The 144,179-nt window shown below is 34.6% G+C and overlaps 10 protein-coding genes across 23 annotated transcripts; 9 read left to right on the forward strand and 1 right to left on the reverse strand.

Moving 5' to 3' along the window:
- The first annotated feature begins 570 nt into the window (after nt 1-570).
- LOC6644101 (protein Wnt-4) lies at nt 571-31,161 on the forward strand. Of its 2 annotated transcripts, none has more exons than XM_047010741.1 (4): nt 571-1,464; nt 29,804-30,302; nt 30,384-30,632; nt 30,715-31,161. In XM_047010741.1, exons 1-4 carry the CDS (start codon nt 791-793, stop codon nt 30,955-30,957), a joined length of 1,665 nt encoding a protein of 554 aa, XP_046866697.1. In that variant the 5' UTR covers nt 571-790; the 3' UTR covers nt 30,958-31,161. The 2 variants fall into 2 exon arrangements, with proteins under 2 accessions (XP_046866697.1, XP_002066914.3); XM_002066878.4 differs by having other exon boundaries at nt 30,384-30,611.
- Nucleotides 31,162-38,356: 7,195 nt separating this feature from the next.
- Nucleotides 38,357-41,004, forward strand: LOC6644102. Of its 2 annotated transcripts, none has more exons than XM_023176737.2 (4): nt 38,357-38,516; nt 38,576-39,603; nt 40,071-40,163; nt 40,221-41,004. In XM_023176737.2, the coding sequence occupies exons 1-4, from the start codon at nt 38,419-38,421 to the stop codon at nt 40,904-40,906; spliced, it is 1,905 nt and encodes a 634-aa protein (XP_023032505.2). In that variant the 5' UTR covers nt 38,357-38,418; the 3' UTR covers nt 40,907-41,004. The 2 variants fall into 2 exon arrangements, with proteins under 2 accessions (XP_023032505.2, XP_023032506.2); XM_023176738.2 differs by having other exon boundaries at nt 40,224-41,004.
- A 1,907-nt stretch (nt 41,005-42,911) lies between these two features.
- LOC6643961 (sodium bicarbonate cotransporter 3) lies at nt 42,912-71,368 on the forward strand. Of its 10 annotated transcripts, none has more exons than XM_023176851.2 (13): nt 42,912-43,174; nt 59,854-59,957; nt 61,619-61,831; nt 63,023-63,493; nt 64,050-64,160; nt 64,537-64,704; nt 65,387-65,624; nt 65,689-66,634; nt 66,688-67,190; nt 67,253-67,565; nt 67,632-67,874; nt 69,141-69,397; nt 69,628-69,992. In XM_023176851.2, exons 2-13 carry the CDS (start codon nt 59,864-59,866, stop codon nt 69,794-69,796), a joined length of 3,726 nt encoding a protein of 1,241 aa, XP_023032619.1. In that variant the 5' UTR covers nt 42,912-43,174; nt 59,854-59,863; the 3' UTR covers nt 69,797-69,992. The 10 variants fall into 10 exon arrangements, with proteins under 10 accessions (XP_023032619.1, XP_023032618.1, XP_023032620.1 ...); XM_023176850.2 differs by lacking the exon at nt 42,912-43,174 and adding an exon at nt 48,308-48,417; XM_023176852.2 differs by lacking the exons at nt 42,912-43,174; nt 64,050-64,160 and adding an exon at nt 48,309-48,417.
- A 376-nt stretch (nt 71,369-71,744) lies between these two features.
- On the forward strand, nt 71,745-74,393 carry LOC6643963 (elongation factor G, mitochondrial). The gene is made up of 3 exons (XM_002066882.3): nt 71,745-71,909; nt 71,994-74,014; nt 74,079-74,393. The coding sequence occupies exons 1-3, from the start codon at nt 71,838-71,840 to the stop codon at nt 74,221-74,223; spliced, it is 2,238 nt and encodes a 745-aa protein (XP_002066918.1). The 5' UTR covers nt 71,745-71,837; the 3' UTR covers nt 74,224-74,393.
- Nucleotides 74,394-76,289: 1,896 nt separating this feature from the next.
- Nucleotides 76,290-99,065, forward strand: LOC6643964 (solute carrier family 66 member 2). Its single transcript, XM_023176538.2, has 6 exons — nt 76,290-77,495; nt 94,224-94,354; nt 94,411-94,524; nt 96,102-96,266; nt 96,339-96,493; nt 96,860-99,065. The coding sequence occupies exons 1-6, from the start codon at nt 77,293-77,295 to the stop codon at nt 96,941-96,943; spliced, it is 852 nt and encodes a 283-aa protein (XP_023032306.2). The 5' UTR covers nt 76,290-77,292; the 3' UTR covers nt 96,944-99,065.
- On the forward strand, nt 97,238-98,416 carry LOC124460345. The gene is made up of 2 exons (XM_047010944.1): nt 97,238-97,462; nt 97,541-98,416. The coding sequence occupies exons 1-2, from the start codon at nt 97,238-97,240 to the stop codon at nt 98,414-98,416; spliced, it is 1,101 nt and encodes a 366-aa protein (XP_046866900.1).
- A 5,702-nt stretch (nt 99,066-104,767) lies between the features above and the next one.
- Nucleotides 104,768-120,425, forward strand: LOC6643966 (ubiquitin-conjugating enzyme E2Q-like protein CG4502). Its single transcript, XM_002066885.4, has 5 exons — nt 104,768-105,038; nt 117,190-117,856; nt 117,916-118,039; nt 118,100-118,449; nt 119,723-120,425. Exons 2-5 carry the CDS (start codon nt 117,498-117,500, stop codon nt 119,805-119,807), a joined length of 918 nt encoding a protein of 305 aa, XP_002066921.2. The 5' UTR covers nt 104,768-105,038; nt 117,190-117,497; the 3' UTR covers nt 119,808-120,425.
- An 890-nt stretch (nt 120,426-121,315) lies between these two features.
- LOC6644293 (flocculation protein FLO11) lies at nt 121,316-124,657 on the forward strand. The gene is made up of 3 exons (XM_002066886.4): nt 121,316-121,390; nt 121,837-122,792; nt 122,852-124,657. Exons 2-3 carry the CDS (start codon nt 121,840-121,842, stop codon nt 123,537-123,539), a joined length of 1,641 nt encoding a protein of 546 aa, XP_002066922.1. The 5' UTR covers nt 121,316-121,390; nt 121,837-121,839; the 3' UTR covers nt 123,540-124,657.
- A 6,784-nt stretch (nt 124,658-131,441) lies between these two features.
- LOC6644294 (zinc finger protein 271) lies at nt 131,442-136,968 on the forward strand. Its single transcript, XM_002066887.3, has 3 exons — nt 131,442-131,563; nt 134,184-135,057; nt 135,818-136,968. The coding sequence occupies exons 2-3, from the start codon at nt 134,187-134,189 to the stop codon at nt 136,786-136,788; spliced, it is 1,842 nt and encodes a 613-aa protein (XP_002066923.2). The 5' UTR covers nt 131,442-131,563; nt 134,184-134,186; the 3' UTR covers nt 136,789-136,968.
- Nucleotides 136,969-138,407: 1,439 nt separating this feature from the next.
- On the reverse strand, nt 138,408-143,839 carry LOC6644295 (calcium uptake protein 1 homolog, mitochondrial). 3 transcript variants are annotated; one of them, XM_002066888.4, is made up of 8 exons: nt 143,422-143,839; nt 143,152-143,347; nt 141,265-141,427; nt 141,134-141,171; nt 140,955-141,069; nt 139,715-139,875; nt 138,821-139,280; nt 138,408-138,753 (listed from the first exon to the last, which is right to left on the reverse strand). In XM_002066888.4, the coding sequence occupies exons 1-8, from the start codon at nt 143,730-143,732 to the stop codon at nt 138,599-138,601; spliced, it is 1,599 nt and encodes a 532-aa protein (XP_002066924.2). In that variant the 5' UTR covers nt 143,733-143,839; the 3' UTR covers nt 138,408-138,598. The 3 variants fall into 3 exon arrangements, with proteins under 3 accessions (XP_002066924.2, XP_015033486.1, XP_023032322.1); XM_015178000.3 differs by lacking the exon at nt 141,265-141,427 and adding an exon at nt 141,609-141,768 and having other exon boundaries at nt 143,422-143,838; XM_023176554.2 differs by lacking the exons at nt 143,152-143,347; nt 143,422-143,839 and adding an exon at nt 141,609-141,655.
- Nucleotides 143,840-144,179: the final 340 nt, after the last annotated feature.

Consider the following 144,179-nt stretch of genomic DNA (forward strand, 5'->3'; position numbering starts at 1 on the left):
TGTGTGCGCGTGTGTATACCTTGTGTGTGTGTGTGTGCCAAGTGTGCGTTTGATCACATTTATCGTATATGGTCAGTGGCCGGCCGGCCGGCCCACTAAAAAAGGCGGCGCCTTTTGAATTTCCATTGTATCGGAGTTCGACCAAAAGACCATTTAAGCCTTGTTAGATGGATATGGATGGGATTGGAATCGATGGAATCATCATCTGCTGCAGTGCTGTTGGTGTCGGTGTTTTGCGGTAGTGAAGACTGCGCTCAAACGGGTTTCAGTAGAGGGCCGCCGCCGTTGTTGTGTTGCCGCCTGGCGGCCTTTTGATCTGGATCGTAACGAATTGAAGAGAGCGATAGAGATCCCCCTCCTCTTCACACTATCCACACCCCCCACCGCATTGAGACCCATCAACAAATCACACACAACAGATTCACATACACAAAACGTTTTCCAGGAATAATACAAAAAAAAAAAAAAACAAAAAAGGAAAATGTAGATTCTAAATTGTGGAATGACAAACAAAAAGTATTAAAAAAGATCCAAAAGAAAAAATTTAAACAAAAAAACAAACTGCACCAACAAAAAAACCAACAACAATTTATTAAACTAATAAAAATAATCCTTAAGCATAATCTCAATTATAAGCCAGCATTTTTTGATATAAGAAATTAGTTTTATAACAACAACCACAACAACAAATTCAATTAGCTTTTAATAATTTATTAACACCAACACACAAGAAGTACTTATCCAGCGCCAAAAAGTAGACTATAGCAAACAACAAAAACAAATTACAAAAATGCCATCACAAGTGAAAAGAATTTTTATCTTATTGATCATCAGTCAATTGAGTTTGAGTTGGAGTCACAGTCAAGTGGATCATCAACAACAACAACAACAACAACAGCAGCAGCAGCAGCAGCTTCAGTTGGACTTGAGCAATCCCCAAATGATGCCATCACACAATAGCTCATTGCTCAATACTCTAATGACCAGCATTGGCCAAGGAGGCGGAGCCGGATTGGGAGGAGTTGCACCGGGAGCGGCAGTGGGTGGCAATCAAATGAATCAGTTGCTCAGTAGCAGCACAGCCATAGCACCAGCTGCAGCAGCGGGAATAGCTCCAGCACAAGCACCACCAATGTCTGGAATAGGTGGAGCAGGTGGAGCCGGTGGTGTGGCTGCAGGAGGAGTTGGTGGCTACGGCCTAGGCGTAATGACTGGCGGCACGCCATGGCATTCGAGTGGTTCCTCCATAGCTCATCATAGCCCAAGCGGACATCATCCCGGACATGTGCTCACTGGATTGGCCAATTTGGGCATAATTGTGCCCAGAGGGAAGTCTATTCCCGGCATAGGTGGAGGACTTGGATACGGCGGAACCATGCTCAATCCGGGCGTAGGAGGAGGAGGAGCTGGCATGGCTGGTGGCGAAGCAGTCAACAATGCCATGGATATGCAAAATCTATACAAGTAAGTGCCAAATGAATGAATCGGAGCGGAGAACGAGGGGAATTTCTTTTTTAATTGAAAACCAGAAGGGAAAATTCTTATCAATTGATGAAAGACATCAAATTTGTGTCTGTAAGCGGTTTTTTTCCTGCGTTTCTATGGTGCAGCTTCAGCTTCAGCTCTGGGCCAATTGCCGATTGAGCAATCCTTAACAACAATTATTAAACATGACCTTTTGTTATTTTGAATCGTCTCTGCCTCTGACTCCACTCCACTCCACTCCACTCCAAGTTGAGTTACATTTCACTTTCTTGCTGATTTTTCTTGTCTTGTCTTGCTTGAACTTTGGTCTCATCGTAAAAATCAAGATTTTATGGTTAATCAGACTGAGGCAAAGGCAAAGGCAGGCCAACGATGTCGATGATGTTGCTCAGGGCCTAATTAAGACACAAAACTTGCGAGAAGCAATCAAAATGAACAAATCTTTAAGGGCAAAACTCGAAATAAACACTCACACATATACACATACATATACACAAAATGGTTTTTACTATATTTATACAAGAGATTTTTTAAATGTTTCCATTACAAAGGCAAAATAATTGTAGAGATTTTTGGAAGAAAATCTTTTCAAACTTTAAAATTTTCAAATCTTTTCAAACTTTACAATTTTTTGTAGTCCAGATTTATCTCAGATATGTATGAGAAAAACTTTGTTTACCATTCTGTAAAGTCGGTTGAATTATTCGGGTTTGATTTCAATGTTAATTGAAATGTTTAACTATAATTTCTATAGAATGAAAAATAAATAAAATTTCTAGTTTTTTAAAAGAATTAATTTTTTCATTCTACGCGTGTATATAATTGTTCAGTCCTTTAATTCAAGTTTTTCTAGTTTATTGATCTAAATAAATTTTCAAGAAATAATTAAATGCAAATTTGAATGGAAAACTAAGTTTCATGGACAGTTTTATATATATTTATTATTTTCTGTTTCAAACTGAATTGAAAACATTAATTAATATCGGCTTTTTTAGTACTTAACAAATAATAGATATGATTTCGAAAGTACGAAACTAAATTAGTTCGAAATAAGTTTTTTTTTAGAAGTTCAAGTTCAAAATTTTATAAAATTATAGCTATGAGAAGCTCATATATATACTTAGGAAATAGAACTAAAAAACTCAATAGTTTTGTTTTCGATTTTTACTATGAAGACAATTGGTTTTATATCTTTCTTTAAAAATATAAATATATTTTACATATTCTACATATTTTGTAGTTTTTAAATATCTAAAAATACATATTCTGGATATTTGAATATATTTCTGAGAACTATTAAAAAATAAAGGAAAAACGCGAATTCAAGTTAAAATTTTTAATTATTTTTTTTTTTTTCTTAGAGTAAAATTTTAAAAGTAATAAATATTTTCAATATACGTTTAAAGAGTTTCCTTTTAATTCCTTTGATATCTGTTTAAACTTCTTACACAGTTTAAAAAAAAAGTACATTTGTTTTGATTAAATATATTAGATAATTTTGAATAAATTTAACAAAAATATTGAATGTGCTTTACTGAACTGCACTTATATTGCTCTTTATTCAATTGCATGCTCTTTTCCTAAATTTCCTCATGTGGAAACACAATGAAAATTGGGAAAATAAAAATAGTCCACGACTTGGAAATTTGTAGATCAATGTCTTTACAAAACTGCCAAAAGTACGTAAATTTTGAAAAAAAACGAGTAGTATCAAAGTTAACATGGAAAAGTGCAAAAAACTAAAAAAATTCAGCATCACCGGAAGTGTTCTTAGCACTCAAGGACTCGGGATTGAAAACAATGGCCGTAATGTGGACAATTGAATAGTTGGGATCATCGTGATGTTCCAAGAGTATGCCCTTGATTGAGTCCAATTTGTCATTAGCATCCCGATAGAGTTTACGCAGACGAAGTAATTGCAACTCGTGCCTTTTAAAGGAGACCGGTTCCTCAGGAGAATTTCCTTTAGTGCCTGGACTTGTCCTAATATAGGGAGTTGTAATATATTTTGGTATCGGGTGCTCCTTGCAGTTACATGAATTGCCCAATGATGAATGTTGCTGGATTTTTGAAATTTTTGACTTTTGAATTAGTTTGGCCTTGTCGACACTTTCATCTTCCGAATCGGAAACGGGGGGCAATTCAACATTTTTACTTTCTTCACAATAATTCACTTCTGGATGCTTACAATCGTCGATGAATGTTTTGCCTTTCCTTCGTGGTGCGATCCTAGTGATACTGCCACTTAGGCCTTTATTGTCAAAACTGGTGGGTTTATTCTCAGTTGGATTACACATCGGCTCGTAGCCAATAACCGATTGACTTCGTCGTAATTCTCTCTTAATGCTATTCATTCCGATTGGTAAATTCTGTCGCATCTCTTTGGCATTGTATGGCCTACCTTTGTCATTGACCAGAGAGAAATGATAAAACCAATTGCAAAATTCATAATTCCCTGCGCCTCTCATCAAATTCTCCATGGGTACATCATGATCAATGCGCAATCTCATGAATGCCGCGATCAGCAGACGAAAATTAATTTCATATTCCATTGGAAGGGTCGACACCAAGCGAACCTTGCTTAACAAAATCGATTTCGGAAATAAACGATGCAGCAACTGGCAGTAGATGGCGCCAGTGCGCAATTCATCAAGATACTTGACTTCGGTGTCCAAAACGTTGGATATCCAGGCGGCCAATGCACGTTGCGACAATGTATCCTTTTTGCATACAGTCACATTCTTAGCACGTATAGGGTTGAGCCTCATGAACTCCCGACAAGTTGCTACCGAATCCTGTATCTTCGAAATCGACATTTGGTTCAATAGTGTGGGTACGGGCGAAAGACCGGAACAACTCGGAACATAGATTTGTTAACTTTCTTGCAATATCTTACAAGATTCCGACTTCTTATCTCTAGCTCTAGTCTTCTCTTACTAATATTATTTGTTTAGACTTTCTTATCGAAGCGTATGAAAGTTGTGTGATATCTAAGGCAAAGCATCTAGATCAGACAAATATATTATAACATTTTTCACTTATATATTAACTGAATCTTTTTATCTTCCTCAAAAGCCCAAATGAATCCCACAAACTTTGCAAAAATATACATTGTTTCGAATAAACTTTTCTTAGAATTGCAAAAATAGCCTTTTTTGATTCATTTTCCGTTAGTTTATATTGAGTTTTGATTTTTATTACTAATGATAAGTTAAAATTTTTATTTAAGATGCACTTTCCGCATAAATTTAGAACATTTGGTGTGAAGAAAATCTTAAATTGAATCTAATTGTTTCTCAACAAGTCAAAAAATACGCTCTGATAGTTCGTGGAATTGAAGAGTTTATTTATGTGTGTGGAACTTCACTTGAAATTTTATTTTATTTCTTAAGATAATTTGTCCTCTTCAAGAAGTGGAATAGAATTTGTTTACACTCCTCCAACTAAAGAGAATGAGAAGAAGATCATCGTCTCGTTTGGGGCATCTGTTTCGAAGTGGCTTTGATCTGGTCGGCAAAGTTAATTGCCAAGTCAAATAAATAATCAAAATATGCAACAGTCTAAGAAGCAATAGCAATAGACAGATAGAGGGAAAGAAAGAGAGGGAGAGACAAAGTGGGGACCACCCGAGAAAGGGAAATTCCTTGGCTTGGGCTAATCAGTCTGCTGACAAATGCAACATAAATCTTTTTCTCTTTTTCAACTGCGAGGACTACTGTACCCCAGAGTAAGGTGGCGTTGTTTTTGTTGTTAAACAATAAAGTAAAATTATTTATATTTTTGTTTTTGGTTTTCGTGCAGCTGTCAGCCAAAAACCCAGATGCCAGCCAACAGCAGAAGCAGCAGGAAGGTAACTTTTTGGGGGCGAGAAGAGTGCCAGTCAGCCTAGGTCTGGGCCTTTTTTATGATTATTAGCCAAGAGAGGCAGCGGTAAAGCGTAAATTTTACTTACACTTCACATTAATTTGCCCACTGACAACAGGAGCAACATCACCAATATCGCCAACATCGGCAACATGGGAACAACACCAACAGCAGCAGGCAAAAAGGGTGCCATGGGTTATTATTTGTCATTACAACAGGCAAAAGCCGTAGAGAGGGGAAACAAAAGAGCCACAATCCTGGGGGAGTAGCCACACATTTTTTATTATAAACTCCAAGTGGTATTGGCATTGGAGTACTCCGATACCAGTTGAGGAAATGGGGTAGAAAGTGTTTCAGTTACTCAGTTCTCTGTGTCTATTTTTCTTCTTTTTTTTTTTTGTTTGCTGTCCAGACAACAGAAATCGATAGACCAGCAGTTAGCAGTTAGAAGTAGGAGGACGACAATTCCCTTCATTACCCATTACCATTGTCCATTTAGACCAAGCTTGATTACAATTAATCGGCTTATTTGCAAAAAGACAAGCAACTTTTTGTTACTAGATGGTCATGTGCTGCTTCTCCTATGATATCTCAGGTTGCCTCTTTTATTGATTCGAAAATGTCAGCGAATATCACGAAAAGTTGCATCAGGCAGACAAATCAATGTTAAGAAATTGCCATAGATCATTAAAGTTTGCAATTAATGTAATTATAGACCCATGCATTCGTCTTTCTACTCCCAAAAGTATGCAATTCTATTGAAAGTTTGCAAAGGTTGCCTTAAAGATCTTCATCTGCAGCTTTTTGAGGTTCTATGACAACAAATTTAACTGGGAAATACTAAAGAAATTCCCTAACGTATGTAATTTTCATAGGCAATTTCAATTTATGATCCAATGATCAATATGTATTATATAGAAGAGCTTTTAAGCAATTTAAGTGAACTGAACTACTCAATTTTTGATTGGCATTACTTTTTGGAACGATTTGCAATGCAAATTAACACCTGCTCAGCTTGTTCAATAATCATTCCCATCGACAAGATGCAATATGTAAATCAAGGGTAAATTCCCGACAAAATACCAATTGAATGCCTCACACACACACTCACACACACACACACACATAGGCATAAAATCTGATTAGGGGATGTAATGAAAATTTAATAATTGCCAACTCAATGTACTCGATGACATGATGATGAAATCTCGAGCCGAAAATCCAAACCAAACCAAAGCAACCTACTCAGCGGGTATCCTTTGGCCTTTTACACAATTAATCTCCTCTTTCTCTCGTTGGCAAATGTAAGAAAACAAAAAAACAGAACACAGAAATTAGTAATCAGGAAGCAAGAATCTGGAAATCTGAAGTTTCGTTTATATCAGGGTGGTTTGGTTTGGTTTTGGTTTCAATTTCATTGTCGACTGGGGAGGAGAAGAAACAAAAAAAAATAATACAGCAAAAGGCAAATAATGTTATAATGTCTTCTGTCTCCTCCCCTTTGGCTGCTCTTTGTCTCCATGTCTGTTTGTTAACAGACATTTATGACATTATACGTCGCAAAATTATGTTGTTACAGGGTAACAACACACACAGCGAAAACAGAACCCTCCCCTTCACCCTTTGTCACTCAGTCAGTCAGTTCGGGCATAAAATCTGTTTAATTGTGCGTAAGGCAAAACGACGAATCGAGCCCTTCTTCTTACCCTTTTTTTGGTGATTTTTTTTTTTTCGCCAGTAAAGTTAAATATTTGTCAAGCAGTAATTAAAACTTACTTACCGTTTCTTTGGTTTTCCGCAAACTTCAAGGGGAAGTGAGTGAGGTAGATTGTGAGAGAGAGATGTATATATTTGTATCTGCAAAGATCTCTTTGCTTTTGTGTGTTCTCAGGGCAAACAAAAGGACATTATCAACATCTTTACTCAACAACTATGGCAAAGTTTTTCCAGTTGGCTTTTCTTTCTTTTCTTTTTCTTTTCTTTCTGCTGTTGTTGGTCTATAAAAATGTTAATTTGCCCTCGAGCAAAAGAAAAGCTTTTTGTTGTGTCGTTCCATTGCGTTACCCTCTCGAAATTGACGATAACGATTATGTGCAAAGTTCCAGCCACAAAATTAAAAAATATCGAGGGGGGAGGAAAATCTTTTCTCTCTTTTTTTTTGTTTTGGTCCTGCTGTTGCAGTTGGCATTGGCCATGTGGCACAATCAACAAAACCCAAAAATTTATTTGTCTCAATACGACAATGAAGACAGGCATCAGCATCAGCAGCTGCTGGACCTGCCCCTTTGTGTTTGTGTAGCTTCTTTTGCAAAAAAAAAAGAAGGAAATTGCAAGGCATAAAGTTCTTTTCATTTATTTTTCTTTGGTTAATATTTTGTTAATACCCTTGCCATGGAGTAATGCTACTCTCAGCATCAGTTGGTAACAACTTCTGGAATAGAATAACATATTTTCTTAGATCTCTTTACCAACATAGAAAAAACGTTTTCTTTCGAAAAAATCCATATAATTCCATTAAAAACTTATTTCCAAAATCTTGTATTTCAATGCCATCTCAAAATTTTTAAGCCCCCCAGTAAAACAAATTTACAATGTATTAAGTTTTCAATTATTTGCATTAAAAATTACTTTTTATTGACATCTTAAGTCTAAAATGCGCCACATTTTTATTAGCTTCACACATTTGAAAACCTGTAAAATCAATATTTTGTAATATTTTTGAAATCTTGCATTAACATAGGCTAAAGGTTGCTGGCACGAGGTCAATCAAATTAAATATTAATAGTAGATGTGCAGATTCTATCTTAAGCAGAATATGGAGTTGCCTTACCATAACTTTAGAGCTTAAACCAGTTGAGAACTACAATGTTTTTAAAAATCTTTTTGCCTTTGAGAGTTTTGGAATGCTTGAATGATGACTTCTTGTTAGGGCATAATCCAATTCGTAGTCTCTTGAATTTATTAGAATTTTTCTAGCAATTTGCCAGGCGTTTTGGCATTTGGCTTTTTTTTTATTTTTTAATTTCGGTTGCTTTTGATGGCTGCGTTTTATGATGTCATTTGCCTGCTCTGCTGGACGACTTCTGCTTCTTCGTCTTTTTATTTTCTTCGTTTCAGTTTTTGTTGTTTGTTTTTTTGTTGAAAATTCATTTATCCTTTTGTAAGGAAAGCTGCTGCTGCTGCTGCTCCTATAATGGCCATAAAAGTTGAGTTGAATTGAGTTCTTCTTCTTATTTTTTCGGTGTCATAAATTGAGCTCAATAAAATTCCCTTTTGAGACTGCATTTATTTATTTGGAGGGGTTGCATTAACATTAACAGGAACGAACGAACAATAGACCGAACGAAACGGCGTAAAGATGAATGGTTTTGGCTCTAGAACATTTTCCCATGGCAAGAAAGAAAATGCATTTTCATGTAATCAAACCAGGCAAATGGCTTAAACAAATCAGAGAGAGAGAGAGAGAGAGGGAGACAGAGCGCAAGGAAAGGAATTCAAGCATAAAGCCGAAAATCAAACATTTTTCTACCTTTTTTTTTTGTGTTTTTGTGGTTGTTGTTCGTTAAAGGTGTAAAAAAATAAAACAAACTCTTTGGTTTTGATTTTTGTAGGATGCAGTTGAATGGTTGCAAGTGGCAAGAAGATATTGCTACTGCTGCTGCTGCTGCTGCTGCTGCTGCTGCTGCTGCTGCTGCTGCTGCTGCTGCTGCTTTCATTTCTTGGATTTGTGTGTGTGGTTGTATCTTAAAAGCGTGATGGCTTTCGAGTTGCCTTTGATCTTTGGCTATATGTATGTGTGTGTGTTTGTGTGTATGTAAATTGTGGCATGAGGCAACGCTTGGACAAAGTTTTTCTTTTCTATTCCTATTCCTGCCTGTCGGCCGTTCGTTCATTCGGTTTCTCTGTTTCTCTGTTTGTCTGTCTGTTTGTCTATTTCGTCTATTTGGCAGCGCATTGAGGAAGTTGCATCAAAGACAAACACAACACAAATTTCCACACAGTTCTCTGGGACCTTGAAGTTTCTTCCTATGGACCTTGAGGCACATCCACACACAGATACACACACTCACATCAAAAGACTATAGATCAAAGTTGGGTTGGAAAAAGGCAAAGAGATAAAGAGTTTGCCACACGCAGTTCCAGCAGTTGCAGTTGCATTTTGGTTGAGCAGTTTGACCCCCAAGATTACAAAAGTTAAGAATATACTTTGTCATCAAGTTGAACACAAAACTTTTGACTTACTTATCTGAACATATTAGATTGAATTTAAACTAACCCAAATTCTAAACTAAAGAGCTTAAAAAATCAATAAAATCGCAATGGAAACAATGTCAAAATAATAAGGATAGTCAAATAGTCAAAGTAGTTTTTCTACAATCTCAACTTAGTTATAGAAAAGAAGAAGCTATAGCAGAGGATCTCATATACATTGATTGACTTGTTTAAAAATGATTGAACTAGAAAAAAAAGTCAAATTTCTATTAGTGATAAGAAAAGTTAATGACACTTCAAATCATTGGATTTCAAGGATATAATGTATAATTCTACTTCCTTTAGCTAAAAGTTGATTTGAAATATGTAATTTGCAAAAAAAAAGTTTTCTTTAACTTCATAGAAAAAATCACGAGGAATGTGATTATAATTTCTAAAAAATGCTTTTTACTTATTTTTCAGCCTTGGCTTCTTAATTTTTATAGTTTTCTTGATTAGTAGTTCGAAAGAATGTCTTGCCCTGTTCTGCCAGCTCAGAAAAACCATCTCAACCTTTTAGAATTTCTCAAATATTTCAACCTAAAAGCACAGGTGCTTCAATTTCGAAGATTGCAAAATTAGAATGTTCTGTTTCAATTGCAGGAATAGTTTCTTTTATTCACAGAGTTCACTTTCTGGCAGATAATGACCACTTATATAGTCTTTAGTCATACATTTCTTCTAAACCTGGGCTTGGCTTTCTTTCTCATACTTTTCTTCTGGCACTCTTTTTTTTCCCTGTCGGCAAAACTTAAAGAGAGAGAGAGTGAGTGGGGGAGAAAGGGGTGCGGAGGATGAACAGGTGAGGTTGGGCTTTGATGTTGTGAAGGCTGCGACCGCCCAACCTGCCGCCTGTTGCTATTGCGGTGGCTGTTGACATAATTGGAGTTTTTGGATGGTTGGTTGACTTGGCGATGGGTTCCGTTCCATTCCGTTGGTGGTTCAGTTGGCTGGTTGGTTGGTTCGGTTGGTGGGCCATGTTCATGTTGTCACGGCTCGACACTCACTTTGCGGTACTTTAAGAGGCCCGGCACATAATTTGCGCAAATTAGCGACAACCAGAAGAGTCAAGCGGCAAACGGCATGCCGCTTGAGTTTCAGCTTCAGTTTTGAGCCTCAAGTTGGGGTCTTTAAGCCTAATTGATGTGATGCTCTCTCAGGCCTTTTTTACCTTTTCTAATGGTTTAGTAAGTATTTGCTTTCATCTCTCTTTGCCTCCTCTTTGCTGATGCTTGAAAGGTGTGACCAAGATGATGATGATGATGCTAGAGATAATAATGACGGTGATGATGCACTTGTTTGTCAAGTTATTCCCCTCACACACTCTCTCTCTCTCCCTCACGAGGTGTTAACTCCTTTAAGGGCATTGGGCGTGACTATTGGTCGTCTTATCGAAAAGATCGATATAAATTGCCAATTTGACCCTGAAAAGCCAGACAAAAGGCGGCGACATTCAAAAGACATTTCTACAACCAGAATCAGTTATGGAAATGAGCAACAGAAGAAGAAGAAGAAGAGAAGATGCCGCCGCAGTTACCCCAAAATGCTTGTCATTTTAATTCAATTTGTGGTGCTTGTAATTCTTGGCAAGGGATTTATTTATGGGGACACAAACATTCGAGGATGGAGCAAGTTTCGAAACAACAAAGCAAACAATTGATTCAATCAACAAACCACATGAAAAGTAGACCGTAAAAGTGAAGTTGGTTTTCAAATTTGGCTAAGAAACTCAGAGATTAAATAGCTTGAAATGCATTTAGGACTTTAAAACTACTTTGGCTAATTTGGATAACAATATTATATTGTTCCGATTAAGAAATTTCTCGATTTATTTCATTTATTAATAGGAAAAACCAAAAAATTTGATTGCTAAATAATTATTAATTAATATATGTTAATTTTAATATAAAGGCATATGTATGTTGTATTGAATTCTTTTTATACCCTTGCAAAAAGGGTATATTAATTTTAGTCAGAAGTGTGCAACGCATAGAAGGAAGCATCTCCGACCATATAAAGTATATATATTCTTGATCAGCACGACGAGACGAGTTCAAATAGCCATGTCCGTCCGTCGGTCCGTCCGTCTGTCCTTCCGTCTGGATCAACGCAAACTCCTCCTAGATCGTAAGAGCTACAGAGCTGAAATTTTGCATGTAGGCTTGTATACTTATACTGCAGGCGTTGTATATCTCGGATTCATTATTTTCTCAATAACTTCGTTATTTTTTGAGCTATTGTCGTGAAATAAGTTAATTATACGTAAAAACGACTATGCCAAATTTGATCAAGATCGGGTGACTATATCATATAGCTCCCATAGGAACGATCTTTCGAAAACAGTGACTTTCTTCAATAACTTCGTTACTTTTGACGCGATTGCTTTCAAATTAAACATTTGTTAGTTTAATATATCTGTTAATGACTGTGCCGAATTTGATAAATATCGGGTTACTATATCACATAGCTCCTATAGGAACGATCGGTGGAAAACAGTGACTTTGATCAATATCTTCGTTATTTCCTATGCTAAGATTGTTGGCCATTCTTTCGCAAACATTGACGCGGTCAAAGTTAGCCCCGTCCCTCTGGTTTTACTTTCCTTTTTGCATTGAGTTTTTAGGTTTTAGTTCAGTTTTTGCATTAATTTTTATTTAAATTTCTACAATATTTACAACACTTTGACAATATTTTTGTGCCAACTTTTAAATACAATGGAAAGATTTTAAGTTTTTTTTTCCATTAGAATTGTTTGTCTCCATTTTGACAGATTCTTCTTTGAAAGCATAACATAGCCACTCGACTTTTATTTCCATGACCTCTTCTAAGTAGATCATTTCCACCACAAATATATCCACTTGACAGAGCGTTGGGTGATCTCTAAAGACAGACCAGACGGACGGACAGGCAGACAGACAGCCCCATGAGTCTTGCCCCCCATTTAGTTGGATCTTTCGTTTTCTCATCGCGAAATTCAAGAGCAAGAATGATGGACCTTGAAGGCCTGCAGCATCAGTCTTCCATCCACCTCTCTGCCCTCCTTTCATGGAACTGGGCGAACGGATCCACCGCTGATTGACAAATGCAGTCAGCGAGAAATGAAGCGCCTGCGTCTCCTACTCTTTCTTTTTTTTCTCTCTATCTCTCTCTTTCTCTGTCGCGGCTGCTGTCTTGGAAGTAAAAGGCAGGCGCAGTGCGTGTTGATGGATGGGACATGAACGTGGGTCGGACCGAATGACTGACTGACGATTCACGCCCCAAATTAAATGAAATTAACACGCGTTTAATGTCAAACAAGAGACTCTAACTCACCTGCCACTATCCGTCCGCCCTGTTTACCCCCTTGGATGTTGTTGTTGTTGTTGTTGTTAGTGCTCCTGCTTTGATTTTCCCCCAGCCAATTTCCTCTGCCTGTTTACTTAATGACGTTTACATGTCTTCCCCTTCTCTCTCGCTCTCTCTCTCTCTCTCTCTCTCTCTTTCTCTGTCATTTGTCGGTATTTCTTCTACGCGGCTGTCATAAAACGATTTGATTAAAGCGAATACGCCGACCAAAAAGTATAACAGGAAAAAAAAAGAAGAAACTATCAGCTGGAACTGGCTTTGGCTCTCTGTTTTCCAATTAAAAATGCAGTCCTGTCCTGTGCCTCAAGCAATGCCAGGCAAAACGTTTATTTTCGGAAATCGAAAAATATATCGAGGGGAATCTCTCTCCCGATGTAGAGTCATCCAGAGCTGGGTAACACAACTCAAAAAGTGAGAGTGAGAGCCCAGAGCAAGCAGTGCACAAAAATGTGGGAAATGAATTGAAATAGTAATACGATTACAACGAATATGGCATATACACTACAACTAAAATGTCGAAACTTGAATGTCAAACAGTTTAAACTAAAAACCAACTTTCGAGTCTAGCAAGTTTTCCAAAATTCCATATCCTGCTTAGAAAATACAATGACGAAATTAAAGAATATTTTTATTAATATATACAATTTTCTCTGATGTCAAATATGTATCTCTAGATTTCTAGAGAATGTCTGAATTTTTCCTAAATAATCGAAACCACATTATCTCTTTACATTGACTATTCTCTCTTTTAATTAAAATCAACTACCCTTAAAATTTGTAAAGATCGAAAAATTATTTGAAAGATTTAATAAAAGGTCAAAGAGATTTGCATATTGGTCTTAATGTTAGACGTTCAAAGAACTATGAATACAATTGGATAATAATTTCCTATAGCATAACCACATATTTCGAAGAGAAAATCTTTTATCATTGGAATTCAAGTTTATAATCGATTTGACTTTTCTTAATCCAAATCCAAAATAAGGAAAGAATTTGCTGATGCACCTTCCTTTATTATTATGGGAAATAACTTTTTGCTTGTTCTGAAAAACAACTATGAAATGTCTTCTCACTTTGCCAACATATCCTTAACTAACTAAAGAGTATAAATATTCCATTTAAGAACTGAGTACAAAAAAAGAGAAACCCGAAAGAACAAAAAAAAAAAACACAAAACAAGAAAAAAGAAAAAAAAGTAAAAGTGGCGGCAACGGCGGCACAAATTCTTTGTAATTAGTATTAAAATGTTTTCCGCTACATTTTCACTTGATTTTTCTCTCTGCCAGCTAGCTAGCTAGCTATCTGGCAATCGAGTCGTCGAAGGGAAGACCCAGGCCCAGGCGAAGGCCTTCTCCTTTCTGCTCAGTCCGCCAGTCAGCAGTCAGCCAATTCAGTTCACTACAGTTCAGTTAGTCGTCAGTCAATTTGTCTATGTGCCCCGAGGGCGCTTTATTCTCTGGCTCCGATGCCGTTCCTCCTGCTGCTGCTGCTGCTGGTTCTGATGCTTCGCGCATGATTGAAGGCAACATGTGTTTCGGAAATTATGCAAAATTGCCTTCTGACTGCTTTTTGCTGCTCATGCTGGCCCACAGGCAGAGATGAGGAGATGCCTCACAAGGGTGGAGGGGGGAGTGTGTGAGTGTGTGCGGGGCATGCCAATGAATGCGACTGCAGTTTTCTTTCTTTCCGTTCTGTTTGTCAAGCCATCGACTTTTAGCTATTTTGCATTTGCTCATTATCATAGTTCATTTCATAAACAATTAATAATGCTTAAGCGCATCTTTGGCGTTGACAAGCGAACAGCCTCCCCTCTCTAACCCCTTCTTCTCCTCTTCCTTCCTCTTCCTCCCAATGTCTGTCATGGACTGCGGCGTGTGGCCAATATAAATGGGATTGCATTTTTGGTTGCCTCGTCTATTTGGTCCGATTTCGGCCATTCGTTTGGCTTAAAACTGTTCACAAGAGAAACGGAAGTTGTTAACAGAAATTCGTGTTGAGTTTTTTCCTCTTTTTGTATCTGCATGTGAGCAACATGTGTGTCGAGAGAGCTTATCAGGATATATATACTTAATAATTAGCTGTGGCTATATGCAAATGGAAATTCTTCAAACTTTCCCTGAGACATCGTCCATTATCGGTTAACAAGTGACCCTTTTCTTGTGCATAAATTTGCACCGAAGAGTAACTCTTTGTACTATCACCTGACTGCGAGTGTCTCTTCCATTTACATCGCTTTGACCGTAAAAGATGATGATAAACGACCTTTGTTAATTTCCTTTACATGTCCATGCTTAAATTCTGCAAACGTAAACTAGGTACTACAAAACAGGAGGAATTATTGCACATTGGAAAGTGTGGTTAATGTGAATGGTCTTAAATAAATTAACATAAATTATATTTAAAGTATAAATAACATCTGCAAATTTAGGATAAAATCTTTTGTCCAAAAAAAATGGTTAAATATTTTCCAAGTAATTGACCAAAGTGAATTGGTTTTAGGGTAAAATGGAATTACAATTGTAGTTTTAATGTTGTATTTTTAAATTTCACAATACCATAATGATTTAATACAAAAATATTTCTTGGCTAGATGTTAGTTATTTCCCTAGTCCACGATTTATTGAATCGATTAATAACTGAGTTATAACACTCTCAAATCAATTTGTGCTTGGGTTGCAATTTTGTCATTGCACTTGATAGTGAAGATAAGGTTTTTTCACCCTTTAAGAAAATGCAATCGTCAGGAAAATATTTTTGTCGAGCTTTTCGTATTCTTAAAGCAAATTTTCAAATCAAGTTTTATCGTCAAACCTAAGCCTCAACGTGTGAAATTATGTGAACTTCAAAATTTAATAAAAAATATTGTTAGAAATTATAGTTAATATCTAAATTCTAATTGTCCAATTTCATTCTCAATAGGTTTGTCATTTACGCAAAGAAGTTTCTAGTTCGATTTTCTGAGTTTCGATTCGTTTATTAATTATTCCTTTGATATATGGTATTTTCTCATCAAGATGGGAAGTTCTGGTACCGGTTTATGTAAACATTTTAGGTTTTTATGAAGATGGAAAGTTCTGGATCCGGCTAATGTAATCGTTTTTATGTTTGCCAACTATGCAAGCATATTGTGGGCTCAAAGTATATAATTAATATTCATTACATTACACAGCTTCTTCGAGGAGCGTAAAAACTAAACTAAAATATAACCAACATTTTTAGAGAATATTAAATCTCGTCTCAGCATTTGTTGTGATAGGGGAAATGTTTATCAGACCAGATAAATTATTGATTCTTTAAAATGCGTATGTGTAATATATGTATGTGCGATAGTAGGTACATTAATAAGATCACTAATGTATATAAGTATTTAATGTAATTCGATATTTTTCATTATTATAAAAATGGCTACTCATAGTCAACATATTTTCTACTGTCACTAGAATAAAAAAAGGCAAAATATTAGTGTCTGGACAAGTTTTATGAAAATTAATTATTTAGTTGAGAACTTCAAACTTTTTGCTGTATAAAGAAATAAATCTTTTGTTCATAATTTTGTGGTGTCACGTAAATTGCTGCAAATCTTTCAGACAAATCTCAAACACTAATTTGATAACTTTTCGAGTTTTCCTATTTGTATCTCAATAAAGTTCTTCAATGCAGCTAAATTAGATCAAAACTGTAAAGGCAATTAAAAATATGAATTTTTGTTTTTATAAATTTCAAATTCTCTATTTGCTTTCTGCAGGGAATGCCCAAAAAAACTATATTGGACCTCTTCGAAATTTCACAAAAAAAAGGACTTTTGGTCGAAGTTTATTGAGGAACCTAATTGAATAATAGAACAAGGGTAGAAATTATTTCTTTGCTCTAATTTTTTGAAGCAGCTTTAAATTTTAACCTTCAGTGATTTGAAATATAATCAGATATATTTCTTCTCGTGCTCAAGGCAACTTCATATGTATTGCCGTAACTAATTGGTCAATAATTTGATTTGTAAACCCAACAGCAAAAACAAAACACAATCAGTTGGCTCGGTCCTGTACAGGTGAAGAGATTGTTGATGGCAAGAGCCTGTAGCAACATGGATTTATAGTATTTTATCACCTCATAACAGCAACAGCAACAACAGCAACACGAACTGATTGAATGCCTATTTGGCAGCATTTGATTTGTTTAGAGAATAAAGCACAAGAGGCAAACGCAATTCAGTTTTTTTTTTTTTGTTTTTTTTTTTGTTTTTGGGATGTTTTTGTTGCTGTATGGTGTTGCTGTTGTTGGTTTTGTTGCCATGCCTCAATAGATACTTGAATGTATTCAATGGCGCCAACTTGGCCTCGTTTATAGAAAGGGGCGGGATTCTAATTTCTTTTCTTTTTTTTTTTGCTTAATTAGCACTTGAAGAACCAGAGAGAATTATAAGAGAACTCTCTCCCTTTCTCCTATTCGCACTCTCTCTCACTAAGAGTCGCTTCGCCCGTCTTCTTTACACTGAGCTGGACCCAACGAGGGTTGCTTGTAAAAATCTTATGTGTTAAACGTGACTCTCCATTAATACATCATTTTCTATGCCCTTGGTCAGAGTCGAAGCGTCAGAGCGTCAGAGAGTCAGAGTCTGCATGCGATATCGGATATCATCATGGGGTGTAATAAAAACGCATTTTATGCCTAACGCACTTTTTATGGCAAACCAAATAAAAATAAGAATGAGAATGAAAATGTTAAGCTTTAATGTTGATTGCTTTTTCGTCAAGTTCTTATTTTTATGTGACTCGGAGAAAGACAGAGAGAGTGAGAGAGGGTGAGAGAGAAAAAAATTAATCATTAATAGCCCCAGCTTAGGCCAAAAGCAAAAGCTGATGCTTTCTTTTCGGTTGCCTTGTAAAATTAATTTAAATGGAATTTTCTTTATGACATTTCCTTTCCCCATCAACAACAGCGAAAACAAATCCTAATAAATTAAATTACATGAACATTTTTGTTCTTGTTGTTGTTGTTCTCTTCTACCTGAACAAAACAACATGAAGGAAAATCTTCATCTCTAAGCGAAGGGAGAAGAGCAAATGAAGGGAAACTGTATGTGTATGTTGTATGTAGCCTGGCAAAGAAATGCAGACAAATTGCTGGAATGCCGTTCAAGCATAACACAAAAACCACATCTAATATTAGCTGAAAAATAGTTTGGCAATCAGCGTGCAACAGCAACAGCAGCAGCAACAGCAACAACATCATCAACAATAGCAGCAACCAAAAGCGGAAGCAATGCGAATGAAAAGCAAAAGATTGAGTGGAAGAACTTCTAACTAATTGTGGATAATTTAAAGTTGATAAATTATGAAATTAAGTAGCAGAGAAATGGAAAAAGAAATAACTGCATTTCATTACACTGAAAAAGTGTATTTTTAGTTAGACAAATCTTTAGCAACATTCTCCTTAAATATTTAGACAGAATGATATAATATCTCTCCAGATTTTTATAGCTAAAATATAGTTAGAGACGATATCTATAAAATAATTCACAATCAGTTTAAAACTATTAGTTTTTATGACGTGTGAAAGACTTTTATTGCTAACGAAAAAAAAAACATGGAGGTGTATATGACATATGAATACATATGCGATCCAAAAAGGGGCGTGGCAATTTTAATTTTAAGGAAACAAGATGATCAAAGTTGCCTTAGAAGCTTAAAGTTGCTCTCGTGTCATTATAGTTGCACAAAATACTCATGTTGCTGATGTTGCTAGGGTAAAGTTGCTCTCGTGTCTGCAAATATGTTGCTGGTGTGTCGAATATGGACAAGCTTATTGTGGAAATGATTAATCTTTAATAGGCGTGGCTATAAGCAGTTTAAACATTCTAAAGACCATGAAAAACGTTAACAAGTAGCAATAAATATCTAATGTTGCTGATGTATTAGCAATTGCAATAACAACTACTTACAAAATTAACTAAAAATTCCAAAAATTGTTAACTTTAATTGATTGCTAATGTTGCTGACGATTAAAATGAAAAATTCAAACTTCTATTTACTCTAATTTTTCAAGTAAAGAACTCAATTGCAAACAAACAAAACTAAATTAATGAACAGCAACATCACCAACAACAACAACAACAGAAGTTAAAGAGTTAATGATAGATAATTTAAAAAATGCATAAACAATCATCAATAGAAGAGAACAAAAAAAAATAACAGAAACATGTCAATGTTGCTGCTGCTGTTAATGATGAGGCAATGAGATTGCTGCTGCTGCTGTTGCCATTGGGACAACTGGCAATTGCCATACAATTTTTATGCCACACAATGAAGCTGTCAAATGCATAAAAAGAAGAAGAAGACGAAGAAGAGAGGAGCATTAAACGACCAAGACAGACAAGCAGACAGAGGGGGCGGAAAAGAATAGAATATAAATAGGGAGGGGAATTGTGGAGGAGACTAAAGCGATAAGCAGAACTGTGGCTGATGACACAAGCAGCGGGTGGGCAGTATCAGCAGCAGCAGCAACAGCTGCAATCATGCCAGGTGGGCGTAGTTGTAGGCGTGGCAAAGGTAATGGCTTAAACTGCAGTGAGGCAAATGTATAAAAATTGTTTGCCAGCAGCAGCAGCAACATTATTCTCGTAACGGTAGCAACATGGGGGCAGCAAAAGGAAGCAGCCCAAAAGGTGTGAAGTGTGGCCAAACGTAAAAGTAAATTCTTTCTGAGTGTGTGTGTGTGTGTGTGTGTGAATGAGAATGAGGGTTGCAGGCGAAATGTGTCGTAAAGATTTTTATTGCATTTTTATGGCGCACACGCAGCAGCAGCAGCAACAGCAGCAACATCTAGTGCTACGCCAGCAACTTCTACAGCAGCAGCCCCAGCCTGCTTAATGATAAACTTTAACGTTGCGTCTTTTGCATATTTTCTCTCTGATTTAAAATTTTTCCTAGTTTTAGTTTTCAGTTTTCAATTTTTCCCCCGCACACACACACAAACAAACATGCACACACACATTTTAAGTAAATAAAAACACAACAACCGCAGCAACATTCTTCAAGAATAAAGTATTTAAACAACCCTCGCTAGAAGACGATGCCAAACTGCCTGACTGTGTGTGGGCTTAAAAATTGATTGCCGGTTGGTTGCTACTGCGCAGTATACGCTTGTGTTGTTGCTGTTCTTGTTCTTGCTGCTGCTGCTGCTGATGTGTTTTAATCAGCAACTTTTATTAAAAAAAAAAGAATGGAAAAAAATCCCCAAAAACCAAAACAAAAAGCAAAAGAAGACGACGTCATTTTATTGTCTACTTACTGCACAAATTTTATGAGTCAAACCATAAAAATGCCTTTTACCGTTATTCTCTTGGGGCACATTTGTTGTCGCCGTCGCCGTTGCTGCTGCTGCTGCTGCCGCTGCTGCTGCTGCTGCTGCTGCTCGTGCTGATGATGAGGGGGAGAGAAGTTTTGCTTGATGCCAAAATTGATGACCATAATCTTCAACACACAACGCACAGGGCAACAAGGATGCGCTTTTTATGATGAAGCGACGTTGCCGTTGCAGGCCAAAAACAACCACCGACTATCGAAGCCACCCAAAATAAACCACCCACTCTTGTGCCTGTGCCTCCCCCACCGTGCCACACTCCACACTGCTGCAACAACATTATTCATTTGTATGCGAGGAGGTGGATGGGGGGGGGGGCGAGTAAAGCGGAAGCATATTTTATGTTTTAACGCTGTCGAAATTGGGCAACAGCAGCAACAACAATAACAACTCATACATCAGCATTTAGCCTCCTTTCCTTCCCCCCCATCATTGTATTTGTCTCTTCCACACCAACCCCCTACCCTCCTGCATTCCCCCTGTTTGCGGTTTTACGCTTGCAATTCTTTTTGGCCTGTCAGCAATTGTTGTTGCTGCTTGCAATTTAGCAGCTTAAGCGCATATTTACAACGCATTTTTGAAAACTGAGTGAATGTGTCTGTGTGTGTGTGTGTGTCACCTCCTACCCCCTACCCATCATTTCTCACACCATCTTCGTCATAAAAAAATAAGCTGGCAGGTGCTGCACAAGGAAGAGACAAAAAGGTGAAAGAGCCAAGCAGATGAAACAGTCTCCATTTAAGCCGCTGAGCTTAACAAATGGCATCAAATGAAATATTTCACAAAATGAGTTCAAAATGAAAAACATTTCATTGAGATCTTAACACAAATTTTACTTCTCTTTTGCTGCAAGAGAATTTTGCATTTCCAACTCAAATATATGCAGTTTTATATATATAAATATTTATAATGTACAATGTAAACAATAAATTCTTAAAATATTATAAAGAGTAGAGCACAAGTTGCCAGGAATTTTGGCTTATAAATAGGAATCATATATGTATGTACGAAAATTGTATATTTTAGTTAACTTTAACAGATGATCTGACCGATTTCTATAGATCCGATCAGGAAGGAATCTTGGTTAACACTTTAGGAAAAATGGTCATAAATTTAAAATCGATTCATTTTTTGTATACGAACCTTCTCTAAGAGTTGTAAGTATTCATTCTGGGAGGATTTTTGGGATTTTCAATCTGTAACATTTATTACTTAATATGAAAAGAGACTTGGGGTAAAAACATGTAGAAAATCTTCTAAAACTTACAAATTCAATACACATTTAAGTGACTATAAAAAAAAGTTGTAAAGAAGAGTGAACAATAGAAAAGAATTATTTATCATAGCTGTTCTTTGACACGCACCCGAAAATTAGATAAAACTGATTTTTCATCACTATATTATAATATGAACCCAAGGAAAATCGATTAAACGTCTTTACTGTATGATGGGACTTAATTTATATCTAAAAAAAAACAAAGTACAGTACAATCCGGTTATAACGACTCCGCTTATAACGTCCGTCCGGTTGTAGCGACTAAAGTTCGATGAGTGATTGGTTGGTCCCAATACAAACTTATATGAAGGGGCCTCCGGTTAGTACGGCTTCCGGATATAACGACGAAAATCGGCGGTCCCTTGAGCGTCGTTGTAACCAGATTCTACCGTATTTAAAAAATGATGTTTGATAATATTAGATTTCTTTAAGCATTTGAATTAAAATTAGGGTATACTATTAAAATTTTTTTTTTTTTGAATGCACAACATTTCACCAAAATGGTGTATTAAAATTTTAGATTGATCCGAGGAAAAACTTCTGAAAAACTTTTGACCGACCGTTTTATATTAGGTTTTTGGGTGTCGAAAACTTTTAAACGCTCTGCTGAAAAGTGGCCATTTTCAAAGTCGGTGAACACGATAATGAAAAATCTACTAGACGAATCGTTTTGAAACTTTGTACAGTACTTCTTAACTAAATTCTTCAGGTAACGCTGTCCATTTTTTTTTTTTTTTGAAAAACAAATAGCTTGGTTTTTTGGGCGAAGCACGGTGTTTTTGACTTTCAAGTGGTTTTAAAAATCGTACAAAAAAATTAAAAATAAAAACTCGACAGCGTTACCTGGGGAATTTTGTCCTTAAACTAATGCAATTTGATTTTTTCATTTCCGATAATTCTGTGACGAATTACGATGTTCACCGCAAACCACTTTTTTTTCGAGGTCCCGCCGGAGATTGCCTATATCTCAATAGATTTTCAATATTTTTGGATGAAAATTTTCACACATATTGTTTTAATGTTTAAATATTACAGGGGTAAAAAAAAATTGAACTGAGACTATCCATATCGCCAATAAAAATTCTTAAAAAATTACCGATTTTTGCACGAATTAACTATACACCTGCCTTAAGAACAATAATTTTTAAAGCTTAGACACATATGTACGTGTAAAATTTAAGTTATTAGCATTAGTTAAACTGATTGGAAGTGTGTGCAAAAAAGTATGCATTATGATTTTAAAATGGACAAATAGTTCACAGGGCTTTTGTGGCGAGATAAAATGCTTGACCTTTTCTCAATCACCTCATTGATCATATAGACATATGTCTATTTATCTGTTTATCTGCTCATATGCTTACATCTTAACATTCTTCACCCACAAGGAGAAAACGTAATAAAGGAGAGAAAAATCGACTAATCGGGTCTTCAATTACAGCTTAAAGCTGCATGTAAGTTGCCATGTAAGCCAACTATTGTTATCGCTGGTAAAGCGCATTAAGCCCCCACACTTTGCCTCACCTGGGCAGACCTCACCTTGCCCCTTACCCCTTTTTGTTATGACCATTTCAAGTTTGGGTAATGTACGTTGCCTTAATCATTCGAAACAAAGCTCAAAGAGATGTGCAAGAGGGAGAGAAAGATTGACGGAGGAGGGGAGGAAAAGTTAATCCGTTTGACAAAACGTTTACAACACACAAAATGGCCAAATGGACAATTATCTAACGTAGAGAGACTAAATCAAAAAGGGGAACATAGAGAGACAGAGAGAGAGACAGAGACTTAATATGCACTTTAATTTCATAAAATTTCTGTAGCCTCGAGATACATTTGTATCTTTTACATACAAAGTAAGTTGAAAGCTATTAAAATGGCCACAGAAGCAAAATAAACTGTTTTTTATTTTGTTGTTCTTGCTGGTGCCGCTGCTTCTGTTGCTGCTGGTTTAGGCCAAACAACGAAATTGATGTGTGCCAGCAAACATGGCCTCAAGTGCGAACGGGAGAGGTATAACTCTATAAAACAAAAGTGTTGATGGATATTTTCCTCGTGCAATGATGACGAGTCATTGAAGTTGTTCCTGCTGCTGATGTTGCCTTTTGAGTGCTTGTCTCTGTCTCTTTCTCTCTCCTCTCTCTCTCTCTCTTTTCTCTCTTTCTTTCTGTGCATTTGTACAGATTCATCAAATTTTCAGAAACGTAAAATATTCAAAAACACTCACACACACACAGAGAGAGACACACACAAATGTACTGAAAATCCCTTTGTGTGTGTTGTTGCGGCGAAAGCATTTTATGGACTTTACAGTTTTTAGAGTTTAAGTTTTAGAATTTTGCCCCAAAGAGCATAACTAATGTGCCGCAAAGAGACTTGCTGCCAGGCAAATACACTGCAAGAAAAAAACACTACAATAAAAACCAAAGCAAATTATCAATTGATAGACGAAGAGATAAACATAAATATGTGTCCTAAAAGTCTTACTTTACGTAAATAGTTGTAGGAAACCTCATAACCACTTTTTCTTATGATTAAAGGATTGGCATATCCTTTGATTTCATTTAGATTGTACTTACATGTGTATCTACCTTATATATATCTTCAGTTTTCAATTCAGGCTGCTACATATATTATATAGAGAAAGTCTAAGATCCTTTAATGATAGAGTTGATTAAACCTTCATTGGAAAACTGCTTTAATTTATGTATGAATTTTGAAAAACTTTGCATCCAAAGTTGTTAAAAAACTTATTCATATCAGATCGGACAAAATTTTACAAGAATTTTTAAGAATTGTTTATAGAAAGATATATTTTCTATTGTCAATTTCACTGAAGTTCTTTGCACTCTTTTTATATTAATAAATAGTTTTCTCTTAGATTTACATATATCCTAATGATATATAACTAAATATATTTCAAAGCCTTTCCAAATGGTAAGGAAACAGAATTGTTCACAAATTGCAGAGGTTTTCGACTTACGTGGTTTTTCTAGGGACGAAGTTTTCTCAAAGGACAAGCAGATTCATACAAAATATTGAGGTTTTTGATTAAGCGGGGTACGAATTATCGAGACTCGACTGTACTTAGATTTATGCCTAAAATTTTTTATAGTTTACACGAAATGAATTGAATTTCCTTTCACATGCTTTTTTCTTTGAGTATAGAAGTCAAAGTCAAAATAGAAATTGAAACAGAAATACATACTTTCTCGGGCAGAAGGCAAACAAAAACAATAACAACAACAACAACAACACAGACATAAAATCTTAGTGGTTCAGATTTTAGTTTTGTGTTTTTAAGGAGATGCATAAGTGCATATCGACCTGCAGCTACCAAGCATTTTTTATGGTCTCCTTTTTTTAGCATTTGCGTTTTATTGCCAAAAACCATAAATGCTATGGCCTCCTCTCGAACCTCACTCCCTCAACTAGCCTCAGTGATTTATAAATAAAACCAAGTCATGATCATCATCGTCATCATCATGATGATTAACGTCAGCGGCAAGTCCATTAGCCGGGCTTCATTTCTCCTACACTGGGTGGCAAATTTGTTTATTTGCTTTTGCCGTAGCTGTCACATATTTTAACACCATGGCAAATAAGACAAAGGAAAAAGAGTGGGAAGTGAAAAGACTGCCCGAAGCAATATCAAATCGATTCATTTGCAAAATCAAAAGATCAATTAAAACTGCAAGCGATGCATTTGTGAAAATTGAAACCCATAATGAGGAAAACACCAGCAGAAAAAAAAGAAGAAATTGCAGGAAGCTGGCGCAACGATTCGCATCGAATAATTTAATTGATGGATCCCGAACCCGACAACAACACAGAAGAACCAAAGAACGGGGCCAATGAGGCGTGCCTATATAGAGTCGATTCCTCTACGGGCAATTTACTGCCTTAGTTTTAGGCAATTAAAATTAAAAGTTCTGGAAACTGTTTTCGTTATGCTCGAAAGCAAACTCTTCGTAAACAAATGGCAATTCCAAAAAAAAAAGAGAAAAGGAATCAAATTTTCAAATATTTATTAAGAGCAGATGCAAAACAATGCGCCATATTACATTTTAGACTTGAAAATATTTTAGATGATTTTCTTTTGTTTGGTTTGGTTTCTTTAACAGTGAGAGAGTACCTTAAAGAAGTGAGTTTTTGGAGTTTCTTATTTGTCTTAATCTTATTAAATTTAGTTCAGATTACCAAACCTCAAAATAGGAAATGTTTTTAATACTTTCTTGAAAGGAATGGAGAAGAATAAGGATTGTTTCAAACCTAGAAATTTCAATTTTATATCATAGATCCCCAAAATTATCAGTACTAGTAGCTGGTTTTATTACAGTTCTTAGTTCTAAAGTTAACCTCTTTTAAAAGTCACTTTATTAAATATTATTTTTTTAAGTATAATAATATGGCATGAAGGTTTGAAATATGATTTTTGGATTAAACTGCTAAAGGCTTTTGGCGTATACCAACTTAAAATGAACTTTTCAAAGTTGTAGGCTACGTTTTCTTGTTTTCGCTTTATTGTAAGCTAATTCCCAACTAGTTTTAGTGTTGTGGTAAGATTATGATACAAGAAAATTGTTCTAGGTTGATAGTTCTTGAAAAATACCTCCAAACTGTTTATAAAAAGTGCTAAAAGCCTTAAAATTACTTAAGAAAAATATTTCAAACACTAATTATAAAAATAAAATTTTCATTGCTCTTGTTATCGTATTTTCTTTAAAATTATCAAATTAAATGTTCTTAATTTGTTGTTTATCATTTTTAGTTTATAAAATTATAATAAACCATAACATTCTTAATATATTCAATTCAATTGCATAACAAAATGTATCTTAAAATATAAATAAGATAAATAAGATAAATAAGTTCTGCATTAAATTCTTAATTGACTGAAACATTTTTCCCCTCTTGACGAATCTCTGTTGAATAAATTTTCTCAAATTTCCGGCACACTTCTCGCATTCCACACATTCGATGCCTAAAGATTTATACAGATTTTCAAAATTCATTCAACAGATTGAAGGAAAATGATATAATTTAATCAAAAGTAGAAAACAAAAAAAAAAAACAAAAAGCCGACGCAAAAACTACGTCAAATAATGCAAATAAAACAGCGGGAGATAAATAGATAAAAATTTTAAACAAAAATCCAACTTAGTTAAACAAGTTGTAAACAAATTATCGGGACGGGGAAAAGCATTCAATTAATTAATTAATTGCGAAAATGTGGCAAATTAATTTCACATTAAACAACAACCATCAATACTAACAACAACAACAACAAAACCTGAAAAATTATTAACAGAGTGGCGAAAATTTAAATCAAAATGGACAGATCAACAAGGAGAAGGGGAAAGGCAGAGCCTCAGATCTGATCGTGATCATGATCGGTATATAAGGCCCCAAGGCGACGACGGAGACGGAAATAGGCAAAAGATACCACACTCAATGTGTGTGTGTGTCTGTGTGTGTGTGTGGTGATCTCGTTATTCATGCGCCAATTTATGATGCACTTAAATTTTATTTTATGAGAATTTAAGATTTCCTGCATATCAAATCCAAACAGCCACAAAAAAAAAAAAAAACCAGAGGGCCGGGGCTAACTTCGACCGCGTCAAAGTTTGTATACCCTTGCAACATTTTTGGTAACTCTTTCCTTACCTATAGCCATCAAAAGTGGAAAAACGTTTAAGCTAAAAAGGCTAATGTTTGCGAAAGAACGGCCTACATAGCAAATAACGGAGTTATTGATCAAAGTCACTGTTTTCCACCGATCGTTCCTATGGGAGCTATATGATATAGTTACCCGATCCTTATCAAATTTGGCACAATCATTAACAGATATATTAAACTAACAAATGTTTAATTTGAAAGCAATCGCGTCAAAAGTAACGAAGTTATTCACCAAAGTCACTGTTTTCGAAAGATCGTTCCTATTGGAGCTATATGATATAGTCACCCGATCTTGATCAAATTTGGCATAGTCGTTTATATGTGTAATTAACTCACCAGTATTAAAATTCACGACAATAGCTCAGAAAATAACGAAGTTATTAAGAAAAGTCACTGTCCGTGACTTTGCCATTTGTATGGGAGCTATATGATATAGTGATCCGATCCGGCTGAATCCGAGATATACAATGCCTGCAGTATATACAAGCCTACATGCAAAATTTCAGCTCTGTAGCTCTTACGGTCTAGGAGGAGTTTACGTTGATCCAGACGGACGGACGGACGGACGGACGGACGGACGGACGGACGGACGGACGGACATGGCTATTTGAACTCGTCTCGTCGTGCTGATCAAGAATATATATACTTTATATGGTCGGAGATACTTCCTTCTATGCGTTGCACACTTTTGACCAAAATTAATATACCCTTTTTGCAAGGGTATAAAAATGGCAGGGGAATTTTTTTAGGAAGTGGCAGGCGGTGAATTTTTTTTTTTATAAAGCCAACTTAGATAAAGTTTGTATCTCTATTTTCCACGAAGAAATTTCCAACATTTCGTGGAAGCAGCCACAGGTGATAACAAAGTTTCCATTTCTCAAACACTATGGGAAACTCTTTTCAAAATCAAATAAAAGGTTTGCCTTGTTGTTGTCAGTTGTAAAATAATTAAGTTCCAGCTGTAATAAATATACAATGTACATACATATGAATGTACATGTATGATGTAATAACAATTTACAGTATTTTTATAGATAAATGTAAACATTTTTTGAGATAGCATTCATTCTTGTACAATCGAAGGGCCTGGCAGAGTTCAAATATTCTCATGCTCATTACTGTTTTAGATTTTTCAACTTGTTCAAAGTAAACACAGTAATTAAAAAAGAATTAGCTTACGATCTTACTTAAGGGGGGTTTCTACCTTGTTGGGCCGAAAAGGCGCTTTTAAGTAAGAACTTTTTTTTTTTAAAAAAGTATAAAAGATCAAGGAATGAAATTCCACAGTTGTTGGGAAAACTTTATTCTATGTATAAAATTTTTTTTTTCGGCGATAACATTTTATTAAAACATACTACAAAAAACATGAAATTGCAGAATTTCATGCTTGATGAAAATAATAGGTACACTTCAACTGACTAAGTGATATTTCATTTTTTTTTTTTCAAATCATTAAAAATTTTTTTTGTTTCTTTATTTGATTAATATCCAATGTATCCACCCTTATTTTGCCATTACTTTTTCCATACGGTTGGGGATATTCTTAATCAAAGCTTGGCAGGGCTTACCGAAATCTTCTTCGTCGCACTCCCTCAATTGTCGATTGTTGGCACTTTTTTCAGTTCCCGCCTGATTCTATAGTTGACCCCACAAGTTATCAATGAGATTCAGATCAGGAGACTGACTGGGCCAAGCGAAAATTTGGTTGGTCAAAAGAACGGTTCGTCCAAAAAAATACATAAATAAAAATGTGTATGTATCTTAATTTGATGGTTTATTGACAACAGTCAGTAATGACACATTTTTTCGGTTTTGATTTGTCAGAAATTTCCTGACAAGATCGGAACAAATAGTGTTACCTATTAATTATGTATGTATGTCATATTGTCCATTTATGTCATTTATTCATACTTTATCATACATTTTCTGCAAATATAATAGGAAACTCGAAAAAAACCTTTTTATAAGTAGACAGTTGCAGAAAGGATTCAATTAGCCTATTTATCTATTCTATTTATGCAGGAAACATGATTAAAAATTAAGTCCTTCCATTAAGGTTACTCATTCCTTAAGTTATGTCCACTAACATATCTATAGAAAGATCGAGTGGAAAAGTTTCCTAAACTCGTTATTCAAAAATATAACGACAATTTTTAGTGGCGCCATCTACGTTCTCAATGGTTTCCAAACTGCAGCTCGTTTTCAACGCTTTTAAAACTGTTACTCACCAGAAGTGCTAAGGAACTGAGTAAATTACTCTCACCCTTAGCACCTCCGGTGAGTAAGTTACTCAGACCCTTAGGAGTTTACTCAGTAGCCAGTTTCCTCACCATGGTTCAAATATTTGCTTAAATTTTAAATTTAAATTTTAATAATTCGTTATTTTTTCGAATTATTTTGAATTAAAAAAATATAAAATAAAATTGGCAAAAAAAAAGTTGATCTAATTTTTTCCCAGAGAAGGGAAACATTTTAGTTTTTGAGGTTTTAATGCCTAAAATGCTTTTCATTTAAGACTAACTTTTTTCGTACATTTTTTTCTACTTATAGCGAACATTTTATATCGGAGCACACAGTTATGGCCGTGTTTACATCCCAGGGTCATGTGGGTGGGCCCTGTCGGTATATGCCAGCTACCCGACGGCAGAATCATCAATGCCGCAAGGAGACGGGTCTGCCGAGCACCCTGAGTGAGGCTCGACGCCTGGCCACCCTTCATTGTGAGGATCAGTTTCGTTATGATCGTTGGAACTGCTCGATCGAGATACGCGGCAAACGGAATATATTCAAGAAACTTTACAAGGAAACGGCCTTTGTCCATGCATTAACTGCAGCCGCCATGACCCATTCCATTGCCCGGGCCTGCGCCGAGGGACGTATGACCAAATGTGGCTGTGGACCACGTAAACAGAATCGTGCCGATCAGGATTTCCAGTGGGGCGGATGCAATGATAATTTGAAACATGGCAAACGAGTGACACGCAGCTTCTTGGATTTACGCGGCGGCGATGGAGACGAAGTCAGCGAGATATTGCGACATGACTCTGAGGTAGGTTGAGAAATTACTTTTATAGTCAATTTCGAAATGAATTTAAATAGAATTTTTGTACGTTCGTTTTGTGTGTTGTAGGTTGGCATAGAAGCCGTCTCCGCGATGATGAAGGATAAATGCAAGTGCCATGGCGTTTCTGGGTCCTGTTCTATGAAGACTTGCTGGAAGAAAATGGCCGATTTCAATGCCACGGCCACTTTGCTGAGGCAGAAATACAACCAGGCCATACGAAAGGCTCCCAATCAAAGGACCATGAGGCAAGCGCCCTCAAGTCGCATGAAAAAGGCCAAACAGCGACGCAAGAAAGTGAGTCAATCATGGGAGATGGTAAATTTCATTCTCGACTTTACTCCCAAAATAAATATATATTTTAATTAATAATCTATGTCTCTTTCTCTCTCAATTGCAGCCACAACAATCACAGTACACGACACTGTATTATTTAGAGACATCGCCCACTTATTGCTCGGTCACCAAGGATCGTCAGTGTCTGCATCCAGATAATTGCTCGTATTTGTGTTGTGGGCGTGGCTATACCACACAGGTATTCAAGCAGGTGGAGAAATGTCGCTGTCGTTTCAATAATGGACGATGTTGCCATTTAATCTGTGACTATTGTCAACGCTATGAGGATAAATACTTTTGTAAATAGATGGCTCTCTCTCCCACTCGCTCTCTTCTACTTTCTCCCTTTTTCTCCGTCTGACTTCAACTCACTGGTTACCATCTAAATCTATCTCACTCTTACATCTACTATCTATCTGTCACTTTCTCTGTCTATCATCCATATAGGAAAAACTCCATTTCTTAAAGCTCGACAAGAAAATGAAAAATGCAAAAAAACGAAAACACAAAAAGAAAAAAAGTATATAAGAAAAAAATGTCATACATGTAAAGTTTTTTTCAATTATTGCTTGTATTTTTTCCATTCCTAAAACATAAACAAAACAAACAAAATATTTAAAAAATAATAGCAACACACTCACACACACACACACACACACACATACAAACAAAATTCTATACTATATAGTAAAACTTAGCCCAGAACAACAAGAAAAAAACAAAACCAATAAGAAGAAAGAAAAAAAAATCTCACAAAAAAATGGCAAAATCTTCAATTTAGCAAAGAAACAAAACAAAAAAATACAAAAAAAAAAAAAAACAAAAACCAAACATAAAATACAACAACAAACCAGAAGCTAACCACCACAACAACACAACAAGAAAAACAACAAAACAAAAATTATGAAAAAAACAAAAAAAAAAAACATTTTAATAAGTATTTAAACATAAAAACAAACCAAAAAAAAAACAAAAAAACAACAAAAACACATAAAATGAAATGAAATAAAAAGTTTCAAATAAACACAAAAATTTATTACTTCTGTTTATTTTTTGAAAATGTTATAACTCTTATCGATTAGAGCTCGACAAAAAGTAAAGAATTATTTTAGATGATTTTATAATATTTATATTTTTCAAGGTAAACAATAAGAATTAGTTACGTCCTTACCAATATCCTTAGAAAAATGGACACAAATTAAATATTTTACGTCGAAGCTTTTGTTAAAGTCTATGGTTCTAAAAAAATATAAAATTATTCTTTGGCCCAATCGTCGATTTTGGCATAAACTCTTGATTATGGTAATCGTACGGAAACTTAATTTTTATAATTAGTGTATAGAGTCTAGAAGAAAGAGAAAGACGCCATTCCTAATCACCCATATAAGAACACTTTGCGTATACGTAATAATAAAGTTACATTGGAGCCTTCAAGTTAATGGTGCGGACAATGCAGAATAAAGCCAGATGTAAACTAATTAGTATGCATTTATAGAGGATGTATACATTAGGTTAACATTCATTGCATATAAAATTCTACTTCAAATTATTAAAGGCCCACAAAAGACCAACACATCGGCTATGTTTGATCTGACCAGTTGCAGATGGTACAAAACTCCAATGCTCAATAGCATGTGGAGTGGAGTAAAATATGGAGAAAAATAAGTCTTCTCCTCTTCGAATTTCAGAAAGAAGACATTTTGATATTTCATTTTCGAAGTTTTCCAATGTTACATATCATATTTTACATTTACTAACAGTTAACGCCTAAAAAATCTAAAAAATCCTTTTAATGGAAACAAATTGCTGGCAAAATAATTGACTTTGAAATTCGAAACAAATTTCCGAGCTTTAATATCAATATTTTTGCTTGATTTCTTATTTATGTGTTGACAACCATGAACATCGAAAATGAAGAAGAAGTTTAAGACTTTTTGGTCGTGATGCCAAAAAAAAAAGGAGAATTTGGCCCATTGAAAATTATACATAAATATACGTAGATACATATTAAAGTCAGTGAAATGTATTTGATATGCGAAAGAAGTTTTTCCCACTCTATAAATTAAATATATTCTTGATCAGAATATCTGTCTCTCCGTCGGTTTATAGTTCCAGATTACGAGGTCTAGAAGAGCTAAAGATGTTTTCTTGTTGACTCTTAACTATATTCAACGGCTGGAAACTTCGTGTGCATAACCACTGGTACCTCTGAAGGATTAGAACATTTTGCGGTTAATCTTCTGGTCCTTGTTAAAATTTTATTCGTCAGAAAAAACCTTAACATCTCCGCCGCTTAAGGATGTTTAACTGTGTTAGGAGTCCGTTTTGAACGGATAACTCGCTGTTCTTGTGTTTTCTCCCACATTAACTGTCCTCTTCGCATAATACCGGAGATCTTCATCGGCAACTCGACGGATAAGACCGTCAGAAACATTAAGATCCTTTCGAACGGCCCTTATTGACTTTGAAGGGTCCTCATTAATAACACAGGCCGACATTTTCGAGGTCATGAAAAAGTGTTCTAAGTTCAATAGGTCTTTTATAGTAATTTGGGGGTGCTGATCACGGCCCTGTACTTAGTTTTTGCCCATCACGTCAGGATTTCGTTGGAGTTATTCAAAATGGCCTCATTTTCAATATTTTCTAGTATAATATACACAAGTTATTATACTCAAAACGTTATTATTTTAACCTATTAATATATTAGGTATGATTTAAACGCAATTTACACAAAATCAAAGAGGCGTTTCTTTGTTATAATGCATATTATCACGCACTTTGGATATGGTTCCAAAATGAGTAAAATTCGAACCAAAAAGTATGCTATAGGGATTCGAAAAATTTGCAACTTGTTAATTTTAAAAAATTATTAACAAATTGTTTATAAGTAATGTTGGCAAAGAACAGCTATTTTTCTTAAACAAAAAATACTACAATTCGTTAAAAATGTAGAAAAACAATTTTTAACTTTATATAGTATACTTTTGGGTGCCTATTTTACAACCCTAGATCCCCTAATTTCACAAAATCTGGAAGTGATGAACAAAAACTGAGTATACAGTCAGAATCAGCGAGTTAAAAACACCTCTCAGGTTAACGTCACCAAAAATCATGTCGGCCTGTGTAATCGCTTGCACTTTTTGAACACTTTTGGACAAATTCTGCCGATCGGATGGTGTCACGACGTTTCTCGTGTTTTGGCGTGTTGAAACAGGATATGGGTTACCCCCTGATACTTCCAACTCACTGCGAACCTTACAAACGAATAGATGTCCTCAAATACCATGCGCACCCTGTAAATTGCAAATGTTATTTGACCCGATGCATGGTATACTGAAGTCAGTGTAATGCCTTAATTACCTAACTGAATAAGACAAAATCTGTTCAACTGACTGAGGAATTCTAGATTCATAAAATAGCCATAAAATTTTAATGACTAAGCATTTGAATCTCATTACATTCGTAAATAATTTTAAAACTATCCGATACTAGAAGCACTTTTAAAGAGTATTAAAATGTTGCATACAATATTTATATTATTATATACGAACTTTAGTTCGTATTGTACAATCTAGCAAAAAGACATTGTCTTTTGATTTTGGCCTGCAATTTTGAATTGGACTTTATGTGTTTTTGTTTTTCATTTCATTAGCTTTAATTAATAATGACACAAAAACAACAACAGAAAAATTGGCAATGTCTTATCATTTTTTTTACATGCAGTCCCCGCAGAGACATTGATTGAAAGTTATCAAGTGGCTTACTGATAATCAGTTAAAACCGCTTCAAACCTGTCACCACCGACGGAAGTCTGAATGAAGTCAGCTAGAAGGTTCGCCAACAGGTTTTCTGGTTTTCTGGTCTTCTGTTTGTGTTCTTATTCAGTTATTTAATTGACGACTCACGTTATACACACTCCACGCGACATTGCTTAACATGCTAACCTCCTTGATAAGGTTATAAACATTGCCCAGAATAAACCACACAAAAGATATCTCATTTCTGGGCTAGTGTCAAAGTTTGTTATCCTACAGGCACACATGGGTGTAGGCAAAAAAATATAAACTTTTTGAAGGGGTCAGTCAAACTCAAAATGTGTCTATTATGCTTCTTGAAAAATTGTTTTCTGTTTTGACTAATTTATTACGTTTTATAAATAACTAGAGAAAGATTAACTTAGTAGTTAATGCCTTAGTAGGCATTGGGCAGATGTTCAACTTTATCTATATATTACAATTTTTTGGGTTGTATTTATTAAGAGTTTTAATTTAAAACTTATCTCCAACACCTTTTTTTTATCATTCGAATTTTCGTAGGAAATATTAAAAAATATTTTATAATTCTAAATTTTATTTAGTTATGTTATTTACCTAAAGATTATAATCTTTAATTATAATCTTATAACTATAAGTTGGTAAGGATGTGAAATGTAGCCCCCTAACATATGCAATATGCTGAAGACAATTCTGGTAGGAGTAGCATTGAGGCTCATAGTGCAATTATAATACCGTTTTCCAAGCGTCAAAAACGATTCGCAAAGATATGCAATAGTTTTTTATGCCTTTTTTTCGGCCATTGCTTTTTAACAAGTTCCAACTCATTTCAAAAAGATATATACAGATTTATTAAATCGTAACTTACTATACTTAAAAATAGCATAAAATACTTGGATATTAAACAAAAATATTTTCGACCCAATTTAAAAAAAAATTCCCATGACTTTTGCAAAAATTAGCAAAAAATTTAGTTTTTAAGATTGCAGATTGAAAGACATTATTGTACAAGAGAGCATTAATTTTTCAAATGCTCAACAAATTTACTAAATAAGAGCTTCATAACATTAGGGTTTATTGTAATACATTGCTGTTCTTCGTCATTTTTTGTCTCTCTTAAAAATAAACCTTGATACTTCCAATTCAATTTAAAAGCATTAAAATAATATAATACTTAAAAAAATCGGTTAATATTTGTCCGTTTTAGGTTCGCAAAAATAAGAGTTTCTAAGAATCTTCCGAATTTCGTAAATTAAATTTTTGTCAATGAACATTGAATCAAATTTTCAGTGATAATATATATCATATATGTATATCTTTTAACAGCGTTCCGATAGCACAGTGCCCGATCACTAAATTGCATTGGGTATGTTTTTGTTTTACAAATTTAATTTGAAGTCTTGTCCATCGGTACACAAAATCTAATGCCAACCTAGTACGTGGAAAACAATTGAGTACTGCCACAAATTAAGACACATCAAACATTAATCATTTAGCATATTCCTTAATCAATTTCTTTAATTTATGTCTTATGTAGTTTCTGATTGTGAGAATTCTTTTCTTATAAACGAACCAAACTTTTACATTTTGTTATATTTCTTGTTTTTCCTAAGTATTTGTTCTTGCTTTGGTTTTCCTTTATTTGCGGGTTGCAGGTTTTGAACATACTTACTTGTGACTCATTTAATCTTAGTAGGCATCTTACAACATCATAAACCTCCCCTGAGAATAACTAAAAACCACGCCCATGTATTTTGTTATCTTCCTGAGGCATTACTACCTTGACATTGATATGCTTTGTCAACAATGTTTGCTGAGTGGGTTTCATGTTACAACTTCAAATGTTGCTTGTTGAGCCTGTTTTTTTTCTCTTTTTTTTTGGGTTTTGTGTTTGAGTGGCCTATGGATGTGTGGGTGTTTAATATTGTTGTAAAATTTGTGGTTTGATTTTGGTCTTTATTATTAAATACATACATATATTTACAATCATAACATAATACTTGCCATGTAGTCTTGACGGTTTCTTTGGGTAAACATCTTCTTGAGTTGATTTGATTGGAAAATGTTTGGCCTAGAGCAATATTTACAACATATTGAATTGTTCGCAAAGAGACATTTAAGTTATTTTATTTGTTTTACATGTCAAGTTCAACCTCGCCCTGGGCCTTAAATTTTTCCACTCTCTGCCCCAAACTCCTCTGCTTTTTTTTTTTGTTGGCCCCCACTGACAGCTGAGAATGTGACAGTTCAACAGCTAAATTTTTCATTTCCTAAGTGAGGAAAAATCATTTTAAATTCAAAGTGGCAAATGGCAAACAACAATTCCCATTCAAGTCAAAGAAATTTATATTAAAAATTAATAAGCCTGAACAAAAATGTTTAAACTACAAAAATGAAAATCACCAAATCTTAGTTCTGGCTAGGTTTCTAAGGACACAAAAGGTGACAAAATTATATACAAATGTATTTCATCTACATATATACATATATGTTACATTATATGTATGAGAATGTTTCACCTTTTTTAGCCTAAAATAACCTTTTCCGCCGTTGAATATATTCAGAAAGATAACACAGAAGCAGTCAGTGAATGAAGTAGATTAATAAATCTGCATTCATTTCCTATGTGTTATCTATTTGGTTGACTTTTCCATCCATTAGTGAAAGTAAAAGACTGTCTATATTCAAGTTACTTTTCACAATCACGAAGCGCCAAAAAAGTTAACCTGAGAACCTACAACAATTAGAACTTAGTCATCAGACACCAAAATCCATACAGCAAAAACTCCCTCCCTCGCCGCTCTTTAATACGAACCCACAAACTGAACAGATGTTTCCCCAGAATGTGACAAAATAAACAATACACAAAATAAGAAAAAAAAACACCCAACAAGCAACAACAACAAACAGAATATGGTATTAATTACTTTAGACAGAGCGGAACACTTGCAATACAATACAATATATACACATATATATATATTCATATGTATATATACACAAAGTATTATAGAGGCAAAGTGTGATAGAGATGGAAAGATATGGAATAGAAAGAGAAATCCTAACTCTCACATAGATGATAAATGTAATTAACATAAAAATGAAACAAGAACAGAACGAGATGTCACTTCAAATACTAATAACAATAAAAATATTACAATTAACAAGTAAAATTATGGAAAAGCCGACCCAAAGATGACCTGGAAAAGTAGTTTCTTGCAAAAACTAGAATGTTGTTTCAGGTGAGAAATACGATATTAGCACTAAAAATTTTGTTTATAAAGAACATTCCTAAGCCAAGTGTTGGCCGTCTACGAGAAATACTTGAAAACATGACTTGAAGAATAATTCAGTACCTAATATATATATTTTCTTAGTCATGATGAGAATTGTTTACCCCTTCTCCACTTGCCTGGTCCTTAAAGGCACTTAGTTATGTGATTGTTCCTTGACACAAAAGCCCTCAAACTCAAATTTAGTAGGAGAATTTTAGGATTTGGGATAAACTAATCTCCAAACTATTATGCCCAATTCTAGGGCATAGGCCAGACGAGACCACCCACAGTAAAAAACAAAAAAAAAAAGTTTGCAAGTGTCAGACAAGCAAAAACAAAAGAAAACGATCAATATCAACTCTCGACTTGGGTCACGTAGACAAAAACGAAAGTGGAAAATTAACAAAACAAATACGAAAACCGAAAAGTACACCGAACAGACAGACGAAATCAGTCGGACAAAAGTTAGAATTAAAATCAAAGATATAATTTGTGTAATGAGAAAGCTAGATATATACATATAGACACAACAGAACTGAACAAAACACTATAGCAAATATCGTCTGTTGAGTTGTGTTTCTTTTTTGGGGGGTTTCTTCTTTCGATGTTCTTTATTTTCATTTTTACTTTTTGACTTGCGGGTGCCAAAAGAGAAACGTGAGCCATTTTCATGAGATTTAACAAAAAGCCAAGTCGCAATCGTGTTGTAGTAACATTTCCATGGAAACCATTAAGCTAACAACAACTCCAACTACTGTCATGAAGAAGATGCAATTATTGCTAATATTATTTTTGCCAATGTTTGGTCAAATTTTCGGGTAAGTTATGAAATCTTTGAAAAACTATATAGAAAAACTGAAAGAGTTACGAAATACAGTTCACCGTTGGATAAACGAGATATGGAATTATTGGATATGGTATTTAGGGATGGAGATGAGAGTGATATATCGAGATCCCAAAGAGATTTGCCTGCCTCTTCTATAGCCTGTGATGATAATTCATCGGAAGAGGATTATCCTCCTATATTTAATGATGAAGAAAGTGAAGAAGATTGCCTCGATTTTTTGCCACCAATTGAACATCCTTGTTTTATGCGTTTGATATTGCTCAGAAGTCCATTGCTTAAGCAAGATCCTTGTGCCAACTTTTCAATTGTCCAAGATCCCAAGTTAAAGGCAACTAAATCAAGAAAATGTGTAAAGAGAACCAAAACAGAAATTCAATTTTCGCCAAAAGTAGCAGAGCAAAATATTGTAACGAATAGCACCAACAATAACACAACAGAAGCCATCAAAACAACATCAATGGAATCAGTTTTATTAGCAAAGAGCCCACCGAATGTATCAAAGAAATTGGCAATTGTTCCAATTAGCCAAGAAGTAACAAACACCACTGAGGAGGCAACAACATCAACTGATGATAACTCAACAACTACCTTTGCCACCACGATCACTGAAGAGGATTTAACAACCACAACAATTGACCCCACAACCACCATAAGCACTTCCATCCCCACCACCACAATCATTCCAACCACCTTGAGCACCACCGGCAGTCCCAATCACCTGAAATCTTTAAGAAGTAAAAGTCGTAAACGTTTGGGTAAACTTAAAGGTAAGAAGGGTAAAAAACCACGAGTTCCAGATCCACCCAAAATCAAATTAGATGCCGCCACTCAGCCCAGTGAAGTAATACAGGTAATTTTCACCACCGAAGTGGGTGAACTGAAGCTGCAAGCTAATGATACAACCACAGTAAGTACTACCACAACAAATTTCGAAGCGGAAACAACAACCGAGATCAACTTGATCGAAAAGACAACCAATCAAGTTGAAACAACAACTCAAGAAACGGAACTTGAGGAGGAAATGGAAACAACGGAAACTGAAGAAGCGTCAACTGAAGGTGGGTAAGAAAGAAATAAGAAAAAGAGTAAATAATTTAAAGAAATTTAACAAAGTCAGATATAGAAACAGTAAAATATGTGACCAGTGTTTGATTTGTCTTTCAAGCACAAAATTAGTGTTGAAAAGTTCACTTTACATAAACTGTAAGTAAAAAGTAAGAAAAAATACATTTTTAAAGAGAGCATGAAAAGTCATAAAAACTTAAGGAGGAGATAACAAAAATGTGAATGACCAGTGTTTAATTCGTCCAAGTTAAGCAAGAAACAGTGTTGGAAAAGTACTTCAAATGAAAGTTTATTTAATTGTAGTGCCAATAAATGATGAAACCTCGTTCATTAAGCAGATAATGGCTTAAGATATTGCTAGATTTCAATTGCAAAGTCTTTCTATCTTATTCATAATCGTTTAAATTTTCTCGTTCTGCACTTCATTTCCATTTTTAAGAAGATTATTACAAATTTGCAGATCCTTTTTCATTCACTGAAGAACCTTGCAATGATACCGATGAGCAGGATACAAACCTATGTCCGCAATTTTTGACACCACCCGAAGAGAATGGTAAGTTTTACTTTTCGTTAAATGATCAAAACTAACTCATTGAATTTTGTTACTAAGAAGGACATCTGCCAAGTTCACAATTATCGTCAGTTAGACCAGCTCAACGGCAACGAAAGGTTAAGAACTATGTTGAGCCCATACTTTATGAAGGTAACTTTATCAAACCCAGACAACGCATCGGCTTACTTGCCCAGGCAGTGCCGCAGCAAAGGGATTATTATGTCACCAATAAGCAGATAATGCCGAGACCAAAGCCCAAATATAGAAAACGCTTGCCGCACTCCATTTACATGAACAACATTGTGAGGGGACTGAAATGTGTTGATGCACCGCGACCTCTGCAACCCTATTGGGGAGTAAAGCGATTAACATCGAGACCATATGCTCCTCTTACCTATAATCCACAGCGTCCATCACCGCCTCCTTCACAATCCCCGGCTCCGTTTTCTGTTCCAGTTTCTATATATCATCAAAATCCCAATGAATCTGAGGAGGACTTTGGTCAAGAGAAAGAAATAGTGGGATCCAAATCAAATTACTTTGACGATTCCAGTTCAGAATTATGGCAAGGATATGGTGCATCCAATAGCAATGTAGATCCCTGTCAACTGGAACACGAACATCTTCAACGTAGACAGCAACATATACATAAGCCGCCTTATCAGAAGGTTCCAAAAGATGATCAACAATCGGTAGATTACGCCCATCAACAGCAGCAAATGCCTGAAAATTTCTTTACCTAAACCTTAAGACATTCACATTGAAATCATCTAACAAAAATTAGTAGCTTAAGTACTATATCCAGTTTAACATCTACTTATACACATAAATAAATATTTGTTTTGCACAGAAACCATCAATCAGCCACATGACTGCCTCGGTCGGTAATTATGGGGGAACCTCTTTGATCCATCCAAATGGAGTCAACGTCAGCAGTTGAATTGCTTTATAAGAAGTGTCATTATTTACCATACAATGACCCAAGACACGCGCCCATAATAATGCCACCTGATTATAAGTAATTTGTAATTCGAAAATAAGCAGCGAAAGTGAAATTTTTCGCTACTGAAATCAAAAATTATAAAAATTATCTTTACATTTGAGAGAGAGAGAGAGAGAGACAGAGAGACAGAAGGATAGAGAGATAGAGAGAGAGAGAGAGAGAGAGAGAGAGAGAGAGAGAGAGAGAGCGAAGGTTTTCAGTCAGTTGTATTAAAGTAATGCTCTACATTATATCTTCGAAATCTATTATCTTTTAAATTTTTCTTAATATTTACTATATTTAATCGTATTATTTGGTTCAAACCTTCTCATGATATCCTTAATGGGATATTTTATTATTCATTTGATTTTGTTTTTGAAACTAAACTGAACATTTCAGTCAATTGAAACACTATTTCTGAAACACTATTTCTGAAACATTTTTATACGAACTCAATAATAAACTTTTACAAAAAACAGTTAATATAAAACTCCAACGATTTAACGATTTAGAGATAAACTCCCCTGATGTATAATACTATATAAATTAAAGCAATTCGAGGATCTCTGTTACAAAACTTGCTTGGTTTTTGTACAAAATTTTAGAAACATATGATAATTGTCTTTCTATGATTCAAAGAACAAATTCCATAAATTTTTTTGCGGGCACATATTAACAAAACTTTATAAGTATCAAGGGAAACCGTTTTTTTCTCATTAGAAATAAATAATAAGTTAAAAATGCCTTTTGAAATTTGAAACCAAGTAGTAATAGAAAAAGAAATGATAAAATACTTTGAGATTTTACAAATTTCAAATTTTATAGAAAGAAACAATTGAGTTTTTAGCAAACAAATACTTCAGCAATATAAAATTGAAAGATCATTTTCATTTTTTTGCAGATCATTTTCTATTAGAACTGTCCAACACTGCAAAATGTTTAAATGATATGCCATCTCTTGAAATTTAGGCACCAACATTTCGTGTCTGATAAGAATCTCAACTTTCAAAATTCTTGTCCTCATGCCATACATAGTAAGTTTTCCCCCTTTTTGCTGTACCCCATAAACTTACATATATAACTCACTCTGCCAAAACAGATGATTACAAAATAGCTTAACAATATAGAAGCCGCACTACAAAATCAAAAGAGAATGCCCCCAAGGAGTTGCCACACAGAAAAAGAGGCAGAAAAAGGCCCCAAAACAAATTGGTTTGTCCCAGTCTCCCGCTCTCTCTCTCTCTCTGTTTCTCAGTCTCTTCTCATGGCTCTCAATCTCTGACATTTACAATGTCAACTAAATGAAAAAGGACCGTTAAACAGCGGCGGCGCACTCAAGAGAGAGCGGGAGACTGACTGCTCCCAGTTCAAAAACCGAAAGAGAGACCAAGCAAGAGTGAGAGAGCGTGTGTGGCGTTCGCGGGGGTGTTTGCTCCGCTTCAACAAAATGTGTACTGATTTTCAGGTTCTCCTGGCTCGTGGCACAGTACGGACGTGTTTTTTTATTTTTACTGAATTTTTTGCGTACGGGGAAAGTGCAAGAAACCAATCAACCGAAAAAAAATATTTAAAAATATAATTCATATAACTTAATGTTAGCAAAAAAAATTAAATAAATATTTATTAATCAATTGTTAACTAGCAAAATAATAGTAAAAGAAAAATATGTTAATGTTTAAAGTGCATTTAAGTAAGATTTTCTAGCTAAATTTAGACGAATGTTGTTTATTGTGTGTATTAGTAAAATGTTAATCAGCAAAGTCAAGCTGTCGAAGGTGTGAAACAGAAGTTTAAAAAGAAAAAAAAAACAAAATATCAAATTAATCCAAAGAAACACTGCCAAAGTGAGCGAAAGTAATACAGACCACCGCATATACACACAAGTATATCCTTAAACGAGCATTTAAGCGGCCTGTTAGTCAGAGAAACTACAGACTAACTGGGTCAGTAGGCAATCAGCAGTAAACCTTGCCAAAAGGTCTTTATTGTCCCTCCCCCCCTAACACACAACGCCACAGCCAGAGTTGCGGTAAGTACTTTACTTGGCTTTACTTTGTTATAAATAAATTTCAAAAATTGTGATTAGTTAGTCTAAGCCCTATCTAAGCCTTAACTAGGCTGACTTTCGTGTGCTTGGCATTTGACTAATCAGCATAACTTTTTCCATTTCTTTGCCTTTGCTTTGCTTTCATGTTTGTTTTTTTGTTGTTTTCCCCCTCCGACCATTCCACACCCCCATTCTGTGGTAAAAATAAAAGCCTAGAAAGCGGGTCAATGGAGCTTAAGGGCATTGTTGACACTTTTCTTGGTCAGGAGCCAAGTTTGTATTAGAAAGGATTAAAAACCATAGAGAATGCTACAAAGATACATTTTGTAATTACAAAAATTTCATTTGAATTCTTTGGAATTTTGTGACATATTTTGAAAAATGAAAATTCTTTATGTCAAAGTATAATTAAACAAAAAACAATCTAAGCATATAGAATCAAACTAAACTATATTTAATCTTATCATACATGGAGTTAAACAGAGTCTCTCATAAGGACATATAGAATATTAAAATATCTATTCTATTTTCATTTATCATATTACAAACAAATTCTCAAATTAATCAAATTTAACTAATCAAATAAAAATTTAAATCCTAAATGAATTTATTTTATGGCAATTATATCTGACCTAAAATATCATTTTAAATACACCAGAAAATTTATTAAATAAACAAACAGAAAATAGTTTTTTTTCTCATCAACAAATGTAACTTATTTTTATTTTATTTTAAAAACAAGCACTTAAACAAAATATTTAGGTTCCATAAATCATCAAACAGATTAAAATTAAATTTATTATTTAATTTGAGTTTTCTAATTGGCCAAAATAAACGATTGTCACTTTCCGAAATCGGATTTTCAATTAGCTTTTGTCATTATTATGACCACTTATAAATCAAGTTTCGGCATTTACCCTTACACAACTAGATAAATGGGGCAAAATTTTCAATCAAAACCTCCTTAATTGCCACCTTTGAATACAAATACAAAATTGTCAGTTTATGACAAAAGTTATACATCCACAATATATGAAGGCAAACGGACCTACAACAAATCGTTAAACATCGTCCACGACGCAGACAACAACAAATGTTGGGGGCATAATCGATGGTTATTTTTATGACCTGCACTCCTCCCCCTATATTTCAGAGATATTGTGATATAATTGGAATGTGTGTATCTTATGCAAAGTATTCCAAGGAATGCCAGGTTAATCGAAAAAGTTGTATTGGAATCAATGTCGTAGACGAGGAGGAGTCAAGCAACTTGAGCCAGCTAACTTTCCATACAATTAGCCGGGCCCCCCACAAGAAGTTAGTATAATTAGCCTCAAATGGAGGCCCAAATCCTAATGTCAAATGACAGAAGACCCACTTAAATTATGCGGGTGTGTCAAAAGCCTTGATATAAGTACATAAGACAGTGGAGAAATTGTACCCTATGTGTGGGTACATACGATATGCAATATGAGCCCAAACTGGAATTAACTTTCATCTTTAAAGTCCTTAAGATAGCCATACGAAACGACATTTCAATTTTCTAATTTCACAAAAATTTGCATACTTTTAGAAATTTGATTCCAAAATGTATTCACATTTTACTTTAAGTGAAATAAATTTGATTAGCTTACACAAAAGGAAAATTGTATTTACGGCAAATGGAAATTGTTGCTTACCTTTTGTTTCTTTACCTTTATTTACATTGTTTGCTCATTCTCAGACAAAAGGCCAATGTGAAACACTGAAATGATGATGAGCAATAAGAAAGAATTGGATCAATATATGGTATTAAATTACAACAACAAATAAATATAAAATATAATAAATCAAACATGTGCAAGACTTAATGAGTCAATAACACTGACAGTGTTGAGTAATAGCAAATTAATAAATAATTCCAGAATGCTGTGAAATAGTTTTCTTAAGATTTCATGGCAAAATTTCCTAACTAAATATTCAAAATATCCATATCTCTATAAAAATGGTAAATATTTAGGTAAATATTTACTTAAGCTAAACTAAAAAATAGCGTTTGCCAACACTGAAATCTAGCTTTAGCCGATTTTTTCACTTTTCACTTTTTCACACTGAAATCTCGAGTAGCTTAAGAAAATATTTACCATAAAAATTCGTATATAAAAGAGAATCTTATTTGGTTGTCAAAAACACCAGTGTTGGGTAAGGTCGAAATAATAAATATAAAGATCGTAATATACTTATGTATATTCTATTACAAGGAAATCCTATTAGAAAAAGTTTTAAGGATTTCTAATTGCATCATTTGGTAACGATTTGAAATCTTCTTCTCTGAAAATAATGAAATAAATAATAAATAAAATTAGTTACCAATTTAAAAAAAGTTTAAAAAGTCGTTAAACAACACTTAGAAGCGTTTAGGTTCCAATCATTTATTTTTATCTTATCATCTTAACTTTCAAAGTTAAAGTAACTTCAAATAAGAAACCATTATATTATATTATTTCAGAATGATGCTCTTATTGTCCCAGAGATCGAAGCTAATGCTTAATATCTCAATTAATGAATGGAATTTTTTATAGCCCTTGCATTTTATGACCCAGTTCGCTCAGTTTCGTCCTTTAACCAATTTTCCATGAGTGTCAGTGTGTTTTGGCGTTTGTGACTGAAACGCATAAAAATCCTTGTCTATATTTAACCGAAAAAAGTCAATTTTAATGGCCCACTGACGCCTGAATGCTCCTTGAGAAGTCATCCTCAACCATAGCCCCATCCCGCAGGTCGGTTGTCAGTCTACTCTTATCTATTTCGCAACACTTTTAACGCGACCTTACCCACAAATCTCACTATTTAAGCACAGAAGCGGGTTACAAATGGTCGGACCCCCGAGGGGGGTCTAAAAAATCAATATATATGTATACATACATACATATGTACAAGCAAACACTTTCCCGTCGTTCCCAGATTCACCCCGTCTTGCCGCTGATTTTTTTGTCCACATGGCAAAATTGAAAATTTCATTTACACTTGACACTCAAGCGGTGGAGGGCCAACTGAGGAGAGGGGAAAGTGCAATATGTTACAGTAGAATCTTCTCCCCACCTGCTTCTCCCCCATGTCTTCTCATGTTTCTTACTATTTAGTTCTGTTTTGTGTTGCTGTTGTTATTCTATAAGCCATTGCACGTGCTCGGTTGCAAAACGGTTCGTCTACAGTTCCCGCTTTTCTAAGAGGTATTGCTGGGGGGGCGGGGGAGGGAATAGTGAAGAAAAACTGTCAACCCAAAAACCAAATTGAATGGAATGTGTGTGTCTAAACAGGAAAAGGAAAACTGCATACGACAGATATAAGTGAGAAGGAAATTGTGAAGAGCAGCAACAACAAAAACAGAGACGAGAGGCGAACATAAACACACTTCAGGACATTTCCGAGTGAACTTTGACAGAAAACTGTTTGGAATTATTTTCAAGTATTTTCCCAAGACTCTCTAAAGTAATTTAAACTTTTATCATTTACTTTTAACAAATTCTTGAAACTGGAAACTAACTTAGCACTATTAAAAAAAGGGAAAAGGGAAACATCCTGATTCTTCTATCATTCCTTGTAAAAATTTGTTTTCCTTTTTTTTAATCGATACTATATCATAATTATAAAATCGATTTCAAAGATCGCAAAGAAAAGTCAAAGTTAGATGAAAATTTCACCCAACTAGTAAGTCTTTCAAGTAGTTAAACAGTTTTAATAAATACTCGGAATATTACTTAAATTACTTTCCCGAAAATCTTGATTTTTTGATTGGACCGTCCCCAAAAATGTTTTCTATATTGGTCCATGATTTTAAAAATACATTTACAAGTACATAAATAAAACATTAAATGTTTTAATATACCATATAAATTCAGTCTTTGAAAATAAGAATGAATGTTTCTTTTGTTTTTTGCAAAGTATGCAAAACTCACGTAAAATATATAAATTAAGAATTAAAAATATTTATATTAATATATATTTAAGACTAATCAGTAATAGTTAAAACAAATCACTAAATGTGCTTCTCTGTCGATCTCAGTCTCCTTTTAAAAAATCGAGAATTGAAACAACGAAGACTTATTTCAGTTTTATTTTTTTCGAATTCATCGGAGCTGCTCTATATTTTGAACACAGTTATTGCTTCTTTCCTAAGCACAACCTACTTATGGCTCGCAAAAACAGAATTTATTATTTAGAAACTAAAGAAAATTCATTTAGCTGAAAATGACAACATTTTCCCCTTTCTATACATACATACATATTCGTATTTCATTTACCCCAATATACCCTTTGGCTGCTTTTTGGCGATACGGTATAAAAATAAATTTGTATTTCCTTTATTTTTGACATAATTCAAAGTTAATTAAATTGAACACGTTTGTCCCTAGACCAATTTTACACCCGGAATCCTTCAGTACACACACGTACAAGTACACGTACACGTACAAGTACACGTACACACACACACATGGGAAGACCAATTTCCCTTGAATTAAAATGCATCTTTTCACTTCGTACCCGCCCCCAAAGACCCCGCCTGCATTATTTATGCAATGTGCTTATAATAGTATAATGATATGTCACAAATGTGAACGTGTTAACGGGAAGATAGAGCAAGAGAGTTATTTCTCTCACTGTTCTCTCTCTCTCTTTTATACTCTTTCTCTTTGCCCAAGTGCAGTCACAGAGAGTCTCTCCAAACAGCTGAGTGCAATTGCATCTTCTCTGCAGGAGGAAAAACTCTCATTTTTTGGCTCTGAACTTCCCAAAGGCCCCACCGGCCGCATTAGTCTGCTGCGCGACTCCAAGCCAAACGGATAACAAACTCGGAAAATATTAGTGGAAAAACTAGAAAAAACAAAAAGTGTAAAACAACAAATTCAAAGAACCTTATCAAACAAAATTTGTAAATTTTAACAATTTAACATGTTTAATTTGTGTCTGGACTGACTTATATTGTGTGTGTCTATGTAACTTTCTGCTAAAACAGACTTAGTGTGGAAATTTCTAGCTTTTTGCTAAGCATATCCTTTGTCCTGGCCAGACGCGGTCATTAACCCGCCAACAGTGGCAAACAGTGACTCGAATTAGTTGTCTTTGTTAACCAAATTTGTTGGTGAATCCTTTGACGAATGCCACAAAATGCCGCAACAGTCGCAATTAAAACACATCCATGGACATGGACGATTGCCCAGAGTGATCAATTCGGATAGTAGCAGGTAACATTTTGTTTCTATGTATAAAGTTATTTAGCACTTGATAAGAGAACATATATACACATAGTTGTGAATTGAATGTTCTTCGGAATCTTCTTTATTATGAAGTGCACTTGAGAGATTTCAAGGGTTATAGCTACACATAAGAGGAACAAAGTAATTTTCTAAATATCTACCTAGGAAAATTTCAGATTTAACAATCTACATCTATGTATGTATATTGTAGATAATATTATCCAAATATCTGTGCTTAATATATAACTCACTCCAAAAAGAAAATACCTCATTTGAAGCAAAATCATTTTAAAATTGATATCCAATTATTCATATGGATAATAAGTGATTATATTCTTCTGTTCTGTACTTTTTCGAATACATATACATATACTCGAGCGTTTTAGTTTGAATCAATTTCCTATTAAAGCTGCATTTTTTTGCATTTAAAAGAATTTTGGGTTGATTTGTAAAATTCTTTGGAATACTTATAAAAATAGTTTTGAAATTCTTATATTTTACAATCGACACACAAAACAGACTCAGTCAACAGAATGTTTATACTCAATCAATTATACAATAAGAATTTCTTTATATAATAAAGGGGAAAACTCTATTGATAGATTCAAAAATATTGAAACTTCAAAATGAATGTACTTATTCAGTTTTCGAGATCTTTAACCTGGATTTTTTACTCCCCAAACCAACTACAAAATATAGAAACATATCAACTGTCCCTTGGAAATAAGAATTCTTATTTGATTCAGATATTTAGATAAATGAAATTGTATATTAATAATTCAATTATAAAAATTCACAAATGTTTCAACAAAAATTTCACTGCAAACTTACTGAAAGGTACATAAGGTGGCGGATCTAGAGCTGGGTGAAAATTGTAACCCCTAAAGTATGCAATAACCAATCCATGAACTTGTTTTTCAAACCAAATAAAGAAATTTTGGAATCTTCTCTGTATAACCTATATAACTTTTTAAAGCAAACATTGTTAATTTTCTTAATTTTAGAACAACAAGGTGTACGATAACTTCTGAAATTGTTGAGTACGGGGGAAACTTCTTTTCAATTCCGATAAATTTCCCAAACAAATTGACCTGAAATTTTATCTGGAGCTTCTTGTAAAAAACCCTTATTGATTACAGTAGAAAAAGGATAAATAAATACTTTTGTATACTAGATGTATATAAACAGAAAGCATTTCCTCTGTAGCGTATACATCTATCTATATATCTGTGTGTCATCTAGTCAATTTCTATTTAAATTCTAATGGAACACAATAGAATCTAAATAAGGCATATCTCTGGCTAAGTATAGCTTGGCTATGGAAATGGAAATTACAATAAAAATGTCTCCCTCTAAATTAAATGACAATGGGACGAACGATCAGACAACGCACGCATAGCTAACTAAATTATTTACTTAGTTCAACGAAATTATGACTCGAGGAAATTTTTCCACACTATATCCAACGGTGGACTCTACTACTATTACTTTCCATTTTAACCAAGTGTACATTATTCTCAACAACGGACTGGGTCAACAACATGTCAAGTGCAAAGGCTTTTTCATCGTCGTCTTTGTTGGCATCTCAGACAGAGTTTGTTTATCACATCTTGTTTGTGATAAGAATGGAAACTGAATAGGGGATAGGAGAAAAGACATATCTTTGCCGTTCTGTTCGATAAGCAAACAATGTACCCAACAAACAGAAGCCCTAAAAAAAAACTCTCCCATTTGATGTTAACTTCACAGAGGAGTTTCTGCAAAGAGAGCGAGATAGAGAGAGAAATAACAACAAAGGGTGTGAGTAAACAAGAGAGAAAAAGAGAGAGAGGAGGAAATCCCATTCTCGTACTCCTTCATGTATGGGGACATTGATCCCATTTTGGTGTTTCACCTGGTTTGTTTGTGTGTCACATTTCCTGTAAGCGGCACGCGCCATTTCAATACCCTGCAATTGCCCTAGGGCGAAATGGGTATATAGAGATCTATATTGAACTTGATCATAAAAAACTCTAAGAAAAAAGGGTCAATTTAAGATGGTTTTTCTTTTCTCTTAAATCCTTTCTACTTATTACAGGATATCTCAATGTCCATAACAAACTATTTATGCTTAAATACTTTAGGCTTTATTTCTCACACCTGTCTGGTGTAAAAAAAAACTTTTAGCTTATGTGATTTTTGAATTATTGCCATGTTAATTGCAAAAAAAAAATTTCTAAAATAAATCTAACGCCTTTTTTAAATCGACAATTGTGCAAATATTTTTATTAGAAATTTTTTTATCACACTTATGTATATAGGAATTCGTATCCCTTTAGGAAAATGACATCACGTTTCATCAGACTGCCAGCAACTGAAGAAAAACCAAGTTAGAAATTGTCTGTTTTTTTGTTCTATTTGAGGAATTTATAACACAAACGGCCCTGAGCATGACTGCCGGGCATGAGGTCATGTGGTGCAGTCACTCAAGTCAAATGGCATTAGGTCAGAAAATGGCAACGAATAAAAAAACAAAAACTTTTTAATTCAACAAACTTTGAGAGCAAAACTAAATGTGTTACCAAATAACCAATCGATGTGCAATTTAAGGAGTCTCTTTGTTTAACTTCTGGCCATGTATACTAGCGATTTGTATATGTTTTTAGTTCTTCCTTAAATAGAAAAATCACTGCCTTTGAAATTAACCTTATGAGTTCTCAATTTTATGAAGGGGAAGGTGAGGGTAATTGGCGCGTGTGGCAATCGGGCTCTGTAGAGTTATCATTAGATATAACAGAACGATCCCAAAAATGATTCTAAGATGACAGTGTGGTATCTATATTTGGATAATAAACTTACAATTAGACGTATCCAATTTGTGGTATCAAAATTATCTTCGGTTATAAATTTTTACTTCTCAATGAAAAAACTCAAAAACATGTTTCGATTTAAAATTTTGATCTATGTTACTTGAAATAGGTTTTCAAAAACATCAACTTATCGTGAGTCATAACCCAAGAATACATTTTTCCAATTAATTCACACAATTTCAAAATTTCAGTTTAAAATGGTAATAGTTGAAGTGGGGCAAATTGGCGCACCAAAATTAAAGCTATATTTCAGTAAAACCCGATGTATAAACTCTTTATTGACTCTCTTTTAGAAAACACTCAATATCAGACGAATCAGACTAATATATTTTTTATTTAACTCCCATATAAGCAATGATATTAATAGTCATCTAATAAAGGTCTTGACTAAAATGAAATTTCTGTTACAGATAACATTTATGTTTTTTTATTCGAAAACTTCCTTTAATTTAATTCAAAAAAAAAACCAAGTAAAACTCTTTTGAGTCACATTTTCCTGCTCTTCTTGACAACTCCAATTTTGGGTATATTCGATAAACTATAGCAATTTAACGGTTAATCACATTTTAATGTATCATTGATCAAAAGTTAAGCAATAACTTAACCTTTCAATTGAGTGCTCATATTAAACGATCTATTTTAAGTCTTGATATACGATCTGTTAACTGGCTAATCCCAATTTCTGTGTATTGCTATCAGATAATAATAGTGAGACTAGTATTAGGCATCATAAATCGATCCTGGCTCTTCATATTCCAAAAGTAAACCTTACTAAAAAAGACACAAAATAAATCTGCCAGAAGAGTCAAAAAAAATGTTTACAATGAACCACAATTTGCTTTTAATTTACAATAATTAATAACTAAATTGTAAACCGTAATTTTTATATATCCCCAAAAAAAATTCCCTTACAGGCATTAAATTCCATTGACCTTAAAAAGAAAGAAAGCAAAGGATAAGTAAGACTTTTACAACACACAGAGAAGCCTTAAATCCTTGTTTAGAGATGACAGTTTCAAGTTTACTAATAAACCGAGTCATAAATCTCCAAGTAGGCCGAGGGACACACAAAAATTGAAAGGTTTTCCTTCTTTTATTTTTACATTTTTTCTTGCTTGTGCGACCTTTAACCTAAAAGTAAAAAGAACCTTTATTTCAGGCCAATGAGCAAAGGCGGATCTAAGGATGTAAAACAAAACAAAAAATTGCCCACTAAACTATGCAATAGTGTACAGAGTACATAATCAACTCTTTAGTTAAATGTAATAAATCTTAAAGAAACAATTGTAAGCTAAAAATGACTTTAGTATCGTTCTATTAAAAATTAAAGTCAAGCTAAAAAAATTCGACAAATGACACAGCATAGATAGAAAATATAAACCTGTACATAACCATCCAATAAACTCTTTGCCAACGATATCTTATCCATTTGCACAATTAAAAGCAAATTGAACAAATTAATTTTTATCAAAGAGAACGTAAACAAAAGAAACTTAGCCATATCATAAACCCAATGTCAACATCATTCTGTTGACACTCGAAATGCGTTGGCCATAAAACGACTGGAATACGATGATATAGGCAATACTTTTATAGACCTCCAGTTTGTGGCTTGAACTGGTTGTCCACTCATTTAGCGTCAGCTCCATCAATATATACAATCAATAGTTACTAGTTAAAAACATATTAGACTTTGTGTCATTAAACGATTTCCAAAGAATAAATAATAACTGGAAATCAGCTGGTTGGAATGAAATTCATACAAGATCAAATACAAATATGATTTCAAAAATAGAGTTTAATAGGAGCTTATCGTATGCTTAAGTGGTTGACGTGAGATCTAAGTAGATTGATAGGAATATGCGTTTAATAAACAATTTAGTTGTCAGGGGTGTGGCCTTTTCTCAAGTGCCTACGATAAGATATAGATTAGGAACCCTGAACTACTAACAATAAGTATTTTTGACATGAAAGTCAAGACTTACTCTTGTTTATGACACAATTCCCAGGTAAAGAGAGGGAGAGACTGTGTGTATGTGTGTAAAACCGTCAGACAGTGATTAATTTGATTTTGTTCAAGTGTTCTTAAATTGAGATTAGATGGAAAATTTGACGTCAATTCGTATAGATCTTATGGAGATCTAAAAGTAAAAAGGCACAAAATAAAATGTGACAAATTTGTTCGTCATTGATTTTCGTTTTATGAACTAAAGCAACAAAGTTGCCCTCAAGTGTTAATTTGTGGTTAATTTGAAGATACCCAAAAATTATGAATTGAATTGATTTATTAACGTAGTCAAACAAATACGATTTGGTTGTGGCCTGTTGAAAACAATTTTTATTATAAACTCAAAACAGGTTTATAGGTTCAATTTGATCATCATCAATTGAAAAGGAGTTTATGATTCAGAAATATTTTTAAGAATCTACAAAAATCCCCGCACACACACAAACACCACACACACACCTTTTTTTACACCTTAATTGAGCAAATAGAAACTGTCTCGTTTTTTGTTTTAATTTTCGTATTCCCGAACTGTTTTTAAGAGTTTCGGGACAAAAACATGAACTCGAAGTGTTTGGCTTTTTCCAGTTTAAGCCGGTATAATGTTGGCATGCAATCGGTTACGCACACAACTACAACATTGGCTACAGCAACTTGTTGCAAATTAAATTTAAATAAATATTAACTTGAATTAACAACAAACAACAACAAACACGCCATAGGTAAGCAATTTTCCAGTTTTGTTTTGTTTTTCGCTCTTCGGCTTGCTAAAACAGCTGTCTACCGATTCAGAGCGGTAACACTGATTATTATCTGTAGCCAAGTATATATATTCTATATACTTATATATTTGAAACGATTACTTCTCGGCTAATAATGACAGCGAGAATTTTGTTCCTCCTGAAAACAAAAGAATCACAAAAAATGCGACATAAAAATCGTGAAAAAAACAATTTTCATACCAAGTAGATTTAGCTAGTTTAAGGCGGTGAAATTTAAATAGGACCATCACAATAAAGAAATTAAAAATATTTGAAACAAAAATATTGAAATTCAAAAAGAGACAGAGAAAATGTAGTATTTAATATTACTATTAATATGCACTAAAATTAGTTTGAACTCTGTTAAATTGAAAAAAAAAATTATTATAGTTTTGTTTCTACTAGTAACTATTAAAAATTCATGACGTGTAAATACTTTAAACAATTCAATTAAAATGATTAGTTCTCTTAAATTAAGTTAATGTTTTTTTTTCTTCAAACTGTATTTTTTTATATTTATTTTTTTATATTTATATATAGATATTTTCAAACTTAAATATTTCTTAAGAACCGTTAAATAAATGCTATTATTTTTAAAACTTTTTTAATTCAAATAAAAGTATAACTAAGAATTTTTGCATTGCTATTAAATGTCACTAAGTTCAATAGAGAAAAAATCTATTAAGATTTTGTATATTATAACAATGAGTCGTAATATTGCTAACAATTTTAAAAGCTTATAGCAGTTTAGCACCTAATTTAACAATATATAAAACTTCTATGTAACTGATTTGGTTAATATTTATATATTTCCAAGTTGGTGCATAATTTGCCTTACATTTTCAATACTCACGACCTGCCCTACCACAAATATCTCAAGGCCCAAACTGCCCTCGTGCTGGCTAGCTAGCATTTAGGCCTTTCAATTTGCCTTCAACTAGAAGAAACCAACAAAAACAAAAAAACAAAAAGAAATAAACATTAAATATGTTTATTTTTATCAACACGACACAAAGTCAAAAAGCATATCTATAAAAAACAATAACAAAGACAAAAGAATAAACATCAACATACATACTTGTAGGCTGACAAATATATAAGTATTTATGGTATACGTACATATACATATTTATATGTGTATATATATATCTAGATAATAAATCGTTCCATACATATTCATATGCAGTTTGTCAACACAAACACAAAAACATGCCAGAAAGAAATGTTAACAAACAAACATAACTGAAATTATTTTACCCAGTAGCTACAGGGGGAACAAAAGGTATATTCGATACCTCCAAATGTATGTAACAAGCTAAATTTGGCACTAATTTGAAATTTTCTTTTGTGTTTTGGTCTCAAAAATCATTCAAGCAGCGAAAGTAATGCTGAACTTATTTGATTTAGATACCAAAACCCATAAATAAAATGCAAGAATATATATTTTCATACCAGGCAATTGCACATATTTATTACAAAAAAGCTTCACGTCAAAATCAAAATATCTAATCTAATACAGTTAATATTATTTTATTTATATTGGATTTTAATGAAACGTGTTACTTTACTGTAAATTAGCGTCGTGAAAGGATTTAGGCAAAAAGCCACAAAATGACACACAAAAGTCAAGTGCGTTTTAGGTTTTATTCGGATATATTTCGGCCACTCAATGATAGCCCTTTTCAGGACAAATTTTCATTCGCACTTTGCAAAGTGAAGCATGACATCAGTCGAAAAACCAATCCGTTTTTTATATTTCTTTACAAAAATCTTAACCTCGATTTGTAAAAACTTTAAGGTCCCAAAACCCCGAACTAAGTCACTAACTAAAAGTTAACTAAATAAAATATATAACAAAACAATTTTTTTAATAAACATTAAAATAAACATTCGATATGCATATAAATGTGTTGTGAAGTAATTCCAATGCTTGGTTTACAAAGATTTTGGATCAAATAAAACGCATGTAAAGCCTGGATCACCTACTTAGTGAGCTCTCTGAGCTTACTTTTGCCCTTTTTGATTCCGGATCACAATTCTATTAGCTCGTGTAATAGATTTTGTTTTAAGCGTTCAGTGCTTAAAACAATAACTTATGGACCAAAGATCACAGAACTATTCAAGCGAACCTTCGACATTGGCAAACAAATTCTAGACTGAAAATAATCAAAAATTTCGAGGTAGGAGCATTGGAGAAAATTTCTTACAAAAATGTGGCATACATTTCCGCTTATTATGGCAATATTTCAAAATCTCAGACCGATTCTGAAATTATCGGATGTACCCCAAAAAATAAAAATCTAGATCACTGTGTCTTAGATTAAAACCACTTTAGTCAACTATAATGCGCATTTTGTGTAGGGATTACAGGGTACTACGATCGCGAACCTCTTGACTTTAATTCTTGTTTTCTCAATTCCAATCGAACTGAATTATTGTAAAGTTGATAACAATCGCATAGGCAAATTGATAAGCAAACTAAAGCAAAAGCGAAAAAAAAAATTGATATTTGAAAACACATTTTGTAACCAGTGGGATTAGACAAAGTCTCTCCCTCTCACACCCCCGCTGCCGCCCACTCTCTGTCTCTGATCGTTCTCTCTTTCTTGCCACTCTCAGTGCTTAATCTCTCTCACCGTCTCGCTCTGCGTGTGTGTTAATCACTGGCAGCAGCGGGTTAAGGCATCAGCTTGAAGATCGGCCAGTTAGTTAGTCTGCAATCGCCAGGGCTCGCAACGAGTCGTACTATATCGTACAGGGCGGACCAGAATAAATAAAAATCGACAAAATACAAAAAAAAAAAAAACAAAAAACGGAACTCTATTTGTCATTTTCCATTGTGTACTATCGCGTATTTCGTTTTTTTCTTCGTTTCGTTATTTTCGGTTTTACTATTTTGATAATCGTTTCCAGTTGATAAATAAATAGAAAAAAAAACCATCGTGAGATAAGACTAGCAAAAACAAAACCTAATAATTCAAGTTATGGCCCATAAAAATGAATACATTGAATTGTAAGTAAAACAAAAAAAGCAGGGAAATCGAAAGCCAATATAACCAAAAAAGCTGTGTGAAAATTATGACAAAAATCATAAATTTAATTCGATTTGCTAAGCAGAAAAATAATTTATAGAACATTATTATCTTTTTATCAGCCATATGCCGAAAAAAAAACGATTATAAAAATTTATTACAGTTAGCACAAAATTTGCTTATCTAGTGGCATGAAAAATTTACTTAACACCTTCAAATTCATTTGATTAAACAATGTCTCTAATGTTTTTATCAACCATTTAGCTAATTAACTGGCTAAGTTATATTAGTACTTTTTTTTTGGTAAATGGTTTTGCACTTGGCCTGTTACCAAGTAACTAAACTAGTCATCATTAGACAGATGGGTTAGACCCAGTTTACACCGGCAAATGGCAGACTGTCTGGCAGAGTGTCTATTATAATTTTGTTAGATTAAATCTAGACTAGATTGACTGATAACAAAAAATGCGACTGTCTAATGAGATGAAACAAAAATTATAAAAATAAACCTTAGTCTATATTTTTTTCCATAAGCCCTCACCTCATGATCATTATATAAACTGAGAATGCTTATCAGGGCTTTAGAAATAACTTCTTTTGCCAAATTTAAATATAGAAATTAGTGAAAAATTAAGTGAATATATCAAACGCTTCCAAATCAATCAGTAATCGAAAGGATGAATATTCACAGGATTTTTAAGTTGATATGAGATAAAGTTGTGAAACAAATTTATCAGTGATATTTCTGGTCATTTTAGATCTACATATCGTTAAATACTGATTTGAGTTAAACCAAATTAACTGTCACTAACGTGTCTATAATATTTTTACTTTAAGACAAAGTGTTCTTAAATTTTTAGATATATTCCAGGACTTTAACTAAGAATGAGTAATAAGTAAATTATGAATTAATAATCAAACCTGATAAGAAATAAACAAATATCTTCTGATATTTCACCAGAATAAAAAAACTATAATAATGAGTCACAAAGATAAATTTATGTAGAATGATAAAAAAAAGAATTATTAATTTCAGTTGGAGGCAAGAATTCTTACCAAATAATTGACAAAAACGCTTAATAAATTTGGCAAATAAAACTAAAAACAACAAATTTTCGCAAAAACTGCTAATAAAATAGGAAGTGCATAAGCTTTAAAATTTTATTTGTAATAATGATGAATTAGGTATTTCATTTTATATGGTTCCATAAATCAATTTTACGATTTTCCTTTTAAAAAAAAATAAAAAAGACATTCAGAATAAACTTTTTATTTAACTATTTATACAGAATAAAATTACTAACGATTCATTTGATTTTATTTTACAAATTTGCAAAAATGTCGGGGTTTTATAACCCAAAAACAATTAAATATACCTAACTGATTCATTTTTTCTAAATGCACATTTATTTATTTTTGTTTTACTGACGTTTTGTTTAATTTATCATTTTGCATCTTTAATTCCCTTACACAAATATTGAAATTAATCAAATGGAAAGAAAAAGCAATACCAAACTCAAACACGTTGAACAAATTAAGAACAATAAACTGTTAATGAATGTATATAAAAGCAAAATAATATTTATATATATATATATTTGACAAATGCAAATAGTCGTTTCTCATATTGATATCTTCATTGCAATTTAACCTAATGCACGTGACTATGGAAAATACAACAAACTAAATAGAAGTTTGAAACATTATCACAATAAAATTCATAAATGTTGTCATCGAAAGACCAACTACAAATTACCGCTAAAGTAGGAAGCTGTTAAATAAGTCAAGACATTTAATATGCATCTAAATTTGATTTGAGGATGACGCTAATGCTCACAACTCATCTAGTTAATAGGGGGTGAGATACGTGGGAGTGGGAAGTGACAATGAGTGTGTCAATATTAATGACAGAATGACTATGGCAATGGCATTCAAACTGAAGCTCAACTGAGCATTTGTCAATTTTATTTGTTTTGATGCGACTTGAGTTTGAATTGTGTTACACTTTCATTAAAATCGGGTATCACAACTATGGATAACAAGAGCAGTATTTGAAAAACTAAATCAAAAGATCATGGACAACCAATTGACAATTCAAAATCAAGTTTAATATATTCAAATAAATTCAATGTTCAAAGAGAGAATGCAATTCAAACTCTAAGAAGTTGGTAGATACTCTTAAACTTTTCAATTGAAAAAAGTGATTTATTACTATTATTAATTTAAGAAATGAAGTGTTTAATATAACAAATCTAGGAGACAGGGATTTTGTATTGGAGTAAGAATTAATATAAGAGTTTTTGAAAATTTAGATCTCATACCAAAAGTTGAATTACTTAAACGTAGACTAAAGATATAACTAAGACTAGTTTAGACTGTAGATCTAATATCTTAACTATTTATATTTTTTGAAAACGAAAGAATCTGCTTAAGAAACCAAATCTATGTTTTTTGTTTTCATAAAAAAACAAAGTCATCTGCTGTAATATTTATTCCCTTTTAAGTTTCTTGCTCATTCTTCAAATATTCCTTGTAATGGTTAGGGTAACTGAAGTGTCACCTTTTTTTTAAATTTTAAATCTTAATTTATGTACATTTTGTTTGCCGTTTACTTTAGTCGGTCACTCAGCTATATAAATACACGTACGTTATATGGCGCATTTCAATTAGGTTCAAACTATTTGCATTTGCCGCCCAGACTTGGGCAGGGCACTAAACTTAAGCTTATTTACACTTTGTCTGCAATTAATTATTTCTCTCTCTCTCTCTATTTACAGACCCTGGACCATGAATTCCTCAAGTGGTGATGATGAGGCTCCCAAGGATCCGCGTACAGGCGGTGAAGATTTTACTCAACAATTTACAGAAAATGATTTTGAAGGTAAATTTTTCTATATCAACATAAAACCAGTCAAATTGTTAGACCAATTTTTAGTTGGTGTCTAAACAAATATTCATTAGAAGTGGTAAAACTAGACAAGTGACAAATTTCATATATATTTTGCGTTGGTGTTAATTATAATGTGATAACTTGAACTATACAAAAAATTAAACTAGAGACTTGTTTTATAATGAACATAACATGAAATGCTCGATAAGCGTAGACAAATTGAACGTTTAGACAATAACAAAAACTGTTGGGACTGTTCATTAATTTATTTTGTTTTTAGTTAGCTTGAAATTTGCTATTTTATATAAAAAGTTTATGAAATTTAAACTAAACTGGATTTGTCTACCTGCTACACGAATCGAATCTTTATACCAAATTTTAGTAGCTTTAGGCTTAAAGATTTTGAGAAGAGCCAGAGGGACACGACTGGATCGAATTGGCTATTCAATAAGCAAGAATGTGTATTTTTTATGGTGTCTAAAACAATTTCTTCGGTCTGTTAAATACATTTGAAGACTTTATTTGACAGTTTGCCATTTCGTTATTCTGACTCCACGCTCTCTATGTATAGAGCAGTGGTCGGCACGGCCCATTCCCCGGACTATTGCCTTGCTCTGCCGCAGCGCTGCCGTCTCACATACACTGTAAATGCACGTGTAGGTTCGGCAACGTCACTTCGACAACAATTCGACTTGTGCTTGTCAGAAAAGAAAAGATTCTCAACCAAAAAATTAGTCCACATGTCAAAAATACACTTAAAAAAATGTTTCTTGAAAAATTATTTTTTCTTTATAAATACCGCTGGTATTGAGACATCCAGTTAAAGATCCAATATTCAGTATTGAGTTCATTAATCATTCACAGTTTTAAGCCATAGCATCTAAAATCTCCCTTGGAAAAATTTTTTTTCTTTTTAAAACCTAACTTTTAAGTTAATTTACATAGGATTCTTGTCTCAACTTTATACTTTACAATTCATAACATTTATCAGCAATTATGTAATATTTTAGAAATTAAACAAAATAAGACCAACTGCATTTAGATTTAGACGCCCACCAATTAAATAATCCAAGCATTCAACATTCGACCTACTAAAGTGACTTGGTGATCACTTAGAAACAAACAAGAAGCCAGAGAGAGAGAGAGGAGAGAAAACTTGTTACAAGCTATAATTAATTTAAATTTACAAAACTACAACAAAAAGATGAAGATTAAGATGATACCACAATTAGTCAACTCATTTGACTTTCAAACATACGGGTTATAGAAATCTGTAAAGAACTAGATTTGAATTAAGTAATATACATAAATTTATTTGACAATTAAGAAAAACAACATACACACACACAGACACACATACATACACACACACAGTCGTACCACAAACAAACACAGAGAAACAGACAAAGAGCCGACTCTATGAATCATCAAAGTCAGAGTCAACGCGGCGTATAAGTAATCTCAATTTTCATTAGCCTTGATTAAACAACAGTCAGACGGGAAGTCTTATCAGCGGTGTAAAGAGGAAAAAACACATAATTGAACTTTAGGCTTTAGGATTTTGATTGTCATTATAATTGAATGGAGCGACGTTTATTTAAAAAGCATTTTTCTTAATGTAATTTTGTGTGAAATTCTGTCAATTTCGCCAGGACATCGGGCCCATACCGTCTATGTCGGTGTCCATGTGCCGGGTGGACGACGCCATTCCCAGCGTAGGCGTAAACATCATCACAGTGGCACGGAAACTGGATCCGGTGGTGGTGTAGGTGGTCGTGGAGGAGGACCCGGCGGCGGCGGCGGCGGTGGCAGTGGCTCTGGCAAGGACAGCAGCAGTGAGAAGCAACAGGAAGCGGAACGTCCAGGTGGGTGTAGCCGCAATAATAACCTTGACTACATACATACGCGTGTGTTGGAATAGAGGGGGATTGGTCGAATGACAAATATAATTACGAAACGGTTGACTGATGTAGCCAATCAGTATATGCTCACTGTACACCCAAGGCTGACCAAATTACAGGAAGTGCAAGTGTAGAAGGACGACAACTGAATGAATGAAAGAGTTGAAATTATAGCTCTCAGGGCAAAATGAGAATGAAGCCAAATGCAAATAGTCCATATTAATTTCAATTCCTACTGGTCGGAATGACTATGAAAATGAGATTCTGTTAACATTATGGCACTTGATTAAAAATTAATTCTATTGTGCATACCCAAGACCATAATATGAAAACAACTTTATCTAAAAGTATATTTAAACTAAGGTTTCTATACAGCTATCTAATTTCAAGCGCTATCTCAAGCCCTTAACCCTTTCAAACTATAAGGTTGAAAGGTATTATAAGGCTACTTGATTGGAAAATTTCTAATCTTATTCTCGGGTATCAGTCCTTTTATTCCAAGTTCAAAGAATGTAGTTCAAATTTAAAGACAATTTGTTAGGGTTAAGGACTTAGATCCCTTAGATGAAAGACTTAACCTTATCCTAGGTAAGGTTAACCCCAACTCAAACATTTCCGGGTCTTTTTTCCAAACAAGTAATGTTACTTCAGTCTATTCCTTATCCTCTTTTTCGAAGGATGTTCTCTGTTAAGTATTCAAGTTTGTTAAGACTTCTTAAGCTCTGAAACCTAACCTTATCTCAAACTTAAATAAACCTTTATAAAGTCTTACTTTAATGATTTAACATTAGACTCTTGACGAGGATAAATTGTTTATCTATTTACCCCTTTTTTTTGTGAACCCCTATTTACCTTGGGCAGACCTAAACTTACGTTAAACATTTTAGCAGCATTTCTATTCCCAGTTGTAGTCGTTCCCTAGAGCTAAATAAAAGCTAATAGTTTGCAAAGCGTTCAACCATTTCACACTTTCCACTACTGTTCCGGATCCAAAAAATAACTTAACTACAAAATGTCAGGCATTTCCTTGCCAGAAACTTATGAAGCCAATTAACTTTGGCACGCAAACAGCCCGACTGGACGCACACCCACCAGAGTAGGGTGCGATAAATGTTGATTAAGCTAATGATGGTTACTTCTTTTCATCATTTGCAGTAACTCCCCCAGCCCAACGTGTGCAATTCATACTTGGGGAGGATGTCGATGATGGTACACATGTCTCCCATCCGTTATTCTCTGAAATGGGAATGCTGGTTAAGGAGGGCGATGAGATTGAATGGAAGGAGACGGCACGTTGGATCAAATTCGAAGAGGATGTGGAGGAGGGCGGCAATCGTTGGTCCAAACCACATGTGGCCACATTATCGCTGCATTCGTTATTCGAATTACGCAGCCTGCTGCTCAATGGCACCGTCATGCTGGACATGGAGGCGCATAATTTGGATGTGGTTGCTGATTTGGTATGCGATCAAATGGTTAATGCTGGCACTTTACCTGCCGGAGCCAAGGATAAGGTGAAGGATGCTTTATTGCGGCGACATCGCCATCAGCATGAATATGCCAAAAAGACAAGATTACCCATTATACGTTCGCTGGCCGATATGCGGAATCAGTCATCAACGAAAAGTAAGTTTTGTCCTTCCATCTCACTCACTCTCCCTCTCTGTTTAGATAACAAGGGACTCGATCAACTCGTTCGTTATTTTTACGCAATTTTTCACTCTGTGTGCTCATAACAAATCATCCATATCTCAATCATATAACCAAATTATCTTATGCATTATCCATCGAAAAAAAACAAAAACAAATCAATTATGAAGCCTTGCATCTGGATGGAGGCCATACGCCTAGCAGCGGCACATATATGTCCAGTAAGGATCAGCGTGGTTGTTATCTCGCTGTTCCCACAGGTACTAACCGTAAACCGTAAAACAAACTGTAACAATATTATGAGTTGCCTGGCACCCGCAAAAACAAAAACTAAAACCCAACTGAACTCGGTTAACTTGATCACCTTTGAAACAACAAACTGAAAAAAAGAAACTCTTATGCACCAAGCTCATATCTAACGCTTCATATCTATTCATAATTTCATTGTTGTTGAGCCAAATACATAATTAGACTTCAGGCTAACCGTTATAACCGAAACTCACCCGCTTCTTTTAAATTGAAATTACCAAAGCTGACACCACATCAATGCATCTGGGTGCCATTGGGGTTACCACCTGGTTTCATGCAGGCGCCTCGCCTCAGCATCATTCAACTACAGGATCAGCAGGACAAGCAGCCACAAGTAATATTAGTTAACCTCACTTTTTTTTCTCTTTGGTTTTTGAGTAAACTGTACTTCTTTCAATCTCTCTATCTCTCTCTTTCTACAAACTGAAAGCACGTTAGTTTTACAAAATTTTACTCTCTCAATCTCTGTCTCTCTCTCTTGTGTCGTGATACTTTTATTCCCCCTTCGTTTTGAATGTCAGTATCCTTCTCTTAATTTCTCCTCTTAAACTTAATCAAAAAGTACACAGCGTCGATTAGAAATTGTAGGGATTTTTCGGATGAAACACAGAAGAAGGAGTGTGTGTGTGGTTTAAAACGAGAGTTTTTAGAGTGGTCCTTTGTTCTTAGTGTGTGTTTAGAGCTGAGTATTACCCGTTTTCGTATTCCAGTTGAAGATCAATCTGGAGGCGGTGCTTTAGGGGCCACCACACCGATATCGCTAACGGCCAGTGAGCCAGGACCGCCGGGCGGTACTGCAACAAATGGAAATAGTGCTGCTACCGGTGGCATGGGACGTTTTCTAACTGTACCCGGTAAACCCGGCAACAGAACGCTCGGTAAAGAACCCAAGAAACATCAAAAAAACTATTGAATGAAAAAAAAAAAAAAACGAAAACAATTTGATTCTGTTATGTCTCTGTTTATTGTGACGAAATTTGCATGAAGAAAGGTTAGAAAACGTGTTAAAAACAAAAAAACAAAAGAAATTTGAAAAAGATTGGCAGAAGGTTTTAGTTTTGTAGTTCGGATACAAATCAAATCACACTTACACACCCACACACCCACACACATACATATTGCACGTCTGTCTCTTTCTAACATTAATAATAAAAGAATAACTTTCACTTAATTTGCATGCATTTTCATTTCTTACTCACTTATTTTTGTATATATATACCTTTTAATTCCAATCTCTCTTCCAGCACTTTTGTATGAAAACTATTTTTGAACTAATTTTGTATTTTCTATTCTGTTTTGGTTTGGAACCCACCCCAACACACACACAAACACACACACACGCATCTATATCTGTTGATATTTGCTGTTGTTATTATATCAAATTGTAATACTACCTGAATCCGGAAAACAACAAAATCTTACACACAAAATCCAATCAATCCGATTAAACCCCCGATATATATACCTCGTTACACACTTGTGTTACGTAAACGTTAGAGAAAAAATCTAATTCTAAAAATTTGCAATCTGCACAACATTTGAAAATGCCTGCCATCGCAGAGGATATGGTGAAGAGTCCCAGCAGCCAATCGATGGCACGTCAAGGAAGCGGAACAGAACTCAGTGAACAACAACATAAGGGCAATACGCATTTTATGCGCAAAATTCCACCAGGAGCCGAGGCCAGTAACATTTTGGTTGGTGAAGTTGACTTCCTTGAACGTAACTTATCCTGCTTTATACGATTGAGTCAAGCGGCAGTTATGGGCGATTTAACAGAAGTTCCCGTGCCCACTAGGTAAGTTTTTGGAAGGAGCAATTGAATTCATAATGAAGACTATATGAAACATTTGCATTTGCAGATTCATCTTTATACTCCTTGGACCGCCAGGAAGTCAGAGTAATTTCCATGAAATCGGTCGTGCCATGGCCACTTTAATGTCCGATGAGATCTTTCACGAGGTCGCCTATCGTGCACGAAAACGCGATCATTTGCTAGCCGGTGTCGATGAATTCTTGGATGCTGTTACAGTATTACCACCCGGTGAATGGGATCCCACAATTAGGATAGAACCACCGGCAGCTATACCCTCTCAGGAGGTACGCAAACGTCCGCCAGAGTTGCCCAAGGAGGAGATTGACGAGGAGGAGGAAGAGCAACGTTTGCGCGAAGAATCGGGTCTATCACGCACTGGACGACTATTCGGTGGCCTCATCAATGATGTGAAGCGCAAAACACCATGGTATTTCAGTGACTTCAAGGACGCTTTGTCCATGCAGTGTGTGGCCTCGTGGATTTTCCTTTATTTTGCCTGCCTGTCGCCAATTATCACATTCGGCGGTCTACTATCCGCAGCAACGGGCAAACATATGGCGGCAATGGAATCTCTGGTATCTGGATTTGTGTGTGGCATGGGCTATGGCTTCTTTTCGGGTCAGCCGTTAACAATATTGGGTTCCACCGGTCCAGTTCTGGTTTTTGAGTCAATTATCTATGAATTCTGTTTGCAAATGGGTTGGGATTATATGACATTCCGTTTCTGGATCGGCATGTGGGTCGCCTTCATTTGTTTCGTTCTGACCGCGATCGATGCCAGTGCCCTAGTGTGCTATATAACACGATTTACCGAAGAGAATTTCGCCACATTGATTGCCTTCATTTTCATCTACAAGGCAATTGAGAATGTTGTGGTCATTGGAAAGAATTTCCCAGTCAATCAGGATATATACAATTGTGTTTGTACACCGCCAACAAATAGCAATTCCACTATATTAGAGTATGCCAAATACAATTGGGATAACTGTGAGGTGAGTGTCCTTATGTCCTTGATCAATATAAATTTCTAATCACATTATTGCAGTCCTACGGTGGCATTTTGGAGGGCAGCGATTGTGGTTTACCACCCTCGGAAAACGTCTTCCTCATGTCTGTGGTTCTATGTGCTGGCACATTTATTTTATCCACCATTTTGAAGGATTTCAAGAACTCTCTATTCTTCCCATCAATTGTGCGACAATATATTAGTGATTTCTCCGTGTTGATTGCCATCTTTGCCATGAGCTTCTTTGATTATTCATTGGGTGTGCATACCCAGAAATTGGAAGTGCCACATGAATTTAAACCCACCTTGAGCACAAGAGGATGGCTTATACCACCGTTCAGTGAGAGGAATCCATGGTGGTCGCCCATAATAGCAGTTTTTCCAGCTCTATTGGGTACCATTCTGATATTTATGGATCAACAGATTACAGCGGTTATTGTGAATCGTAAGGAGAATAAACTAAAGAAGGGTTGCGGCTATCATTTGGATTTGTTTATTCTATCCATATTGATTGCCATTTGCAGTATCATGGGTTTACCTTGGTAAGATCAGAGAATGCTTTAGTTCTTTTGAATGTTTACTGATGCTTTGTGATTCTTTGTAGGTTTGTGGCTGCCACCGTGTTGAGCATCAATCATGTGAACTCCTTGAAATTGGAATCGGAATGTAGTGCTCCTGGCGAGAAACCACAATTTTTGGGTGTACGCGAGCAGCGTGTGACACATATTTTGATCTTTTTGACCATTGGAGGATCAGTGCTATTGACACCGCTGCTTGGCTATATACCCATGCCGGTGCTATTCGGTGTATTCCTCTATATGGGTGTGGCCTCGCTCAAGGGTCTACAGTTCTTCGATCGTATATTGATTATGTTCATGCCAGCCAAATATCAACCAGATTACATGTTCCTGCGACAGGTAATTGTCATAACGAAAAAAACCTAAGAGATCTTTAATATTTATTGTTAATGTAAACTATTTTAGGTTCCCATTAAGCGTGTCCATCTGTTTACAATCATACAATTGGCCTGCCTCATCATATTGTGGCTTATCAAATCTTTCTCACAGACCTCCATATTGTTCCCTTTGATGTTGGTCGTGATGATTGGTATACGTAAATCATTGGATTTGGTATTCACGCGAAGGGAGTTGAAAATACTTGATGATATTATGCCCGAGATGACAAAACGGGCGGCGGCCGATGATTTGCATCAATTGGACGCTGAGGTGGGATTTTTGCAGAAATATATTCCATGCTTTGGGGGTAGCGGTAAACGTGAACCCAAGGATAGTCTTGATGGTGATGTGGCTAGTGCTGTTGGTGGTGGTGGCTCACTAAGTCTTATCAAGTGCAATACCACAAATGCAAATGAGAAGGAATTTGAAGCACAAAGTAGCTTGCTTAAAAAGTAGACAAAAAACAAAAAAAAAACAAAAACCGGCACAAAGTATGCAACACAAAATTATACATTTTAGTCGAGTGCTGCCCATTTCCGTTTGCTTTTGTAGGGTAACACTGAAAAACACCAACTCAACTATGCACTTTTCCAACGTCACTCGAAATGGAAATTATTTGTTTTTAGATTTTTGATATATTTTTTTGTTTTTTGATTGATATTATTATTATTGAGTTTTATTTGTTGTTTTTATGCATATATATACATATTTAACTATTGATTGATCTATCTATCTCTCTCACTCTTTGTTAATATTCTTCATCTATGTTGATTTTGGAAAAAAAAAATATTTTGTTTTTAATTTTTTGTAAACAGTATTTTGTAAATTTTTTTAATATCTATCTATATTCTTATATATATATATATATCTATATATTCGTAACTATAGCATGCAGAATATATTTTTTGTTTTGCATTTTGTTATACTTATTTTTAATGAACCGAAACACAAAAGAGAAAAAAAAACAAATCGAAACAAAAACGCTCAAGCGCAACTGTACCTCTACTATTACGCTTTTTCCCGACCCCAAAATTTATGCAAACAAAACAAAAAAAAAACAAATACTTACTCTATATACTTATACTCTTATATATATAGATGTTATATGATATTTATGTAAAGTCTAGTCTTAAGTCAGAACCCCAAATGTATTAAATTTGTACATGTTCCCGAGTAACTAACCCACACGTGCAAAAAGAAGAAGAAAACAATTACTATTTGTAAATTACAAATGGCAAAATTCCATACACAAAAACAAAAGAAACAAAAAAAAAAACACAAAAAAATAAACAGAAAAATTTGGCAAAACAAAATTCAAAAATGTTGAAAAATTTTAGCACACTGATTACAAACACACTTTGAATTGGCTATACAACACTTATTTTTCAAACACCCTTTTTTAGAATATAGCGTGCTCTGTTTTGCTTCTCTATCTCTCTCTCACACACACACACTCTCTGCTCTCTCTGCCTCTGTAACTTTCTGTTAAGTCCCCATCTCTATCTCTACAATGTTGAGTAAATATTGTTTTTGAAGGATAATCATCATCATCAACAACAACAACAAGCCCCTGGTAAAGGTTATAGTGCCAATAATTCATCGGGACCCACAACTATACATATACCCCTATCTGGAAATGGTAGTGCCAATAATGGCAATAAGCCAGCCATGAATATATCTCAGGAGGTGAATCGTACAACTGTCTGGCAACAGATCAACAAAGATGGCAATGGCATATCGGAACAATTGATCATTCCAGTAACTGTTAAAGTGCGTCAAATCAATGGCAATCAGTAAGTTGATTCAGATAGGACTAACCAACACTATAAATGCTAAAAGCAGTAGCTTTATAGACAAAGGGCTATAAACTCCTTTTGAATAAAATTCAATTCGATTCATTCATGGCTAGAAATCGAAACTATTTTGATTCATATAAGCTCAAATCATTCATCTCTGGCATTTCCAACTTTCTCTTCCTCTTTCTTTCCCATTCTCTCTCTCTGTATAATTACTTCCTCTTTAGTAATACCGCAAATGCTGCCCTATCGCCCTCCCGACTCTCACCCATGCATGAGGTGGATGAATTTAATGAGGGAAAAACCGAACAACAATCACTGCCAGGAGGCAAGGAGGCATCCCATTTTGAAGGATCCTGCAATCAAGAGAATCCGGCGAATATAACTCATGTCTAAACATGGAATGTCGGCAAAAAACGAAACTAAACTAAACCCCGACTAAACACAGTTTCATCATTAAACATTATATACATACATATATGTAGAACACATACAACTTTCGTAGTGTAAAAAGTGTCGCAAATCCATAAAAGTTAATTATGAGAGCGTTAAATGGTTCCACCAAAATTAAATAATGATATTTATTGGATAACGAAACAAGAACCATCCAATACTCCATCATATATAATCGTAGTAGAGTGAAAATCAGACATTTTTTAGTGGTGCCAGTCGGTAGCATTTATCATACACACTCTTTATATAATTATATAAAGTAGAAACCAAAAACTATTCCTTTGATTTTGGGGCTCAGGTACAATATATTTTACAAGTATTATTTACATAGGTGTTAATCAATTTTTAAAGGAATTTTTATAAAACGAAAACAAAAAAACGAAACATACCTATAATGAAAAACGCACACATTGTCAATTTTTAAAAATCATTAAGAATATTCCTATATAACGAGATAGTTGTATGATTTTGAAAATCCCATCTTAAACTTGGTTATTGGAGTGGTTATGCTGTGATTAAATAGTTGAGTGAGTTTCCTTTTTCAAAGGAAAAAGGATTTCTAAAATGTAAATCAGAAAACTGTATCAAAAAATAAACAAAAAAAATCTTAATGTTTACATTTATTTTGATGCAGTTGCCTGTTGTAAACCAAAACATGTATTATAATTTTATGCCTCATAAATGTGTTAATCATCCTGCTCCTGCACATATACTATAGTTATATATAACAACTATTACTATACAAAAATTTGAATAAAATGAAAAACCAAAAAAAAAGAAAACCGAATCTAAATTGCAACTTTAATTTACGTGTTTAATCTTTGTGATGTGCCCCTGAAACTATAGTTTTAGTTGTTTATATTTTCCATTTGTGTATGTACATCAATGTGTATCGCTCTTTCTATATCTATATATATATATATTTATCTATCATACCCATTTAGCACTCAAAACCAAAAACATCGTCAAACATCATCAAGCAACTAAAATATCAACTCATGGCCTCATAATACTGCATCGTGTCTATATAGATGTCTAAAAAAAAAAACAAAACAGAACCTTTATATATGTATGTATATAGTGAAAAATCTAGTCCTCTATATTTACTTTGTGTATTAAGAATAGTGAAATATATTACTTAATCAATCATTTTTCTTCTTTTAGAACCCAAAATTTGATACGTCGAAGCAATTGTGGCGTGGATATATTACACCAACAGAAACATCCGTTTGAGTCAATGATATAGAGAGTATATACAAATGTTTAAATATAAAATTAATATATATGTGTTTATCAAAATAGATCTCTGTCTAGAATCCATCTGTCTATATATATTTGTGTAAATGTATAAGCCGTCCCTTCAATATTTTCCACATCTATTTTTCAGTGCGTTTTTATAGCACAAAAATGAGAATATGTTATGTTTGCAACTGAAACATATCAACACACAAAATATATCAAATAAACCAACTAAAAGAACAGAAAATCCAAATTTATGCAAACAAATATGAATGCGAAATACCTCCCCCCTTTGGAATTTATTATAAATAAATGTATATTACTGTTATCACTGAAGAATTTTGTGTTTTATGGAAATGTATCTAAAATCGAAACACAATAATGCAAGTGCATTTACTATATAGAAACCAAGAAATGGGAATAGGATCTTATGATGAGAGAATCCTTTAAGGAAATGTATTAAAAGAGACTCCATCTGTCTATTTAATAAAACATTCACTTAAAAAAAAAGTTTTAAATCGAAAATAACTTTCATTTAGTTAGTCCGTTTGAAATCCCAACGAAGGCGGTAAAATTCGATGACTACAATTAACTTTACAGCATCATTCGTGAGCTCTGTTAATTTAACATGAGTGGACACATGTGATCGTCAGTGTGACCAGCCTGTGTGTAAGAGAAGAGAATTGAATGTGGCTTAAGTTAGAGATATAAATATTCCATTTTTATTAATTAAAAACTCAGGAAAATGTCTCTACTAACACGCCTGTGCAAAGGAAATGTTCCGCTGCGGCTGAACACCCTGAAACATCTGAGTCAAGTAAGTGAAAACGTTAGAGAACTGAGACTAATCCTCTCCAGCTTTTCCGGTTAGTTATGTAATTGTTTTTGTAAATTCCCATAGTGTGGCTACAGTTCGCATGCCAAATTCTCGGAGCACAAACCTATCGAGAAGATACGAAATATAGGCATCTCCGCCCACATAGACAGTGGCAAGACAACGCTGACGGAGAGAATCCTATTCTATACGGGTCGCATAGCTGAGATGCACGAGGTGAGGGGTAAAGACAATGTGGGAGCCACGATGGATAGCATGGAATTGGAGCGTCAGAGAGGCATCACGATACAATCGGCTGCTACCTACACCCTTTGGAAGGATACGAATATTAATATTATTGATACTCCTGGACATGTGGACTTTACCGTGGAAGTGGAACGTGCCTTGAGAGTCTTGGACGGAGCTGTCCTGGTGCTGTGCGCTGTGGGTGGTGTCCAGAGTCAAACGCTGACGGTGAACCGTCAGATGAAACGTTACAATGTGCCCTGTTTGGCATTCATCAACAAGTTGGACCGCCTGGGTTCAAATCCTTATCGTGTTCTCTCTCAAATGCGCTCGAAAATGAACCACAATGCTGCCTTCATACAACTGCCAATTGGAGTGGAGAGTAATTGCAAGGGAATAGTGGATTTGGTCCAGGAGAAGGCCATTTACTTTGAGGGAGATCATGGCATGGACATCAGACTGGACGAAATACCTCAGGATATGCGAGCAGAGAGTGGAGAGCGAAGGCAAGAATTGATAGAACATCTGTCGAATGCCGATGAGAAATTCGGAGAACTTTTCCTGGAAGAGAAACCCTTCACGGAAAAGGATATCAAGGAAGCTCTACGCAGAACGTGCATTCAAAGGACCTTCACTCCGGTTCTTGTGGGTACCGCTTTGAAGAACAAAGGAGTCCAGCCATTGCTTGATGCTGTCTTGGACTATCTGCCCAATCCGGGAGAGGTGGAAAACCTGGCATTTATCGAACACGAAGGCAAGGAGCCGGAGAAAGTTGTCTTAAATCCCGCACGAGATGGCAAGGATCCTTTCATGGGTTTGGCCTTTAAATTGGAGGCTGGTCGCTTTGGCCAACTGACCTATTTGAGATGCTATCAGGGTGTCCTACGCAAGGGCGACAATATATTCAATGCCCGTACCAATAAGAAAGTAAGAATCGCTCGTTTGGTGCGTCTCCACTCAAACCAGATGGAGGATGTTAATGAAGTGTTTGCCGGCGATATCTTTGCCTTATTTGGTGTGGATTGTGCATCGGGTGACACCTTCACAACGAATCCCAAAAACCATTTGGCCATGGAATCGATATTTGTCCCCGAACCCGTTGTCTCAATGGCAATTAAACCCAATAATACCAAAGATCGGGATAATTTCTCAAAGGCCATCGCTCGTTTCACCAAAGAAGATCCCACATTTCATTTCCATTTCGATAACGATGTGAAAGAGACCCTAGTCTCGGGCATGGGAGAATTGCACTTGGAGATCTATGCCCAGCGCATGGAACGGGAATACGGTTGTCCAGTCACTCTAGGAAAACCCAAGGTGGCCTTCCGTGAAACCTTGGTGGGTCCGTGCGAATTCGATTACCTGCATAAGAAACAATCCGGCGGTTCTGGTCAATATGCCCGAATCATTGGTATAATGGAACCCCTGCCTCCCAGTCAGAATACTCTGCTGGAATTTGTCGACGAAACTGTCGGTACAAATGTCCCCAAACAGTTCATTCCTGGTGTGGAGAAGGGTTACCGTGAAATGGCTGAAAGGGGCATGCTCTCAGGTCACAAACTTTCAGGCATTCGCTTCCGCCTTCAGGATGGTGGCCATCACATTGTCGACTCCAGTGAATTGGCCTTCATGCTGGCCGCCCATGGCGCCATAAAGGAGGTATTCCAGAATGGCTCGTGGCAAATTCTCGAGCCAATCATGTTGGTCGAAGTCACTGCCCCTGAGGAGTTCCAGGGCGCCGTTATGGGACATCTAAGCAAGAGGCATGGCATCATCACAGGCACTGAAGGAACCGAAGGTTGGTTTACTGTCTATGCTGAGGTGCCCCTCAACGACATGTTTGGCTATGCCGGAGAATTGAGGTGAGTGTTTCGTAAAATCCTTTAAAACAACATATTCTTTATATTGTCCCTAATCCTCTTTCAGATCCAGCACTCAGGGCAAAGGTGAATTCACCATGGAATATTCACGGTACTCTCCATGCTTGCCCGAGGTGCAGGAACAAATTGTACGCCAATATCAAGAGTCGCAGGGTGTTGGCCAGGCCGAGAAGAAGAAAAAGAAGAACTAAATTGTTAATAACTATTAGTATTTAATGTCGAATACTTGTTACAAAAAAAAAAAATTATTTTCTTTTTAGTTTTTACTGTGATAATCACTCCATAAAGTAATGACAAATTTTTGTATAGCTAATAATAAAACGAAAAACTAAACACACAAAATTTGCCAGCATAAAATCGCAAAATATTGCTTGACTAGAATCAATTAAAGAATCTTAATATTTTTAATTCCTTGACAGAAGAAACTACTTCAAAATTGGACAAATTTGTTAAGAATTCGTTTTTATTTAATAGATATTAAATGGCAAGTTATTTGTAACATGTTTTCAAATTTCTGAAAATTACGCGGACAACATTGTTTTGATTCGGGTCATTGAAGCTTTCCAAAAATGAAGTTGCCAAATTTGTTTTCTCAAAATAAAAAAGATCCTTTTCGTGCAAGATCAGGAAATTTAAATAATTTAATCAGATTTTCAAGATCAGAAAATTTAAATAATTCAATCGGTTTTCCTGATTTCAAGAGTAAGTCGATGTCAAAATATATTCAAACCAGAGGGCCGGGGCTAACTTCGACCGTGTCAAAGTTTGTATACCCTTGCAACTTTTTTGGTAACTTTTTCCTTACTTATAGCCATCAAAGTGGAAAAACGTTTTATCTGAAAAGTCTAATGTTTGCGAAAGAACGGCCAACAATCTTAGTTTTTCTTCTGCATAGGAAATAACGAAGATATTGATCAAAGTCACTGTTTTCCACCGATCGTTCCAATGGGAGCTATATGATATAGTAACCCGATATTTATCAAATTTGGCACAGTCATTAACAGATATACTAAACTTACAAATATTTAATTTGAAAGCAATCGCGTCAAAAGTAACGAAGTTATTGAAGAAAGTCACTGTTTTCGACCGATCGTTCCTATGGGAGGTATATGATATAGTCACCCGATCTTGATCAAATTTGGCATAGTCGTTTATATGTATAATAAACTCACCAATATTAAATTTCACGACAATAGCTCAAAAAATAACGAAGATATTGAGAAAAGTCACTGTTCGTGACTTTGCGGTTTGTATGGGAGCTATATGATATAGTGATCCGATCCGGCTGAATCCGAGATATACAACGCCTGCAGTATCTACAAGCCTACATGCAAAATTTCAACTCTGTAGCTCTAACGGTCTAGGAGTTTGCGTTGATCCAGACGGACGGACAGACGGACAGACGGACGGACGGACGGACGGACGGACGGACGGACATGGCTATTTGAACTCGTCGCGTCATGCTGATCAAGAATATATATACTTTATATGGTCGGAGATGCTTTCTTCTATGCGTTGCACACTTCTGACCAAAATTAATATACCCTTTTTGCAAGGGTATAAAAATGGTATTAATAATCATTATCTAATTTCATCACCTGTTTTTCTATCATTTGAATAAGGATCAAACATTTGAAATAATCAATAATATTAGAGCCGTTAAAAAAATGCCAATAACACTAAAATGAAAGTCAGTTTTTTAAAAATGTAAAGTTTTCCACTGTTTTTTAACATTAGCCAAGGGTTTTAAGTTAGTGTTGTCAAAGAAATTTACAAATTAATTCTCCCAGATTTTTCCTACATTGGCAACAAAAACTAAAAGTTCTTAAAAGGTATGAATTATGTGTATATGAATTATGATATATGGACATAAAAACAGTAATTCGAAATAAAACCGAAAAATAAAAATAAGAACTGTGTACTTGTGCAGTCCTGGTGTTAAAATAACTATTAATTTTGTTACACTCATTAAATAATTTTTTTTTAATCATTTATACCAATTCTTATCTAGATAACACAATAATTAGAATTCATGCCAAAAAAAATGGCCATTAGGCCCAGTGTACGAGATTTTGAAGCGAATTCCAATTCGCTTATTTCTCTCGAGAGAGAGAGCAAATCAAAACTATCGATGGTGCAATCGGCGGAATTTTTACTCTCTTTTTACTCTAGATTTCAAGCTATAAGCATTTTAACCACTTTCCAAGCTATTTCAGTTTGAAATAAGCCAAAATGGCAACACTGTCTGCCATCTCTAGTTGTTTTTGTTTTCTGCGAGTGAACGGTTCGCGTGGGTGGTGAGCGGAGTGTTTTTTTCTCTCATGCGGAAAGTCGAACAACAAAGGGAATAAAAACTTACAAAAATGCCAACAACTGGCTAAATTGTGTGAATATCATTTCAGTACTAATGAATTTGGATGAAATTCAATTAACTAACGACATAATCGATCCGAAACGCAACAAATAAAATACAATGCCAACTGACAAGCGACGACGGGAACGCGAGGAAATCTTATCGAGGAATTGAAAAGCGGAAAACAAAAATTTGTCTTAATTAAACGGGACGGAAAAACAGACCACCACCACCATCACCACCCCCCCGCGAGAAAATGTAAAAGCAAATGGGAAATTAAAATGTGTGATGCGAAAATAAAAGAAAAAATGGAAAGAAGTTTCGAATGAAGTGTGCGCAGGAAAATTTGCTGACAATTTTCTATTAAAACAAAAAAAAAAGAAAAAAACAAAAACAAAGAAAATTTTTGTGTGACAATAAACGAAGAGCGTGTGAGAGAAAGGTAGTTGGAGAGAGTGTGAGAGCGAGAGCAGTGAGAGTGAAAGGGAAGAATTTCTCTCCCCTCAGGAGAAAATTCAATACAAATAAAAGAAAACAAAACAAGAGAAACGCGTAACAACAACAAAAACAACAGCAAAGGCAAAATCAGCTGTGCGTTTACCTGTGTCTTTGCAAAAGCAGCTACCTACCGACAGCGACAGAAAGAGAGAGAGAGAGAGAGAAACAGAAGTGGATTTCCTCCAAATAAAATTTCACTTACCTGCGTTTTCAGAATGCAAATAACAAGAACTTCCAGACGTCAGCTTCTATTTCTCAACAACAGCAGCAGCAACTAGTCAACATACAGCAAACTAACTAACTAACTAAAACATATCCGTCAACTAAATAAACATAAAAATACCAGAAATTAATTAGCAAACTAAATTATAAGTAAACACACACACACACACTCGCACACACATTCAAAATGGATTGGATTATCAATGACGAGATGGGCCTGACAGTCGGTCATGTTGTCGGCTGGGCCGCCGCCTCCGCCATGGTCATTGGTGGTGTTATACCCTACGTTCCGCAATATATCGAGATCAAGAAGACCCAAGACGCCGAGGGCTTCTCTCTGTATGTTTGCCTGGCCCTGCTTATAGCCAATTCACTGAGGATACTTTTCTGGTAAGTCAAACAAAAACAAAATTCATTTAGATTTGACAGTAAACACTTTTGAAAAAAGTCAGGGAAGGTTGCGATTTGAGTGTTTGTAAAATTGATGTGCTATTTCTTGCAATTTCTTCAATCCATGAAAAGCTAATGAGTTATTCATAGAAGTAATGAGCTCATAATACCATTTAATTTTAGTTAAATATTTCTTGCTATTTCTTGCAATTTCTTCAATCCATGAAAAGCTAATGAGTTATTCATAGAAGTAATGAGCTCATAATACCATTTAATTTTAGTTAAATATTTTTCAATGGTCTTAAAACTTAAATAAACTACAATTATTATCATTTTCGAAATGCCCCAAAAGAACTCCAAATGCAATTGTAGGGTGTCAAAAACATGTGTTGGGTGTCAAAAAACGTAACTGTAAAAATGAGATGTCGAAAATTTCCAAAAATAAAATGTTCAATATTTCACTTGGAATATTTTAGGAAACAAATTGTCCTCGAAATCTTCAAAGACTTCTTTTTCCACGGAATCGTTCTACTTTTTCTTTTCTTTTTTTACTTGGAATAATTATTGTCGAATTCGAAATCTTTTTTGTAAAAATTCTTCAAGGTGGAAGAAAATTGGAAAAGTTAATTAGGAATTTGGACATGTTTTAAATGCCTTCAAGAACTTATAAGTTAATTAGGAATTTGGACATTTTTTAAATGCCTTCAAGAACTTATTCTTTATTCTGAGAGTCATAAGTCAATAAACGAGCAATAATTTTGTATTCTCTCATGTACTTTGGTAACTTTAAGAGTCGACAAATATACCGAAGAATAAGACCTATTATTATAAACACTTTATTCGATGGAAATTTTTCCTTAAAATATCATTTAACAACAAATAATACTATTTGCAATCGATAACACTTAATTTTGAGTTATCTATTGCAAATAGTACACTTAATTTTGAGTTAAAATCATGTTGATATTGTGCAAGATTGTGATACGAGGGTATAGTCTCAAATTATGATATTTTTAAAGTCCCACATAGACCCAAAAGAAAGAAAAGTGAGAAAAAACACAGTATTTTATCTTAAAAGTCAAAAAATCAAACAATCTAAGTCTATACTTCCTTTTAATTTAAATATAATTAAATAAAATACCGAATTTTCGATAACCTACCAAACTTATTGTTCGAATAGTTGAAAAGTGGTTAAAAATGGGTTAAAAAATCAGAGCATATATTTATATTTTCTAAAATATTTTATGAAATTGTGTTCTCTAACATAGTCAATTGGAAACTTTTCAGTTTAGTTGTGTTGACTGGGGTTAATCGTTTCTAAGAAGAATCCCCTATGGGAAATTGCTTAGCTTAAGGCATGACTAAACCACTTGGCCAAACAAACTTATCGCTTGGCTTATCAATAGAGGGCCAGAGATAGAGAGAACTGAGTGTGACCAATATAAAAAAAAAAATGTCGGTTATCTTGGTGCCTCTGGCATGATCTTATACAATATGTTTTTCTTAACAACAAATTTTTACAACCAAGTTGAAAGCCATATTTGCCCGTGTCCCGCTCTCTTTCTCTCTCTTTGTTAGCCAAGTCATGATTTTTAGACAAAATTGAAAATTGATTATCGTAATTGTTCGTTATTATGGTCCTATGTGGTATAGACTTATTCGTAGTATTGATTTCGAATGGCATTCGTTTTCCATTTTATCTTTATGGTATTTTATGGTGAAGGTGTTAAGAATATTAACCCAACTTGGCATCATCATCTTTTTTCATCATGATGAAATTACGAAAAGTTTGCAGGGCCTCATCAAACTAAACTAAATGGGACGACTTTTAATCTATTTTTCTGACTCAGCGTGAGATTTTTCAACTTTTCCAGCATATAGAACTTGGTATAATTCCAACGAATAATTCATTTATCATATATACAATATATCATCATCATTTTTTTTACCCCTAGACACAATTTAATTGGTTTAAAAAGTCATCACATTCACTTACGAGGTGAGTCTTGAGAGTTAATCATTTTTCAGACTCTTCTCTAGATTCTTATTATATAAACATTGTCATTTTAAATTTAGTAAATTTCTTGAAGTGTTTTCAAGTTCTCCTCGTAGAAAAGCAAAAAATAAACTTTTTAATTCAATTTGTATCAAAGCGGAAATAGATTTCACTTGGAAACCAAATGGAGGGGAATGTTTCTTCTCGTTTGATTAGGTGCAAAAATTAAATTTATTTACCTGCTTAAATTCTCCTTGATAAATATTTACATCTAACTTGACTTGATTTCTGTTTTTCGTTACGTTTTTCAATGATGGCTTTTTTTATGGCCTCTTTTCATGCAATTCTCTTTTGTCTTTTGCCTTAGTTTCTTGTTGTTTGTTTAAACAGGTTTTTCTTTATACAATTTTTGTTGATACAGCTGATTCCGTTCATCCATCCATCCATCCATCCATCTGTCCCTTCAGCCAACCCACTCAGGGTCAACCACTTTGTCTCTGCTTGTTTCGCTCACGTCATGTATTTTTTTGTTTTCTTTTTTTGGCTATAAATTTTTAATGCAATTTCCTAGACCTAAATTAAATTGTTGCGTTTAAAAAAAGACGTACCGCGACGCAACTGGTGTCAATTTGTCTGGGGAATCAATAATTCAATTATTTCGTTAGACAAAAACTCTTTAAATATGCCGGCTCTTGGCAGTAGAAGTAGAAGTAGAAATCAGCTGGTTTCCCCGACACTTTCAATGCCAAACAGTGTGAGTGAGTGCGTGGTTACCTATGTATGTCCAACTCGTAGTATTTTTTCCAAAAAGGACTCTTTAGCTTTTGTCACGCGATTGCCATAGAACAGCAGGAAAAAAGTAAAAGGCGCCAAGGGGTTTGCCTCATGAGTTTCACTTTGCTTTTGTGGGTGAAAACTATAATTAGGCATATCACCAGAGAGCGAGAGAGAGAAGGAGAGGCAACAGCTGGGGGTAACAGCGAAAGTAACTAAGTTTAGTTAGTTAGCGCATAGTTGGGGATCGATGCTAATTGGAATTGCAGGAAAAAATTAAATTTTTGTCGGAACTTTTATGAAAAGTTCAACAACGTTGCACGTTCCACACACGTAGGTGGGTCAATGGTATATGAATTTTATAACAGTTTGACAAAACTTTTTTAAACCAACACAGGCATTCTAACGATTAGTTTAAAAGCTACTATACTCAGTTTATTAAAAGAACCTTTGGGTTAGTATCCCTCATAACGTTTTCCTTTAATGTGGAATACCTTTCAAGCCATTTAAATGAATATCCTACACGTTTTATTTAAAGAAAGATTTAAAATTTGATTTTCAGAATATCAACTGTAAACTTATTTTTCCATATCCTGAAGTAGTCTTTAAACAATAAAAGGGATTACAAAAATGTCCCTACAGAGAAAACACAAAAGATTCAGGGACATTAAGAAATAAATTACATTAAATTTTAGGCAAGATTAATCTAGTCCAACATAAATCCAGACCAGATTATTCATAGGTGTATAACAGTTGTACCAGAAGTATATACGACTGGCATATATAATAGACGGATCCAAGAGGGGGAAGTCTGGTTAATCTGGACAACCCCCGAAATATCGATTTTAACTTTTTTTTAACTGTTTTTAAGGCCAAGATAGTACATTTTTTTAAAGTAGTCGGACAAATTTGATAAATTCTCAAACTGACAAAGTCAGTTCTTCGAAAATTACCGAATTTTCAAAACCACTTATCTGAGTTTTTGATAGGACAACTACTTTAGTACTCACTGTTGCCATTTTAGCTCTTTCTTCCTTTTACATTTGAAATTTGATAGTTGGAAAAAAGTGTTATACAACTCGTCAAGCAAAAAGGAATCCAAAATGGCTGTAACGTTGCCTTTTTTTGTATAACAGTTAATTGAGAAGCGGGTTAAAATAATTTCTATAGATTTGGGAATACTTTTTAATATACCCGATGCCAATGTCGTTATCAATATATTAAAATATACGTATTCATAGTTTACGAAGTTATAAGTTAAAACTTTTAACTGTATTTCAGTTTATTTTTTTAACAGGTAGTAAAATAAATTATTTTAGCTTTACATATGATGACATTGGTGATCATTAAATGTTGTATGACAGCTTACGGACTTGACAAACTATTATATAGTAACTAAAGTAATTGCAAAAAGGTTATTATTAGAGTCATATAACAATTTTGTATTATTCCCATAGAAAATCCAGCTCTGTTCCATTGTGTTAAAAACTTTGATCCAATCTATCTACACTCCCTCCCTGTAGGTGTCCCCGTGGTTGGCTATGACCTTAAAGACAGATTGCTTTCGGCCAATCAATCGTACTCTTAAACATATTTCTGCTGTTCCTGCGGCAATCTAGTTTGATTAATCTTTTCAAAGTTTTTACGTTTGTTCGCTTTGTACTTATGGCAAATTTGCCCATGTGGCACTTTTAGCACAGCTCTCTGACAAGTTAATTATCATTATTGTGTGTAATTGTTTTCAACACTCACCTCTCACCTCTCCCCCGCCTATTGCGCTCCCTCGTAATATCAAACAAAATGCATGCACGAGCCTCAACCGGAATTTGTGGGCAATTTGTGCGCAAAAAAAAAACACAACAAAAAGTCGTGAAAAAAGAAAGAGGGAACAAACTGGTGGGGGTGGAAAAGAGATGGAAGAGAGTATTAGTTGCTAGACTGCCTTTATTATTCCAACAACAACAACAACAAAAAGTGCAATTAATTATAAATGTGTAAAAACAAAGAAAAAATTTAAATATATATGTAAATAAATGGCAAGGTTGGAGAAAAAAGATCGAATCAAGCTAAAAGTATGACTCAATATTTTTGCGTACACACTGCCAGCTTCATCATCATTATAACAAGTTGATTTGAATATATATAAAATTGTTAGAAATCGAATAGGGGTTAAATGAGCTCATAACAAACGAAAATCCACTCACACCTTTGGCAAAAAAAGAAAGAAATATGCTGACCCAAAGGTTTCTTTCTTTCTTTTTGTCTTCTCGTCTTATTTACCTATGAGGCAAGCAGAAAAAAAAAAAAGGGGCGTCTGATATCCGCAACGAAAATCAAACAAAGCATGACTCAATATGTAGAATTATTGTTTTTGTATTTTTTTATTGGAAACCAGAATTGGACTCTATATAGTATGTAACGTCATTTCTATTCATTTCTGTCATTTTTGTGGAGGCGTTTATAATTTACGAAAAACAAAAACAAACTTGAAAAGCTAAATTGTAGCACATAGACATATATTTATACACACATGTATATATGTATACCTACTTACATATATGTATATATAGTTGTTAAAGCTCACTTAAATTTGTTAAGTGCAATCGTTGGGAAAACTGTATAAAACAAACTTGCAAAAGCCAAATGTCTAGAGGCATTAAAAACACACAACAATTTTTGCCAACTTTTCTTATTACAAAACAATTTCTCAACATCAACATCAGCAAGTTAGTCATGGACGTGGGCCCTAAGAAAGGGGATCTGAAAGTATGTAAACACTATAAAGAAGAAGCTATGAAAATCTTTTTTGGGCTAAAATTAGTGTACAATTTGAAAATTAGGAAATCCAGTTTAAAATGAAGTTCGCATGACGTTAAAATTTTGAATTAGAAAGTGTTTGCAAAAAGGCCTATTAATGGCTTGAATAATTATATGAATGGCCTTAACTTGGTTAGAATGAATGAGCTGAAATAAGACCCATTCATACGTTCATTCCAACCAATCAAAAACAAATTAAATGAATTTGAATGTACAACAATAAGTTGCTAAGTTTTGAATATATTTGAATTACAATTCCAATTCTAATATTTGAATTTAAATTAGGCTGTATATTTTGAACGTATAAATGATATACAGAGTCTATATTCGAGTTGGACTAGTCGGTAGATCAATAGTGACTTACCCAGTGGATAGTGACTTACTCAAAGATAATCTATTTGTTCATGAGTTCGAACTAAAAAGCATAGAAAAAGGTAAGGTAAACAAACTCGTTTTCCTTTTTGTTCTTAAAGTTAAAAATCATAGTTTTCATTATGTCTTCCAGATTTGTAGCAATTGGGCAATGTTATCTTCTAAGATACTTTCGAATAGAAGATATCAAGGCCATTCCATGGGAGATATCAATCTCATTCAAAAGTGGTCTGAAATCGCGATATTGGAAGTTACTTTATGTAAGAGAGAGATTGATTTGAATTTAATCTCCATTCATTTCTTAAAACTTATTTACTTGTTTGTTTAGAAATGTCTGAGATGACATAAACACACAGAGCAAATTTGAATCATTCAAATCAATTTGAATGACTTATTAAATATCAAAGCATTCATTTGTTTTGACTCTCAATTCATTCTTTTGAGCATGTTTATGTATATTCATTTCGTCACATTAGTTCGAAAGAATTCATCACTCTCATCGTTTTCATTAAAGTTATAGGTAAAAAGTGAAAACTTGAAACTAATATATGGCTATGATATTTCGAATATATGTATGCACATGTTTCCACAAAGTTATTGGTATCAAAAGAGTAAAAGGCGTGGTTGGTAATAAGGCGGCAAATAATGGCAAAACTCATAGTTTTCGGTTATTCAATTAAATATATAAGTACTAAACTAAAAATCGAGTGCAATTGTTGAAGCTTCAATAATAATTGAAATAGTTTATGTATTTCTTAATAAATGGTTTATATTGGAGTTAGATGGTCTGTATTGAATGGCCAACTCAAAGTTTTAAATTAACATATAAAAATTAACGCATAAAATCAAAAAGAAGAAAAAACTATAACATGGTGACAAGGGAGTGAGATAGAGAGCTTAATTTTTCAATCAAGTTTAGTTGGTTTTAATGGTCCTTGTGCGAAGAATAACTAGAGTAAGTGGGTTGTGTTAGAAAAAGTAAACAATATAAAATCGTGTAGAATTGGAGCAAGGATTGTTAAATTTTTACTTTGTTCTCGGTCAACCAAAATGCCAAAATAAGGAGAACTGTTTTTCTGACTTAAAGTCGCAATTATAAACACATGACTTGGCCAATTTCTCTATGAAACAGGCCTATAAAGAGGTTGCTTCTTAAATAGCCTCTGTTAAATTAGTTTCATGGGAATTTTCCTTTCTGTTAGTTTTTTTGAATTTCCAATTTTTAGTATATGACCGAGTGGATTTTCTTTTTTGATTTTCATCGTAATTATATCCATTTACTTTGTCATCCAATTGTTATTGCAATGCAATACCACAGAGTCACATAACTCTATCTCAGACACTTGATCGCAGTTCGTTGTGCTATATAGACAGTTTTTCTGTCTGATAATACAAACCGTTTCCTACTCAGAACACTTTTGAAATGTCTAAACAGACAAGAGTTATTCATTTACTCATATCGGTAAACTGATGTCATTTCGGTTATCATTACACTGGTAGATAATAAGAAGCTATCAGTGAAGTGAGTTTTAGCAAAAGCGACAAAGTTATATGATGAAATAAAATGAATGAACCAAAGAAAATCACCCTGTATAATTTGTTAAAATTTTAAAACTTTCCTCTTCCTCTCTTTCTCTGTCTCTCTGACTGTCTATCTCTCTGTCTCTGTTTGCTACCAAGTCAGTACAATTTTTCGGGTGGAAAAGTAATGAGGGAAAGAAGAAGAGTTCATTGAACTTCTTTTATTTTTTGGATAGAGTAAAAATCTTTAAGTCTTGCTCATTGACTTTTGACAATATTGGACATTATCTTGAGAATCTAAAATTCTTGGGGGTTTTAATCAAAATGGTCGCTTCGTTTCCTCAACAGATAAGTGTGTGCACACTTGGGTTTTTGTATTGTTTATTTTTATTTTGTTTCTGGATGGACTCTCTGTCATTCGATCTGAGCAATTAGTGATTATAAATGTTTTCATTTCATTCTGATTTCTATTTAGTCTCTCCTCGTTTTGTGTGGTAGCATTTCTTATCGCCAAACAACGCGCCATTCTCTACGAATATATAACACAATTGTCTCGGCCGGCACTCTATATAATTGAGATTATTGCATGAGGCAACTGAAGACTGATAAGGCAAAAGTCTCACCCCAACAACAACAACAATTAATTTATTTACGTAGAAATTATTAATGTCTATGATATAATCTTCAGTAAATAATAGAATTTACATTGGCTCTTTATTTATTTAATTTTTATTTCTTATCTAATCTTTCATTCATTCAGGTCGAATTTTACGTACCAGACGTATATATGTATTTCAATCTATTTATGTCTAATATGACTTGACCCAATTTTAATTGATGATTTATGCATTAAGCCAACTGTGTAAGCAACTGAACAAACGAACAGCCCATTCTGTGACTATACAGGGTCAGGGTTAAGGCTTAAATATACCAATTAATTTTTCTTTACTCATTTTTTTTTGTTGTGCTTTTTTTGGCGCACTGAAGCGAGGGGGTCAAAAATGGGAATGTTGTGTGGCCATAAATGTTAACTGTTTGTTGTTAGCCATTCTGCCTTTTGCATGCAAATGAGTTGATTTTTTGTTGTGAATTATTCCTGAACCGGTTCTGGGTAGATGACGACAAGGTTGAGTTTTGGTTTTGGTTCTGGTTTTACTTTTTTTTTCCGCACTTGTCTTGATAAAGGTTAAAAATAGATTAAAAGTTGAATTATGAATCGACCAATTAGTGAAAGAAAAAGACCATTTTAATGACATATTTATTTCAATTAAATATGTTAAAATATGGTATAACAGTTGGAATTGCTAAGATTTTATTAGTTAAAAAGTTGTTACCCGGTTATTGTATGGTTATGCTGCTAACGACATTGGTTATTTTGTAGCATTGTAAAATTTTGTAGCAAGCGATAAAAAAACATGTTCACCAATAAAATGTTTACAAAAATCTGTTATACAGTGACTTAAATATCAAAGTTCGTTTTTTGCAGACTACTGTAGGTGGTATACAAAAGTATGTCTGGTGGTATTCAAAACTTGTATAACAGTTGATCAACAATACAGCTCCTATTTTTATACCATACACCCATAGGGTGAAATGGTATATTAAAGTCGCCAAAATGTATGTAACAGGCAGAAGGAAGCATCTCCGACCCCACAAAGTATATATATTCTTGATCAGGATCAACAACCGAGTCGATCTAGCCATGTCCGTCTGTCCGTCCGTCTGTCCGTCCGTCCGTCTGTCCGTCTGTCCGTCCGTCCGTCTGTCCGTATGAACACCTAGATCTCGGAGACTGTAAGAGCTAGAGCCACCAAATTTGGTATGTAGACTCGTGTAGTATGTAGAGTGATCAAGTTTATTTCAAATTTTTGCCACGCCCCTTTCCGCCCCCGCAATTTAAAAAAAGCGTTTATCTCAAAAACTATTACAGCTAGAGACACCATATTTGGTATGTATATTCGCTTAGTTAATGCACACATTTTGTATGTATAAAAATTTTGCCACGCCCTTTTCCGCCCCCGTAATTTGAAAAACTTGATTATCTCCCGTATTTTTTTACCTTATGCAATCAAATTTGGCACACTTAAATTTAATACTAATATCTAGCAAAATACCAAATTTGATCAAAATCGGACAGAAAACAGTCGAGTTATGCATATAAACGTTTTTCCATAAGGCCGGAGTTGGCCGTTGGCTGGTGGGGGCGCTAGGGTGCTCGTATGATTGAGTGAGCGAGATACTAAGATATGCTTGTAAGAAGCACGTGAAAATGCATTTGTTTAATAAAGTTGAAATATTTGCTTTACTGGTGTATGGTATACCAAAGTCGGCGAGGCGACTTACTTACTTCATTTAATCTCTGTATGACAGCTGGAAACTTGTATACAACCTCTAATACATTTTACAAGATGTTTAATTGTTTGAAAACTGTAATAAAATAAGAAATGTGATAATAAAATTACTTTAAACTGGCAAACCAGTTCATCAACAATAGTTGAGTTGTCATATAACATGTATAACAGTTTATAAATCTTTGTATCACAGTTCAAAACAGCTACACGGCATTTCACAAAATGTTTAATTGTTTTAACTGTAATACAACAAGAAATGTTGTTTAAAACTGTAATACAACAAGAAATGTTGTTTAAAACTGTAATACAACAAGAAATGTGACACTTAAATTACTTTAAAAGTTATACAAGTGTATAACAGTTTAACAAAAATGTTAATGGTAATATAACAGTATCTTGGCAGTTATACAGTCTTTTAAACAGCTGATTACATGAAGAAAAGTAGCTTTAAAAATGTTTAAAATTTGAAAACTTTAATGCCAAAGAATATGTGAGACTGAAATTCTAAAAAAAACTTGTATAACAGTTCAACAATAAAATACGGCAGAAGCACTTTGACTCGATTACAACTGCAAAGTTTATTAGTGTTGATTGACCTAATTTTGCCCTACTAACTAATCAAGCCCTCCTAACTAAAGGTTATCTCTAAGCTACTTGTTCGTCATTCCGCCAGTTGATCACGATTGGCATTATCTCAAACGCTTAAGTTTCTTATTATATATTTTACAAGCTGCTTTTGCTTTTTAATGGTAGTCTCTGGGTGTGGTACCCAGAAAAAAAAACAACAAAAAAAAAGGTCGCAGGTCATTCTTATCTCTCATTCGCTGTGTGGTCTGTCATTTGAAGATTTTTTTTGTAATTAAAAAAAAAAAAAGAAAACGAAATAAGAAGAATGAAATGAAAATGAAAGTAAAAGCTAAAGCCACGCTATATTTTTTATGCCGTCATCATTGTTTCAGGAACAGGTGTGGGTCACCCACCAAGACCAAGGGTTGGGTTCGATTCATGGGGTCTTTGCCCTTTTTGCTTCGAAAGGACGATGAGGAAAATTAAAATCAAGACCAGAACCTTTGTGCAATGTTAACATTTTAAATTGCATGCGAAGCCATGGCTTTTCCTAATTGAATTTTAATGCCAACAACGAGTGGCGAGAAATTTTCCACGTTTTCTCAACATTTATAGCCAAAACAGATTTCACTAGGTGTGTGAGGGGGGATTCTGCTGGCCTTGGCAGAATATATAAAACTAATTGAAAAGTAACAGAAACCAACCCGAAACCAAGTCAATCGCTGCCGTTCACGGTGAGCAATCATTTGCCCTTCCATCCATCCAGCCATCAGTCCATCCGTTTTGGCTTCTTTGTATGCTAAGAATATACGATACGGACGGATGACGACGACGCAGCAAAACTGTCTGATTGACTGGCTGACTGACTGACTGACTGAGTGACTGACGTGAATGTTTGCTTAAAACAAACAACGTAGACAAAAAGATTTCAATTTCTAAATTGGCATAAAGTATTTATTTATTTTTTTGCCACACATGCGTGATCTAATTATATATATATTGCATTTTCTATGTGGCCCATTAAATTTTTGAAAAATTAATTTTAAAACAATATTGTTTTGAGAATAATTTATCTCCCTTCTCTAGTATAATAGTTAAAAAATTGTGAGAATTAAAATTTTAATTAGTTTATATAGTATTTAACCCTTCCATCACACTTCAGAGTACTTTCGGTTTCATAGTTTTTTGAGCATTCTATTTTGATTGAAACAGTAAAAGTTTAAATGGTCAAGTAATAGAGAAAATAGTTAAAAGTAGAACGTATCAATACAGAATTAACTTGGAGACTTACTAACTAAGTGATGTATTCCAAGTAAGTAAGTACAATGAATTGTGACTTTCCTAAAGAGGTTAGTTTTTCATTTTGGTTTAATTTTTACAAAAACTTAACTACCTCATTTACTTCCAATTCTAATGCACAACAATTATAAATATTTCAATACTCATTCAATACTTATTTATTCTGTGCTTAAGAGTATTATTAAAGTAAAATTAAGTGATTTATTTCAAGCTAAAGTTCCGAAAGTTTGAGTTTAAGTTACTTCCTGATTGCATACGGATGTTTCACTCTAAACATTCCTTTCACTTTGATGAATAATCAACTTGGGATTAGTTTTGTTAGGACTTATCAAAACCTTGTGGCAATCGCATAACAAGTTTAATCGCAGAGTTTTTTTTTTAGAACTTTTATCCGACAAAGCATAACTTTAAGACCAGTATTTTATACGTCCATATAGTATATACGTATTTGTATTCCGTATATATCCCGTATCGCTACAAATTTTATGCCGCATATGTACATAAATGCAAATTGTCCATTTGTTTCTTGCCTCCTCTCCCCACATGTGGCGGGGCTTTTGTTTTGCTGAATTTGTTCTATTTTTCTTAGACGATTTCAAATTTGTGTGTGTGTGCCACTCTTTCGCATTCATTATTTTCAGCCTGGGGTTTTTGCTCTCAACGAAATTGCCAAGATGTTGTTGCGATTTTACGAGATGGTGGCTCAGCTCCATGTGGGAGGGAATGCCATTTTCATGTAACAGACTAAGCAATTAACATTAGGCATACATAAAAACAAATAAAACTGTTTTAATGTATTGATTGCTTTTATTTAAATTCAAAGTTGGTCGTTTTTAGTGATATGAAGACTTAAGTATATAACACCCCGGCACGAAAAATAGGGAATAAAACAGTATAACAGTTGTAGCCTGCTCAATTGTGCAAAATTTAAGCTTCATATCTCTAGAGACGCTATTAAGCAATAAATTTGTAGGATTCAGATTGCTTTAAAATCGCGTTCGTCTTGGACAATGAAATATATTAAATTCCAATTTAAAAACGCGTCGAAACTTTAACCTATTTAAGGAATGTAAATTTAATTCTTGGAAATTTAAAAGCAAAAAGTGTGTGTAAAAAACATTTGCAACGTTTTTCTTAACACTTAATCAAACTTTGAAAAAATGTGACACATCGTTTAGCGACCCAGATATCTGGATTGTTGGATTCAGAAGGCTCAAGGTCATTTTCCGGGGGAAAAATAAATAAATATAATACAATATACCAAACGAAGGGCAAGTGACAAGTAATATTATAGCGTGATGCTTAGTCGGTTTAAAGGATCCTTCTTCTACTAATTTGTTGACGATTTTCGGACTATTAAAACAAAAAATGAACTTTGGAGTTGTAAGTTATGCTTGCGTTCTTCCGCTTCATCTAGTTACAATTCGCAACTGGTTTTAGTAGTAGTTCTTGATATAGCGCTGTACAAACATTTTTTGTTTTACCGAAAGTTACCTCGAGCCTGCTCATTCGAAGGACCTTAGAAATTAGGTATTTGTAAATATATAGGCATGTCTGGTTCAATTTTCATATTATTTTGGGAGGAGAAATCTCTAGAGAAAATATCTCTTTTCCCCCACCAATAGCTGACAAAACTGGAGTCAAAAAAACTTGAAATTTTTACATTGTTTTTCGACTCAAAATTATATAAACGACCTTTTCCAAAAGTGTTTAATAGAAAAATAGATATTTTGTTTTGAAGAAATACAATTTATTTGTATACTTTGAGGCTGACTGATTATAATCAGTTGATTGTGTGTAAGTTCTACCTCTATATAGCTGTAGAAACTATGTTTTCCGAGTAGAACCGTTTTAAATATTCTGTTAAATTATGTCATTTACTCTTAGACACTAAAATTGCTGTTCAATTTGGTTTCCATTCATAATTGTGGGCCATTTGTATCTACTTGTGTGTGTGTGTGTGTATGTGAATGTTCCTTGAGTTTTGTGAGCCAGTTTATCAGCGTTTTATCCTTTAGCAAGGTCATTTGAGCAGCTTATAGCTTATAAACGACCCAGATACATCAAGCAAACTCATAGCCATCACCCTCATCATCGTCGCGCTCCTCGTCTCACACCCACACAACATGGCCATTCAATTGGCAACGCCTTGTGGTATGCTATGAAAATTAACCATTGGATTTTGCCCCTTTCTTTCACTTTGTCGGCGTCGCCTCATCAACAATTTGTGTGTTTACACAAATCTCAGACCACATGCAGAGCGTTATGTACATATACTCACTTGAATATATATATAAACTTGTATATATATATATGTATAGTTATATATGTATGGTATAAATAACCGGAATGTTGAGAATTAAGTGCTGTAGAGTTCCGTTTTGTTAGTACGCGAAAGAGTAAGGGCCCTTCAGAGGACATTTTTTGTTTTATGCTGTCCACATAGCGGCTAAGTAGTTGCTGAATGAAATGAAATTTAAGTTGAAGCATGTAAGGGTGTCTGCGGGTGTGTAACCTTCTAGACTAAGCCAACACTTGGGCAAACATTCATCGAGTAAGTGCGGCACAAATTTTAATTATGTCCACACACACACCCGCAAACACACCCTCACATGCGAGAGACAGAGATAAATGCTAACAAATGAAATATCTGTAGGAATTTATCTTGTTTTTTGTGTCTTCATTTTGTGTTTGCCACCAAAAATAAAACCTTTTTTCATCAAAACTAAGTAACAATTTTTGATGTTTTCATATTGCCATTCATCAGTTAAATCGTTTGCCTAAATTAGTCCGCTGGGTGTGGTGGTGTGGGAGTAAGGGAGGGAGTGTCAAACTGTTTACAAGTTCTGGCTATCAACGAACATTGCCTCTGTGTTGTTTTGCTCTTTTTTCTCTTTATTTGTTTGGTTAGTCATAAAATGAATTTTATTGATTTTTATTTTTACGACATTTTTTACACGTATCGAGAAGCGTGCAAAAGCCATGCGAAAAATGGCAATTCTCTTCAGGAAAGGTGAGAAGTCGGTGGCGGAGGAAAATTCGCAATTTAAATATTCACAATTCTGCTAATTGCAATTAAAATCATGGGGGAAAAGGGAAATTAACATTTTGAAAAGATTGATGTTGAGCAATGGAAATCAATATATTTTAAAACAGTTTCTATAACATCAATTCTATACACAGAGAGATACGGAGTAGCTGTTATAATCAATTTGTTTCAGGCTTTAACAACAAACTGAGCCGAATAAGTTTTTTAAAAATGTTTGTATTTATAAATCATTATGGGTATTTGGTTTGATATGGTTAATCAGCTTGAGAAGTCTGTTTTTGTTGTAGCTAAAAGCGATTGTTTACATTTACACAATTGTTTTATAAATAAGTTATGTAATTTAAAAAATTCCATCTTTCTGATAAAAGTAGGTACAGTTTAATTTACAAATGAACTGTTCTAAATACTGTTATACATGGGGTTTTTACAAGCACTTATAGATATTATAATGCGTACTGTCTTGCAAACAGTGCACACTTTTATAGTGACTTTTATACAAACTGTTATACGTAAGCACTGTTATATACATACTGTTATACGTACAGTTGTATAAAATGTTATGCACACTAGTAGGAGAACTTTGTATAGACTTTTGTAAGGGCTGCTATTGAAACGGTTATTTCAACTTTTATATAAACTGTTATACACACACACACACTGTTATGCTTACAGTAATGCAGACAGTATCTCCATCGTTTCGCTCAAGAAGCATCACCCCCAATCACATTTGCAGAATGTTATATTCAAGTGGCGGCGTTATGGATCCCACAGAAGGCAGCTAGAACGGTCTACAAACTGGTACAGTCGCAGTCACGGTCACTTTTTCACAAACTGTTATACGTATACACTGTTATACATATACATTCATATACATTGCATTGTAAATACATTGCTAAGCTCACAGTTGCATTAAATCTTATGCAAACTAGTAGGCGAACCCCGTGCACACTGTTGTAAAGGTTGATCTTCAAACTATTATCTAAACTGTTATACAGTTACTTTTTTTCGCAGTTTTACACACATTGAACATAAAGTATAGAAACACTTTGCTTAGTAAAAGAGACTGTTCTACAAAATGTTATACTGTTTTTCGCAGTTTCACTCACATTGAATACATAAAAACTCTTTGCTTAGTTATAGAGACTGTTATATAAAACTGTTATACAATATATAGTATTTTCTTGAGTATTTCAAGTGCACCAAAGTTTCTCCTTACTTTTCATTATGCTAAAACTGCTTCCCTAATGGTGTATCCACGTTTTCACTTTATTTCTCTTATCATATCATATTGTACATTTTGCTTCTTTTTTTTGCTGACATCTCAGTACCATTTAAATGGGACACCCAACTTCGGTCTAATTCAATTTCCATGGCAGAAATGAAATGACAAAAAATGTAGTCTACTTATCAGAGCACTCAGCCTGGGCCAGCCCTCTCGTCGTCATCCATATTATCTTTCTCGCTTTCTAACATTAAATGCCGGAAATATATATATATATTTTTGCTATCTAGTATAAAAAAGAAACAGCCAAAACTGATGAGGGGTGAATTGAATGGCCCATGACACAACAGAAGCAGCAGCTGTGGGACAGTCTTTTTTTTTGTTGTGGGATTGTGGGATTCCATCACAAATCAACAAGAAATCTCCTACGAATTTCCAGTACACACCCACAGCCATGTTTGGCTTTGTGTTTTAATAACGCAAAACAAATCCCTGGCAAAGTGGCCCTATTAAACTTTACTTGTTGGTACTTTGGCCAAATGCCCGACACGTTTCAGTTTTCATTGTTTTGCAGTTAACTAGCTACTTGGCATCTGTCACACTCTGCTGTTATCAATGTATATTAATCGATTAATGTCCAGAGCTTTAAAGTGAGCGCTTTAGCTTTTATTTGGGCCCCGATTTTGATCAGAAATACATTAATTATGTGTCTGGGTCAATTATAAAGCCATTAACTATAGCTTGTCATTCTCTTTTGCAGGTTTTCCAGTCGATATGAGCTTCCATTGTTGGTGCAGAGCGTTGTCATGAATGTCACCATGTTCCTAATGATACATCTCTGTGTGAAGGTAAAACGGGTCAATGCAAATAACAGGGAACATGCACTGCGAAGTGAGTACAAAGATAAGTTTGATTGTGACGCCAATACATTTCTTTTTCTTCTATAGGCGATGAATTGCATTTGCCCAAAGTCATGACCGACACGGACATGGGAGCCTCCGTATCAACCGAAGCGGGTGGCAGTGCGCTAAAGCGAGCACGTTCACGGCATTATTTGAATGGTAAGAAGAGAAGAAGAGAAAACTTTACCGCGGCAAGAACAAACTGTTTCTGCTTCTGTTTCTGCTGTTTTGTTTTATCAAGTTGCCTTTATCTTTTTATGCCCCATTTGCGTTGCGCATTTCTATCAACCTATCAACCTGGTGGCGGCAATATGCCAGACCTCAAAAAGAATCTGGGTTGCCACAAGGCAGTCGGCACACAGACAAAGCAACGAGCTAATTATATTGACTGGGCACGGCTTGGCTTCTTGTTTTGCTTGTGTCTTGTGGGGCTCGTAAATTGCCAAGCGCCTAAAAGCAGTCAGCGATAATGAAAATTGATTTCTAAGTACTTTAGACATACTGGGAATAGATAGACACCGAACCAAAGAGCATAAATAACTTACAAAATTGACAATAAACACGATTTTCCAATATATTGAAACTCATTAAAAACTAACATTAATTACGAAAATAGGTAACAAGTAGATATAGTATAGTTTATATGTATTTTAAAAGACTGCACAATAGATTTATAACTCCGTTTACTCGTATTACTTATAGGGTACTCAAATACAAAGACAAAAAATTCAATTACTCTTTTATTTATTTAGAAACCCCAATAGAATCAAACCAAATGAATCAATTTGTGTAACCAAACGAATGAATCATCGATTCATTCGCAAGCGTAGAATGAATAATAGACTTAGTTTTAGACTAAGTATTTGTTTGCCTCATTTATTTGATTCTGGTTTTTATTTATTCAGTTAAGTGAATGAATCAGTTTATTTACTATATCGGCACTTGTATTCGATTCAATGTATTTTGGTTAAAGGCCTCATTGATTCGATTTGCATTTGATTTTAGTGACTAGAATTACATCTTTCGATTTGAATACATTCATGCTGATATCATATAAATGTATAATACCATTTATACTATACAAATATAATATTTGTTACCTATTTACTTAATTAATGTTAGTTTTTAATGAGTTTCATTATATTTGAAATATCATTTTGAAAGTTATTTAGTTTTTCAAGTTTATTATTCTAGTTTTAGTATATAACCATACTATGTAAACATTTCTTTTGAAATACCTTCAAAATGTTCTAAGTACGGATTGTTTTTGGTAGCGAAGCAGAGACAACAAATTTAAAATTCAAATTGTATTTAGTGCATTTTAATCGGATTTATGCCAAATAGTTTAGATTTGAATGAATAAATATTGAATGTTTTCGGTTTATTCAACCTTAATCTCTATTTGAGTCCAGATTTTATTTTGAGAGAACACTTTTTATTAAAGGAATAGAATAACTTATTGTTAGATGTTTTTTTACTGTGCCAAAATAGTTTGAACGATTTACAATTAAATATATAAACTTAACTTTTTTATAGTCTTATATAAATTATTAACATACACTTTCAATGCTGAAACATTTATATTATTAAAGATTTCTATTTTAATCTCAGTTTTTTTGGTATAACAAGTAACCGATGATTAATTTCTTCATTTTAACCTGGTGATTTTTTGATTTTCCAACAGTTTATATTGGAGACATTGATACCATTGATTCCTTTCACATTCTTTGTTGCAGATCTGGATCTCAAATACTTTTGGAATTGGACAGATTTTCAATCGTATTTGGATTTCATGCTCGTCGTTTGGGCAGTGGGCGCAGCCATAACATATCTGATGCTATCAGTGCATTGGTTCATGGAATCCATGGGCTTTGTGGCCGTCTTTACGGAGGCCATGCTGGGTGAGTAAACTAACACAAGAATCCAAAGCCAAAACTCATACGTTTTATTGTTTTTATTTCCCTCTCTGATAGGAGCACCGCAATTTCTGCGCAACTTTAAGAATAAATCAACATATGGAATGAGCATACACATGGTAATCATGTGGACGCTCGGTGATATGTTTAAGACTGGTTATTTTATTGTTAGAAAAGCGCCATCCCAATTTTGGATCTGTGGCACGCTGCAGGTGAGCTAAGTATTTGATGATGACACTAATCCATAATTTAATAAGCACACGAGGTTTGCTTTAGCTCGTTGAACACTTGAAATTGACTCTCAAAGTGCTTTGTACAGTAAATAATTTTTGTTGGTCTTCTTAGTTAACGAAATAAAAATAATAATAATGCTGTTAAGCCTATTGACGACATAAGTCTCCGTAGTGATTTAATTAATTAGTGTTTGGCACTTTTAGTTTAATCCCCAAGTGCTTAAACTTTATGTAGTCATTCCATAGCTTGTAATGGGCCGATTGTTGATTGGCCCAGTGGTCGGTTATTTTAGCCTATTTTCGGAAATTATTGATTAAAGTAATTATTAATGCTTTCGTTTTCAGGTCAGCTTGGACATAGCAATATTATTGCAGGTGTGGATCTATCGAAATAATTCCAAGCCGCGCGATTTGAGACGCGGCGATTAGCAGTTTGCCCCCGAGGAACAACAACAACAACAACAGCAACGCGATCTGCACACAACTCATTCCCAGGATCAACAGGAGCAACGTCAATTGTCACTGCCCGTGACCATCTCATGCAGCAGCGGAGATGATCATTTGCTAACCGCTCGTGCCGATGACGAGCACTTCAAAATCATTGAACCATTTGGACTCGGAGGAGGACAATGTCACGATAATCGTGCGTTTCAATATCATAATAATAATAAAATTCTACGTCCCGGCGGCAGTGGCAAGAGCATGAGCAAGAGTACAACAAAAATGAACCATGATGACGGGGTGGCTGCTGCAGCGGCTGCTCTGGAAGTGGTCATTGTCCATTCACCAAATTCAATGAATGGTCGCGGTGAATCTCGTGTGATTGGTGGCCATGAATCATTGGATGGCCAAGTGGTCAGCTCATGTTGTTGTCGACGAAGGAAACGTCACAATGCCACCCAGACGACATGTGGAAATCAGCAATTAACGAATCGTTGCTGTTGCGTGGTAACCACTCATCATCATCATCATTGCCATCATCATCATCATTGTCGTTGCCGTTGTCATTGCCATCATCATCATCAGAATCAGCATCAGCATCAGCAAAGTTCATCGAAGCGGAGGGCCTTGTTGTGCCAGCAGCGACGCCATCGACATCATCGCAGGCACCAACACTCGGTGGATACCAGCGAAAAGCAGTCGCAGCAAATGCATCATCAACCCATTGCCATAGAGATCGATGCGGCAACCACCACAATGACCGAAGAGGATGTTAGCAGTACGGCCACCTCGAATTTCCCTTTCAAAGCGACAGCCCTTCAACAACAACAGGGTGGTGTAAGTCCATTGATCCTCTCGCCCATGAGAGAGCCACGACGTTGTTCACTCAATTCTAATACCACCATAGAGACGGATGAGCTTTCACCCGACGAAGATGCCGAGGATGTGAAAATTGTAACGAACGAGAGAGTTAAAATCAAGCGCAAACGCTTTCGTGAGGAAGACTTCTGCTCCAGCTGTTCCAGTTGCAGTAAACACACCTCCACATCGTGCAGTAGCAGCAGCAGTTTGGATGAAGATCTAAATCGTAATCACGAGCTAACCGTTGCGGCTGAATGTCATCAATGTGAGGGCAATTGCAGTTGTAGTTGCGGCGATGAGGACGAAGATGCCGAGTGTGAGGAGGAGGAGGAGGACACCACAGAGCAGCGGGAAAGTTTTTGCACGGCCGCCGATCATACGATATTGAGTCACGACACGGCCATGACTCCCGAAAATGAAGACACTTTAACGCCATCCCAACAAATGGACTCGACCATGCGTAGTGACACGGCTGGCATCGACGATGAGGGAAATCTAACCGATGCCGATGCCTCATCGTTGAGTCAATCTGCCGAGTATTTCTCAATCTCATCAAATAATCCAGTATCGTCAACATCTCCGCTGGAAAGTCAATTATGACGCAGCGTTTCGCTGGTCTCGGCATGGCCAGCCATCGATGTGAATGCTTTAATCCAGCAGACCATACTCAAGTCGGCTGTAATTCAAGAGACGACGCCGTTGCATACAAAAAGAAAGGTCCTGGCCACCAACGCCATCAGCACCAACTTGACCTCGACTCCGACCGGCACCACCAAGTCCAGTAATAGCAGCTCAACGGCCACATTAACTCCACTCACGAGCAGCATTATAACCGTGGCCAAAAACAGCAAATATTCTCACTCACCATCCTCCACCTCATCGAATTCGTCGGCCAGTCGCCGGGCAGTTATCACCATTTGTGGTGGCAGTGGGACAGGTTCTTCTTGCTCCACTTCGACTACCACGAAGCTTCCACCACTTCCAAAGACGGATCCATTGAAGAAGCGTTCTATGGAAATCATTTTATAAGCTAAAGTTAAAAAAGAACCTCCAAATATTACAGTTATACAAAAAGGGTTTAGTATAACACACACACTCACACACATACACTCACTCTCACACACTCACTTACAAAATCATGTGCAAAATCGTAACTCGGAAAAGTAAATGTTGTTCTAAGGGGGTTAACCCTAAATTAAACTATATCTGTACATTATCTTCTTTAAATATAATTAATGTAGTCATTTTTCGTTTCGATTTTCTGTACTATAGATAAAACTGTTATACATATCTAACAAGGAAAACAAAAAAACAAAAACTATACAAGAAAAAAATGCAAAATTCTTCCATCTAAAAAATTTTACGAGTGTGTATTAAACAAAGGCAAAGAACTTCTATAGGAAAAATCATGTAACTAAGTTATGACTTTCTTAGATCAACCGAAATAAACCGATAAAGTGAACATCTTATGTCAAACTTTAAGCATATTTTTGTAAATTCTATTCTACTACAGAATGTGGACATTCTCCAAAAGTTTTCCGTCAATTTGTATCGTTTATACACGTAACTAAAAAGAATTAAATGTGTTTTTTCCTAAAAACATTCCTTTGCCTATGTGTATACACAGCTCGATTTATGGTATAATTTATGTAGTCAATTTCTAAATTAAGTTTCATATATGTATATTCAAATCAAAAAGAAAAGGAAGAAAAACAAATTCATCTCGATATTACAAAAAGAAAAATAAAACGATTTTTAATTTTTTATATATTTTATTATATATACATATGTATGTATGTATGATTTTCCTAGCAGAATTTATAAGCTAAGATTTTTATTTTTTTTTTAAATAAACAAAGAAAAAAACAAAAACAAAAATTTGCACCTTTTTATTTGATTTTATTTTTTGTTATAATTTGAATTTAATTTTTCCTATATAAGCGACTATCTTAAACTTAGCCAAATATCTTCCTTGCAATATTGAGAGATTCCGTTGAAAACGTTCACACAAAGCGATAACCAAGCAAAACAGAAAAATAATCAAATTTATTTTTAAGCTATATATTAAAGCGATTTATATTATTATATGTGTATTCTATATATATATATATTTGAAAAGTGCTTGAAAATATTTATGAAATATTACAAAACAAAATAAAAACAAACCTTATTGAATTAAATTTGTTGATTAGTGCGTAGCAGATATCTTGTTTGCCTCTATATAAAAAAACAAACACAGACACCAATTTAGCTATATACCGATAATTATATATGTATACCGATTATACCAAATATTTCTACTATATGTTGCAGAGCTGCGCAGTATTCCCATAATCTATTTGAAAAAATTGAAACTCCAATTGTAACGAATTACGTATGTATAATCAACTACTCATAATCGATCAACCTATTAAATACATATTAAATTCTAACTCAAACTATAACTGTAATTGTAACGGTAATTGTTATACTGTTATGCGGTTAAAAACTTGCATTTCTCGAGCATATGTTTCGTATGTATTTAGAACATTTTTTCATTATATACCTACCTACCTATATAAAATTATTACTCTCTCAGATGAATTCATACGTAAATTTCGTAAATCAGACAACAAAACACAAATTAAAATAAAATATGACAAAAAGAAAAAGAAGCAATAAATATAAATCTAAACTTAAACGATTTGGCTAAATGAAACGTTGTTTGAATAAATTAGCCATAGATTATGTCAGAATGAGATGACATTCAAACTTCTTAGAATGAATACACGTCTCTAAAATGTCAAGAATTAAATTAATTTGCAAAATGGATGTCCATTGGTAGGAAAATTAGTTTTGGGGGCTTTTAGAATACGTTTTTCGGGACGTTAAACCAGTGAAATCTTTCCCGTAACTTGATGTTCCCATCAATTTCAAAATATCGCAAGAAAGAGCAAGTCAATGAAAGACTCCATTAGGACATGTGCTTTAACTTCCATCGACCCAAAGAAAAATAAAAGTATAGATTGTAGAAAAAGGTGCATAAATTATCATCTATAAGACTAACTTTTCAGTTATTTCATTACGGATGCGTTCGATGTGTTCGAGACGTAAATAAAAGGAATAATTATTAAATGTAACAGGTTCATGTCTCAATTCACCGAGGGCAAAATTTCTTGATGCAAGCTGTCACTGTACGTTGAATATAGTTGTAAATTTCTACAAGTTAAAATGTGAAATGTAAAAAATTAAATGACAATTTTTGCAAAACTTTTAAATAGTGCGTCGTAATAGAACTATATTTTATGTTTATCGATAGGTAGACACTTAACCACGTAACGAGATGACGTTAACTTCAGCAAACCTTCATCATCTATAGATTTCTAAACGGAAGTCCACAAGATGGATATATCTAAAACATGAAAGAGGGATTTTGTTTGTTAATTCTCACGATGTTTAATTATCAACAACAAGCCAAAGCCAACAAAACTGCCTTAAATACAGAATAAGTCTAATCATAAAAATATGAATATAACGTTGCGTTCGCAATTCAAAATCATGGGAAACCGCTTATCGATATGTTTACAAACGATAATTTCAGTTTTACCATCTCTAGTCATTAAACATTGGGAAGTAGGTAGAGCTGGAAAAACATCGATGTTTGAGACCATCGATGTGTTCGATGTTTTCAACGTCAAACATCGATGAAACATCGATGTTTCGATGTTTGCGCGGTATTTTTAAAATTCATTCATTTATTTCGCGAATCTTAATGGAATAAAGAGATATAGCAACAATAGTTAAAGCGATAAAAACGAAGCGACTAATCAAGATTTGGGGTTATATTTTAATTATAAGCTAAAATTTAGTAAATAACAATTCATTCATTTGGTAAATTTTTTTATAACTAACTTTTACTTTTGTTTTAAATTATTGCCATTCAAAAAAAAAAAAAAAAACGGGTAAGGGATCATTTTTGAGATTTTTGTTTAAAAACAGAAATAGAAATTTGTTGGCCATTTTTTTAAAACTTTTGTAAAGAAGATAATATTAAGTGTAAAGAAGTAAAATCTACTTTCCAAATTAAATTGCAAAATACAAAACAGAAAACTCTTACTTATATGCTTTTCCCTCGAAGAATTGAAAAAGAAAGAAAACATCGATAGTGCTGTCCAAACATCGATGTTTTTGTTAAGACCTTACCTGGTCCTATGCGCGTCGATAACCCGAAGAGGCTCGCCGGCTAGCTATAGTCGGGTCGTGGGATTCGATAACCCTGCCTCTTTCGCGCACAACAATAAAAAAAATGTATCAAACACAATCCAGGGTACATCATTGAGGACGACATCCACTGGAGACTGTTACTCAGGACTAAAAAAAAATATTACTACATATATTTCGGTCATTACACACACACAAACGCTTCACACCCACCGGCTTGGGGATCTGGCCTTGGGCTTTGAATTGATCCCGGCATACCAACCCAGTTTTGGTATCCTACTGCCCCATTTAAACACATTCGCTGGTATTATCGGTTCATTACCGATCGCTCATCCCATTTCTCCGGGTTTTACTCACCGTCCCCCCCTCTTCCGACAAACCAAACTACTCGATATGCATCATCTTTTCTCAATCGTTTATAATAATTTAGAAAATGATGGGTTAATCTAATTAATTCAAATTTTTACACGCTCACCGAGACATCACTCTGTCTCCAATGACCCTCTGTATTCGGGCACCAAAAAGAACAAAAAACCAGAGGGCCGGGGCTAACTTCGACCGCGTCAAAGTTTGTATACCCTTGCAACATTTTTGGTAACTCTTTCCTTACCTATAGCCATCAAAAGTGGAAAAACGTTTAAGCTAAAAAGGCTAATGTTTCCGAAAGAACGGCCTACAATCTTAGCATAGGAAAAAACTAAGATATTGATCAAAGTCATTGTTTTCCACCGATCGTTCCTATGGGAGCTATATGATATAGTTACCCGATCTTTATCAAATTCGGCACAGTCATTTACAGATATATTAAACTAACAAATGTTTAATTTGAAAGCAATCGCGTCAAAAGTAACGAAGTTATTGACAAAAGTCACTGTTTTCGAAAGATCGTTCCTATGAGAGCTATATGATATAGTCACGCGATCTTGATCAAATTTGGCACAGTCGTTTATATGTGTAATTAACTCACCAATATTAAATTTCACGACAATAGCTCAGAAAATAACGAAGTTATTAAGAAAAGTCACTGTTCGTGACTTTGTCATTTGTATGGGAGCTATATGATATAGTGATCCGATCCGGCTGAATCCGAGATATACAACGCCTGCAGTATATACAAGCCTACATGCAAAATTTCAGCTCTGTAGCTTTAGCGGTCTAGGAGGAGTTTGCGTTGATCCAGACGGACGGACAGACGGACAGACGGACGGACGGACGGACGGACGGACGGACATGGCTATTTGAACTCGTCTCGTCGTGCTGATCAAGAATATATATACTTTATATGGTCGGAGATGCTTCCTTCTATGCGTTGCACACTTTTGACCAAAATTAATATACCCTTTTTGCAAGGGTATAAAAATATAAATTTGATAATTTCTCCTTTGCTTTTTTTTTCAGACGCCAACCTGACCATAGGGGGCGTACCTAAAAAAAGAGCTCTTCTTTTACGATAAGGACTACGGGCAGATTACACCTACTGGAGTTTTAGTGGGACTAATACGTTACGACAAGAGATGTAGCGGCGGCACGTTTTACAAGAATAAGATTAATTATAATAAAAAAAGAACAAACGATATTATTAATATAGAGACTCGATATTGGCAAACAAAAAAACGAGGCTCATTCGAGCGATTAAATAAAAACAAATAAATAAATTAAATAAATAATTGATTGAGCAGATTAATAATTAAGTAAATGAATAATTGAATAAATAAATGTATAAATAATTAGGATAAGGTTATATGAATAAATAAATAATTATGTATGATTTAAGCAATAAATTAGCTCTGTATGAGTATATAATATATATGTATATAAAAACGAGGACGATAAAAATAGACGGGGGATTACAATTTAAAAATAAATCGGTCTTGCGGGGAGCGTATTGGGTGATCACGTGGGAAACAGATTCACCTTACGACTCCCAAAGGATAGTTTAGGAGATTTATCCCGCGCCGGCTTCTGTTAATATTTCAGGTTCAACTCGTGTTCAGGCCGGAACTCCCTCTTCTATTTTAATTTATAATTTTCTCCTGAAGGCGGAATATGTGGTGGTCACGAGGCCATGGAGAATCATGGGGGAAATAAAAACTTGGCCAGGCCCCGAAAATATGCGGCCTGACCTCTGATGACTGCCGATTTGGTTGGCCTGTACGGAGAATCCCGAAGGTGAGGATAAGATTAGGACTAACTCCCCGGGGCCGTCCCTGAATATGAAAGATTGACTTACCCCTCGATCTTGTCCAATCCCGTATGGGCATATACCCAGGATTTGGCTTCCCTCTTGGAATAAATCACTGCACAAAATTTTTCTGGATTCTCACATCACGTTTTTTCTTTGGTGTTAATTTCTTTTACTTTTTCTTTCTTAGGCTCTCGCCCTAACCAACCACTCTCGAGAACTTCTTCGACCGATTTGACCTTCATCTGTCCCGACTATCCCGACCAGGAACAGTCCCAACTCCGAAATCCTCTCTCTCAGATTTGAAAAGCCGGGCTACCGATCTTCTCATTTGTTACCCGCTTCCTTACCCGTTTAAGGGGAAAAATTCCCTACATTCCTGTCTCCATTATCCAACACTACATATTTCCTGACCTATCGATAACTATAAACAAAAAAACACCCATAACATTTTATAAAAATACAAAACCATCGATGCATCGATAGTACCATCGATGTTTTTTCCAGCTCTAGAAGTAGGCCTTGAATAGCCTTTAATTCAAATCGATGTATCACTTTACCATCGTTGATTTTGTCAGCTCTAGTCGGTAATCGGTGCGAGAAGCTAACAGTAAAAACGGGCTCCCGCGGCAATAATTTCTTATATAAAAAAAATAATGTAAAAGTGAACAAACAATTCCAAAGAAAAAAGGAAAAATAAAAAAAAACAATTTAAAACTAATAATTGAACTGCTGAATTCGTTTGCTGCGCAAAGAGGCAGACAATAAAGGAATGTAAATCTAGAGGAAGGAGAAAAAGAATTGTTGTTCTTTCATTGATAAGACGAATTGCATTTTGCGGTAAGTAAAGCAACAAATGCAAGCAAAGAAAAAACAAGTCATTGGGAGCAGCAACGAGAGGGAGAAATATGTATAGAGGTAGATAGACAATTGCAATACCAAGTGTCGTTATCTGTGTATCCCTTTGTTGGCGCCTCTTGTCTGCCTGCGCCGCCGACCTCTCCCGGCTCACAGCTTCCACTTACAAACTTACGCACATGCATACATACAGACACACACAAACACATATCCATTTGCCAATTAAAAGCTTTTGACCCCCAAACTCTAGACAAACACACACACTCACACACATAGAAAAATTTGTCTCCTTTTTCCCTCGCCCTTCTAACCATCTCTTTTAGTCGTGTGCTGTTATTCGATTTTCAATTGAGAAGCCTTGACAAAATATTTGTTTGTCCGTCTCTCTCTCTCTCTGTCAATCTTTGTGTGTGTGTGTTTTTTTTTTGCTTGCACTTTAACTTCTGACATTGACAAGAATTTGTGTGGGGGGAATTCCCCCCCAATGAACGAATGAATGAAATTGTAGGTTATAGAGAATGGGATATGATGGGCGCCTCACTGTAGGGTGGGTGGCAGGTTGGACTCGGTTCAATGTCGGGGCTCTTCATTTCTCATTGAACTTGATACTGAAAAATTCGAGAGCCTTTATGAAGGCTAAAACGATGTCCACCCTCTCTCTGCTTCTATCACTCAAAGTCAGGGACAAAATAAATCTATTTTTCATGTCAGGATTTCATATGATATTCCTCTGCTTTGATCTTCTTGGGCTTTTGATGATTGAATTCTTACTATATCTATATTGATTTTTAGGACTGGGACCCAAATGAATCCTATCAATTTATAATAGTTGGCAAAGGTCAAAAGTAACGGAAGTTGTCTACAGTTTTTGTTAAGTTAACGAAATTGTAAAGTTATTAACGAATTTCTCAACTTTTTTAAAATGAAATGTAAAGAAAAGAGAAATAACTTACTATTTTATATTTCGACTTTTCTTCCTTACAACACGCATTTAAAAAAGGGAAAATGGAAAATTAAGTCCCCACACATGGAGTAAAGCTGAAAATTATTTGCTTGAGATATGGTAAACGTAAGGATATTCTCGAATTTAGGATAACAGTAAACTCAAGGGTTAATGTAACTCTGACATCTGATATTTGTTAAGGGTTGTGTTTTTTAATGTCTTTTGGTAAGAATTTCGACGTTTTGAAAAGTTTGAATAAATCTACACAATTATAATTTTTAAAGGAAATAAATACTCTTACCCTTTTCAAAGTTTCACATATAAAGTTTTCTTATTTTCTTTTCGTTGACTGGAAATATTGAAAAACAAATCTTTTATTTTAGTTATGCACGTTAACATTGAAGGAACGTTAATGAAATTTAATGCCAGAAACACTTCAAGTCGTAGAAAATCTCATAATTATGGATGTCAGTTTTGCTGGTACCTCGCCGCAGCGCTCGCCGCTTTCCCTTGTTCTTGTTGTCAGTTAAGCTTCTGCTCCTTTATTTGCTGACGTCAGATGAAAAGGATTTTCACACGTTAAAGGCAATGGCCAACACCTGCCTACGTTTACACTTGGTTAATGCGGTCTATGCCACCTGCCATATTGTTTATGCTGATTGAAATTGTTTATCTATTTGCCCGTCTTTAGTTCGTTGCGTTGTTCATGTAAAATTCATAAATTCTGTGGCTTGTGGGTTCATCTAATTGCTGTTCTCACCTCGTTCCCCCCTTTAACTATTTATAGATCAACAGCAATATAGATGTGGAAGGGTGTCGTAGGACGATAAGCTGTGTGTGTTTGTGTGTGTGTGCGCGCATAATCAATTTATGTTGCCTATAAAAATAAAATGCCTACTAAGCTTTATTCAAAATAAGTAAGGGGGGAGCAGGAAGACAGGAAGAGAAGATCGAAATCAAGCAACGATTTAAATGCACAACATGTTACCCCAGTAAAATATATGGTTGAGGAATAGTGGGAGCAAAGAGCAAGAGAGAGTTGCGAAGTCTTGTGTCCTTCTCATGAATACCAAACAATGTGGAAAGAGTATTTCAGAACCTCAGCCTCCTCCCACTGTCACCATCAACTCCTTGCGTAGGCGGCGACAAAAGTGTGGAAATGTCAGCCGTAAATAAAATTGGCGCATTTTCCTAGTTCCTTGCTTGCCCCAGTTCTTTCTTCTTCCCCCCTTTTGGCCATTCGTTAACTGTCACCAACAACAAAAACAAAACAACAACAACAATGTGGTTCAGGCGCCAATAAAAGGCCCCAAACAAGCGGAAAAAAAAGAACAAAAAACTTTTTTAAGCTTACAATTTTTTGTTTTTTAATAAAAATTCGTGTTTTGTTTTCCTTTGTTGTAATCGTCGCTCTTTGTTTAATTCTAAGCTTGAATTTCATTTTGTTTGAAGCAAATTAGTCAACTAAGTTGATTTTGGGTCACATTTCCGAGGAATATGTTGAGAAAATTTAATTTGATAAGGCAATTCTGTGATATTATGCCATTTTTTGTTTGTAAATTGTCATTATTTTGTTTAAATATTACAAGGCTGCAGATAAGATAGCACAGAAAATATTTAACGATTATATAGGTCTTTATTATACACATACATATCAAATGCATGTTTATTTACTGTGGAAGTGTTGCGAACTGTCATACTTTGAAAGTCTTCAGTGAAATTTCAAATGCAAGATAGATAAACTTCAGTTAGAGCTCTCAAATTTCATATATTCGAATTACTCTTTCTGAAATGTAATTTTCTAGACTAAAAGTAATTCAGATAATAACAACCACGCGCCAATATTTTTGTAATATAACAGTCTGTATAACAGATTTTACAAATAATTTAACGGGAATTTCGCTTAGATTGTGACAAGACTTCTTCACTAACAGCTATCCGCATATATTTGTAAAGTATAACAGTTTGTATAACAGATGTGTCCGTTGGGATTTTTCTAGTAAACAGTCTGTATAACCGATAATATTTCACACAAATTGCTTTAAGTTCGTACCAAAGCATTCTTCTAGTCAATATTTTTGTAGTATAACAGTCCGATATTCTTGTAGTATAACAGTCTGTATAACAGATTTTACAAATATTTCACGGGAATTTCGCTTACCTTGTGACAAGACTTAACTAACAGCTGTCTGCTTATATTTGTCAACTATAACAGTGTGTATAACAGATGTTACCGTTGATATTTTACTGTTTTACTGTACAACAGAATTTACCTTTGATATTTCGGATTTTTATAAAAGTCAATATTTGTGTAGTATAACAGTTTGTATAACAGTTTTTTTTTCCAATGATATGGAGTGTTAAAAAATATGATCAATTTAAATTTTTGAGCTTCAATCATAAAATGCGGATTTAGCATGTTGTGAAAATTATGAAAAATATTTCATAATGAAAATGAAACTCGAAACACACAATTAACGTAACAGAAGGTTGTAAAGGAGAGCTTATGGCTTATCCTATGGATTGTATGTATACATATACCTACATATGTCTGTTGGCCAACAAAGTGCTTAACGCTGAACACCGGACGATAGCAAAAACAACTAACCAACTAAAATGACAGGTCACTTCACACACATGACAGAGACAAAAAGAGATAAAGCTGAGGGGAGCGGAGAGTAAAAAGACGAACCGCAATCATCGAACCTCCAAAACCCTCCTCAACCACTTACCCGGCAAGACATTGCCTTCATCATGCTATAACAAGGCGTCAGCATGACGTCCACTTTAACCCTAGAGCCGATGAAGCCGTGGAGAGAGGGAAATATGATGATGATGATGACGTTGAAAGCAATTCCATAAATGGCTTCCGTTTGCACACGCGCGCGCGATAGAGAGGCATGGAGAAGGATAATAAGAAAAAAGGAAAAGCGGCAAGGAGAGAGAGAGCTTATGTCTAGGATCCACTCCTTTTGCTTTCGCCGCACTGCATCCTTAATAAATACATAAATGAAATGTGAGAGCATTTCGTGGGCATAAACAGAGACATATCAAGGTCAAAATGGTCTCATAATGGGAGATACGAGATGCTGGTAGATGGAGCATTAGTCACACGCTTAAAATGTGAAAGTCAATGAACTGGTCCACAAAAAGAAGAACGCAACAAAAGGAGAGACAAAGACCAAATGCTGTGTAGCTGCTTCTGCTTCTGCAGTCAACCAGGAAACATTTTTAACTTGAATCCAACAACACTCAGATTGATTAATACGCACACATATTGAAATAAAAAGCCTGCCATAAAAAGCAAAGCAAAACACACCAACAAAACACAAGCTTAATTCAATTTGCATTTGCAGTCTGCTGCAGCAGCCGCCCAGAGAGACAAAAGAGGGGCGTATAAAGTCATGCGAATTAGTCAGAGGCACGGCAGTGGGTAATGGGTGGGGTTAAAAGCACCCACCTATATCTCTATATCACTTTGAGTTTGATTCTCGTGCGTCACTGCATAGTTAAGAAACCTTTTTTAAGCTTTGGTACACCTCAATCTGACCAGACCAGTGCATTTTCCACTTATTTGCACAGATTTAAACTATAAAAACAAACAATCAATCGTCAATGTCTAATTCGACACGAAATTCAAATTACTTTCCTTTTCAAGTTGGAGGACTCCGGGGAAAAAAGAAAAACTACTTGATCATATTTTATGGTTCTTTCTAGAGGGACAGTTTTTGTCCCTAACAATGCATTTCGGGATCAACATATAAGACACTTGTGAATCTTAAAATAAGAACGTTTTTATATGGATTTTCCAATATAAATTTCATGCATTTGGCATGGAAAGGTTCAACCAGTTTCGAGGTTTGGAAAGTAAAAAGTAAATTGTCGTTGTTTTTGTCCTGTTTTGGGTTATATACAAAAATTGAATTGAGAATATTCGCTAGCTATAGTTTAAATCTGTTAAAAATCATGTAGAAAAATGTCTAGCCAAACCTTAATAAACGACGAAGCTCTTTGCTAAGGAATTGATTGTATTCTTGCCTCCTTGTATCTCTGTAAAATTCTAGAGAACCTAAGTAAAAGTAATGAAGAAACAATTCTTTTGAAAATAGTAAACGACTTCAACATCAATGTTAGTCACTTAAATTGGCAGAAAGCGTCACTGAGTGGTTGAAAGAACTCTCTATCTAAGCCTAGGTAAACTAAGCTAAACTAGTTAACGATTAATTTGCCTCGATGCACAACAGAAAAGTGCCTTCTTTAAAGCCCATTGGAGTTCATAAAGGTGCCACCCTTAGGGTAATGTATTTAAGGAGGGCTTTTTTCAAGAAAACTTCATCATTTAAACATCACTGAAAGTTCATTGTTGGGCGCGCTCCCATTGACGACAATTTTCTATACTAAGCCACTGAAAATTGTTTATTAATAAATTAACAAAGCTGTAACAATTCTGATGGACGTACCGACGATGACGATGACGATGACGACGACGACGACCCTCAAGCAACTAGAACAATGCACACACACAGCTTCAGAAGGCGCGTGGCTGATTTGCCATGACAACACCAAAGTGCAGCGCAATTGTCGGCACAACTTACATATATAGATGGTGAGGTATATATAGTTGCTTTATTTATATGGCCAAGAACAAAGAATCAACTAAAGGAGATGGAGGTACTTTCCCCTCCACTCACAACATTACTTCCGTCAGTCAGTTTGCTTTGTTGACTAATGCCTCTCCTCCTTTTTTGGAAACATCGTTTTTCCTGCATATCATTTTCCGAAAAATGCAAAACAAAAATCAATAATCATGCCTCGAGGGGAAAAGAGTTGACACAATTTTCCGCCCCTTTCCCCTTGTTTACATGGCAAATTTTGTCATGCATTGGGAGCAACAACAAACAAAACTGGTAAATGAGTCAAACTACTGTTTATGTGAACGAAAAAAATTTAATGATGATGCAGATTTTCTCACGTTCTCAGCCAAATGAAAACTTAAAACGCTAAAAAAAAGGCGATTAAAGATTTTGATTGACTGGAAGATACATTAGAGAAGTTGAAACTCTATTATTTTGTTTGCTGAATGTTAAGTGGGTGTAAAATTAGTATTTTGTTTGCTAATATGTCAGTAAATCGACCAGAAATTATGGTAGTTAAAACCTACGATGCTCGATTTTAAGATAAAACATTTTGCAACAATGTATTAGGTTTTTGAAAGGGTATAGGATCGTTAAAAGTTTTACGATATGTATAACAAAGAGGCATTAATAATGATAGCAGCGCCGAAACGACTTATGAAATACACTATAAACGTTTAGGTATTGGTCGACAGGCATTTAACAAGTAAAAAAGTTTTCATGATTTCAGTTTTGGTATATCTTTGTATACGAAAGTCCTTATGGCAAAATTCATTTAATAAAGTATTAACCGGTATTAGGTTTTGGCGAGTGAAGATCTTAGGAAAGTAAAAATTGGGACATTTCAAATTCGAAACATTTTCCAAACATTTCTTAACTCTTAACCAGTGAGTTTTGGAAGTGATCGTGCAATTTTAATCGAATGACTAGATGTCAACACATTATAATTAATCACTTATTATGTTGATAAATTCTGATTTTTGATTAGAGCGAAAATGAATCGTCTAAATGTGGATTAAAGTTTTTCACAATTAACACTTATCGAAATAAATAAAAAAGGATGTGCAAATGAACGTTATAAGCATTCTGAATCGTACTTATCGCAGCACAAACGGTTTTAAAGCTATACATCTACATATATCTTTTATATTATTAATGTTATCAGTATATGATATTGTTGTAAACTACCAACCTAATTTTGTTTTACCAACTCTAGAAACTATGGACTTTGGGTATAAGCAACCCGGAACTTTGTTGTTCAGTTGCCCAATTGACTGGACCACTCAGACAACTCCATTTACTAAGGACTGTACTAAAAATTAAATTTCTGTATTTCGTAAGGTTTTTCTATATTGGGAGAAATTATTCACTAAGCTTACTTAGCTTCGATTTTTTTATATTTCTCACAAAAGTAAGTTTTACGATCAAATTTGATCTCACTTATGTAACAAACAGCTTAGATTAATAATCTTTGGTAGCTTTCGACTTGTTGTCGTGAAGTTAACACGCACAGACGGACGTAGGGACATTGCTACATATATCAACTTATCTTGTCACGATGATCAAGAATAAGAATATCCTCTATTGAGTTTCAAACCTCTGACTAATTGTATACTACCCTCTATCCCTATGGCGGCCTTCTTTTGTATTGTATCGGTTAACAGGAATATCGTCTGTAACGATGCGTTATTGCCGTTCCCTTGAGTATTGTTATAGGCGGAATCTACTGTAGCTCTTGTTATTCTTGAACTTACCATCATCTTCACATTTGTCAAAGCCAATCCCACTCATCTGTTTCTTTTTAAGCGACCGCCCACAAAGTACCCTTTAGAGGCAGTAACAACAACAAAATTCGATGCTTTGTCTGTGTTGACCCTTTCCTCCCACTAGCAAGTGCAGCACAATGGACAAATCTCAGTCAGAGTTCCATTGTATAATAATAATAATAATTATAATCTCTTATAAAATAAATACCCTTGGGCCATTGGCCATTTGGCGTCGGAATTGGCCAAAGTCCAAACTTAAAGTGACCCCGAGCTGTGTGAAGGATTCCCACCTACACACATACGCCCACACACACACATAGAGAAACCCCGCCGGTCCCACCTGAAGGACCTTAGCTAATTATGCGCAAGACAAACAATTTTGGATACACCATGGTCAACATCTCCTCCAGCCTTATACGTCGGGGACCACTAGTGTGGGTTCTGTGTGTGTGTGTGTGTAAACTTTTGCCATAAAAGTCTGAAGAGCCTCCAATTTCCATTTGCCTGCTGCCCCTCCTGGTAGTCCTTCTGCTGTTGTTGTTCCCCTTTGGCTTGGCAGCTGCTGCTTTTGGCTGCGACGTAATAAGTTTTTTATGTTTTCGTAGAAGACGACGACGTCGTCGTCGCTATTTTTCCTTTATTTTTGCCTTTTATGAGGCTGCTTTTGCCTCTTCCTCCATCGGACCCCGCACGCACCCCTCAAACCTCTCGGTTTTATCCACATTTTTGTTTCATGGTGGAACAAGTATTTAACATATTTCTTTTCCTCTCTTTTATATATATATATATATATGCTGCTTGAAATGTTTTTAAGGATGTGCCAGGACATGAAACTGTGATACGTTTCGTTTTTGTTTTATTCGACTTGTTTTTCGTTGCTACAAGGTCACCAACGATTATGAGAATGTTTATTGTTGCCAAACTAACTAAGTTCACTCACTTAAAGTAATTTTTGAATCTGAAAAAAAGTCTATGGTACTTTATTAAAATCTTGTATATTCATTCATTCATTCATAAATTCACTAATATTTGATATATATATACATTTAATATGTGAGAGTAATGTTCTAAGGGTTAAGAGTTCATGGTGCATTGCCATTTTCTTGAATATACCTTTAGATAAAACTTACGACTAGAACTAGAAATTATGCTAGAATAATTTATATGAGTATACGTTGAATACAAACATCTATTATCAAAGGTTGTATATCTTTTTGGTAAATAGGTTTTATTTTATCTATTATTGAATGTCAATGGGGTATTAACTTGGGTTTATCTGCAAAGACTTTTTTCTGCCCATTCAAGTCTAGTCAAAGCAGTAGTTGTTATAAACTGGAAACCCAAACCATTTTTTAACAAAAACCTACTTAAATCAGGGTCCATAATTTTTATAAGTTATATCCATCAACTCTGGTTATTAATTTTTTGTAATGTCATACGAATTTCACATTAAATAAAAATCAAATCAAATGTTTTGTGTTTTATAATTCATTCAATTCAAAATTAACCTCGATTCGATAACAAATTTTCACAAAATTTAAAAAAAAATGACTAAAAATGATTTTTTTTCAAAGTAAAATTTAATTAAAACAAAAACAACTTTTGTGTTAGAAACTTTCAAAATATTTTAGCATATCCTTTTATGGAGAGACGTCAAGGTCCCGTATAGATTTTTTTTTAAAATTATAAAAGTAAGTGATTATTTTCCCCTTTAAAAACTTTAGAACACCAGTTGCTATATTATATATTTGAAAGAAATGTGGATATCTTTGAAGAACGATCTTAAATCATATCCAGCGCAAAGTATTTCTAATGGGTTTTTTTAATTAAAATATTTGTTGAACACAACAAAATTTTTTAAATATCATTAAAACCATTGAAAAACCCGGGATTAAGATTAAAATTTAGAAATCTTTTCACAAATTCACATAAGAAATGCAGTCCATTCTCTAGATTCTTTAATAAGGATTTCGCTGTCCTGCAAGTGTTACCCCTCCTAAAGGTTCTACTAGGATCTTCCACAGCTTTGTGTTTGATTTTTAATGGTAATAATAAAATTGTAAATTAAATTTATTCCTATTGATATCATTTACATTGGACTGCTTATATTACAATACTAAACAAACCTTAAATAAAACTCTTAACATTGTCAGAATTCTGTCACTTTCCACCAATTCTTTCGCTTTGTGCATATTGAAATGGATAATATTGCATTGCTGCTGTCTCTTGTATAATATTTACACAAAAAAAAACTTGTTTCTTTTTGTTTCTCATTCTCTCTTCATTCCAATGATATACAACGCGACAAATTGACTGTGCTCGAGTTTTTCTGTTTTTATTTGCTGACAAAAATTATACAATAAACTTTTCTTATCTGGCGCCAGGAAAATCAATAAAAAAAAAAAAAAACCAACAAAAAATGGCAAATACTGGCGAAAGAGGAGAACGCTAAAAAAAAATCTGACCGCCCACATTCCTTTTTTCCAATCGTTTTTGTTCACTGACCTACCCCGAGAAAAAAGTTTAATAATAGCCCTAGTCAAAGCATTGGCTATAAGTACTTAAATCAATGTTATTGGACTTATCCAAATATAGATATAACACAAATTAAGAGCTTAGTTTGCTGATAAAATATGTAGATAGCTGACTAAATGAGTTTTTGATTGGAAAAGAAATTGAACATGCATAATTAATGACAATTGGCCAGAATGACAATTTTGCCATCTGAAGGTTTAAGTAGATAGATTGATGCAGAAACAAAGTCTTATGATAATGGTTGTAGATAAGGTAAACGGAATTAACTATAAGAGCTAAGGAATTACTACCCCGTTGGGCGTGAGGTCGAAATGCCGCCAAGATCTTTGCTTAGAAAAATATGTTATCAAGTTGCGTAATAAAAGTTGCTTTTTAACGATATTTTTAGTTCCTCATTTGGCCAAGTCATCTGTCTATTAATGAGTCGTTACGAAACCCGGCCCATAACCATAAGCACTCCTTAACACTAACTCTAAACGCGATTTTTAAGTCAATTTACTCTAAAAGCAATAAAAATGGGCAAATGATCGAGACACAACAAAGTCTCTGAATTTTTCATGCAATTTCAATCAATTTTTCTACCAAAAATGGAATACCTTTTAAAGATATAGGCATGAGTAAGGCTTTTTGATCACATTAACTAGTCTATTCATCACAAAATAAAATAACTTATGTAGCAAAATCCTAAATCATTTGATTTGTAGGCTATGGATTTCCCTACCAAGTAAAATTCTCTATCAAAAAAGTGATATTGAGCAGAGCTCTTTTTTATTAATCTAAGTAGATTAACCTATTTTTGATTTTAAGATGCGAATTGACTGTTTTGGGGTAACTAGCATACGAGGAATCCAAATCTGTGGTCAAATATTCTATTTTCTAAATCCTATTGGCTTGGTTTAAAATTCGATTCTGATGTTGACTTAATGTAATTTTCATGTTGTAAAAGGTGTAAATTTTCTTAAGATTTTAGATTACCTGCGAATGTTTTTTTTTTTTTGCAAGAAATAACACTTACTTTTTAATTAAAATTGTGTTGAAATTGTACAATATTTTTAATACAATGTATGGTATAAAATTCAGATATTTTGAGAGATCCGCTTAGACTCCAAAAAAAATGAGGAAGAATCAGTATTTTATCTTAAAATTCAACAAATTAAAGAAACTGTATACTTGCCTTTGATTTCAAAATAAAATACAGAATTTTTAAAAACTGCAGAACTTACTGCTTGATAAGTCAAGTCGAACAGTGGTTGAAAATGGTTTATTGATATCTTCATAGATCAAATTGATAAAGCCCAAATGGGCTCACTTGAAGTAGGCTAATGAAAAAGTTCATTTTAACTGCACCAAAGGCCATGTAATCAGCTCGATTGTTTCTTTGCTTTTTTAAAATCGTCTTTTTTGTTATATAGCTCCGTAACTAGCTGTAGTTAATGTATTTTTAATATTTGTTTATTGGTTTTGTCGGTCACGAGGAAGATAAAGAGCTCTGCTTGATTCACTTGAAACTGGCTATGTCCTGGTGTCGTATAGCCTTGAAATTGGTCCTTACCAAAGAAAAATGTTGGAGACTTGAGATTTTTGGGTCAACCGAAGAACAATTAAGAGGTTTTACCTACTAAAACCTTCTAATTATATTTTGCTTCTTCATACATTTTATGATCCTTTCCCCTTTCAATTGAGATCACGTCCTTTTTACTATGGGTATCTCATTTTTTACTTATTCAAAAAACTTTTGTCATGCACATCTTCAATCAATACCAAGTTTAGTCGCAACAGTAAGAATTTGAGACGTTTAATATTGAATTGAATTGAATTGAAGAGCATTTTAAAAGCCACTTGTCCTACACTAACTGAATTCACTAACAAGCTTTACGTGAGCTAGAGACCTGTCAAATCAAATCGAACAGACTCTGCAAAATATTGCGTGGGCAAATGCAATTAAAATAAACAGTTAAGTACAAGAAACAATTACCTTCCATTCAGCTAAATTATAACAAATTTAGAAAGTGTAAATATTTTTGTGTCTAGTATTTAATATGCATATTAGTTGATTAAATCAAAAGCTATGCCAAATATTGTGGTAAACAGAAGGATTTATATTGTTGCATGACTCAGGAAACAAAAAACAGCAAAAGATAAGGGCACTCGATAAAGTTAAGTTCATGTTCTGTGGCAGGAAGTGCCTTAATAGCGATTTTAATCAAACAATTTACATCTAATCACATGTATAATCTTTTTGTTTTCCTTTACAGAATATTTCCGGAAAAAGACACCAACCAATAAATAAAAGTTTCAAAAAGTTAACCTACAACAAACAATCCATATTTGCACAAACGAAGAAAATAACCTAGAAAATAAAGACTGATATCAAAGAAAATAAAACGAATACACGACCACATAAACAAATAAACATATATATAGATATATATATATATATATATATATATATATATAGATATATGCGTAATTGTAGGAAATCAAAGCCACCGGTATAAAGAAACAACCCAACAAGAAATAAACGAGAGAAACCCGATAAAGACCAGCAAAACCAACCGCAAAGATGTCATCACGTTCAAAGGAGCGAGTTGTCACTGCATTCCGCAAAATCTTCCACAAATCTAGCAACAACAACAACAACCATAATCACAATAATAATAACAATAATAATATTAATATTAATAATGATAAGAGCAGCAGCAACAGCGATAAGGTAGATGGAGCTACCGGCAGCAATAACAACAACAATAATACCAATGAGGCAGCTGCCACAAGTGGATCAAGTGGAGGTGCCACCAATATGGCCGCAGGAGCAGGAGCTGTGGGTGGTGGTGGTGCCAACTCAAAGAACGCTACAGTCCGCATGGCTCCAGATCAAGCAGTTTGCGATTCACCCGGCAAGCGACGACGCCAAGATCACAAGTAAGTCCAGTCAATACATCTGCAAAACTCTTTAATTAAGATCTATGTCAATTTTGTAGAGTGTCACCCGCTTCGGGTCTTCAATTGATGACGGCACCAGATCAAACCATACGATCCCGACGCTTAATGAAAGAATACCGTGAAATGGAACGATTGCAAAATAAACGAGATTCAGTTTTCACAGTAAGAGATGGATTTGAATTCGATATGGCAAGAAAATCAATTGTTTTCTCTGTATTCCAGGTGGAGCTAGTCAAAGACAGTCTCTTTGAATGGCATGTCCGACTACACGTTATCGATCCAGATTCACCGCTGGCCCACGACATGATTGAACTCAATGTTCCAGCCATACTCTTACATTTGAGTTTTCCCAACAATTTTCCATTCTCACCGCCCTTTATGCGTGTCGTGGAGCCGCTCATCGAAAAGGGCTATGTCATGGAGGGCGGTGCCATATGCATGGAATTGCTAACGCCACGCGGCTGGGCCAGTGCCTACACCGTGGAAGCGGTAATCATGCAATTCTCAGCGAGTGTTGTCAAGGGTCAAGGACGCATAGCACGGAAACCTAAAAGTACAAAGGAGTTTAGCCGGTACGAACACAAATGGAGGAATCTATTTAATTAGAGTATAAACTCAAATACTAACATAGACACACAAATATTTGTATACTGTGAGGCACATATAATTCCATTATGTAGACATTGTCCGTTTCTTTGCAATAATATACTTTCTACTTAATGGAGCAGGTTGTATGTGTTGATTATAGTATCAATAACTAGTAAACAATGACTATCTTTTAGGCTAACTACCATTTATAGCCGCAAAGTATTTCGAATATTGTCTTATGCTGAAATCGCCTTGATTTCGCCGAAGATTTACTTTAATGGAAAATGAGTCGAAAATGAGTCTTCCTTATGCTCATAATCTGCTTTTTATAAAGCACAAAAACAAATTATAAGGCTAATCGCCATGTATGATTAAAAGAATGACTATAAAAATTAGTCAAAGTGGATTATCATCAAGAGTCATTAATGATCGTAAAATGATTTCACTTATGACTATTTTAATCAGACAGAAGATCTGAAAACGGTCTGAAAGTGCTGCTTATGTAACTACTTAGAAAATTTAGTTTTTATTTTGTATAAATTTGTATAAAAAATGTATAATTCCACCGCCTCATTGTAGAATCTATGGCTACGGAGCGTTTCCCTTCGAGTATATAGCATGATTATGGATCCAGGAGGATTTTGAGAATTTTAGTAAATCACTAAAAAGACAAAATGCTCCCCAGAAAAACTACGGAAATTCCAAAACCTAAAATTTTAATTCTGTTTGTAAAATATATTCTAGATCCGTCCATGGCTTATAGTTGCGATTATGTCGTTTGCATTTCCGTTTGTATTTTGCAATTGATTGCTAAATATTGTTGGTCAAAGTAATTAAGTGACAACAAAATTCTACAAAAGGCTTAAGGAGATTGCCGAAACAATTTTAAATTACTTATTTCATGCAAATAAAAACTTTATTTAGATAGTGCAGCAAGCTTAATTATAAATCCCATGAATACTTTTAAATTACCTTGATAATAATAAGTAGATTAATTATTCATTTTGGGGACAAATGTTTTTAAAGTGATTGCTCTACGGGATAAGATTATCCTATTTTAAAGAAAGCCTTTGTTAAGTGATTTCAAGCCCAAATTATTTTTAAACAGATGACCTTTTATATTTAAACCTATGGAATACTAACAACATTTGGGTAGGTTATTTATTAAGTTAATTCATAATGTTGGATACTATCAACCATACTTAATTGTTCATTCTTTATAATTTTAATAAAATAAATTTGTTCTTTTTGTTTCAGACGCCAAGCGGAGGAGTCATTCCGCTCGCTGGTAAAGACGCACGAGAAATATGGTTGGGTCACTCCAGCATTGTCTGATGGTTAAGTGAGACAGAGAGATAGACGGAAGCTCTCCCCTCGTGAACTCCCCCTCCTTCTACGTTTGCCAACATTTACAAAGATCGCTCATTAACTAAACTAAACCATAAGAGAAACGTATAATATACATATAGACAATTAAAACGCTTCGATTTCACCCTGCGAAAATAATTCCTCAATATATATAGTTATAGAGACGGAACTAAACGATTTCAATTGCAAAACCATCCAAAAAATGAAACGAATCGGACAAAGAAAATTTAAATCAATGATCAAAGTAGTCGAAGAAATTTGAAAAGAAGAAATATAACAAAAACAACAAAAAATATGTAATTTTTGGTCGTAGTTTTCATTCACTCAATGAAATAATATTTTAAGTCCCAAGTATTATTGACTTCGCATAAACAAAATGAAGTCAAATTTCCATTTACTCGTTTGCGTAGAGTTAACATAAACAGCAACAATTTAAGTTACATTTACTACGAACTTAAAAAAGAAAAACAAACTGTTATTTTAAGTTCAATTTGTGATTTTCTGTTACACAAGACATAAGCAAAGAAAAACCAAAAAAACCAAAACGAACTATTACAACTCGGCTTGTAAAAGATAAAAACTGAATATTAAATATTTGTTTTTAAGTTTACGCATTAATAATAAATGTAAAACTGTGTCTACAAAACCAAAAAAAAAGAAAATAAAAATCAAAATTATCTTTTGTGTGCGATTTCTCTTTGGATGTAGAACGGCAGCATCGAGTACAACTCAAATCTGCGCGCTCCAAACAGTGTTGGCTAACTAGTATTCTGCCAGCGATGTTCGATACTATCGGTAAAAAGATAAACGGCAAGGGTGGCATCTGAAATTTAAAGAACCTTTTTAATGCAAACTGCAGTAATCAACTGATCTCTTTCGTGTAGGCGATGTGTTTATCTAAAAATAAATAATACTCTGAAGTGAGTTTTCGTGTTTTAGTTTGAATTGAATTGAATGTATATTATAAGAATTTAAAATTTTAGTAAACTTTTACATAGAATTTTGCTATTATTAATATTTGGGGCATAAAAAAAGAATTTAGTTCTTCAAAACGAATAGATATACTTATATAGAATGCTTATATTTTATTAATTTACTATAAATAAGAGTTTACAAAATAAAATCATCATTAGGTCTAGAAGAAATATACGTTCAGACAAATATTAGACATGTTTTCAATATAATATGGTTTTTGATAGGTCATAATAGAGAAATAATTAATAGGTACTAGCTAAGAGATATATAGTTAGCCAAGTAAAACATTTGATTCTAATAAACTGTTATATACATTTAATGTATTCTTACTAGTTTATTTTGCAATTGACTTTATATTTTAGCTCCGTTAATAGGGGGAAAAATTTCGCCGATTTATGCTGATTGAAAATATATATGCTTTCTAATAATTTTACCAATATTTTATACGAGTTTTTAAAGGATTTGATTTGATTATATTGTTTTGCATACAATCGGAACGTGTTTGAGTCAATGTCAATCGATCGTTAACCAACACTAGAAAAAAAGACATAAAACGGGTAGCTGAAAAATCAGGATATCTTTGTAAGTAAAATAAAGCAATTTAAACAATATAAATTGGAATATTATGTCTCGCCACGAATAGTTTAAGATGTGTACTAACTAATTTTAACATAATTTGCAAATACTAAGTGAGTTTAATACGCAAAAAATGTAAATGAATATAGGCATATTTTGCAGTATGAAGGCAGCAAAAAAATGGAAGTGGCAAAGGCAAAAGTAAAGCCGAATGCAGTGTTGGAATAGTGAGGGTCTTGTCCAGGGAGGGGAAGGGCAGTAGTGGCGGGTTCTGGGTGTCAAGAAGAAACACATCCTGGCCAGGGGGCGTCCAACAAAATAAAATAGCAAAGCAAAATACAAAATTGCCAAATGTTAAGCAGGAAAAAAATACTAGAAAAAAAAAACAGCTGAGCAGTCAAAAAAATAACAACAAACAAACTATAGAGCAGTTTTATTTGTTTGTTTTTAAGACCATGGAGACGGATGCGAAAGCCACCACTAAAGAAGCTGGAAAACCAGACGAAGAAGGCACAGCCATGGATACTTCAGAGCCGGGACCACCATCCTCGAGTGGGAGCAGTTCCAAGACTCTAAAACGCTGTCTAAGTGTGCCCATTATACGATATATACCACAACTTACGGCTCCCATGACCACCAGATCAGCAGCGGCAGCCGCTATAGCTGCAGCAAATGCAGAGCAAGGCGAACAGACGCCCAAGAAGCAGCCACAAGCTAAACCGCAGAGGCATCAGGATCCCTACATGTTGAGAATGCACAGCAATCCCTCGACTTCGGGTTCCACCTCTTCTGGGTCTGGTTCGTCGTCGTTGGATTGCTTTGGCAACAATATACACATTCGTTCCCAGCCGAATTCTCGGGAAGTGTCACCAGCTCCCATGTTCAATATATTTACTCCGCGTGCTCGTCGCTATTCGGCCAGTTACAGCCCGTTGACCCCGGGAGCGGGTGGAGCTTTGTGCCTGGGACCCCGAGTCTCCCAACTGCGACAGGAAGAATGCGCCGATGTGAATAGCCGTGAAGTGAATCATGAACGGGAAGTGCATAGGGAAATACAAATTTCACAAAGTTGGGAGGATTTGACTTTGGTGGCAGAGAATTGGTCATGTAAATCGGATGAATTCTCCAATCCTCTGCAGGTAACAGTGCCAACAACGACGACATCGGCAACGGGCTCATCGAGCCCAAGTCCAAGTCCCACTAACAATCGGGCGGGCATGCGTCTGCCGTATTCCCCATCACCCACCCGACGGACATTTGCCACGCGGCGTTCAATGTCGCCCATAGCCATGAGGCCATCTCAGTTGGGTCCAGTTAAAAGGAAATTCGAACTAGATGAGAATCCTCCAGCTGGCAGCAACTGGAATGTCTATTCCCCACCGCCCCTAAAGAAGATCTTCACAGAGAGGTAAGTCCCCTGTTCCTCGAATTCAATAGAATCTTGTTACTAATCCTCATGGATTGCAGTCGTGGCTCTTCGCCTGTGTGCCAATCGCCCTCATCGATTTGTGCCAGTCCCGACTCGGGCACATACGATGGACGCATAACTCCCAAACTTTTCATCTCGAAACTGTGCACCAACAATGCAGTGGGCAGTGGCGGGAACAATAGCAGCAGTTCCGGCTGCCCTTCACCTGTATCGGCCTCACCGAGTGGAGTGGGTGATATCCCGGTAATTGGGATTGCCCATCCAACGGATGCCTTGTGTGGTCAAAGTCAAAGCCAGAGCATCGATGAGGGCATCTCGATACCTGAGAGTGAGCCAAATTCTTGCCGGAGTCGCACTTCATCAATTGTATCCACAGCCTCGTCGAGTGCTGCCCAAGTGCTGGTCAACGACTTGGCCCTGGACGATGCCACGTTGATGATGAACGACGATGCCAAAAGTGAAACCTCATCCATTGGTGGCTGCTCCACCATCAGCATTGAGTCATCCTCCTGTGACAGTGGAGCCAAAACGGCAGCCACCTTCCTCAATCGGCTGATTGTCGACGATGGCGGATCACAGCAGACGCAGCGAAGTTTCTATATCAATAAGCAGGGATTATCGGGGGCAAAGAAATTCATTGTCAATCACGAGAACTTGACTGGAAGCACTGCAGCTGCAGCGGCAGCAGTGGCCAATGCTAGCAAAGATGGTCAGCAAAAGCTTTAAGTAATCATTTATTTCGATTGCTCTTCACAATATTTTTAGTTTCTATTTAACTAGAGTTTATTGTAGTAATTATTATTATTAATCAAGAATTTATTTGTAATGGACACTGAAAAGCGATGAGTCCATGAGGTTGGTCTTAATGGAAGAGTTGTGGTCAACTATTAAAACAATTATCAAACAAAAAGTGACCAAAATGAAGAAATTTGCAATACACCAAGCATATAGAATTAGAAGTCATTTTAAAAGTGATCAAAATGAATTAATCATTAATTAAAGTGTAGACTAAGAATATGCTCTAAAAGAGCAGAATCAAAATGTCGATTAGTATCAAGAAAATCTGCACTTGATCACTTTGATTTCATTTCACTCCGAACAGGTTACTAAGATTTAGTTTGATCTCTTCCATTTTGACATTTGCAAATTAGTTTTTAAATTTGTTTGTACAGTTGGCTAAGTTGTTTTTAATTGAGCTATCCCAAAATGAAAAAAGAAAACACACTAAAAACCCATTATGCATATCATAAATAATTCCCTCACCACACATCGCACTTCAAATGTATAGCTAAAATATTGATCTAGTTTCTTGATTCATATATAAAATTGTGTATTTTAGCCTTAATTCCTGTCCACAACATTAAATTGTATATGCAAGTAGGTTTGGTTATCCAAAAATAATTCAAATTAACATAATTGTATCTAGTAGACTGTCATTTATCTGTTTTTATGTTTAGCTAGCACTCATTATGTGTCATTGTCCTTTCCAATCATCTAAAATGTCAATCCAATTTTTGCCAAATATGTTTCCTCTTATGTCATAAAGTATATATATTATATAGAAATCCTTATATATTATTGTGTGAGTACTGAATGACCCACAATCCTCGAAGTATATGTATATCTGCGTATATACCATTTACATAAATATGATCTACCACATTATACCATACTATATATACGTATACATAAACAGGCAAAAGAAAAGAGAGAAACGAAAAATTAAATAGTTTTACGATCGATTTAAATATCGTACAGATGATGTTATATTTAGAAATGCAAAAAACTAAAAGAAAATGAGCAAAACAAATGCCTATTAAAACGTTTTTTTTTGTCAAATAGAACAAAAAATTGTTGAAATTTATTTGGTCTCCATCAGCTTAAATTTTGCAAACTTTATGGTGAGTTTTTTTTCCAGGATTCCTCCTAAGCTAAATGCGTACTAAAAGAATGTTGAGCAGGATCATTAGTCGTGGTTATATGACAATATCAAAGGGATCAGTTAAAAAATTATTCGTTATCCACAATCGTTTCCTTTATCCCCGACGGAACTACTTTTTAGTATTGCTTCATCAGGGGGAAACTCCACCTACGTCGGGGTTTGAATTTGAGAACAACAGAATTGTAGATTTAGTAGGTTGTAGGATCAGTTAGAGTTGATACTACTGATAGACAGCTGTTACAGCTTAGATACAGTTTGATAATTATATTATTAGCTTAATTTAATATCGAATCTACGGTTGTTGTAGCTTTCTAATTGTAAGACTTGACAAATTTTAAACGTATAATTTACTAAATTATTTAAACTGAACATTTTTAGTCATTTGGTAAGTATCCATCATTCTTAACTTTTTTCAGCGTTAGAAGGTTGAATATACCAAAGATCGAGATAAGTTTAGACATATGTCTATTTAAATATTAATTGAAGAAGAAGAAAGAAGGGTTTGAATTTCTTTAGTCAAATTGTGATCAATAGAATGTGCAAGTTACAATATCATAATGAAAAAGTTCATGCTTTGCCGGTGTTTTCTATTTAAATTTAAAAATATTAAAGAAAATAAATTTGGCTTCTTCAATATGAAGTTTCATATGTGTTTTAACCAGGGACCGTAAATAATAATATTTTGAAAATATTTAAGATGGAAGCCGTTTTTCAAAAGTGAGTTTTATTTTGAGCGAAAAAAATAAAAATCATCAGCTTTAGCTTTTGACAAATGTATGAAAAATGAAAACAATGATAAAATTGGTATTAATACTAATGCAAAAAAAAAAAAATTTTATGGAGTGGTAGTCCTTGAACTCCTTTTTAAGGATGTGCAAAAATATTTTGAAAATATTTAAGATGGAAGCCGTTTTTCAAAAGTGAGTTTTATTTTGAGCGAAAAAAATAAAAATCATTTTTAATCATTATTTTTGATTTTTATTTTTTTTGATCAAAAAAGATTTTTATGGATAATTCTTATTAAATTACTCAAAATTAATGATCTTTTTTGTAGAAAATTGAAAAAAATCGAAATGTAATGATTATCAAATAAGTTTTTTAATATAACTTATAATGATTACAGTCCCTGGTTTTAACAACATTATTGTCGTTAAATTTAGCAGGCAGTGATGATATTAATTAGTTTCCTTTTAAACTAAATTCAAAATACAGTTTATTACTATTTAACAATATACATTAATATTTGAGATTTGATGTTTCTCTCTTCTGGAAAAATGCTATTAAGGGCTAAATAAAGTATAAAATAATAATTTTAAAGACTAAATTCTCATTGAAAAGATCGGAGCGTTTATGCGTTTATGTTTATGAGTTCAAGAAAACTGATGAAATAGTAGTTAAAAAGATAAAATTTTCCCTCTTAATAAGATCGTATCCGCTCTGCTATTAAAAAAGAGTTAGTGGCAGGATAAAGATTAGTTTAAAAGATTCAGTTAATAGAATATTAGCTCTTCTGTAGTGCAATCCATCAAATAACTGGAAAAAATATGTCGATTAAGTTACTGGGGAACAGAGAAAATCAAAACTAAACTCCGAAAATGAAAAATGTCATAAATTTGTGCCCATCCGTCTATATACATACATATGTAGCAGTCCACAAAGAGTTCAGCTTAAGCTAAAAATAATAAATTTAGAATAATTTCAACCTGGTTAAAGATTTTACACAAAAGGGATATAGTAAAATGGTTATAAACTTTTAAATAACCAATGAGCTCTGTGTAAAAAAAGTCAGTTTTTATTTCAATTCAAACTTTAATTTTTATATACATATAGTCTGCATACCATTCCTTTTTTATTGTGTAAGAGTTTATTTGTGCATTTCTTTAGTTATTAGCTTGTTTAGCAGCATTATCTACTGGAACCACTAACAAATTTCCAGAAATAATTTATCTTTAGTAAGTAATACTAAGCCCCATTAACATACAAATAGATGCAAAAACTGTAATGGATCAATACGTTGAGGACTCGCCTTCAGATAAGAATTTATTTGCATGATTACCTATTTATAAATAAATAAGAGTAGCATTTAGGTTCTTAGTATAGTTTTTACAATTCCAGGTAAACCTATAATTTTAACTGGTCATGAAGCAAATTAAAACAAATCATTTTGCGATCTTTCTCAGATTAAGCAAATGTAATATTTGAAAATTAGGTTAAGTATTCTAAGGCGTTGAATTAAGTATTTTGTTGATCCTCTCAAAACTTTAGAATTTCTTTTATACTGTAAAATATCAGACCCATTGTGGATAAAAACTTAACCATATAAAATAATAAAATGCAAAATATTTACATAATTTAAGACAGTGTAATATTTCACAGGGAGACCCAAGTAATACAAACAAAAATTCAGTTTTTCAATTGTGGTTAAATTGGATTGTGGGGCCAATTTGGTCAATGTGGTATACAGTTTATCTTAGTTTTACTAGACCCACAACTTTTCCAAAGGTGTCGAGTCAATTTTAAAAATTTTTAAATGTGTCCTTTTTTTTTGCCAAATAATAATTACATATATGACACTGTGAAAAAAACCGTTAAAGCTATGTTCACAAAATTTACGGTACATACGTATGTATTCTCAATAGAATGATGAACTAGGCTATAAAAATAAAACTCTTCACTAACATTATATAAATTCGCAATAAATCTGAATAAATCCAATTTTTTACCGCCACTGTATATGGGTAAATCCAATCTGTTGTGGGTTACGATCCTGTAAAATATAGATGGCTTGAGCAAATTGAATGTATGTGTATACGTTGGAAGGGTAACATTATATATGTAGCTTCCTCACAATGGAATTATAGCGACATTGAAAAAGCAATAGTTTGAACAAATACCAAGGACTAAATGTTGATAGGCCAGCACCCAACGGTAGTAATTGGGCCAATTTAATAATGGATTTCAAATTATTAATAATAAACTTTGTTTTAATAACAAATTTCAAATTTTAAAGACCGAAACAAAATCTTTTTTCAGTTTTTCAACGCTATATCTACTCGGATATGATATCAGCCGAAAAGATTTCGTTTAAAATCATGACGTAAATTTGGCTCCACAATTGAAAAACTTATCCAACAAATTTGGGTGGCCGCGTCTGGATCCCGAACGATATCCAGGCATTTGTTCCTACTTTAATAATATTTAGACTTTTCTGTGGAAATGTGAATAAAAACCAACTTTTGTGGATATTTAATAAGTTGAAATCGGTAAAAGCTAACATTTTGAAAAATTAAAAGTTCAACTGTCACCACAAAATAAATGTATGCAGTTGAGCGACGCCCAAGGGAGACCATCTCAATATCCAGTGACAACAATTTTTCTTACAACCCCATGGAAAATGTTATATGTATGTATATGTATGTATTTTGTACATTGTACAATACATATGTATGTACATACATATATGGATTTCAGGGCCAGTTGGGAACGCAAGTGCAGCATTTGCCCTGGGGCAAACCAAACAGAAACAACTTTAGGAAATGGCAAAATGTTGGTACAAGCAACAAACACAGTAAGTAAACAGCGTCGATTGTATAAACAAGATAAAACATATTTCAAATTGTTAGCTTTCAAATCGAGAACATATCTTTTTTAAATTGATCTAAAATTACAAGAAAACGATGACTGTCTAGTGTTAAAATCTTTTTTAAAAGAAAATCTTTCAGCCCTTGGGGACCCCACTTCTCTAAGTCCAGCCTTGTCCTTATTATCCCTTTCAAGAATATTTCTACTGGATATCCTTTCTTGACAAGGTTCTGTTAAGATTTTGTTACTTAAAAGCTTCTAACACAATCATAAAGCCAAATTCGTATACATATTCCTTAATTGATTGGTTATGTGCATATGTGAAAGTAGATATTCATTAGAAGCTATAATCCTATATAAAATACATACATACTTAAGTATGTATACATGCATTAAAATTCGAGTCCATGTGTGTGTGTGTGTATATACCCTGCAGTACGCGTCTGCGGAGACTCTCCGTCGAGTTTGCGGGGACATGTCCGCTGTCTTGGGGGACATAGCGGCGACACGCTCATTTAAGTTGCGGCGACATTTAACATTAGATGACCTAGCAATAAGGACAATCGGGACAACTGAGCGACAACGTCGACGGTATGTCCGCGGATGCTTTTTCGAAAATGTTTTGAGGGACATTTGCAAAGAAATTTCCTCTGAACGTCGACGGTACGTCGGCAGGTCTTCTTTGCGTTCGTGTCAGAGGACGTTCCAGCGACATTTGCTTTGAATGTCGACCGTTGATCGATGGATTTTCTTTGCATGCGCGTCAGAGGACGTTCCATCGACAATTGCGTTGAATGTCGATAGTGTTGTCCATACAAAAATAAAAAACAAAATACAAATGTTCTTTTGATTAATTTATTCATTTATTAAATTTTTATTTCACAGCAATTTATTATATTATATTTTTTATTTATATTTATTTATATATTTATTCTTAATTTTTAACTAATTTTATTTAATTACAATAAGCTGTTGATCCAGACAGACAGACGGACAGACGGATTCGAACTCGTCTTGTCATGCAGATCAAGAATATATATACTCTATATGGTCGGAAACGTCTCCTTCTGTGCGTTACAAACATCTGATCAATTTTATAATACCCTCTGGAACATAAAAAATTAAAATTTGTCACTTCTATTGTTACAATTTATTTTCATTAAACTTCATTTGATTTATTTTGAAATGCATGCAAACTTACCTTTATAAATTTTTAATAATTTAAATATTTTCACTGTAATCTTTCTCACTGTAATCTTTGACAACTGTCTTGTACGCAATTCTAAATCAAATGCAAAGAGAAACGAAAATTACAAAGCGACGCGTGCCGAAATGGTAAATAAAAACAACAATGCAATGTCCCGTTTTAACTTTGTTCTTTTTGTCTTCCTTCTTGTCGCGTCCCGAAAACACAGAGTATGCTTGGCCATAACCGACGATGCATGTAAAATTATGTAAAATTTACATATGTTTCACATCAAAAGAACATGCTTATTTAATGATCAATTTATAAGTAACAAGTTATTGACAAATTATGTATATATAAAAATAATATGTATATGGTAATAAAGTTCAAATTTTTCCCTCATCCATAAGTAACAAGGGTATGGAAAAGCCGTCATGAAAATAAATATTTGATGCTGCATTTTTCCTATTCTTGCCTTTTTTTTTTGTGTCAATTTTTTTCAAGAAATTGTGTTTGCTCAATTCTTTTCAAACGACGAAGTGTTTCGACGACGACATTGGATAGTTCGGGCACCGTCGGCTGGTCTTTGCTTGTCGACGCCGGCAGAATTAAATTCTGCCGACGGCGGTATAGTCGACGATGCGGCGACATTGTCGACCGGGGACATTTGGTACTGGAGGGTAGTGAACTGTGACTGTTTGCGGATAAAAGAAAACGAGAAAAAAGTTCGAACACCTGGGGGCATGGGCATTGACGGCAGCCGATTGTCGAGCATTGCTCTCCCAGATACACAAACCCATACAGCCAAATACTGAAGGAATGTGTTGGGGATAAGGGGTAAGGGCGGTTTCAGATGGGGGCACAACACACACATACACACACAAACACACATGCCGATCGTTCAAACGAGTTTTATGGCAAAAAAATATATACACATACATTTATCAAGTCTGCCTGGTAGTCACGATTCGCCAATTTCAATGACGAGGAGACTAGCTTGCATGGGATCGGACCTGACCACCCACACCCACACGATCTTGCCATATATTCGCACATTATGCAACACTGAAAGGCGAGAGAGGGAGCTATGGGGAGACAGCGAGAGAAAGAATGCTCCAACAACAGAGAGAGAGTAAAAATATCAATTAGCCGACAAAACAACAACCAGACACAGAGAGAAAGAGAGAGAGAGCAAAAAAAGGAAAAAACGCAGATGTAAAAATTGAAATTAAAAGGCGCACGGAGCTTGCTCGGTGGTGCTTAAATGGAGCTGTGCTTCCCGTCGGCGCTCCCCACCCCCTCCCACACATCCACAAACGTACATGCATACATATATGTATTTGTATGTATGTATGTGTGTATATACGTTTAATCTTTGAAAAATCGTGTGGTTGAGAGTTGGTTGAGTTTTTTTTTTTCGTTTTTTTTCTGTTTTTGCGCGCGAGCTTGCTCGCTCGTTGGTTTCTTTATATTTTTTCATTTTCTTTGTTTTTCGTTGGTGTTGTTGTTGTTGTGTGCCTGAAGAAAAATCAAGTTAACAACCAAAGCACGCAACAGCTCGGTCCGAAGAGCAGCAGTGTCTAGGGTGAGAGAGGGGGTGGCCAGAGGAGAAGATGGTGAAGAAGGAGCGGTAGGGTAACGACGCCAACGCGCCTTTAGCTGTTGCTTTTGTTTTTGTTGTTGTTGTTGCTGCTGCTGTCGCTCGCTTGGCTGATTCACCAGCAACAACTTTTGTCGAGAGGTCTGAGCCGAGCCCGAGCTCATTCCCAATTCCAGTTTCTTTCTTCTTCACTTGCACGGCAGACGCTTCGCTTCTCGTAGCGCGAAAAAACATTCCAAATCAAAAACAAAAACAAAAAAATCTGCAAATAACAATACAACAACAACAAAAACAATAGCAAAAAACATTAAAAAAAAGTACGCAAACAAAAAAGAAAAGAAACTCACAGTATTAAACAGAAAGTTGAAAATTTACTTTTGCTTGATCAGAGGATCGCATTCAATCAAATCAAATCATTGGATCGGCCCTAATGCTGAGAGGTAAGGATAAGAGAAACACTAGAGGGGACAAGAACAAAGATGGAGGCAGACACAAAAAGAGAGAGAGAGAACTAATTAATTTTATCGACGCATGGGGAAACGATTCCAATCGATCACTTGGTGTTTCTGTAATTCCTTTTGTTTGTTTACAGTTATTCTGACAAAGGCGAAAGAAAATCTTTTTAGATATGTAGAATCATTCGTATGTATATAGGGGTTTTTTCTTTTATCGATATTGCTTTCATTATATATCTTTGCCACTTTCGACTATAGAAGGAATTATATACAAATTTATATATATTCACGGGATTGACTAACTGAAAAATTAATTATTATATACATACATATGTATGTATCTATTGCGTTAGGATCCCATGATGAATCAGAGTGTTTTTTGCAACGTTGTCTTTAATAAGGGGATTAATATCACATTAAGTATTTATAATTCTACTGAAAGTCCAGTAGAATGACTGCATTAAATTTATAAAAAAAAAAACAAAATCACATAGTTTCCATACAAACAACAAGTTTACTAACTGTTTTTTTATTAAGAAAATTGTTTTTAAAGCTGTTAAGATTGTAACGGGTTATATTTATTAGAAAAATATTGGTAATAAAAATGATCCAATGCATTCATTTATGTCCAGGGTGGGGAGAAGCACGTCAGAACCCTTTTCGGGCAGAGATGAAGTCGAGATACACAAAAAATTGCGTGTCGGGGAATTTTATGACGACCTCTTTCCCCCCTTTTCACCACTAGTCTTCTAAATGTGCGTCGCTTGGCCAACAAGTTGAGTAATTCAGATCGCGACCCTTTATTTCCCTTTCCCGCGCCACAATATGGTTGCTGTGCCTCTACCTAGAAACGTTTATTTTCGGGATGACGACCCAAAAAGGTCGTTTATGATCCGATTTTTGTGTGTGCCGACTTGTAAAAATTATATTTTTCTGTGTCCAGCTTCGGCCAGTAAAGAACCAGCCACGGGAGCCTTAAATCGTGGCAACCCATGGTTTAGAAGGGGATTCACACTTTACGTTACAAATTACGTAAGCAGATTTGTTGAATCATCATTTCCTAAATGAAATTTGGACTAAAATACTTCAATAAAAGTATTTACGAGTAAATGTCAAGTGAAAACCAGTATTACAGTTTGTAAGTTTCTATGATACTTAAATATATTTTTAAAGTTGACGTAAGATTTTCAATTGCGCCTCCTCGTTAAAGTAGGATTTTTTCTTTCTGTAACTATTGGAAGTTCTCCTTTTAGTTACTGCAATTTGCTCTGGAATATAAAAACTCTATTTTTAAATAGGGGTCTGACATAAGTCATTTGATTTAGACTTATTTCAAATCTCTATCCACTTTTGATTTGAATGATATATAGTATGTAGATATGTATGTGGACGATAGTCGCTTCCTTGCCAATCCTCCATTCGAAAAAGATAATTTATGAACTGTCATAAAAGTAACCGGCAATAAAGTTCTTGTTGTAGCCTGTTGGAGTATATTTTTGTTGTTTTCTTTCTCTGAATGATCATTGCTCGTTTGATTCTGGAGGGGGGTTTATTGCCCTCTGGGTACATCCATCTGACAGTCATAACTGACCATCCACGTCTAGCTAGTGGAAGGGGGTTTAAAAGGCCTTCAAAAGTAGAGGAAGAAGTTAAACAAAGCGTCCCCCGAGAATAAAAATTAAATACTAAAGAATTCCTTGTATACTTTTTCCATTATGTTAGAAACAAAACTTTCACAAGGGGAAATAAAGGGTTTAAACGTTACCAACATTTTGTTTATCAGAGTTTGATGTCAAAGGTCAAAGATAGCGATAAAGGTAGAAACAGTATTAGTAGTCGTTTGCTTTTAATATAAGTTATAAGTATTTGTATGGTAATAGACATCGATGAAGATTGACTGTTGTTTCCTTAAGCTATTTCTCATGAAACCTTACAAAAATTGCAGATTATTGTTTTCATAATTTATTTCGGGAATACTTACTTGTGATGTTGGTGTTTGCCGGTAGTCTTTAAATTGGAAAATTCTGAATACCATTCTCAATCAATCCAATCCAGTACATAGAAAAGCTAGTAGTTTCGACCAAATTGTTGTCCTCTAGATAAGCTTTAAGTGCCTTTAGGAGTTCCATATGAACCGTCATGCTAAACAGGAGACTATAAAAGATGTGTATCGGAATTGGATGCTTCAGCACTGAAGTTTTATAGAAATATTCTATTACATCTATTGTATTCTTTGTATAAGTAGTCCCTTTTACCTTCTGCACGCCAATCACCTAAAGAACCGATCACAACATTTTGAGAAGGTGAAAGGATTCCTTCTCCACTATTTTTTCATGACTTTTGTCATTTACTTATGTATGTGTGTGGGCGTTGGAATGTCGTCATAAAAACAAAGTAACACACGCTTTGACTGAAATACACGATTTTTCGAACGAACAACATTCGTTTCTTGCATAAGCATATATCAGTATGAGATAGTTAAACAATTCGTGAAGTACGTGAAGTTAACACAGACTTGCACATGGGCTCCGATGTCTTTTGTTTAGGTGACTAGAAATTAAATCAAATTTCTCCTCTCTCTCTCCCTCTTTTTTCGCTACTCTAGCTCATGGAGTTGGTTTTAGGTAAGGGCATCAGCACATCTAAACCAACGGGCTGTGCAACGACTTCGGCCTCTGGGTCCGGATGTGCAGATTGTTGCACTGACTGCGTGGCCATGCCTCCATCCTGTTGCGCCACACCCTCTTGTTGTGCGCCCACGTATTGTGCCGACATGCACTGCGATTTGGGGTCACAGGAAAATGTATCATATGAATATCATGAGCCTGAGGAGAATTTCGTGTCCATTGATGATGCGAAAATTAAGAATTTACTTATCAAAATTGGCCAGCAACGGCAGCAAGAGGAAATGCTGGCCAGGCAACGACAGCAGCAGCAAAGTCAGGCCGAGGAGGCGCAAATCATAGTCCTGCTAGACGAGGAGGACGATGATGCTCATGTTAAGGATGCAGTGGAGGAGGAGAAAGAGCTGCAGCAGCAGCCACCAACCGGTTTGGTGATAAGTGCAGCTAGAAGTTTGGCCGAACGACCAATTCATCGGCAATCACCTGATATTGAACTGATACCTAAACAAAGAATCGTAGCTGAAATCGAGTTAACCGATAGTGAAATGGAAGATAATGATCAGCAGCAGCAGCACGATGGCGAACGGCAAGAGAACGATGGTGATGATGATGATGAGGAGGATCTTCCTTTGGCCACTGTGAGCTGCGAATTGGCCGATGAGCAGGAACAGATTATAGTATTAAACTCTGATGACGAGCAGGAACAATCAGTGCAACAGTCATCTAAAGTCCAAAGGACCAACAATCGTCGTCCTTATGTTAAGCGTCGTGGACGTAATCTCTATCAGTGCCAAGACTGTGGCAAGAAGGTTCAATCCAATTATAATCTCAGACGTCACATGATGATACACACAGGTAGGTCAAAAACTTCTAACAAATTTAAAACTGATCAAATTAGAGTCATAATTTAATACTTATACAATTTTTTTTTCATGTTATAGGAAGCAACTTAAAAGAAAAACTTATCAAATCTTATAAAAACAAAAAATATCTGATGATAAATATTATCTTAATGCCTTAATGCCTTACGGAATCTATATAATATTGTAGTTCGGTAGAAACAAATTTAATTTAGAAACCAAAATACGATTTCATTAAGACCTTCTTTTTGATTGCTAGCATTATAATAAAGTGGTTTGATCCTTATGATTTTCACACTGTGTAGTTCAATATTATTTATAAAAAGGATTCAAAATCACAGCAATGTTTTTGAAACCATAAAACTCATAAATATTAGGTTAGGAAACATACATGGAACTAAAGATCTTTTAAAAACCAAGTCTATTAAACAAATATAGTACACCGAATTGCGATTTGTTTAAACTAATTACTCTCCGGATCGTTGTTAAATTTTTGTTGCTATTCGGTGATAAATATTAGTACCAAATTTTTGGTCTATTACACGATTGGAATTTATCTAAAATTTATATACATACAAACGATTTCAACTAACTTTATACAAAGAGAGTCATTTTAAAAATTATTTTTCAAAGCCATTTTTGAGCATATATGTTTGTTAAACTATCAAAACTATTGACTAAAATATTCCCTTAAGATAAGTAAATATTAGAATTGCTATCATTATCTCATTTAATTTTGTTCTTTCTATTTTCAGGAGAACGTCCTTTTCCTTGCGACCTTTGCGAGCGACGTTTTCGCGAGTTTAGTGACTTGAAGAAACATCGTCGTCGGCATTCGCTGGATCCGCAGTTTATCTGCATGATTTGTCATAGCCAAGCGCCCAGTCAGCAGGATTCCACGCGTTGTGCGGACTGTGAGGGGAAGAACTTGATGATAAAGCCACAAAATGAGGAAGGCCCACAAGAAGAGGATGTCGATGGTGATAGGGAATTGGATGGCGACGCAGATGGTGATGGGGAGGAGGACGAGTGCATAGCAACGAAAAGCCCTTCACCGCCAGCCACTTTGATGGTTACTTTGGAACCGCCTCCAGTTGCAGCGCCTGCTCCACCTCCTCCTCCTCCGCTTATGCCACGACCGCCCTTGGCTTTAAGTTGCAGCAGTGCCAATTCGTCATCGTCATGTTTCAGCACTGACATCCATGCGCCACCACCACCACCGCTCCTGCCCACCCTGACCATTGTTGCTGCACCTGCAGGTGTCAAGACACGCAATCGCCCATCTTATCCCTGTCCCTTGTGCCAAAAAGTGTTTGGGACACGTCACAATCTCAAGCGTCATTACATGATTCACACGGGCGAGAAGCCATTCAGTTGTACGAAATGTCGTAAACCTTTTCGTGAATGCTCAACACTTAAGAAGCACATGGTAACCCATTGCAAGGAGCGTTGGTACAAGTGCTCCAGATGCCCCCTAAAATTTCAGGACTATATTGATTATACAGCTCACAAAGACATCAGACACCAGGAATCTTCATCATACCCCAATAACTATGAAAGCGATTCCTCTTCTACCGAAGATTGGCTCGAGTGTTGTGAGTGTCGTAAAAGGTTCACCCAATTGGATGCCTATACCAAACATCTGAAGGAACACGATATACAACTCTATGGCATGTCCGTAGATGACATAGATGACGATGAAGATGAAGATGTGGATGTCGCTTAGCCAATTGGAAACAGTTCCATGTACTGATAAAGAGCGACTTTAATTCGGTTTATATTAAGTATGGCTATATATATAAATAAGGTATATTCCGCATAATATATTGTATTATCTAAGTATTAAGCACATCAAGTGCCGAATTATCTGTTATTTTTGAAAAATATATACTTTTGAAAAAAGAAACTTTTTGATTTGAAAGTCTTTTAGCATAAGAAAACTGGGTTGGTGATTATTTCTCTACCGAAATATTTTTAGATATTTTAGTTTCTTTGAAAGTCTTAACTACATATGTATTGTATATAGATTATACATATACCGACAAATGTACACAGGACCATATTTAGATCCGATGGTAATTCAGCAATTAAAATTAGACAAGATTAGGATTTTAACATATAGTCTAAATTTATTTTCCAGTATATTTCTTTTACACTATGGTAAATAGGTTACACGTCTGCACCGTAAGACGAGGAGTTATAGACTAATTAAGTAAGTATTAAAAGGAAATTCTCTTATGTCCAAATTTTATCGTCAAAAACTTCTATCCGAGGTATATAATGGGCAATGTTGGTAGAGACAGAATTTCTATTATTGCTTTTATCCTAACTAATTATTTCCACTTGCATATTCCTTTAGAAATCTTTAAAAAGTTAATCAGATAGTGACTATATACATATATTGATTTTATTTGCTTCAGGTTTCTGGTTAAATGAATTTCAGGTATCCACATCCTTAAGATGTGGGGAGATGGTAGTGTATGCTAATCATTTTACATCCCAAAATAGTTTCAGTTGAGTAATGTCATTTAGATATAACTAGATAAAGACATTGTTTGTTATTGTTCGTTATAGAACCATCCGAACCGAACCATATAGAACCATCTCTAAGACACTCATTGTCAGCACAGTCAACAAGACTCATTACCAAAGTGTTTCATTTAAAGTAGTTGCCCTAGTCAATTTTCATTCATTTGATTTTCTCTTGATGCCATTCCCATTTCCGCATATGTCTGGGCATACCGCCAAACCGCAGAGAAAAAATCATATAAATTTCAAACAAATTAACATTATCTTTTGCGTGGCAAAACAGCTTTATGAAACAAATATATTGATAACCAAATAAAAGGGGCCACTAAAATCAAGTTAGACCTCGGTAAGTTAGAATTCTCGCAATTTTAGTGGGGTTAGGCTTAAGAATCTTTGCTTATCTAAAAACGAACTTTGGATTTTTATAAGTTGTCACGTGTATCGCATACGAACCTACATGAAGAAACAATTTTAGTGAGAAATCTAAGGGAAAAAGAAAGTAGATTCCCTTTCCCCATGATTGTAATAAGGATGGACAGGTCTCTGCCAATATATCTCCCAAACCGTCCCAATTTGTTAAAACTTGATTTATGGGCTGTCCCTAATAAGATCTTGTAAACTTTACATTTGTTTCAGATATTTCAACAAATAATTCTCATATCATATATAGCAGCCATCCAATACGAAAAGAATTAAGTGAAATTATGTTTATCAAATAGCAAAACTGATTTTATAAGTCAATGAAACATCTCGTTTACATTTAAATTAAAGTTAAGATCTTTCAAAAATCGAATCATAAGAATTAGAACTTTAAAATTTCAATGCTTATAATCTCACAGACCAAATCCGAATAAATATATTTTTCGTTTTTAAACTAGAGTTACAATTGAGAAAAAGTTTTAAAGTACATCATGATAAATTAGAAAATAAAATAAATATATATTTAAAAAGCGTAAGAAAATTGACTAATAAATAGTTGAACTAGTCGCGCATTGGTTCGAATAGATTTATAAATCCAAAAGGACTGGCTTCGTTTCCTTGGCACATTTAAAGACCGAGCGCATCATCTTAAGGAAACCCGTGTCCTTGGGTTTCTCCAAACCACGTTGAACGCGATTTTTCATTACCGAAATGAATTCTTTGTTACTCAATTGATTGTCATCTGGAAGAGAGAAAAAATGATTTAGTTTGTATTGTCTTTTGGTTTCCACCAAGTGTTTCCAACTCACTGTTCTCATCAAAGATAGTAAATACCACATCCACCACATGATCAGATAGATTGACCATGGCAACAGTTTTGGCCACATGTTGCAAAGTTTGCTGATCGATCGAAGCACCGGCTATGTGATAGAAGGTCAATGCCGTATCCACATCATTGATATTATTCAGAAAATGAAAGAAATCCAAATAGTCTTGTTTTGAGATGCCTGTGCCATGATCACGGAAGCGTCTCTTCACACGTTTTAGTTTCTTTTGCTTCTTTTTAAGCGGATAGCCCGCATAGGCCAGCAAAAGTTCAGCAAAATCGGCCTCAGTTATATTGCCCTCCTCGTTGGGTTCCTTGCGTTCGAACTCTAGGGAAAGGATCTCACGCTGCAATTGTTCTTGGAAGTCCAAGAATTTCTCAATGGTCAGTTTCTCGTCCATACTGGGCCCAAAGAAATATGTGATCAAGGCCGAATTGACGCCCTGCGAAACGAGTTCAAGAATATGCAATTTATTAAGTGAACTCATTAAATATTTAATGGAAGAATAAACAGGAAATATTATGAGTGCATAAAGGATATTCTACATAATGTCTGTGAATGTCAATAAAAAATAATATATGTACATAATATATATATATATATATACAAAAGCGTTGTTTGTTTGTGTTTTCTGTTTTGTTTCGGGTTCAAGCGAATATACCTTTAAGGACTGTGAAACGAAAGGAAGTATAAGACATATGTACACAGTTAGGAGAGACGCGTTTTATGGTCAAAAAAGCCAAAAAAGAGACATATATAGAGAAATACAATACAAAAATATATATATATAATATACAGAATCGATTTTAATTGTCGATATTTAGCTTTGGGCACATTGCTAATGGGAAATGAGAAAAATGGGCTATTTAGCTTTACCTTGAACGTATTTCCCGTATTTGCATGATCGCGATGACGCGTTCCCATGCTCGTCTGCTGACGCACTAAAGTTGCTACCATTTCGAATTCCTCACAATCCACATCGCCATCACCATTCAGATCGAACATTCGAAAGGCAATCTCAAAGTGACGACGCGAAACTGCAAATAAAGTTGAGAGAGAAAAATAATATGTACATTAGAATAACACTAAACGATAAACTATATATTTGGATATATAGATATTCCAATCATAACAAAGGAAGGTTTGATTGGCTTCATACAAACGTGCATGGAAACACAATCGCTTATAACGATTGCCAGTCCCTAGAGTATTGATATAACCGGCATCTACTGTATATACAAATAAACTTGATATAAAAACAGTCATTTAGTTATCGTCGCATTAAATGCATCACACAGCGATTAAGAAATATTTGATTATCAAAATGCAAGAATCTCGAGGAACATTCTAACTTATCCGATCTGCAGAAATCATTCAAGAAATGCAAGCGGTTGTAGAAAAAGATCCTTAAAAACAATAATGGCTATTGGAAAGGAGCTTAATGCTGACGGCCTTATTCATTCCTTATTCGTAGTGTTGCTTATGTTCACTTATAGAATTATTAAGCTATTTGGTTATAATTATTTAAATTAATGGAAAGCTTTAAACTTGAATCTAAACATATTGCAATTTTTTTAGAAATTAAGTTATTGCATGGAATTTAATATATCGTGTAATAAACAAATATTATAACAAAAATCTTTTTAAAATATATACGACCTTTTTTGTTTGGATAATGTAACTAATGCTATATTATCCACCTGCCTTTCAGTTTTTTAGAATTGTGATTTGTCTTTAATGTTTAAACTACACCGCTTATTAATCTTCATTCAACTTCTTATTAAGGCTTGGGAAATTTATAAATTTTCGAAGGCGACATTTTGTCATTAGTTTGTCGTAAATACAATCAAAAAAGTACAACAAAAAGACAAAATAATTAATATTTCGGGGTTGTCCAGACTCTTCATGAATCTGTCCATTTGTTTAATTTGTATGGTATGTTTGTATTTGTTGAATCGTTTTAAGCTGACTTACAGAAAATCTTTTTCTTGTTTAAAATATTGGATATAAATAAAATGGTTTTAAGGCAAAGTTCTCGCCTGTTTTCAAAGCCAAACTAAAAATCGGTATAGAAAATAACTAATAATAACTTTTTCCCCCTAAATTGATAACTCACTTGAGAGAACAGTCAGTAGAAATATATAATCGGAGAAGGTAATTAGGCCATAGGAGCCCAATTTGTAGAAAATGCTGTTCTTTTCCAAATGCAAATTGAGTTGCTCGCCCACAGACTGAAAGTAAAACATATGTTATATGAAAATAAAGTAAAATAATATATTGATATCAGACACTCACCTTGGGATCATAGCGACGATATTGATCAAGACCAAGACCTGAAGTGTTGGAGACAAATATTATTATTAAATATTGATTATAAATTTGAATTTGGAATGATGTTAGTAAATTTTTGCTATGTTTTTGCATACCATCGGGCTGTTTCATGCCTGGCGTCATGCTAGTCAAAAAATCGGTTGGTGTCATATAGACCTCATGACGATCATCGGCCACGGGGACTTGAATGGTCGCAAAATATCGAAATACTTTGTCCGGTGTGGAGAACTGACGTATACGATTCTCATACTCAATTATCTAATTGTAAGTGAATAATTCATTTTCATTTTAGCATTTAGCGATATTTTACTTCAACACAATTGAGAATATAAAAATAAACCAGAAACAGAGGACAACAGCGAACGAAAAGTATACTCATAGTAATGAATGTGACGTGTTAGTTTAAAATAATAAGAAAGAAAAATGTAAAATAGTTTACCATCTGGCTGCTTTATGCCTGGATAAATAGAGCGTAGAAAATCCTCGGGAGTCATGCATACAATTGTCTGTGTGGCATCTTGGAGACGCACCGTGGCAAAGTAACGAAAGATTTTGTCGGGTGTGGAGAATTGCCTTATGCGATTCTCATATTCAATTATCTTTAATGTGTGTGTGTTTGTTTAAATCGTGTGAAACAACATAGGCATGAATATAAAAAAAAAATAAGTAAAGTACCAAAGAAAATAGTTGAAAAATAACAAGAAAAGCAAGTAAAAAGATAGAGAGTAATATTTACAACAAAGTCAGAGTTTGTGTTTAGGTTCTAACTAAACTGGAAACTGTAAAAGATTCTAAGATTAGGTAATAGAAACAATCAGCTTCTTTTTATGTAGTTATCCATTAATTCAATTATCTTCTCATTTTTGTAATAATTCAATCTGCTGCTATAATTTACATCAGTTTTCAAATGTAATTTCAATCAAGTATCGAGATCTTAACTACCTCAACAGTATTAAAGTAGGCGGAATAATTGAATAAAAGGAAAATTGATCATTGAAATCTATTTAATTGTTATACCATTCTAAAATCAACATTTTAAGTTGCTTGCTAATGTTTGTTTTTTGATAAATTGTTTACAGAAGAATTGGAATTATTGGATTAGGGAATTTAGGGAAACAATTATCAAAAACTTAAACTAGCTTTTAGTTGTTTTGATAAAAAGCTTTGTAAGTATGTAAAGACTCGTTTAAAACTGCCCACAAGACCCTTAGCCATTAATCTCTCTATTGTTACTCTCAGTGCCAGATTGGCCATATATCAGGATTAGGAAAAGCTACGGAGCCTCGAGCCTGAAAAAGGCCTCAAAAAGGCTAGCAAAAACAACAGTCTGAGAGAAACAGCAGGAAAAAAAACAGGAAAAATAAACATATGAGTTTTCTTATTAGAAAATCTTTTAGTTTGCATTGGAACCTCGAAGAATAAAATTTGGCGAATTTTCCTAAAAAATCCAGATGTTTTTTTTTAATAAGGCGAATGAAATAAAATTTTTCAAATATCCAGTATTTTGATGCCGTTTTAAAATATGTAATTGATAAGTTTAATATGATTAGAAAAATTGCGAAAATACAGTCTGAAAAGGGCAGATAAAGAAAAAAATATGTTTAGAAACTTACATTGGAAAGTGATCTTCTTACTTTCAATATAACCCCGAAAATGTGTTTTATAAGAGAACAAAGAATTCATCTTAATATATGTACATCTTTTGTTATATTTACAATAAAATCCTCATTTCAATTTAAAGTGAATTCTAATATTTATAAGCCAATAATCCCTGATGTATTTACAACTGCATTTAGTATTTCAAGGGTTTTCCAGACAGTCACTTTTTCCAATAATTGTCTTTTTACATAAAAACAAACTAAAATCTCACTTTTCCTGATGTATTTACAACAAACTCTATATAACATGCTTAAAGATTTCACTCACAAAACTCTGACTTGATAAATGGAATATTCCGGAATGGGTTTTCCTATTTAAATTACCTTCCGCTCGCGGAAACCAACTTTTTCCTTGATCTTTTTACCCTCATGCAGGTGGAGGCCACTGCCAGTGGATTCATCATCATCATCTTCGCTTTCCTCGCTGTCACTATCCTGTTCACTGCCATTGACACCGGCTGCATTGGAGGGACGTTGTCCAGCATCTGCATCAACTTTAGGTATGAGCATTCGCTTTACTCTAAAAATAAATTTGAATGATTTTTAATGCTTCTTCTTCTTGAGGTTTGTTTGGTTATTTTTTTGTTCACTCACTTGCCCCAGTCCAAAACAGAGATGAAAAACAAAGTTAGAACCATAAAATGGAAATATTTTGTTATTCTGGGTGTCTTATCCTCGCCATGTCCAAATCGTTTGTGTCCTCTGATCTGCTGTTGTCCTTGTCCAACAGAAGGAGCAGTTCCAGCTGATAGCAAATGTGTTGTTGTTGTTTTTGCTGTTGCTGTTGTCGAGGCTCTTGCTAAGGACGAGGCAAATAGCTGCTGATTCCAAAGAGGATTCACAGCTGATGGCCTTGTTAGGGCAGCCAGAGCCTGTCGTGTTACCAGAAAACGTAGCACAGACATTTATTCTATTTTTATTTTACTGTTTATTGCGTTTTTTTGTACAAATTTATTATTATGCGCATTTTTGGTATCCACCGCACGTTTCCCAGTATTTTTCCCTAGTATTTCGGTTTGGTGGGAGCTGCCGTTGTGGTATGTATGACTAACAGACAGTTTTTTTTAAAGGTGTGGCAGCGCTGTCAAAATCTTTAGGCGGCTTAATTTAAATTAGGATGAATGACAAGCAATTAACACTTTTGATTTATATTAAGTATAATTAAAATTATTTTACATTTAAGTCTTGATTCCAATTCTTGACAACCTTAATGTTTCAGAATGACAAGAAATTAAGGAAATTATAAAGAAAACGATTTATGGTAACATGAAAAAGAAACCTAACAAAAAGTTCTCTTGCTAGATTTAAGTTTTCTTTCAGTTGGCTGGAAACGTCAGTATTTGTTTTGAACT

The sequence above is a fragment of the Drosophila willistoni genome (assembly GCF_018902025.1).
Source record: "Drosophila willistoni isolate 14030-0811.24 chromosome 2R unlocalized genomic scaffold, UCI_dwil_1.1 Seg167, whole genome shotgun sequence".
NCBI classification, from domain to species: Eukaryota; Metazoa; Arthropoda; class Insecta; order Diptera; family Drosophilidae; genus Drosophila; species Drosophila willistoni.

Bases quoted from the DNA above. Each gene is read 5' to 3' on its own strand.
- LOC6644101 (XM_047010741.1), top strand. From the start codon at position 791: ATGCCATCACAAGTGAAAAGAATTTTTATCTTATTGATCATCAGTCAA. The intron at 30,303-30,383 runs GTAGGTTGAGAA...TGTGTGTTGTAG, and splicing joins TATTGCGACATGACTCTGAG to GTTGGCATAGAAGCCGTCTC. The intron at 30,633-30,714 runs GTAAATTTCATT...TCTCAATTGCAG, and splicing joins TGAGTCAATCATGGGAGATG to CCACAACAATCACAGTACAC.
- LOC6644102 (XM_023176737.2), top strand. From the start codon at position 38,419: ATGGAAACCATTAAGCTAACAACAACTCCAACTACTGTCATGAAGAAG. The intron at 39,604-40,070 runs GTGGGTAAGAAA...ACAAATTTGCAG, and splicing joins TGAAGAAGCGTCAACTGAAG to ATCCTTTTTCATTCACTGAA. The intron at 40,164-40,220 runs GTAAGTTTTACT...TTTGTTACTAAG, and splicing joins GACACCACCCGAAGAGAATG to AAGGACATCTGCCAAGTTCA.
- LOC6643961 (XM_023176850.2), top strand. From the start codon at position 48,341: ATGCCGCAACAGTCGCAATTAAAACACATCCATGGACATGGACGATTG. The intron at 65,625-65,688 runs GTAAGTTTTTGG...TTGCATTTGCAG, and splicing joins GAAGTTCCCGTGCCCACTAG to ATTCATCTTTATACTCCTTG. The intron at 67,191-67,252 runs GTAAGATCAGAG...GATTCTTTGTAG, and splicing joins AGTATCATGGGTTTACCTTG to GTTTGTGGCTGCCACCGTGT.
- LOC6643963 (XM_002066882.3), top strand. From the start codon at position 71,838: ATGTCTCTACTAACACGCCTGTGCAAAGGAAATGTTCCGCTGCGGCTG. The intron at 71,910-71,993 runs GTAAGTGAAAAC...AAATTCCCATAG, and splicing joins CCCTGAAACATCTGAGTCAA to TGTGGCTACAGTTCGCATGC. The intron at 74,015-74,078 runs GTGAGTGTTTCG...ATCCTCTTTCAG, and splicing joins GGCTATGCCGGAGAATTGAG to ATCCAGCACTCAGGGCAAAG.
- LOC6643964 (XM_023176538.2), top strand. From the start codon at position 77,293: ATGGATTGGATTATCAATGACGAGATGGGCCTGACAGTCGGTCATGTT. The intron at 77,496-94,223 runs GTAAGTCAAACA...TCTCTTTTGCAG, and splicing joins TCACTGAGGATACTTTTCTG to GTTTTCCAGTCGATATGAGC. The intron at 96,267-96,338 runs GTGAGTAAACTA...CCTCTCTGATAG, and splicing joins CTTTACGGAGGCCATGCTGG to GAGCACCGCAATTTCTGCGC.
- LOC124460345 (XM_047010944.1), top strand. From the start codon at position 97,238: ATGAACCATGATGACGGGGTGGCTGCTGCAGCGGCTGCTCTGGAAGTG. The intron at 97,463-97,540 runs GTAACCACTCAT...CATCATCATCAG, and splicing joins CGAATCGTTGCTGTTGCGTG to AATCAGCATCAGCATCAGCA.
- LOC6643966 (XM_002066885.4), top strand. From the start codon at position 117,498: ATGTCATCACGTTCAAAGGAGCGAGTTGTCACTGCATTCCGCAAAATC. The intron at 117,857-117,915 runs GTAAGTCCAGTC...TCAATTTTGTAG, and splicing joins CGACGACGCCAAGATCACAA to AGTGTCACCCGCTTCGGGTC. The intron at 118,040-118,099 runs GTAAGAGATGGA...TCTGTATTCCAG, and splicing joins AACGAGATTCAGTTTTCACA to GTGGAGCTAGTCAAAGACAG.
- LOC6644293 (XM_002066886.4), top strand. From the start codon at position 121,840: ATGGAGACGGATGCGAAAGCCACCACTAAAGAAGCTGGAAAACCAGAC. The intron at 122,793-122,851 runs GTAAGTCCCCTG...CATGGATTGCAG, and splicing joins AAGAAGATCTTCACAGAGAG to TCGTGGCTCTTCGCCTGTGT.
- LOC6644294 (XM_002066887.3), top strand. From the start codon at position 134,187: ATGGAGTTGGTTTTAGGTAAGGGCATCAGCACATCTAAACCAACGGGC. The intron at 135,058-135,817 runs GTAGGTCAAAAA...TTCTATTTTCAG, and splicing joins TCACATGATGATACACACAG to GAGAACGTCCTTTTCCTTGC.
- LOC6644295 (XM_002066888.4), bottom strand. From the start codon at position 143,732: ATGTCTGTGCTACGTTTTCTGGTAACACGACAGGCTCTGGCTGCCCTA. The intron at 141,172-141,264 runs GTATGCAAAAAC...CCAACACTTCAG, and splicing joins AGGCATGAAACAGCCCGATG to GTCTTGGTCTTGATCAATAT. The intron at 139,281-139,714 runs GTAAAGCTAAAT...CTCGTTTCGCAG, and splicing joins ATACGGGAAATACGTTCAAG to GGCGTCAATTCGGCCTTGAT.